This window comes from Poecilia latipinna, unplaced genomic scaffold (genome assembly GCF_001443285.1).
Source record: "Poecilia latipinna isolate Pla-1442-1.1 unplaced genomic scaffold, P_latipinna-1.0 Scaffold1336, whole genome shotgun sequence".
NCBI classification, from domain to species: Eukaryota; Metazoa; Chordata; class Actinopteri; order Cyprinodontiformes; family Poeciliidae; genus Poecilia; species Poecilia latipinna.
Genome location: NW_015113952.1, coordinates 6,771 through 119,232, shown reverse-complemented (window position 1 = coordinate 119,232; position 112,462 = coordinate 6,771). Strand labels below are relative to the sequence as shown.

Below are 112,462 nucleotides of genomic sequence, written 5' to 3'. Positions count from 1 at the left end.
TGGTGTGGGAGGTGGGTGGTGATTCTTTGCTTGTTTTGTGATACGTCTCTACTTGTTTTTCTTTCTAAAGCTTCACTTTGGCATGCCTGCTTGTTTGTTTGTTGCTATTTTTATAAGAATGCCTGATATAGAAGTTACAGATTAATTCTCAGTTATATGGACTGATTTTTATTCTGAATCTGCATCTGTGGGAGAAATAAACTTGAAACAACTGGTGTGGGATTGAGAATGAGCATAGAAACTGAGAATCCAGATTCGTATCCAGCTGGGTCTGTGTGTGTGTTTGTCTGAAAATTGCATAAAAGTGAGATTATTATCCCCGTATTTTAATCCTTCAAAAGGATTGAAGTTTGTATACAAATCTCAAATAGATATCAAATCAGATTTGTGATTTTGTCTCAGTTTGATTTCACTCCTTTTGTTTTTACGCCGTATCAAACACACCGCATCACATTTATACCATTTCTAGCATAAACCTCGCATGGCTAATATGTCTTGTTGTGTGCACTGTTTCATGTGGAGATGTAGTTTCTTTGTAATGCCTGAATTCATTTGTGTGTTACCTCCAACCTATCCATGCTCTGCTGTGCTGTCTGACGCCAGGTGACCATAGCCTGTGATGCAGTACTTAACGCACCTTCAGCTTACAAGAAACAGGAGCCTGAGTCTTGGGACGAGGAGATCCAGGTGTCAAGACATGCCAGAAGCCTCAGACAGCTGGATAACGGCGTCCGGATCCCACCCAGGTACACCTAACATAGTGCAATCATGTGCAAATCAGTAAATGCTGTATATTCTCAATTAGAAATTGATGTTATTAACACATTTTACAACTTTTGTGGAAAAAAAAAATATATTAACTGGCAAAGCTTTATTTTGAAAATGTTCTGTTTTAATCGGTGCACAAAGATCATTTGCATAAAGATGATTATAGTAAAGGTTTTGGAAGTTTTGGAGTCAAACTTCTTATCTTTATTAATTATAGGATGACTGCTCTTCTTGCTCGGTCATAAAATACATCAAACTTCAGTATGTTGCACTGCTGAAGAATTGTTATAAAACGAGTCAGAGCTAAACATGTGCACTCAGTTTAAAAGTGGAAGATAAAAACGTAACATTGTATTTTATTTATTATTGGATATTCTGGTCAATCTTTGTTTCTGAAAGAGTTGAGCAAATTTTTGTTAGCTCGGTGTTTGCTGCTTATAAATAATCAATAAAGCTTATAGCCTAATGTTTCTGTGATAGTCTTTGTTTCTTAAAATAAAAAGCACATAACATTAACGAAAATCATTAAAAATTATATTTTTAAATATGTGTCCTTTATACATGGTATTGTATCTTAGTTTAGTGTTGTGAAAAGTATGAGAAAACAGTTGGTACTCTTGTATTTAGGTAAAAAGAAAGATTTAATTTGACAAAATATAAACATATTTCAAGACAGAGTAGTTTCATGTTCTGATTATAGTGTAGCTGCAGCTTTTAAGATGTATGACTTCATAGGAATCACTAGAAGAACAGCTGTCAAGTTTTTATGAAAGCTGACGAGATTGTTAGATGATTTTTGTTTCTGTGTTTTTGCTGTCAGTGGCTGGAAGTGTCAGAAATGCGAGATGAGAGAGAACCTGTGGCTGAACCTGACTGACGGATCGGTTCTTTGTGGGAAGTGGTTTTTTGATGGGAGCGGGGGGAACGGCCACGCTCTGGAGCACTACAGAGAGACCAGCTACCCATTGGCTGTTAAACTGGACACCATCACTCCAGACGGAGCAGGTCTGGGAAACAACACAACACAACCAGTGTCTACGGTGTATGATATGTGGTCTTACAGTGTGTCTTATACCCCAAAACTATCACTACTTTGTAAAATATACACTGTACAACATTTATAAGCTGCCAGAATCAAATTACTGGGTAGATTTTTTTTATTTTATTTTTTTTACCAGCTAGATTTATCATAATACAGTCATCTTATAAAGCTGCAAATCTTGTTGTTTGAGAATGTTTTGCATAACAGGGATGCAAACTTTTAAAAAGGTTTTTACAAGAATGCCCTTCAAAATGAATTAAATCCAGAATCTCTTGATTTGAAGGCCCCATGTTTTATTTATTTATTGCTTCCTTTTAGTTCAGTTCTACATTAGAAATATGTCTAATTGGTCTAAAACAACTGCAGTTTGGGCTGAAAACATCCTCTTTTCATAGCAGCACTTTGCTTGGATCCAATTTTATCCATTCCTCCACTGGACCTTAAACCTATATTTATAAGAGGCACATTGTCAGAACTGTTGTTGCGAAGTAGGTTTTCTTTTCCTTAAAAAGCTTATTTTATTTAAGTTTCAGCCATGAAACAAGAATACAATAAAAATTGTAATAAGACTACCCCTGCGACCTACACGCATGCATAAATAAACATTGCAAATCAAAGCCAAATAATGCGGCAGCTCATCGACAAAACATAATTTATGTATTTGAAACATCCAAGTGTTCTGCTCTGTCGTAGGTTTGTAATATTTTTTAAAAGAAGCTGTATTGTCATAAGTAGTCTTTTAGGCACACAGTTTGAAACTAAGGACTGGTAGCTGCACATTCAAATCCTGTTACAAATGTAAATTGTTTACAGTGTATTTTTAATTGTACAATAACCACTGTGGTATCTAATCTGAAGTGTCCCAGTAGGTTTAGTATTGGGCAATTATCGTATCTTTACCATGACAATAATAGTGATCTTTGCAATCCAGAGAACTGTGTGGTTGGGATTTTGATTATTTTTTTCTACACTGCTATGTGAACATCTATCTATTAGTATATTTAAAAATATGTCTACTGGCATTTATTGTGCTGTTTATTGATACATTAGGACATCACAATAAAATGTGCTAAGGTAGGCTTTTTGATAATGAGTATATTTTACTAGAAGCAGATTTTGTGTCTGTACGGCTATGGCTACATATTATTAATTTTAATTATTTTTTTATTGGTGATTTTGCCACAATGATTTACTCGCCTCTTTTTATTACAGATGTTTATTCGTTTGAGGAGGAAGAGGCTGTTTTGGACCCCCACATGTCAGAGCACTTGTCACACTTTGGGATAGACATGCTCCAGATGCAGAGGAGAGTAAGTGGACACATTTCACTTTTACATGAACCCGATCTAATTTGAAACAGCTGCAGTGTTTAAAGAAAATGTGTCAAAAATATATTTTATTTTTGAGCTATATCAGACGTTTTGATATAGCTACACAACACAACAAAGACAGTTCTTCACACAAGATCGTCCTTGTCATCTCCATCTCCTCCTATTTCAGACAGAAAATGGACACCACACAGACAATAACCCCCGACCGCGAGTCAGTGAGTGGGAAGTGATCCAAGAGTCGGGCATGAAGCTGAAGGCGGTGTTTGGTTCTGGTTACACTGGCATCAAAAACCTGGGAAACAGCTGCTACCTCAGCACAGTGCTACAGGTCCTGTTCAGCATCCCAGATTTCCAGAGGATGTGAGTGCTGTACGCTGCGACGCATTCATATTGTAGTGTTTTTTTTTTTTTTTTAACTACGGCTATCCCTGATGACATAACTCTTGACATACTCACACCGTTGATCATGCTAAACAAATCTTGAACCTTGACAGTCTTATCAACTAATAACATTTTTTATTGTAATTATGCTCATTTAGCAGATGGAAATCTTAAATTATTTTCATTAAACCAAGAAGTTTGTTTCTGATTGGGAACAAGGGTGGTATCTCTGTATATTTTGTGTTAAGTAGTTCTCTATACCAGTGTGTGGAATATTTGGTAGCTTAAACACACACGACTCCAACTACAAGCTCTCTGGTATCTGGTACGGGTGTGGTCCCTTACTATAACAAATTAAAAATTAAAAATGTGTTGTTGCCTTTTAGTACTTTCCTTCTTTGGCATTCCATGGTGTTACCCTGTTACCCTTTATAACTGGCAGTTATCAATGGACAGATCTTTTATTTTTATTTATTTATTTATTTTTAACTTACAGCAGTCAAACGCTTTGATCAGATTTTGCATGCAGTTGATGATTAACTCCAGGTCTTTATAGTTGAAAGGCCTCTGTAACATCACCCTAATCTTTAGCTTCCGCTGCAGATTCTATATCTGATCATGGTTTGACACTCGACACTTCGCTTGGCCGCTCCAAAACAAATTTGGCTGTCTATGATCATAGATGATAATTAAATAACTCGTTGACCAGCAGCGGGTCTTTTAAGCTCCTTGCATGTTTCTCTGGAGGCGACGTCTGTGTGTCACCTCACATATCAACCCTCATATGTTTTCTCTCTTAGGTATGTAGGTAACCTTCAGAGGATATTCGACTATTCACCTCTTGACCCCACCCAGGATTTCGCCACACAGATGTAAGTGACTCCTGAGATTTATGCAACGCAGTGACAGAAGAGAAGGTGTTTTCCAGCTCCCTCTGTCACTGTTATTGATATTTAAAAACAGAAGTTCATTAACAAATAACCTAAATTACACAAGCATAAATTGCATAATTTGTATGTTGTAGTACCTATTTATTTTATCTCTATTTTAATAAAATCATCACAATTTTGTAATTGAAGGCCATGTGTTGCAAGAGGCCAGATGCTGATGGGCATCAATAGCCTGACGGCAGCTATCAGACAGGCAGCCAAATAAACATGTTTATACCATAAGGCAAATAGTATTTGGCAATTTGAAAAAGTTGTTTACTTACTTTAATGTAATGGTTAAACCCAACCCATCTCTAGACGACAAGGATCCTCTAGTGTTTTTTTTAAAATACATTAATCTATTTATTGCTATGATTAGCTTTTATGACGAGAATCATTTGTCTGGTGGTACCCACTAAAGAAAAGGCACAGTTTACACAGATAATTATAGTGGAAAAATACTGTAAGTTTGCCTCATCCCCATTTTTTAACTTTGGTGTTGCCTGCAAAGGGGTATTTTGATTTAAGGTAATTATAGATATAGTTTTGGTTTTAATGTTGACGCTGATAAATCAAAATTTGGTTTATAATTTGCCCTATTTCATATTTCCACTGCCCCAACAGGAATCAGAGCAGCAATCAGTGGAACAAGGTGCAATATAAAACAAATGCATGTAATATGCTTGAGATATCAACATGTTTATAATTATTTATCTTCATAAATAAAAGGTTTGAACAATTATTTTCCCTCTGGTTTTGAATGTTGTGTGGCTGGAAAGATTTTTGTTCTTCATTTCTTACCTCCAGATAAGTTGTTATGGTGTGTAACCATGACAATGAGATGTTTTTTTTTTTTTTTTTCCCTTTGCAACTCGGAGCAACTGATCAGCATCTCAAAAGCTCAAAAAACACCTGAACTGCAACGCCGAAATCCCAGAGGAGTTGAAAAGGAGGCTTTCACTACACTTTCAGTTTGATTAGATGTGTTTTAAAAATCTCACAGATACAAAACTATTATGAAAACTAAAACTCATTTGTGCTGATGTTGACTGTAGTTTCCTGCAGAAACCGCATTTTTGTTTCACGTGAGAACTGCTGTATCTTCAGAGTGTGATGGGCAGGAAATGAAGCCAAATGAATGTGAAATGAGACTGACTCTGTTTTTCTGCCCGTTTTTGTCCATCAGGGCTAAACTGGGACACGGGCTCCTCTCAGGCCAGTACTCCAAACCACCCATGAAATCTGAGCTCATTGAACAGGTGATGAAAGAAGAACACAAGGTATTAAACGGGGTATGTCCTGCTCCATGACTGAGTGACCATGGCCGATGTTGAAAATGAGATGTGACGGAATCAGCGGTCATGGCTTTATAAAGCATTACAAAGTAATTTCCTTCTAATGAATGTAGCAGTTTCTTGATCTGAGAAGGATAAAGGAGCTGAAGTAATACATAGACTTTCTATGACCTCATGGCTTGTTTTTAGCCTGATTGCTCCCGGTTACTGACATGGCAAAGCTGTGATCCTGAACTTAAATGTGATGGAGGAGTCAAGTTTGGACACGTCTTGACAGCTGAGAGGAAACGGCAGTGGACCTGTGCTGACACGCTGTGCTCAGTTTGCACAGAGGGATTCTTGACCAGTGCAATCACGTATATATATCATTAACCTGGCTTTCTAAATTTATTGATGATGATGGGAAATTTTGACATGCTGAGATATGGTCTTGTTTGCTGTGAGAATGAATGTCAGGGTCAGGGTTCAATGCCCCAAGAACTGGTTTGTGACTTTGAAAGCCCAGATTTCAGTGTGTTTCATGTGATAAACCAGTGTAAAATTAAGTGAAGGACAAAGGAAGTATATTTCCTTACTTGTTTTTACAAATAAAAATCTGAAAAGTGTGGAATCTGTCTGACACCCCAGCCGATGCCTTCAGGAGGCACCTAATTAGTAAACAGAATCTAGCTGTGAGTAATTTAACTTTAAATCTGCAGCAACATTATAAGTGCAAATTAAATGTATTTGTTTAATTCTGTTCAGAAAATATATACTGTATAAATGTAACCCACTTGAGTAGCAGAAGAACTCTCTCACCACATTAGAAGACAAGTGAACCATCTGTCCAGTAACATTATCAGGCTGATAATTCAAACTTTTACCCTTTTTAATGTGGTGAAAGAAATATTTAAGGATTATTATGCAGGCTGATAAACAAATATAAGTTTGAGCTAAATGTTCACTTTTAAGGCTGCGATTGAATACTTGCATCCGGTCACATTTTCTTAGTGGTGAATGCATCCAAAACTATAATTTTAGTTGCCACAAAAACGTTTCTGGCACCTTGTCCAGACTTTATGCTTCATTTCAGAACAGTTTAACCAAATTATTATTATTATTTTTAGCTCGTTTTAGTGTCATACTTTCGCCTTTGAGTAAGGTGACTTCTCATGAACAGTCGGTGTGCGTGACTCTTTCAATATTTTGTTTTTTGTCATGCAGCACCAACAGAGGGGAATCTCTCCCCGAATGCTCAAGGCACTGGTCAGCAGGGGGCACCCAGAGTTTTCCTCCAACAGACAACAAGATGCCCATGAGTTCTTCCTGCACCTTATCAACTTGGTGGAAGTAAGTGAATCAGTGCCTTCTGCATATATAGGATATACAGTGTGTTTGCAGTCATATACCAGCTAACTTCCTGTCCGTCGCTGAAGAGGACAAACTGAACAAAGCATTACCAGAAACTGCCACTGGAGTGACGCCACAAAGAGGTTTTGATGCAAAATTATGTTTGAGCTGTTGCAAGCAGATCACTATGAACAGTTCATAATATATAGTCAGCCACATACACTATTTTCTTTTTCCATTTCATTCTTTTCACAAATTGAACAAAAAACATGCTTCCTTTTGAAAAGGTTGTTCAACGAAACTTTGTTGCGATGTTTCAAACCTTGCCTGGTTCTAACAAAAGAGTTCAGAACCTCCATGGTCGGCTCATACATGCAGTATAAAAATCTTTAAATGAGTTTTTCTCATACAGGGTTTATTTATGTTCAGTGATATAAGTTACATGTAGTGGTGAGACAATGCTTTCTTAAATATCCTGGTTATCAGACATAATCAAGCCCCCAAGAAGAACCTGACACTTCTATCCTGTTTGAATTAATTAAATTCAACTTCTTTCTCCCTAAACATCCTCATGTTGTCTGAGTATATGCAGAACTTCTTAAACAATTCCTAAACTCTCCTTTTAATCCAGTTGCTGATATTTTTTGAAGCCGTCTGTAAACGACTCCCTGGTTTATGCAGGCAGATAACCAAACTAAAGCCACAACCATCAGTCACCCTACAAGCTGGGCCTGGGTGAAATTATAGCTTGTGTATTTCTGTAGCTTCTTAGAATAGAAGGCTTGCATTGGCAATAGTCCACAGCCATGCAGACTGGTTTCCCTTTCATACAACCCTCAAATAAAACCCCCGGTGACCCCAGCCTGTGTTGGCCCTGGAGACCTGAGCAGCTCCAGGGAAAATAATTAATGTGGTGGTGTTTCTAAAAAGATGCAAGTCTGTCAATTTAAAGATAAATTTGAGATTAAGTGACATTGCTCTGTGATCTAAGTACAGTAGACTACAGTATTTACATGCACATCTAAAACACCTGCATGTTTTAGATGTTCCCCTGGTCCAGCACAGTAGAAATATCAGTTACCTCTTCAGCATGTGATTTGTCTGAGGAGGCCTGGTAATAAACTATTCAGCTGATTCAGGTGTGTTGAACAAGGAGTTGTTCCCTCTCAACTGTGGCCAGACTTGTAGTGCATAATAATTATAGTAATTTCTATGTCTGAGATGGAGCATTACATGAAAATTGAATTAAACCAAAAGGAGCAGAAGGGTGATGTTACGTGTTGTAATAGCAAAGTTTCTTGCTAAAATTTAACTTCACACTGTGAACAGGAGGATGGATTCCATTTTTTTTTTATAATCTTGAGACAAACATTGTTTTTTTGGTGGATGAGCAGAAATATGTTCTCCCTACCTGTGTGGGAGTTCACACACATTTTCTGGATGGTGTTAAAGTGCTCACCTTTTGTTTCAGAGAACTGTGGTTTACAATTGAAAGCCCAATAATGACTTATGTTTTATTCCTTTTAAGATTTTTAAATTTTCTGTCTTTATATAATTTGTGCTCTCTAATCTGCTGGTTTTGTAATCTTCTATCACGACTGGAAAAAGTTCAGCTTATTAGCTTTCACATATTAGTAAAACTTTGTCTCACTGGGTTTATATTTTCTTTCTCGATTTGTTTTGTTCAGAGAAACAGTGCTGGTTCAGAGAATCCAAGCGACTCGTTTCGTTTCTTGGTGGAGGAGAGAGTTCAGTGCTGTCAGAGTCGGCGGGTTCGTTACGCTCAGCGGGTCGACTACTGCATCCAGCTACCGGCTCCCATAGAAGCAGCGACGAATAGAGGTACAGACGGTGGCTGTTATTGCATCAATGAGCCCTTCCATCAAATTTCATTTGGGTTTTCAAAAATAAGCAAAAGGGAATGATTGGTCTTGGTTTGAACTGCCTATGCAATTCATTACTCACAGTATACTCGAAAATTGATGTCATAAACCAAAGATGTATTCTAGGATATAAATTTGAAGAATCTCACAGCAGAAGGGTCTATACAAAGTCTTACAGACATGCACCTTCACACGCACATGCAGGATTGAGAGATCTTTGGTTCTGAATTGAGGGGGAAATTTATGTGCCGTTTTATGTTACTAACTTCATATTTCCACTGTGATAACGGATTTTGTTTTACAATATTTGAAGCTCTGTGTATATGTTGTGTTTGCTAACAATTCCTCTCACTTGGATCTCTGATTTTTTTTTTTTTTCCAGAGGAGTTGCTTGCATATGAGGCCAAGCGGAAAGAAGCTGAGGAGAACACGCGGGCTCCTCCTGAACCGGTGCGAGCACGGATCCCTTTCACAGCCTGCCTTCAGGCCTTTACGGAGCCTGAAAACGTCCCCGATTTCTGGAGTTCAGCGTTGCAGGCCAAGTCAGCTGGAGTCAAGTAATCAGACATGCACCTGATGAAATCACTTCATTATTGTCTCTTTCGTTTACTGCTTGTTTTTAAGCCAAATCTTTTTAAACATTCATTCCCAGAACTTCCCGCTTCGCCTCGTTCCCAGAGTATCTTGTTGTGCAGATCAAGAAATTCACCTTCGGTGTTGACTGGGTGCCAAAGAAGCTTGGTAATTAAATTATAGCCTTGTAGCGATTAATGGGAGCTGAAACTGAGATTCCTTAAGTGCTGTAATACTAAAAATAACCAGCAGAGGGCAGCACCAAACTGCATTTCGCAAAGCGTTGATGCGTCTGTCAAACTAATGCAAATTCATAAATAATTCACCTGCAGTTTGAAGATAAACAATTTTTTTCATCATCCATATTTAGCAACACTGTTGAAAGCATAAATTTTTATTATAGACACAGACATGTTTGTTATATACGACTTGCCAAGCGTAGTTGCTAATGAATCTCCTCAGCTGACAGCAGTGTGCATGTTCGGTGTTACAGACCTGGCCATCGATGTTCCAGACTTCTTGGACCTGAGCCGGCTCCGAGCCACAGGGCTGCAGGCGGGCGAAGAGGAGCTGCCGGATCTCATGCCTCCCATTGTTTTACCGGAAGACACCAGAGGTATGACAATATGGCTAAGAGGTTTTACTCTGTTTCGAGCTAAAGAAACAATAAATGCAAACTCTAGTATTTGGTTCTGGCTCAGTTAAAACCTTCTCACCAAGAAACAAGTAAGATTAAGTAAATAATCAAGGATACAAATATAATTCTGGATAATTCACATGCTTTTTTTTTTTTTTGGTAAAATACTTAAGTTGTAGTGGATAAAATGTTGAAAAACAGAAAAATGATTTCAGTCAGATTAGATTTGGGGTAATATTTATTTTAGACTTAGCTATTTTTACTATCTTCAGAGAAAAAGAATGCCAACATAGCCCCGCTGTGTTACAGAGAGTATTACTGAAAAAATATGCATTTTAGAAAAATATATCCTTATTTATTCATCCAGACCACAGTTTGACATTTTGGAAACTTCTGTAAAGCAAGCAGAGTATGGTTTTGCAAAGTATGAGTTAAAAACATTTGCAAGGTGTTTTCTTCAATGTTTTATTGTTACTAATGTTATAATAAGAACATTGTAACATCAATGATAGGATGATAGAAATCATTATTTCTATCATTCTCTTATATTTACATTTAACAGAATGTAAATGTAAATATTTGAACATGCAATTGGCGATTTAACAGTCTGCTTAAAAGTTTTAAACTGAGCGATAAAAAAAAAAATACATAACTCTTTGTGTTCAAGTTTATGCATGTCCTACGATGTACCGGTTTTTAGCGGAGCAGAGTTGTGGAATAGTAGTCCATTTTTCTCAGCTTCACTTCACAGACAGGGGTCTCCCATTATTTACAAGCGGTGGCCCACTGCAGCGTCGGCGGTGATGCGTTAACTCGTTGAAGAAAATGCTAAATGGCACTCTTTACAACTTGGGGCATTTTTGGCCCTGCATTTTCAATTTCACAGTCCTGTTCGTGTTGTTAAAGGGCAGCGTTCTCCCTGAGCGCCTGCGCTTCTGTTTCGCCAAACCTGTTTTTGTGGCTTTGTTGAGTCGCAAGTTGCGACTTTTTTTTTTTTTTTTTTTTTCCCCAACAAAGTCACAACTTCCAGTTGTTTTGAGAAGAAACTTCAATGAGAGTTGTTCAAAGCAGATACCATAGACTCTTCATGTGGAGTATTTCTCGAACCCAGTCATCTGTGAAATTGTCTTCAGTTTGATATTCTGCTCAAAGCTACCCCAGTTCTCTCTTAAGTACTCATTCAATGAGAATCTCAGGGGAGGGAAATGCTCAGTCAATTAAGGTTGTTGTGCTGCAGTCGTGTTTATTTCATGTGAGACTTTTGTAATGTACATCACTGGGCTATTGGAGAACAGACACTGAAATATGCTGCTATGTTTTGGAGGAAATGCTGGTTCCACTTTTCTAGAAACGTTGCTTAGCCAGACTTTTACTTTGTGAGTCTTAATTTCATCTGTTTTTCTGTCTTTGTTCAGTCCACATCCTGTTGAAAAGTTAATCTACTTGAAATTGTTGGTGTGTTCCTCATATTTTAGAAGAAATACGGCAGATAGATGGAGAGCTGACGACAACACTTGCAGTAGCTCATAGAAAGAACAAAACCAGGATATTTAAAATAATTATTTAGGCTACTCCATCACAAAAAAAAGACAAATTTGAGTGGGCCTAAATCTTTCAGTACTGAACAGCTTGTACTGAACACACTGAATTGGACTCAGAATCTATTAAATATATCTACTTTGGTCATTATGTATGGGCACAAAACTGTGGCAAAAATGTTCTTCTTAATCATGGTTTCTAATGTTGTAAAATGTCTAAGAAAAGAAAAGGTATCCTTCTTTTAGGATCTAGTTTTGGGCATTTTTTGGAACACCTAATTGCAGATTCACTGCCATGAATACTTAAACCTATTTATTAGTTGCTTTCTCCAAAGAAAGTTGGATAATTTTTTCCCCTTCACAAATTAAAGTGGTTTGAACCAGGCTTTATGTTTTTAAACAGATTATGATTGTCTAAACTAGTTTGATCTGAAATATATTTATGACAAAAACAGAAGAAATTAATACCTTATTCACAGCTCTGTGCAAACAGAATGTGTATAAAAGCCATCACATGTATAAGTGCACATTTTGGCTTATGCATTGCACTGATTGTGACCAATCAAAGTGTTCAAAAAGAAAATATGTACATTTGCATAAACAACAATTTCTACCAAGCTGGATTTAAAAACACAAAATACTTTTAGCCTTAATTTTTACCAATATTTATATGCCCTTTACTTGCTTCACATTGAGCAGATTTACAATTCAATGGATGCATATTCAGAAACGAGTCTCGCAATTTGACAACAGGACCACAAACACGGTGACCACACTTATAAAACATTTTTCTCATTTGATTAAGTTTTTTTCAACGTTACTTTCTCTGCGTTTTCTGCTCAGATGTGTTTATGCAAGGTTACAATAACATTCTTCTTGTATTTAATCTGATTAAAACCGTGAAATGAAAAGAGGTCGGAGCAAATAACTTGCTGTTTCTGAATGTGCTCCTATATTTGCTTATTTCATATTAATATCTTGAATTTTTATTTGCTGCCAATGAATGATTGGTCACCCTTTTGTCTCCAAATGCATCGATGCTTCGCACTGATTACACCCACAAATGTGTTTTCTTGTAGCCTGACTGAACCACAATATTGCTCATCAGTCTATTAATCAGTTGTGTGCTAAAATATTTCAGACCATTTGGGGGGACAAAAAGAGAAATTAGTTGTTTTGCTTCAATATTTTTTGTTTTAATACATCAAACTAATGGAAGCACACACTTAAGATATTGATTTCTGAGTTCACCTTTTCTTTTTTTTTGCATTTAAATATGAAAATAAGCCACATAAAATAAGTTATTTTATTTCAGTAATTTAGTTTCAAAAAATGAAACTCCATATGTGATTAAATAGATTTATTATTTTTAAGTGTTTATTGTGATAGTGTAATCATTATTTTCATCTAACAAAAACCTAAAATTCTGTTTCTTTAAATGTTACGCTTTTGACCAAGAACATTGGTTAAAAATAGAAAATCCATGTAGAAATTTTGCATTATGGTCACGTGAAGGGCCACGTAGTTATTGGAAAGTCTGCCAGCTTAAGTTATCAACACCTGTCAAAAGTCACAAAAGGTAATTGCTAAAGAAACTTGGCTGTTCAGAGTGATGCATGTTAGGATATTAATGGAAAGCTGAGTGAATGAAAAAATGGAAAGAGCTACAAAAGCATAAATGTTAACCACGGCCTTGAGAGGATTTTGAAGCAAAGTCCTTTGAAAAGTTTGGGAGAAGATTAAAGTAATGTGGACTACAGCTGAAGTTCTGCCTGAGCTAAGAGGAAAAAGGCACTTGAAAGTACATTTTTTTATTTCACTGCAAAAGGTCTGAGAGCCTGGAGGAAGAGCGGAGAGGCACATAAGACGAGCTGTTTCAGATCCAGAGTGAGGTTTCTACATCCATTCATGATTCAGGGAGCCATCTGATGTGCTGGCGCTGGTCCACTGGGTTTTTTTTCAAAGTCAGCAGAACAATCAACCAAGGCACTCTAGAGCACTTCTGCATCTCCATAAGGCTTTTTAGAAGAGAACATGAGTTCATTTTCCAGGAGGACCAGCCAGTACATGCTAAAGGTACCAATGCCTGTTCTGATGACCATCAGCAGAGTTAGCTGCCTTGAGCTAAACCTCAGGGAATCTATGCAGGAGATGAGTTGAAGAACCTGTTATTCCTTAGGTGCCTAAAAACTATTGAGTGCATGTACTTTATTGTACAAATGACTGTCAATGTAAATACTTTCTCTGGAGTGAATGAGCACAAATCACACGAAATAATGCAGGGACTGCTTTGTGCAGCCGAAGCATTGCATCAGAATTTGAGCATATTTGCTTCTCATCACAAAATGCTTTGGTTTTCTTGGTTTTTGGAAATAATATTTTGATTAAAAATCACCTCAGCTTAAAATTGGGCGGCTGCTCAAGTTCGTTTAATGAGTTTTGTGTGTTTGCAGTAACTCTCACTAACATGCTCCTTTTAGCTTCCGTACAGGTAGCCTTGTTCACTGCAAAAACACAACATCTTACCAAATAAATTTGGTGTAGTTTCTAGTAAAAATATGTTGGCAAACTTGAAATAAGACAAAACTTTTCAAAACTGATAGATCTTACTTTTCAGTAAGATCTATCAGCTTGTTTTAATTACATAATTCCTTCATACTGATGAAAACGTACTTGTTCCATTGGCAGATTATTTAACTTATGACATGAGACATTTTCCTCATGTTATAAGTTAACTTATCTGCCACTGGAACTAGTATGTTTTCATCAATAGTATCGAATTATTTACTTAATACAAGCGTAAATGTAACAAGTATGTAATGAAAAGTTACTTTTAAGTTAATTTGTCTTATTATAGGTGTAATAAGATATTTGCATTAGAAACTAGACCAAAGTTACCTGCTAAGATTTTGGGTTTTTGCCGTGTTTAAAGCAGTGAGGAGAGGTGTGTGTGATAAGCGCACACAACTTTATGGATGTGAGACGTTTAGGGAACGTCTGTAAATCCTTTAAAGCTTTACTCTTCCTGCAGCATCGTCTGAGCTGAAACAAAAAGCACAACTTGTGATTATTGATCTCACTGTGCGATGCTACCTCTAAGCAATCACTCTCCTCCTTTTCTCCAGATAACTCCATGAGCTCAACTGACTGTGAGTATTTATTTCTCTTTTGAGTCACACTCTTTGAACAAATGTGTTAGATGCATGTAAGTTATTGCTTTGGAAAGTGTATTTTCCTTTAGACAGCTGTGATGAATGCCTCCACCACCTGAGCAGGTGCTGCAGGTGCGCTGTACTTTCAGGCAAACTTAACTTTTTATTTTTATTTTTTTATTTTAATGTAGCTCTGCTTATTTTAGCCAGGCTCATTTCTCTCTCTGATAAATCTTACCTGGGCAGAGATGCCTCGCCGGACCCGATTCTCCTCTGGTCCTTTTGTCTAATGAGTCCCACAGAGAGAGGGTTACTGTTGCTGCTGAATCGGTGAGTGTATGCCAAGGCGTTGTTGATGTTGGCTTATTTCGACCGCAGCTCCGGAGATAGATGAAGGCGCCGTTATGCAGCTGGCAGAGATGGGTTTTCCGCTGGAGGCCTGCAGGAAGGCGGTGTACTACACAGGAAACATGGGCCCAGAGATGGCCTTCAACTGGATCATAGCCCACATGGAGGAGCCTGGTAAGGCAGCAATGCCTCACAGAGCATGGCAGCATGGTGCTGAGGGGGAGTTGTTTGACAGAAACTGAGCAAGCTCCTTTAGGCTGACGGCAGTTTTTAAAACGTCTTTTGACATATTTCAAAAGTTAGTGGGCCTAGATATCATTGCTCATATATGAGACATTTAAGAGGGAACCTTTCTAAAGGTAGCAAGTTAATTAAAAAAACACATAAACACAAAAACAAGAAATTTTGTTTTATTTTTGACTTTATAAAGATGAATTTGTTTTTCTGCTAATTCTGTTAAAGCTGTTTTAACTATTTTTTTTTTTGACAAATCAGTGACTATCAAACATTAACCAGCAAATGTAGCGATTTACTATTTAATCTTATAACTTTGACAATATTTCAGTAGCCCCAAAGCCATATCATTTTTTAAATATCTTGTAAAAATGTCATCAGAAACATGTAGACAAATATAGACATGTAGACTGTTCACCAGTCTTCAGAAGATAGGATTTTTAAGGAGTTTAAAAATAATAAAAACCTACTATTGGAGTATGTACAGAAATAAAATGCAGCAAATTTTCAACGGGCAGTAGATAGATTTTCATAAGCTCTCTTATGTCTTAAAATTAAGGCTCCACCTTATCCATCTTTTTGTAGATTTTACTTTTCTGTTAATGAAATGTACAATTAGTGATGGAGCAGAGTTGACTAATAACATAACATTTGATTTTATCCTCAAATTGTGGGATCTGTGAACATCCAATTTTGAAAGTTACCCAAGAAATAAAGTGTTTATGCAGTCTGTTGCCAGCAAATGTGTGGAAAAACTAATCGCACACCATCAAAATTAGATAAGGAATAATAACATCAAAAGCCTGCAAAAGATTTCTCTGTAAGTTTTGAGTTAGTATTGAAGGGAAAATGAAGCCTGAGGAACTTAAGACCCAAACAACTGCATCTAAAACTCTGTTTAAAGTTATTGTGCAGTAATTTGAAACAGGGTCTACAGGCTTTCAGAGGGTGCAGAGGGGAGCAGAAAAAAGGCAGGATTTTATTTATTAGGGACCTTTTGAGCACAGAGGTAATTTGAACTGATAGACATGTCACATCTAATGTTTTTCTTCTCTGTATATATAGAAACCCGACACTGTTTCAGACAGTCTCCACTTCTGGGCTGCAAGTGTTTGTCTGTGCTTATCTGTATATTACTGATCCTCAACAAAAACTTGGTGGGAATCGACCCAGAGTATCTGAGCTGCTCCGCAGTGAAGCTGTTCCCCCAAGGCGTCGACGCGTGTCACTTTTTATTTCCCTTGCTGGATGTAAAGAGCCTTTGTACAGTGGATGGAAATTAGAGCAGCCTCCTGCCAGTTAGTCTTTAAATGGGACTAATGCATCTGCAAAATGGCTGCATTCAGACGCCGTAATATCAGCAGGATCAGCTGTTCAAGTGTGCTTCATAAAGTTTTATTCTTGCTCAGCTCTCTTCTTTTTGATTAGCCATTTTCTCACCATTATTACTTTAGATTCTTCTAGATGTTTTGCCAGAAGAAAGTTGCACATCTTTCTACAAGTTTTTAGAACCTGAAAACTTTGTTAGCTAACACGATACTTAACCACAATAACTTTTATTTCCATACACAAGATTGTCTTTTTGGATCTAGGGGATTTCTTTTCTCCAGATTGTGATGTTGAGGAGTTTTTTTTTTTTTTTTTTTGCAAATATTGTGGATCAGTTTGAAAACATCATGATACATGTTGCCTTATACCTGAAGAAAAAATGCTGCCAAAATGGATGTTTCAACAAGACAATGCAAGAGCATCAGCAGGCGAGCAGTATCCAAGTTCTTGACCAACATTTTGGAGAGGATGACCAAATCCTCAGAGACAACTAAATGGTGGTTCAGTGAGTCACAGAAAAGCTACATCTTCTAGCATTTTTCAGTTTACAGAGTAAATGTCCTAGTTTGTCAAGAAAAATAGCAGACACTTACAGTACGTTTCCTTACCAAAGACCAAACGTCTTCTGGAAAAGAAAATGCACTGCTCCAAATGCATTTGGTCTTATTAATTTATTATAGGAACGCTGAGAGCTGCTGACATTTAACACACCAATTTTTGAATACAATTTAATTTGTTCATGGAAACTTTTTAGACGGAGTCAAAAAGTGGAGAGATGGAGTCTTTCTCTGTGTGGTGAACTTAACCAATTTACCATTGCACAATCTTATAAATTAATAAAAAAAATTCTTTGTAAATATTTGTCGTTTACATATAAAATAAGTTTCTTCTGGTACTATAAGCACATGTCATATTCATTTATTTTGGGTAAGAATGCAATGTTTACTTGTATGTTGAACACGTCATCAGACGTGAAGCAGGGAGAACAGTGAAGTGGGCACTTTGTGTTCCTGTTTAAGAGTAATTTAAAAAAACAGGTTGAGATATTTCAGTAACTTATTGTCTATCTGGAGAGGTAAGTTTGTTAACAAAAAGAGCTAATGCATTCTTTCTCTACAGTTGACTGTTTTGCTTTTAGACAGTCTATTCTCTTATTATAAGAGCTGCATGCAGCCAAGGTCAGTCTGTTTTATTTGATTAGTTCCTGAATTAGTTTTTGGAAAATATTGAAGTATGTTTACAGTGAGTCATTAAAGTGTGGTTTCCTGACTCAGCTCTACTGATAACATCTTGAAGACGGCCATTTTCATGTGAATAAAAACAATTTATTACTGGTATGGACGCAGGACTGCAAGGCCGAGATGGAAAATGGTCCTGGAAGAGGATGTTCTGCATTTTCATTTATGGCAATGACTATAATAGAGGCTCTGTCTAATACCAGGGGTTGAAGGATGTTGTGGTGTGATTTAATTTGGCTTAAAAGACCTGGAAACCATGATTTTTTTTTTTTTTTCGGGGTTAAATCTGAAATGGTGTTACCACGTTATTCCAGGTGGGCCAAATATCTGCCTTGTTCTTCACAAATAATTTGATGTAAAAAAATAACCACTAGAGCATTTTGCAGATTGGTTTCCAAGCAACACACAAGCACAACAACCAAAGGGTCACAGTGGCAGGAAAAAAAAATGATGGGTGCTGCTAAGAGCCGCATTAACATTAGGAAAATGTGCAGCATGAAATCTCCATCCATCCAGCTTCTGCACCTGCTTGTTTTGCAGGACTGGTGCCCATCTCTGCCAGTCATTGAGCAACAGGCGGCGTACAACCTGGACAGGCTGCCAGTTAATCACAGAGCAACACAGAGGGCAAACAATCATGCACACACTCAGACTTAAAGTCAATTTAGAGAGACCAATTAACCTACCGATCATGTTTTTGGACTGTGTGCATGCATGGAGTCTCTCTGACTTCCTGGCTTCCAGTTGTTAGCAACTGTACCACTGTACAGCCCAGATGCTGTCTCATTGAAAATTTCAACGACATGCCTTATGTTTTTGTTTCTCATGTCATCATGATGCATGAGAGCGCAGTTACCTCAGTTTTATGTAAACATTTTGTATGTGCTGTCTGGTTAATTTGTCCTCAGATTCACAAAGCAGGTTATTCTCCCACTGTTGCCTCCTGATACGTTTTATCCACCTTCCTTTTTCGTCTTTGTCTTTATTTTATTCCTCCTTCTAATAAATCACAGGTCTGTAAAACTGGCTGGCTTTTATCAAGGACTTGAAGTGTTATTTCTATGTTCCCAGTTGTAATAAATACTCTGTTTTTCTTCTTTTTTTTTAAAAAATAATCTTCCTCTGTGTTTGCAGACTTTGCTGAACCTCTCACTTTGCCCTCAATGATGGATCCTCTTCCCTCTACCAGTGACAGCCCCATGGGGGCAACGCCACTGGACAACCAGCCTCCCGAGGAGAGCATCGCCATCCTCACCTCGATGGGCTTTCCTCGCAATCACAGCATCCGCGCTCTCAAAGCCACGGTCAGTCATCGGCTCACTGTGTTTCTTTTCCTTCATTTGCTCCTACTGGACTTAAATAATACGCTCTTTGTTTGTGCATATTGGACTAATGCTTGGAAACAAACCTCATAGAGACCGATGACATATTCTTAGCCACAGTTTGCTCGATGTGAACACAGGGCATTAGAAAAGTTTTTGTATCCATTTTTTCCTCATGTTGCAAATGCAAACTGGAATGTATTTTATTGGGATATTGTGTGATAGACCAAAAAATATTTTTCAGAATAAAAATCTATAAAAAGTATGTATTCTACCTTCAGTTGACAATACTTTGTAGAACCACTTTCCTCTGCAATTACAGCTGTAAGTCTTTTGTGCTGTGACCATCAGCTCTGCACATCTCTGCAGTGTGATGTGAAAAGTGAGTTATTTTAGCTGGAAACGCGCAGAGCTGAGCTGTCTCAGCGTGGGCAGACACGGCCGTCACGTCTGACCTGCTTAAAGAGGAGAAATCTTAGGTGGATGGCCCTTCGTCTGCCTCGCATGCAGACTGTTGATAGTTTGAAAGGAAGTGGAAATAGTCAGACTTGAGCAAGAGTGAGGATGGAAAAGGGAATGCCTACACCGTGTGCTCTCAGGGAAACGAAGAGCTAAAAGCACATCTGTAACAACTGTTTGGCATGTCAAGGAAACACTTTCCAGAAACCTAAAGGAAACCGGAGCTTAGGTTAAAGAGGGAAAAAGCAGGAGGAGGGCATGAAGTGAAGTGGCATTTGAAAAGAGGGCAAAGACGGAGCGAGACGATGAAAAGCGAACTCTGTAAGTCATAAAAGGCTCTGGCTGCCCTACTTGTTCACTTTCCAAGGTGTGGATTTATTTGGTCCTACATGTCAGAGTGATTAAAGATGTCTGCTCTACATGGTGTTTACAAATAGTCTCTGCATCACACAAATGCCCCCCCTCCCCTCACCTCTGGTTGAGGAACGCACGAAAACGTCGGACAACTGGTAAAGCAGTTCATAAATTCACAAATGGCGTGGAGTAAATTCAATGTTTTTACTTCTGTTATGGGTCAAAGAGAATGCCACCTCCATTTCCAAGTTCCTCCAGCCTCCAAATGGCCTCCGATTCTCACATTTCATGTTTCATATTTCAAACTGCCCCTCTCAGCAAAAATGGCCCCGCAGACGGCTGGTAGGAAGCAAAAATAGAGGCCGGGCTTTCTTGTTTATCATTAGTAAAGCCACAGAGCTCTCTGGCAGACATGCTGCTGCTGCTGCTGCTGTTGTTGAAGTGGAGAGAAAACAAAGAATGCATATTCCTCTCGAGGGAGGAAGGGACGGGGGGAGGTGTGAAACAGCGAGGGGTCTCAGTGCTGGTTTGTTGTCGGACCATATTGAGCATGAGGCACGTTTATCTGACCCCATAGACCTCTCTGAGGGATAAAAACAGATGCCATTAGCCAAGCCGTCGCCACATGCGTTCCCCAGACTCTCATTCCCCACCTGTCACACCTTTGGATTCAAAACAAACAGGGGGAAGTTTATCACAGATGGAAGCCTCCCACTTCTCTAGTGAAAGATTGCTCATTTATCGTGTTCATCATGGGGCATTCAACAAATTGGCAAAACTAGAAGAGTCAACATTTCTAATCCTGGTTTCTGTAGCATGCTCTAAGATTGCAGCTCTTTGTAAGAGTAGTACGTGGTTCAGGAGGGAGGAGTTGGTCCTCTGACCAGAGGGTTGGTGGTTCAAACCCCTCCACGAATACTTATGCGAGCTACAGCTAATGTTTGCATTAGCAGTAGCTCAGTTTCCGAGCAGAAAGTGTTTTAAAGATCTGCATCAAATGACCAGTTTCGTTTGCAGCGACTGTGAAACTGGCTAACAAAAAGACGGCTTGATATCAATTTTTCTTTTTTCTTAGCTTGGCTTCCTTTTATGATTTTTCTAGAATAATAATCTTGAGCGAGCGCTCGACTGGATCTTCACCCACCCAGAGGAGGAGGAGAGCGACGGGCTCTCTGACATGGCGGACACGGAGCCCAACGATAACTCCTTTTCCAACATGAACTCGCACAGTGACTCCACGCTGTCCCCAGACAGAGAAACGTCAAGCCCGAGAGTCAAAGATGGACCGGGACGTAAGCGCTTCGCACTTACTGTGTCTGTTTTTGATCTTTCTGATGAGAAAAGGTCATCAGATTTTGGACTTTTTAAGCATCTTTTAAGAAATCTTCAACACTTATAAGATTTTTTTTTTTTTTTTTAAATCCTGCTAAAGCTTTCTGGCATAATAGGAGTAATGTGATCATTTTCCTGATGTGCTTTACATACACAAGGAAATCTGACATTAGTGACTCTTGAAATGACCTTTTTTTAAATTAAAATGTTGCAACATTTCTGTGTTAGTTTGTTTCTTATCATGTTTGTGGCTTTTCTTCACTTAAGGATATGAGCTGTTTGCCATCATCAGCCACATGGGAGCCTCCACGATGTCTGGACATTATGTTTGTCACATCAAAAAAGAGGGAAGGTCAGTAGCAACCTGTCTCACAAAAAATGAGACAAAGTCTGTTCACGTTTTCTATTTATTCTATTTAATCCTGTAGCATTCGTGGCTCTGAACAGTGTGTATAATGAATAATCTTCACTCCTCTTCATTCAGGTGGGTGATCTACAACGACCACAAGGTGTGTTTGTCAGAAAGGCCTCCGAAGGACTTGGGCTACATCTACTTTTACCGTCGCCTCTCGAGCAGTTAAAATCACTGCCTCCCTGCTCCCTGCAGTCTTTAAATAGCTTCAGTCTTTCACCCAGAAAGACTGGCAGACACCTGCAACAACAGCCACAGCAGAAACGATGGAAGAAACCTCACAGACCAGCTTCTTGCCTTATCCTCATCTCACACCGGAGTAATTAGGAATAATGATCCAAAAAGGAAAGCGATGTGCTTATTTTCTGTGCATTTGTTGTGCTTTGAATGTATATTTCATTGTTTATGTTGGGAGAGACAAACAGGGAAAACAAAAAGTAAGTACACAGGGATGCGTGCAATTTGTACTTCTGGAGTGGTCTGGAAACAAAACGATGCAACATATCAAATCAGGTTGCTCCTCCTCACTGCCTTCAGCTGCTTGTGCTGTACTTTCACACTGCTACATTTTATAAATGTGTGCTTAGATGGCAGTGCTACACTTCCGCTCCACAAATGCTCAGATTCTGCAACAAAACATAAGTGATGTCTGTGCTGTTAGTGGCTTTTCATTTTGCTACAAAATACAATGAATGTGTCCCATTCATTCACTGTGGATGCTGAGGGAACACCCCAAACACCTTTTAAGCTTCCAGATTCAGGAAAGCACAAGGAAGGTTAAAATGTTATCTAGACGACTGTAAATGCACAGAATTATTTGCTGGATTACAGCTAAAAACTGCCCCAGAAACAAGATGTTTCCGTTTCCTTCTGCGCTGGCTGACTTCCAAACCCCCCAAAAGCACTTTTAAATAATGAAAAAAAAAAGTTCTGCACTTGATGCAAAAGAAGTGGAATAACATGTCTATTCACCCACGAGTGAAGTTAAGTTATTCCTTAAACCGTGACAGTATTTAATATCATGAATGCCCAATTGGAGCATGTATAAGCCTGTTTAAATAAGTGTTAGTTTCAGCGCTGCAACTAAATCTCGTATAAAAGTTCTCAGTCCTGAACTTTTTAGACAGTTTTTGCCCAAATTGCAAAATATTTGCTTCCTCTGCAAACGTGAACCCAGCTGCACCTGCAGCAGTTTGGCTTCTTTATCACCCCGACAGATTCAGACGGTGACCCAAAAAGGTGAAACGAATGTTTTCATCGAGTTGTTGCCAATTTGCAGGACTCTCGTTGTTATTTATTGAACTGTTGTCCAGACTCCAGAGCAGCACGTCTGGAGAAATATGCACTGCAACTAAATCCGGGATGAAGGCTGCACACTGATCTGTGTCTCCTCCGCGGCGAACACGCTGCACATGCTTTTTGCGTTGCCGAATGTAAATCTTTATGGTGCTCTTTGTGGACAGAAGCTCCTCTTCAAAACCCATAAACCAGCAAAAATCATTCAACCCATCTGAATCTAAATAGGATGTCTTCAGAATTCAGGATGTGCTGACTGGTAGACATGGGATTTATATATCAAGGTTTCAAAAGGTTAGTTTCCAGCTAATATCATCTTGCTATACTTTTAGAGAGTATAAAGAGCAGAACAGCTCAAAAGGTATATGTTGTGCATTAAGCACTCAAAAACTAAATTCAAGGGGCATTTTTTTAAAATTTAATTTGCTGTGAATCAAAATGACAGTAAATAATTTAACAATAAATCTGTGTAATTTATTTTGGCAGCAGCAGTCGGAATAATTTTGTTTTGTTATTTTAAACACATTGACGCACTGAAACCATGGCGTTTTACCACAACCTTCTCAAACCAGAATCCCATACCGGCCCACGCTGGTTTGTTGTCCTTTAGTTTTGACTGGAATAGAAACTGGTTTTGTTTTATGCATCCAAGCAAAAGACAATGCAAATATTTCAAAGCATTGGCCATTTGTTTTATGCATTGGCATGCTTAGCAGAAACTCAGTGGCTCCTGAAGCTGGAGGTCTTGAGAATTCAAAGTTTACACTCAAATTGATCCTGGATAGAAAAAGATAATTCAGTATTAATGGTTTGGAAGGTTTAATTTTATTCTTTATTTGGTGTTCTAGTGATGAATGTATTTCCTGACTGGTCACATGTCTTTGTTTGCTTTGCAGAACTTCACTTTGACATCTGTGGGTTATGACTATTTTTTTTTTTTGTCCTCAAAAACTCAAGTCCATCTTTACATTTAATTGTTGACATAATGGTTCCCATGAAAAAATGGATGCCAACTAACCAATGTTAGTGTAAAAAAGAAAACAAAGTAGTTTGAATAAGAAGAGCAACGAAAACGCTATTTTCAGCTGGAAGATGACAGAACAGAAACAAAAACGCTTCTTTCATTCATAATCACCTAAGGCTGTTTCTATTCTGTATTTACAGACTATTTCAACAAATACTCAATTTATGGGATAAACTTAATTTTCACTGTGCTCCTCTTTAGCAACACTGTGCCTAAACCTCCCTGGATAAATCTTAACTCGTGTCAAATCTCCACCTCTCAATGAAACTGCTGCTGCGTTTCTCATCTATGCAGCAGGAAATATTACTCAAAGTCTCTATGCAAGTCCTGCATTTCTGCTGCTCTTCATCAGCGGATGACTGATGAGGTTGTTGTCTCGCTCAGCTGTGGTCAGTTATAAATGTGTCCACCTGTGCTCTGAAGTTTGTCCTTTCTGTTTCCTGGATAGATTTTATTATTTTATTTTTATTCTTGTCTCGTTTCAGCTTTTCCTCTGCTCACTCCTTTCTTGTCTTCTTATTCAATTTGTTACAAGAAAAAGTTTCATATTCAGCATGTGCACTAAAGGTCAACATGTAGTTATTTGGATTGTACAATAGTACTTTTGCAGCTTTTATCCTATTTGTTTTTCCACTTCCATAAATGCCAAACATGTTAATTGTTTTTTCTCCCTGCTGCCTTTTTGCAGAAAGATCTGTGCCACTACCTTAGTTTTTATTCGTGGGATTATTTTACTTTTGTAATGTAGCTGTTCATCCAAATGTGGCTTTAGTGTACGTGAATACCGTACAGCATATCCAGTGGCACTGTTTACTTTATGATGTTTGGGTAATTTAATAAACTCCACATTTGTTGAAACAACTTCTTTTCATTTTAAACCAGGGTAGTTTTACTTGTAAACTCATTTCAAACAAGGAAATTCAAATTAAAAATAAGAATAAAAAAAACAAACATATTAAGAACATGAATCATCACATAAGCTATGCAAAGATAACAACATAACCACATAAAAAAATAAAACTACATTTTAGCCAAATAACTCCAGCCATTTGACTGACGGTGAACCAGTGCAGCAATTTAAGGATTGGATAATGTCATCCAATTTTCTAGTGTCGCTCAGGACTCTGGCTGCAGCATTTTGAATAAACTGCTGCTGCCTAAGAGATTAGGAAACACTGTATTTGAAACATGAAGGAGTCTTCTTGAATGTTTAGGACTGTTGTTATGAAGTATCATTCAGAAAATAATGACACTTTTTTAATGCAAAATTGCACAAAAAGTTGCATTAAAGGTCCATTAAAATGATAAATTCTGGATTATTTGGTAAATAATGACACTTTTAATGCAAAGTTGCAATACAAGTTGCATTACAAGTTCATTAAAATGGTCAAATTTGCATTATGATTGTTTACCAAATGAGACTTCATGATGACAGTCGTAAACATTGATGAGAACTCCTTCATCTTCATGACTGTTGTCATGTTTATGACAGTGTCATGTCAGTCTTTTACACACTCCTTCAAATAAAGTGTTACCAGAGATCATTTAGTGACCTGTACTGTCTATGCACAGTTACATTAAGAAACTGAAAAGCTTGAACCAGGTTTTTTAGTCTTGTTTCTTAAAGAAATCATATTTTCTGGTGATGTTCTTGAAATGGTACTAGGCAGTTTTTTTTATTTTATTGAAACTCAGATGTTAGTCCATCAAAACTTTGTGGTTGCTTTCTAACCTCACATGATTTCTGTCTGTTCTGCATTTAGCTGTAGGACATTCAGACCGATAGCCAGATATGAAATAATGTTAGATAAAAATAGCCCGAGAACAGATTCTTGAGGCATCCCAAAGAAGACAGACAAGCAGAAAATATATAACAATAGTTTATTTTAAAAGGTTACTTCCATACTTTGTTGTTAAAGGTGCTAATGCTTTCCTTGTGGTTATACAAGTTCAGTAACAAGCATTATAGTAAGTGGTTTAATAAATGGATGCATGTATAGAAAGTATATAATTTCTAGTCTCAATCATCAAAATATAGTTTTTATTCAAATGTGATGCTTCAATTAAATTTGCTAAAGCAAACTATCACTGTACATGTTGCAACAAAGTAACAGCAATGGGTTAATGACGTTCATGAGCCCCGGCCTACAGGCAGCTTTAAGTCGTTTTTAAATGCTTCAAAGTTACATCGCAACAAAACCAGCAAATACATTATTACATCTGTAAAGTACAGACTCTTTACATCTATGGAGACAGAAAATGCCTTTGAGCCTTAATAAAATATAGAATAAAGAATAAAGATGAGAAAATGCATTATTTAATAAAGGTAAAAAAATAACTTAATCTTGTACTATAATGCATTCTTTCTTAAAGTAGGTGCTTTTTAAAATGTCTTTCTGGACATTTCATTTTATTCTAGTTACATGTGTGAACTTTTGTTCCTTCTGTGAAAAGAATAAACAGATGTGTTATTAAATATCTTAAGTAGAATAAGCAACAAAGATTATAGTTGTAAATGTGAGAATGTAAAATTATTTCAAATTGATTTGCAGTTTTACTTTACATTTAGTACAACCATTTTAAATCCCTAATCCCTGGCACACTATTGCATATCTGCCTTGTTTTTCCAACTGGTGGCTTCCTGCTCATCTGGTATCTCCAGCTAAACAGAGAAATGCCAGAAAGCTTTTGTACAAGTCAAAAAAAAAAAAAAAATCTTTCACATGAGAATTGCAACTAAGAGATGCCATATACGACACACATAGGCACTAGTGCTACAAATTTGACATAAATGCTACTTAAATGTTTCAGCAAGATAATGTTAGTGATGCTATGCTACAACATGCAGAATGGTTCAAGTGGCTCCAACAGCTAAATGGTATGACCTATTTTCTGATAAAAATCAGCTAATAATTATTTGGCCACTTAGAGGCAGTGACAGATTGGTGCAGAGGATTGAACTTCTATTCCCAGAGGGCTTGAAGGGAAGCCCATTTCTGTCTCTTTGATAAAAAAACAAAACAACTTTTATTTCATCATTATTTCTTTCTCTGCCAAACTGGTTACCATTCAGTTTTTTTTTTTTTTTTTTTATTTTGGGATTTTTCCAAAACTGGAAGGATTATTAGATTTATAAAATCACTTCTGAAGTATAACTTCATGATGTTGCAACATCAATTTCTTTATCTTAAGCCAAACTTGTTTCACTCTTCTCTTTATAATGTCACAGAGCCAATTCAAGGCATTTGAGTATAATGAGATACAAGTTTACTTGTTTTTTCATCAGAGAGGCAGGAATTGGCTTCCACAATCAAGAGATAAGTAGGAAAAATAAAAATAAATAGCAGTAGTAATTTAGTAATCGTCCTGATGTGCTTCCACTACACTAAAAGAGGTCCCCGAGAAAGCAACATGCAAACTTTATAGGAAAGCAAAAAGTGTTTTTAGATACGGCAACAAACATGTCAAGACAAGAAAGCAGCGGAGGCAAAAAGCAAAGTTTTATAGGTTTTATCCGCCGATGTAGTTTCAAAATTTCAGTGGATTAACTATGATCACCTACTGCTGCAGGAAAATGATCTAAGCCTAGATTTTTATGAAAATGTTTTCTGTATCCTCATTATTATGCGTCAGCTCTGCACTTCTTCTTTTATGCCACAAAACATACCGTGTGTTGAATAAATACTGAATATATAGATAATTGTTTAATGCTAAGGTTGCAGTATATTGTAGAAATATTGCAAGGGAGCCTCTTCATATGCCTAAATGTTACATATATTAGTGATAGCAAAAGCAAGCACCTACATGCATTAAAATGAAGGTATAATTCTGTGCCATAATTAAAATGCTATCTCCTCATAATGTTTCTCAGAAGCATGCGCTAAGCTACTTCGGTTCACCTGAGGAGGTACCTAATTCTACAAAAAATCTTGACTTTAAGGGCAGAGCTTAAAGCTTTCTCCTTTTTTTTGTTTTAAAGTTACAGAATAAAAAAGTGAAGGCCCAAGATGTGATCTGAAAAATGAACATAATTCCCAAACTTGTTTTGTTTTTCTGCAGTTCTGCTGAGAAAGAGGACAAATGGAAACAAGTTGTGTGTGTAAAATGATTACAAAGAGCATATTTTTCTTTTCTAAAAGTAAGTAAAGCTATTACAAAGAAGATAATGAAGACGGACAGAGGCTTATCTAGCAGCCAAACACAACGTCTGCAGACAGAAACAGTCGTACACACACAACGTCTGACGATTATAGTTGTGTTCTTGGGACATTTCTGCTTGGCTATTATAATTATTTCCAGAAGATGTAACTGAAAATAACAAATGACATCTGTAAATATATATTTTTGATTTGAGTGGAAACATTTCTGGAGCTAGCATCCGTTGACCATCACTAGTATTTAACTTAATCTTATAACAAAGTAACTTACAAGTCAATATATTAATTGACTGAGCTAAAAAAAGAAAAGAAAAGAAAAGTAAATAATTAATTTTACAGCATGTTTCAATTTGCACGATGCATTTGGTTGCAATCCCATGCTTGTATCATTAAGAATCAAATTAGCTCTAAACTGGGAAAAAAAAAAAAAAAAAACGCTCAAAATGCCAGAATGTTGTCTTTGTTTTATAGCTAGGCTGAACCAAACTGGGGCAACGAAGCGCTGGGAAAAATGTATCTCATGTTGATTTCACTGTGTTGATGAGGAAAAGCTACAATTAAAGCAAAATGTTAACATTGCAGGTTGTTGAAGGGAAGAATAGTTGCTGAGAATAATTTGGATTTGGGAAGAAAAAGAGATTACACATTAATAAAATGAAAACAAAATGAATAATAGTTGGTGCTTCAGAAACTGTTGAAAAGCTCCCTCTTTACTCCTAAATTAGTAGGTATTTCAAATATATATATATATATAAACACAATGAGTTTCTAAGTATAAGTAAACTGAACTTGCCAAAAGAGTACTAACCTCTGTGAACATAAAGTTAGGAATAAATTTGCCCCCTAATTTTCTGTAAGGCCTTTCCAGAAGCTACTTTTGCAAAGTATAAAACATTCAACCTGAATTTCATATGCCCCTTTGAAATGAAGCAATTTTGTTTCATTTTCAATTGCAATGCAAATGTCATTGTGAGCAAATGATAGCCAACTCAAGTTATTTCCTCTTAAAAGTGTTTTTGGCCACTGAACATCTTGCCGAAGGTGGCTGCTTTTTAACTAAAACTTACTTTACTTACCGTCCAAAAGTAAAACAAATATCTTTGGGAGTTGTTGCAGTACAGCCACAAACTTCATCGAATTGTACGCAGATTATATAAGACAGACAACAAACAAAATGTTCTGCATGACGGTAAAGTCAAATAGAAATAATAAATGTTTTTTGTTATTTTCACAAATAAAATAACACAACATGAGCCCATTTTTGCTAATACCCTATGCCACATTTTTACTTATTATAGTTCAAATGTGTGTAACTTCTCTATATAAATTCATCTGTTCTGTGAAGGCCTCGAGGTTTGTTACAGAACATTAGTGAACAAACGGCATCCTGGAGACGAAGCAACGCATCAAATAAGTTCAAAGTAGGGTCAGGTTTTTAAGTAACATCCCACGATTTGAACATCTCATGGGGAATTATTTGACCCAGCTGCAAAACAATTCAGACCCCTGAAAACACATTGGCTAAAAAGAGAGAGCATTGATCAGAAAAGCAGCCATGGTGACCAACGTGTCTTCAGAGGAGATTCACCGCTCAGATTGGAGACTATTCATACGTTGCACTGGTCTTTGTGAGCATGTAGCAACAAGCCAGTTGCACTGAAAGAAAGACTTAAGATCAGGACATGTTGATTTTTCTTCAGAGTAAATGGAGCCTAAATACAAGACAGTCATAAAAAAATAACAAAACTGCAAAACCTACCACCAGAGATACCATGGAATGATTTGCTAAGGGCATTTATGAATGGCAATGTCAAAGTCTATGCCTGCATCAACTGAGGCATGACTTAAAAAACTGCTGCTGACAACCCGACTAATTAGCAACTTTTCAAAGCTGGTAAAGAAAAGCCCAAAAGACTTGCATCTGCAATCTTTGCGAAAAGGAATTTTACACTAAAATTACTTCTGGGGCCTGAGGACAAATGCATATTGCACTTTATTTAACTTGAATTTGTAAAAAAAATAAATAAATAAATAACCAAAAATTATCTATCAGTTTTCTTTCTCTTCAAAACGACACACAATTTTGTTTGTATATAAGCAAATGTTTGTGGCTGGAATAATGTGACAAGTGTGAATACTTATGCAAAGAGAAAAGTGAGCTGACAGAAGAAAAAGAAAATGTCTACAGCTGTGAATTTGGCGTGTGCAGCTGCAGATGCATTATTATGTCGCAGATTCATACAGTGTCAATGCCGCATTTCAGCTGGTTTCTGTTTGTTCTCCCCCAGCCGCCTGATAAAAACACTCCTCCTGACACAGAGTGTGTCATCCCAGCTGCACTGTTAGGAAGATGAATGGTTCTGGTTCTGCTCTCTGGGTCCCGCTGATAGCATTCATTCAAAACACAGAATCAACACTTCCCTTTGCTCCACAGAGGCAGATGGGGACAAACATGAAACATGACCTTTTGCATAGGCGCCGACAATAAGAAGAAGAAGGAAAAAAAAAAAAGAAAAAAGAAAAGCTTTCTGCAGCACACCCGGACTGTGGACATGACCGATAAACACCAAAGTGAGCTGTACTGCACAGCAGATCATCTATCATTCACTCCGCCACCACCGCCGCCGCACGGCAAGCTGCATGGCGTTAAACTCACAGCGACTCTCAAACTGTGACTAGAAGGAAGCTGACAAATGAAAATCATAAGAAATATTTAGAGGTGCTGCAAAGGGTTTATCTTAAGCAGGAGCATCAGTGCATTTTATAATGTATAATGATCTTCTGAATAGCATTTATTTATTTATAAAAAATCTGTTTTTCCTTTTATAGGAAATGTGTGCAACTCTAAGCGAGCCTCTATAAATATTGAAATCATGCATGATGGCTGAGGGTAACTGATTTAATTAAATGAATGAGCTTTGCTGCCAGAGAAGGAGCAGCAAAGATACAAATGACTACATTAAGGAAATTCATCAAGCTGCTGTCTTGGGTCCTGGCTTGCAAATACACATCTTTTAATCTAATGTTAGTATGCTGTATTGAAATGAATACAGTCAGCATAAATAAAAATTAGGCGCTTTTCTTTGTAGGGGCCTCTGAGACGAGACATTTTTAGAAATATAATCACTTTTCCCTCTGAGAGGGAAAAACAAAAAAAAACGATTCAAAAAAACGATTCAAATCAATATTACCCGCTCACTGTGTGCATCCCTCCAGCCAGTCAGCATTAAAGCAACAAATATTACACACGAGCTGCATAAATATATAAACAACTGAACTGAGATTAGCGGATCAGAAGTCGTACAGGTTCTAAGAACAGCACTTATGTTAAGAAATTTAAACCGGTCTGAAAATGGCTTTGATATATTTTGTTCCTTGTTGCCATAAAAATAGTGTAAATAAATAATGTTGGACGCATGCATCTCAGTAAGGCTTTACAACCTGGGTTGCACATTCCATAGAGGAAGTCATCTAAAAGTGCAAAGGGAAAACTTCTATAAGTATGCTAATCTCTCCATTTCTGAAAATGTTTGTTGTGTTTTTTTTTTTTTTTTTTTTTTTGATGCAGAGTAATAAGTCTCCATTGACAGAGGGGGAGGTGAAGCCAGGAAGACAATATAGAGCTCCGGGGTTACAAGGTGCAGCCTTTATTGTTCGGCTCACTGAATCCAACCGTCAGAGAGGGGGGGGAGGCAGTCCTGAGTCAACAGATCTTCCTCTCAAAACCTCATCTTTTCTGCTGCAAATGGCTTGTGAGGGTTCCTCTGTGGGAGTCTTAAATCTGGCTGTCACTCCTGGCTCACCTCTGTTCCACTGCATGAGTCAGTTTTTAATTGATGCGTCCTCTAAGGCATTGCTCATACAATCTTCGCCCGTCCTTGTGCTCTTTAGGGAAATCACAAATTGCAGTGCAAATTCCATCGCTAAGCAGTCCATCCGAACCCCTGGAAGAAGCGGCCCTCCGAACTGCTCTCAAGAAATTTAGGGCAAGAAGGACGTGACAGGGTTTGACCTTTTCAGTTCATTTTGATATGCAGAAACTAAACACACACGCCGGTGTGTTAACTCAAACCGTGTGCACTTTGGGCTTTTGGCTTCTGGCCAGAGATCAGAGAACAAATGACAGAGCGCACTCCGTCGATTACTCAAAAGTCCAAGTTAAAGGCCCTCATCAGGAGATCCAGATCGCCAATGTTTGCGGCCTGAAAGAGTTCGGGTTGGTCCATCATAGATAAAGCTATCCTCAGAGCTGCCCAGATGTTGCCAGACATCACCTGATGGGACTGCTGACCGCTCTGGCTTTTCCTCTGGAGACTTAAAGCCATCAAGAAGTTACTGGCTGCCTCTCTGGGGAAACAAAAGAGACAAGTTACTTCGCGCAGAGTAAACTGTGAGAGTTTATGTCTGGTTTGTTACATTTTCTGAATAAATAAATGTCCAAAATGAAATCTCCTCAGTGTTTCTATTGTTTAAATAGGATGTGATCTCTCGCTTGTCACACTAGCATGATCTAAATCAGGTCTCTGAGATTAGTTTATGTCACATGAATAACAATATATGGTGCCTTGCATAAAATATTAATTTGCCTTAAAACTTTCCTCGTTTTGTACAAATATAAGTGCAAAAGTTTGTGTTCAACCCTCTTTCTTCTCACAACCCGACATATAACAGAATCAGCTGCTACCTTTAAAATTCACCATATTTCATCTCTGCATAAATAGTTCTGAGAAGATCTCAGAAGTTTGTTAAGGATTTTTTTTTTCACAAACAGTTTCACAAAGATCAAGAACTACAGCAGCAGTTCTAGGAAAAACTTATGCAGATGTTTTAAGCAGCGTTAACAAGCTTTGGACATTTGACAGAGCGCTGTCCAATCTATCATCCATCCCACATGGAACAAAGATAAAATAACACACTAGTCAAGAGGGACATTAATCGGGTTCATGATAACTTCACGTGAGCTGTAGAAAGCTGAAGTGGGATAATCTATTGTCATATTGCCCACAAATTTGCCCTTCATTGTTCATTGTTGAAACAAAGCAATAAAAAGTCTTGTTTTTGTTTTGCAACAAGAAGCTGCTCCGTTCACTTGAGATCAAAAGTTTATTTTCCGGTCCAAGATAATCTTGAGCGCACCATTCCCACAATGCAACATAGCGGAGGTGGTGTCATGCTATGGGACTGCTATTCTTCAGCAGGAGCATAGAAGCTGGACAACATCGGCAGAGCCTCAACTTTCAGAAGGAGCTGCAGCAGAATAAGTTTGACCCAGCTGTATTTTTGCCTTGGCTTGGTCCAGAAAAAGGTCAGAACTTAGTCTTCTCTCTAAGTTGAGAAAAGAGTAAGCTAATCTCATTAAGTAGATCATAATGAGCAAGATCTATTTTTCAAAGTAGGATGAGCAAAATCACTCTCTAGACATGGAAACCTTGGAGGGACATACAGCAATAAACCTTACAGCTGTAGATGGGGTAAAAGATTATTTAGTTACATAAAACAACAATAAAATATATTGAAGTCTGACAGAAATCAAAGGAAATCAATGGTTTTGCGAGGCTGTGCATACAAACTTTGACTTACCAGCTGTTTTGTTTCAGACAGGATTATGTGGACAGCATGATGTTCGCTTTTCTCCACATTTATAAGTTTCTGTTGCTCTCTGCTGGTATTTTATTTGTCATTTTAATTCTCTTTTTATCTATGTCTTAATATTAACGGGAAAAAAAGAAAGTTCAGACCTTAATATATACAAAATGTCAGAGTTTTAGCACTGCAGCTTAACTCCATTTCTAAAACTGGCCATTTGTTGCTGTACTGGGATTCATCAGGTTTGAACAACACATATTAAAATACATATAACTCAGCTCAGTGATGGACAAAGGACCTAAACTCTGATTGTTATCGATGGTTTAAGAAGGCTCCCAACCTTTGTAGAGTGTTATTTGCAGCTTCGCACCATGAAGATAAATTGCTCTCAAAATGCTAAAGGTCACTGCTTCTCCTCACCAAGCCAAGTGTTTGGCTTTTCCTTTTCTATAATCCTGGAAACAGTTTGTTCAGCTCCGGCCTGATTGCTTGGCGACTAACGGTGCTGCTCGTTTCTAACAAAAATAAATAAGAAAAGTAATCATACTAAAGACAATTAACTATTTAGTTGCTAAATCTAAGCTGTGGTTAATCAAATGTGTTTTACAGCTTCTCAAAAGATGATATTTTTTCTATGGCTGAGATTTGGTTCCACATTACAAGAGCATTAAATTTTCATCCATGAGAATGGATCCTCGTTTTTAGTCAGTTGTGCTCATCTCTACGTCAAAACTATAAAGCACTCACTTGCTTTCAGGAATTAAAACATGGCTGACTGAACCTTTCTGCTGTTATTGAAAGAAATTTAACGTTTTGGAGAGATGTCACTGGAATATCTATTAAATACTCAGAGATGATCAATATAGTATCATTATGGTATGATTTATGACAGCAAGGTTTATAGTCGTTATCTTATCAAACATTGTCAAAACTTGTTGTTATAATTATGGTTTAATGCTGGTATTTGCAGGCTAATTTATCTGTAGCTGATTGACAATTTGTGATCCTGCGTCTTGGAAGAAACATTTATCCATATTTTTACATTTTGTTATTGTAAATCTTGTTAATTTGTCTAGAAAAAGTGTTTAAGAATGTAGACATTTAGCCAATTAGACACTGAGGAAAAAGAAAGATTATCTCCAAGGAGCAGAAGTGAGAAAAGTGTAATCTTATGTTATTCTTACATCTCTTCTGGGTTCTGCTGCATGATGTATGTGCTCCACTGCATAAAACCAGGACATGTTGATTTGTCCTCTGTCACACAACCTGAGGTGACTCACCTGTGAGCCCCCAGGTTGATGCAGCTGATGCCCAGGTTGTAGCGGGACCTGATGAACCCTGGATGCAGCTCGAGGGCTCGCGTGTAAGCCTCCACCGCCTCTTCGCTCCGGTCTCCGTTCGCTAATGTGGCTCCAAGGCGATTCCACAGCAAATAGTCCTGCAATGGAGGACGAGCACTGAGGTGATGAAGAAAACTCAAATAGATTGCTTTTTTTTTAAATTTATTATGAACTATGCTTTTGGATGAATTACTGTTTAATCAGCAAATTATGATCAGTTTTTCACAAGCACCCAACAAGAACCTATTTTGAACAACTGTGCACAGATTTTGGATACAAAAGTAGTCCGACAAGGTTAGTTGAGTGTTCAGAGTAAGCAGAGTTACATCACGCTGGACGTCCTTGTCGCCGTTTCCCACCTGCAGGCTCACAGGCTCATTCAGAGGTCAGTGGTCTGGTACAGAACTGGGGTCCTTCATCTCTGGCTAAGCCAAGCAGCAGGCTATAATTATCCGCCTTTTGTTTTCAGTGCTGTTTTCTTTTTCTTTTCAGCGGGAGAGCAGAAATTAGCAAGTCAAATATGGGAGACTGGATTTAACAATAATAGTCATGCAGGCCTGAGAAAGGGAAGGGAGGAGATGGACTGATCTGTCTGATGCAGACGGAGGAAAAAAGTTTGTAAATGCAGTCGATTTTGAATACATTTTTTTTCCACATATACTTACTTTGTGCCAAAAAGAATATGCATTTATGTTTGCATTTTTTGTAGGGCAATTATACACTACGTCTTGATCTTGAATAAAAATCTATATCTATCTTCAATCAGCTGCAAGGTTTTTCAGGGTAAGAATGTTTTTGATGTTTGCACACATTTACTCTCCCTGTTAAGGTTGTTTGCATTTATTTTACTCATGTCAGCTTATGAATCTCTTACATCTCTGAATCTGCTCTCAGACTCTGAACTGACTGTAAAGTATTCATGTAGATGCATATAAATTCGTTTTTCTTGTGCTTTATTCTGGGAATCTCTAGTCTAAAACCATTTTCAAACAGGCATTTATTTGTGAGAATCTCGCTGCATTGGTCCATGCAGACTTCATTTCTGCGGGAGCTGAGATGAAAGTCTGATTGATGGATCCATATTTGATCAGCTCTTCTGATGATCCTGCAGACTGCATTATTAATTGAATAAATAGGTCTCTAACGATGCAGCACAGCCCAATGGAAAACACAGAATATATCAAAATTATTCAAACTGTTTGATAACTAGAATCAATGATTGAACTGAAATGATTTTTTTTTGTAAAGTGTCTTGACTCTGCCAGTCTGCTCCAGGGCAGCTGAGGCTACAATCCAGTAGCTCAACAACATTAGCAGGTGAATAGACTTTATAAAACGCGATATAAATGAAGGCCATTTACCATTGAAATATCCTGTCTGTTGACACAAATCTGAGAACATGAGCATGATGGAAAGGGAGCCAAGTTTTTAGGCGCAAGATAAAATAAAACTGTTTAAATTGTGAAACCCCCCCCCCCAAAAACATAAAAAACATTGTTGAGTAGTAAGACATTGGTTTTGGTAATGCACACTTAAAATTTCTGCTTTAAATGATGAGTGTGAATCTTTATGTCAGAAAAAGTCAGATTTTAGCTCATTGCTTGTGCTGACTAGACGGTTTGCCTTAACAGGATCATAAAATGGGCATTTGCATTTGTCCTCCTGATTACATATTTTGTAAAATTCTCTTTTGCTGCAATTGCAGCTACAAATGTGTCTCTATTGCTGATTTACCTTCAGAGACTGACATTTTAACTACGCTTCTTCGCCACATAGATCAAACTCTGTCAGATTGGATGTGAGTATCCGCAAACATCAGTTTTCAGATATTGTGCTCAGATTCTTGATTTTATTTTGACCTAGACTTTGATTAAGACAATTTAACATATTTATTTATTTTGGACAGACAAGAAAAATGAAACAAATTATTGTGGCCAACTGGCATGCAATTTTAAATTATCTTTTCGAAAAGTAGCAGATAGAAGATACAAGATCTTATGATTTCCTGTCCCTCTCATTTTCATCAACGTATAAACATTTAAATCTCCAAACACCAGATAAACTTAAATTATTTCCACATTTCACGACACTTAAATCTCACATTCTCATCTTTAAATGTACAATTATTTATAATTTTTTTTATATCATCAATACCACTTTTGGTCTTTAAAAATGCTATTGATGAATATACTTTAATCAAAACAAACAGAAGCTCTGACTGTAAGCTTGGTGTTTTTATTCTTCTATGTAAATATCCTTCACTTCCAGTTTTACGTCTTTTGCAGCACCAAACAGGGTTTCTTCCCAAAAAAATGAACACCTCTGAGCAGTTTCCGTGCTGCTGAAGAAAAATTCCCCCACTGCCATGTTTTACTGTTTGCTTCAGGTAATGTGCAGTATTCTTTTTCTGCCTCAAAAAAGGTGAAAAGCCAACATTTTGCTTGACCAAAAAACCTTTTTCCACATGTTTGTTTTTCCTCAATGGCTTGTTCACAATCCAAATGGGTCTACTAGTGGCTTTCCTTTGACAATAATTTTTTTTTCTTGTCAGTCTTTTGTAAATACCACATTTGTGGAGTGCATACTGAAAGAACAATAGTTGTCTTGTCAACAGATTATCCCACCTGAGCTTAAGACCTCTGCAGCTCCTCCAGATTTACCATGAACGGATTTTCTCACGAATGCTCTCCTTTCCCACTTTGTCAGTGATTTGTGATTTTTTTTTTTTCAGAAGTAAACCCTTTTTTTGTGGACAGAGCATGACGAAATGTATAGACAATTTATTGTACTACAGTTTTTAGATTTAACACAAAAAAAGCACATTTCAATTAAAATAAATCTATAAAATGAAATGTTTACTGTTAAAGAAAACCATCAGCAGATTATAGTCACAATCTCATGCCAAAATGACTCAGAGACACCACTGCCTCTTAGCCTGATTACTTTCAGCTGCAGAACTGTGTAAGAGACAGTTTAGTAAATGTGCACTAATTTACTCATCCTTGGTGCATCAACAAAACCTCTTTGTACGTAGAAGACCAGACAGGGCTATCAGTTTATATCAAGTTCTACAGACATATTTTTTTCTTTAAAACCGCACATTGTGTGAAATCACACTGCCTATATAGATTTAATCCAGCTCGATGTTAGATAACCTTTTTTTACAGCTTTTGCAGTGTTTGTATCTCACTCAATACACTCCTTAGGTTGCTCCATCTGGAGTCTCTGAAGCTGCAGGCAATTTCATCTCCTTTTTGCCAGGTAGATTTTACTGTGCATAGAGGAACAAACGTCAGAACTATTTTGGACAAACTGGTGAAGAAAGATATCAGAACCACCCAGCGAGTACAACGACTCCTTTCCTCAGACACCGCAGTGTGTGCCCCGGCTTATTCAAATGTAGCTCCACATCCAGCCAACGACGTAACTTTGAGCTGCACATATTCTCAAATTTACGAGTTCTGGTATAAAAAGTCAAATCAAGCAACAAGTAGAAACGTGTTTGTAAAGTCAGGAACTGCTTGCCAAAGTGTTATTTTAATTACTGCAAGCTGTATTTTGGTCTCCTTTCTTAGACATTTACTTGGTTTTTGAGTTAAAAATGGAAATTTAAGAGAAGTAAAGAAATGTTAACAGTAAAGAAATGTTGAAATATGAACTAGAGTTGAACTTTGTGTCCCTTTATCTCCTACCTACTAACAACAGAAGCTTTATCCCATAAGTATTGGTCAATATTGTTGTTTTATGTTATAAAAGCAGCTCTAGAAAAAAATGAAGAAACCACTTAAAATGATCAGTTTCTCTGATTTTACTTTTTGTTCCTTTTGTTTGAGTAAAAGGAACATTATTCTTTTATTTTATAAACTACGGACAACATGTCTCCAAATTCCAAGCAAAAATGTAGTATTTATTTGCAGAAAATGAGAAATGCTCTAAATAAAGAAAAGATGCAGTGCTTTCAGACCTCAAATAATGCAAAGAAGACAAGTTCATATTCATTTAGAAACAACAATACTAATGTTTTAACTCAGGATGAGTTCAGAAAGCAATAACTGGTGGAATAATCATGAGGTTTTCAGTGGGGTTCAGTGCAGTGAACTTAATTTTTCCAAGAGCTGTAAATATATCTTTAAATATAATAATAAATAAAAAAAAAACATTTAACTGGTGCAGTGAAAATATGCCTTTCAGGCCACAACAAGCAAAGGACATTTTGAGAGTTTGGTTCTGTTTAGTCTGCATATTTTCTATCAGATTGAGCGAGAGAAAGCCTTGGAGGGGTTTCCTACCTCAGGCCGGACTGACAGGGCCGTATTGAAAGCCTCTACAGCTTTGTTGAACTCTCCGCTGAGGTTGTAGAGGACCCCAAGGCCCGTCTGTAAATCCGGGTCAACGCTGTCCGAGTTGTTCTGAGCTGCTTCCAGGAAGAGCTCCTTGACCTCTGGCAGCAGTGAGCTGAGAACACACACGAGCAGAAACACACACACACGTGCGCACACACACACACACAGGGATCAGGATTAGTGTGACTTAGAGCTGCTGCTGCTGAGTGAGCGCTGTGAAGTCTGTAAAGCTCTGCTGTACAATGTGGGAACTTTCATTCATAAACCGATTCATTTAATAGGAACAACTAAAAGCACAAACATGTCATTATTATTAATATTTTTACAGTTGGACTCTGAGGCATTGAAGCAAGATGATATTCTGACTGAGGCATGATGTGTAAGTACAGGTGAGGCCACTGTGTGATGTAAACCAACCCATTCTTTCACACCTGTTTATAGAAGCTGTCTGCACACCTAGCTGCGGGATTTTATACACGTCTGGTCATGGAGGCGAACTAAAACGTTTAATTTATCAGCCTGGATATCTTGGCACATTTGAAAACGAATGCTTTTTAAAAAGCTGAATTGAGTCTTGCCTTGATCATTGTTGCAGTTTTTGATGTTTTTCACAAGTTCTGCTGTCTTTTTATGTCTATGCCACCAGACTGGTAAAAAATAAACAGTAATTAAGAAAAGGGACGGGCTTATTCCCAGGTCTTAGAAGCAGTAATTTTCTGTGAAATATGGTTAAATTTAAAACCGTTCATTTCTATGATAACCAAACAGAAAACCCTGACATGAACCTAAACAAATAAAAGTTCTGCAATGTGAAAACGTCTGATTAAAAAGGTTGATCCTCACATTGATATGCAGCACTGTTTTTGCCTATTAAAACAAATAATTAGGCATTTACGGCTGTCTAAACCTAGAAAATTAATGTGCAGATAATTATATTATTGATCACAGCAGATTGTTAGTCATTCTCTTTTTTCTGTTTCCTCAGTGATGTGAGGACTCTCAACTTTACATATTTATATCTGCTTCTGTAATTGCTTCAATATGTCTAAATTTTTAAATTGAATAAAGTGAATCAATATTTATAATTTCATAAATATGTTAATTTATTCATGCATTAATTGTTTATTAATCTTGAAGCTAATTAGAAGATAAACCAATAAGACATTAGGCCAACTATTTTTCTTTTACACAATTAACAACACGTGGGGGAAATAAGATCCTCATTTGAATAAGTAAATTAGAAATAGAATGAAGAAAAAAAGAATAAAAAAAAAAATGAAACTCTCCTCAGAACTATTTAGCCATTGAGGAAAGACCATCGTATCAAAGAGTGTTGCTGTCTGTCACTTTTAGGACTATCCATGTTGGATCAGGTCAGGTTCTCTACCTTTCGTGTCGCCCCGCGTTGAGAGCGTAAGACATTCTGCGCTGAGAGTTGGGGGAGCCTATCAGATGGGTCTTGGCCTTCAGCAGGTTCTTGTACTTGGGATTGTGTTTCAACCAGCGGAGCAGGGCCTCACAGGCGTCATGGCGCATGCCAGTGTTGGTCAGGCTCACGGCCAGAGCCATGAGGGCCGGTAGGTTGTTAGGGTGGAGCTCCAGACACCTGGACAGAGACAAGGAGAGCGGGTGTAAAGTGGGACTTCAAAGAGAAATTTAGATGTGACAAGCATTAATTGGGACCGGTTGAAGCAGAAGCACATCAGGTCTGGATGAGCTGCGACTCTTTTTGCCCTGCATTCTCCACAGAGGAGCAGGTTTTTCCATGCTGCCCGCACCTGCTTGATTTGAATTAACTTTGCATTTATGCAAACTCTCATTTGGTGATGTTGCAGGAGATTGGAAGTGTCTCTGCTGTGGTTACTGCAGTTATATCTTCAAAATATACCACTGAAGAGCTATTGTTGGTTTTGTAAGAGGAAAGGAAAGTGGACCATAGAGCTGGAAGAAGGACTTGGATTAGTTAAGAGACTAGGTGAGAGGCCAAAACAAGATTTGGCTTTCATCAACATTCAAGCCTGATTTGCTGCAGTTTGTCTGCCAACTTCCTTAAAACCATCATAATCCCAGACCTACTAAATTATTCCAGCCTCCTGCTGGGAACTGTTCTTGGCTAAGCTTGCACACATGCAATGTTTGAATACAAAAAAACACTTAAAGAAATGTGTTTTTTATTTTTTTTGAAGAAAAGATAAAGCTAGGTCTGTCTGTTTCTTCACACTTTTTATGGTTTGTTAAGGACAGAAATGCTTGTCATGTCTGGGAATTAATCATTCATGTTTTAACTTATTTAGCTACGCACAGCAAGTGCTTGTGTTGTGCAGAACTTTAATGATTAAAAACTAAAAACTATTCAGACAGTAAGTTTTTGTAATCAGATGCAAAATAGCAACGCGATGGCTGCCAGTTGATAAAGATCAGTGTAGCAACAGCAGGATTAATGCCAGAAAAAAAAAAAAAGAAAATCTAATCTCACTTCAGACCAAACTACTCCTCACAGATGGAGTGATTACATAACAATCAAAGTCAATACGAAGCCAGCAAGCAACCTGAAATTTGAAAGGTGCTCATATGCAAGGAAGACTATTTTAGAGGCAGAAAAATAACTATTGATCTGCTTTCTAATCAGTTCAGTTTGAACCTAAATGATCTGCTCATCTGACAAAAGAATAAATTGATGAAATACTTGGAAAATATGGATTATTTCTCCTCAGCAGCATCTTTACTTCACTTGTCAGTCTTCAAACTCTGGGAAAGGTGCAATTTCTGACTTCGGCAGAGTTGTGAATGAAATTGGGCCACCTCCCATTGAGGAATCCAGTCAGGGCCCCGACTTTTGCAATCAAAGTCCAAGCAGGGTTCCTCTAGTTTAAGAATAGGAAAAAATTACATAAATTGTTCTTCCAATATGGTTTAAGGCAATTCAGTAGAAACTAGTGGAGGCCTTATGCTTTTTAGCGCTGTGGCTGCACGTCCACTTCTTACTAAGATATTCACAGGCCTTTTACTTTTTGTCGTTTTACGTTTTGTCATGTTACAACCTCATCTTTCATTGTATTTATTATAGGTGGCTCTATTCAGTGTTGTCTCAGGTAGGCTGAGTACAACTGCACATCATAGTTTTCTGAGTATTATTTGGAAAACAAATTTCACCCTTCTATCTGTGTGCTTATTTGTGTTGGTTTATCACATAACATATCAAGAAAATACATTAAATGTATAGTTGAAATGTGACAGAATGTAAAAAAAAAAAAAAACACCATCCAATTTATGGTACTTTGCAAAGGTCTTGGTGCCCATTTATCTCTAACTCCAGCTGTATGTGCATATTGTCAGAAAGCCTGTATAAACCTCTAAGCAAATATGAAATCAGGTTCTTCTGTTATTTTTAGATTTCAGATCAGAACTGAACTCAGATGTTTCTCATTACCTTTGGAGGGAGACAATTGCCGCCTGCTCATTTTCATTTTCTGCCTGTGTTGTCCCTAAGACTTGCCAGGCCTGTAGGGAAACAGAGAATACAGATATCAGTAAATAGCAGGAAGGAAAAACCACAGCGTGTCTTCTCAGGGGGGGTCAAACACAGAAGGAATAAAAAACAGAGATCTGTCACGCAGCGACTGATGCTGCCGCTGCAGATCAACTAGCTTACATGAGCTGCAGAGCTTATCGACGACCACAGCTGAGCATTTCGTTCCTCTTATTTGAAGAAATGTACCTTTAGTTCATTTGTCTGATTATTTCAGCTTCCCAATTTCATTCCCCACCCCCCATCTCATTTGGATAATTAATTGTTTAAAATCTTGATTAGGTAAATGCCTATAAGTCAATTAAATCTTTTTGTGAACGTTTTTAACCATGTAGGTAATAAAAGCAATTACACAAGCACCAAATCTTCAGTGGATAAAAGATAAGAATCTTTTTCCTTTGAATGATGGATCCTAATTTTCCCAGTTCAGAAATAATTTTGCCTTGTTGCCTGTTTTTTTCCCCCAAATGTGATGAACAAAAGCGGACATCAGATTTACTTTAACAAACTACAAGATGTGGAAAATGGTGCAATAGCAAAACCAGAGCAAATACATTTCATCAAACTGCTCAAATTAACCAAAGAATGCCTTAAATTTGAACTAAGAAAAATGAAAAGTAATTGATTACTTTAAAACTTATAGAGAAACAAACCCGAAGTGCACAAAATGCCATGAATGCAAAAATCTGATGACAGTTTGTGTTTCAGGAAATTGTAAAGATAAATAAGATGATTTGCATTCAGTGTCTATATCTACCTTGGAAAAATAAAGCACTTTGGTATTACAGCTTTACATACAAATTGCTGTGTTGGCAATTCTTTTTACCGAGGCCTAATGTTTGCAAAGTCAAGGAAGAGAGCCAGCCAAATTAATCAGCAGTAGACCGACAGATGAGATCAGCTTTGGCTTCTAACTCCTTGAGAAATACAAGTATAATAACTTCTTAGGCAAATTTCAGGGATTGTATATGATCCCATATAGCTAACAGGGAAACATGACTTGTACCAGTTCCTGAAGAGCTGAGGAAGTAACTCATTTTACAGGAAAACTTTATTCTGCTCTTTAATTTAGCAAAAAGAAAAAGATTTAACGTTCAATGATAAGTTTGAGTGTTTTTTTTTATTATTTTTTATATATGTCTGACTAAAATTGTTCATTTTCATATGACCTCAGTGATTTTGTCAGGGTGTAAACTAAACCCTTCAACAGCAGCACTAATTTTATTTCCATTTAAATGTCCTGTCTTCCAGAAACAGGTTCATGTTCTCATATTTTTAAAGGAGAAATGGTTAATAACTACAATGCCTTGCAAACATATTCACACCCTTTGAATGTTTTCACACTTTGTCACATGAGTGGGATTTTATGTGACAGACAGAGTCAAAACACAAACACACAGAGGCTGCAGATGATTGCTAAGTAGAAAGAAAATGATTAAACATGTTCAACAAACGGCAATCTAAAAACTATAACGTAATGGTACGTTCATTAACTTATTTTGAAGGTAATCTCTGACGATGCCGTTTTGCTTGACTCTTTGAAACGAGGGGCAAAATTATTTCTGAATGATCCACGGTGGGGCAATAAGCCACTAAGCACCCTGTGAGGAATTTGGGAATCGTATTAGTTCCATACACCACAGGATAATCCTCTCCTTGGAGTAACGGGCACATTTCTGTATGTTCCAGGGGACTCTGAAAGCACTCTGTGTGACGGCTATGCTCTTTGAGCTTGCAAAGAGGTCACTCTTTTAGTAAAAAGAGGAAGATTTAAAAATATACTAGAATGAGCTACTATTCAGCTCGTTGAGCAAATGGAAGCCCTGATGAGGAGCAAGTTGTGAGCTCCAGTAAACACTCCTGCTGCAGGCAATCAGCGTCAGGCCTGTGGATGCTGTCTGGTAAATCAGCTTCACACAGCCTGTGGTCAGGCAGGCGCTCTTCCTATGCAGCTTCTCACCACATGAGGTGGAGAAGGTGGGGTTGGACTGTGATTAAGGTATGCAGCTTATCCAGGTGCTGGCTGCAGTATTTCTCGGAGTCAGTGCAATAAATGTTCCCTCCTTCTCCTCCGATAAAAATGCATGCGTAAATATGAACGTCCCCATGGTTAACTTTGGTAGTCAAATAGGGCAAAGAGCAAACAAACCACAAACCAAGGTGTGTGTGTGTGTGTGTGTGCTGTCTTGTGTGCTAAATGAATTCACCTCTGAATCATGAGGGTCCTGCAAGACCGCTGCTTCGAGCAAAAGCACAGCGTTTGGCAAGTCTCCCTCGCGAGATTTCTTCAGTCCCTCCTCAAATGCATTAGGCAAGTCCTTATAAGGATTATCTGTGTGGAAGTAGTAACCCTGTCAGCAGAGGAGAAAACAACAAAAACAGGGGCAGAGGCAATGTCAGTTTTTCCCCTTCACATGAAAATGCACACCAATGCAGCGATCCTGTGCTGTTGATTTTTAAGTTAGGCTCCAACAGGAGGCATTGATTTTTTCCCCCCCTTTCTGCTTCACATCAAACCTGTGAGGAGCTCCTTTGGGTTCGACTGTTCTCTTTAAATGTTAAACCTTGCATTTTTTTCTTTGTCAACTTGGATGAACCTACTCTTTTACATGCATTTGTCCTTGATGACTTTGAAATTGCTTTTTTCTGTAAGATCTGACTTTGTGCTGGGAATCAGAAGGCCCATAATGCTAATCTCATGGGGTTTGCTTTTATGAGAAGGTCAGTTCATGGTTGAATGGTTCAGGAATACTCTGGTGTACAGTAGGTGCTTTTACATCCATTTCCAATGTAATAAAATTAATTATATATTTGGCAAGCAAAAAATAAACTAATATTAATATATGAAGAGCTTATTTCCAAAACATTGATAAAGTTTCTGATATTTTTAGAGCCTTTGGCAGCATAAAATTGAGGATTGTTATTTTATATTTAAGCCTTTGGCAAGTCTAAAGGCTGCTGTAATATTCATGCCTTGACTTTTGAGTTTCAATATTGACTTGGACAAGTTTTAGAACTCGGGCAAAAAATAGTCAAAATCTTATAAATAAATGATAAGATTTCTTTATAAGATTGTATAGAAAGCAAAACAAAACAATGAATAAACAGGTTTGTGTTTCTATACCAACTGAAATGCTTGAATCATTTATTAATTACACCATTTGACAAAGGTTTACTGTAGTTTGACTGTAATTATTTCGAATCACCTGTGCTACAGAGCATCAGACAACAATTTAGGAGCCCATAAATAAACCGTAACACCTGATTTGTTAAACTGAATGGCGACTCGTCTGCTTGGATGTAGATGCTTTGGCCTCCATTGGCAATGCTGCAAATATGTTACTGTGCTGCTACAGAAAGTTATGAAAAAAACCTTTTATTGTTTCATTTTTAAACTACATATAAAATTAAAAACGTAAATAATGGTCAATAAATGACTCATTTCGGTATTGCATTGTGGCTCTTTAGGCTCTTAATATGCATTAAATTAAAATCCTAATGTGAGAACTTTGTGCAGCTCTTTGTAAATAATGCATCGCTTACTGCAGGTGTGCTGTGACTACATGAATCGTTTTAAGACACCAAATCAGAACAGATTTCATCTCAAGGCAGTTTACAAACATACAAATTACACATTTATTTACATGCATCTCAGTTTAACCCCGAGTAAAACACAACGTGGTTTAATTTGACTCATAATGTCAATGGATTAAAAATTGTCTGTCTTAAGGAAGGAGAGCTGATCTTATTGAGTTATTGCCAACAATGTCTCCTTCTGATCAAACATGTGGCTGCAGTGGAAATGGATGATCGTTTTAAATGTCTTCTGCACATTTTCTTCACCATCTGGAGAGACTCCTGCACACGGATGCTGTAAAACATTCTGACCTTTTCATGTGGAGATACAGATGAGGGTATTTGTGCCTGCTCGTTTTCTGTCAGCCAGTTTCGTCGGGCCAGTTCTTCCCACTCTGCCTGCATCTTGTCCCAGAACTCTGTATCTGACTGCAGACATCATACAGAGGAAGCAGTGGAGGATTACGGTTGGTTAGATGGGGAGAGAGTGCAAGGTGACAGCGGGGAATGACTGATTAGTGTGCTGTAAAACGAATGCTCCTGTTAGGTTTTCCATCACCTGGAAATGTCACATTTGTCAAGATTAGCGAGTCTTTGTAATTTATGGACTTCGCCCTCCGTCTGAGTTATACTTATATGTCAAAGTGGAGCTTAAAAAAGTTTGTTAACCGAAAACAAAGATATGGATGAAAAAATAAAGTCCTTTAGTAATTGAGCAGCAGGCAAATAAAAAAAGGTTATTTAATAAAATAAAACACAATATATTGAAAGTCTATGTGTTAAAATGATGGCCTTAAAATATATAATGTAATGTTATTAAGCTCTATAATCATATTCTTATTATAGAATGAAATATAGTCTAAAAATATCTTAATTGCAAATGTGAAAGCATCCCAACCCAGGACTGTACGGTCTCTACCAGCTTGACATTTGAACTGTTATTTGCTGGCATTTAATTAGCTGCTAACAGAGCTGAGGTTCTCTCTTGATGGGCAACCTGTCAGTTTAAGATGCCAAATCACTTTCTGCATTCACGTTTCATCTTTATGTTTGGCAGAGAAGCAAATCCTGGACCTTTGAGAAAGATGAGCCTTTTCTTCATGAGCCCTTGTCTTATAAAGCCTCTGAAACTTCAATATGAGACATAAATGAAATGTTTTCAGGTTGAATCCATTATTTCCATGTATTATAGTCTGAAATCTTTCCATTTGTACCCCGTATGAGGTTTAGACTGATTCAGTAAACAACGTTAAGAGCGAAGGCTGTGTTTAATTTTATTTAATTAATAGCAGACTTCATTGTAATTTAAATACTCTTTAAATGCATAATAGTACTTTGAATTGAAAATATTTAACCTACTTAATGTGAATTTGTCTACGTCTATCACCAGTAAGCCGAAAGACCTTAGTGTAATATTTTACAAACTCAAAGCAGATATTGTTAGAGAAATGTTTCTCTGAAGGAAGATCGACTCCGATTCAAACCGGCATCAGATGAGCATGAATCAAGTTTTTTGTGTTTATACATTTGAACACTTCTTAATGAGTGGTCCCCTCTCTTTTTGTGCATATTGCTGCCACTACAGATGCTTTTGCTGGCAATGAATAGCCACAGCTTTTTCTTTTCCATCTGGCTGGCTCCATGATTTTCGGATGTCTTCCTGTCAGAAAGGAGAGCGAACCGGGAAGAATGAAGCCAAGCAGAGCAGAACAGCCTCGTCATGTGACTGGCTGACAAAAGCCTGGACTCCATCAGTACATGACGGATCAAAATACAGTCACTGTGTGTGCACTGATGCTGCAGATGCTGCGTGAAATACAGATTTATATATTTACACAGTAAGAAGTCAGGAGTTGAGGTGAGATGACATTAAATCCTCCACATGATTGATAGTGATGGTGTTTACCTTACTTTGATTTTAACATCTTTTGCAATTTGAGAAACTTAAATAAATAAAGTTAAAGTTCATTCCATATCTTTATTCACTAAATATTTCATTCTGAGTATTGTTGCAGGGTGTATAATGCGAGTTATCCTTTAAAGCAGATTTGTTTTAGTGCTTTGGTGGAACCATCACACATTGCATCTCATTTGTTTCTGATTGCTCTTAATCTCCGTCCTGATGCCTGTTTTAATGATTTTCATGCAGCAGCTATTATCATTTCCTTAATGCTTTTCATTATTCCTTACAGTGCCGTGGGCCCGTGTTTGCACTGTGACTTAGTTCATCGTCTCATTACTTGTATCTTGTCAATCTACCCTTCCTCTAATCACATCGTATGATGAGATGCATGTTTAAAATGGAGTGAGTGTGCGGGCATGTTTTTATTACAAATATGTTTCCTTATATTGCTGTGATGTTGTTTTTAACACTGGTGCTGACAGTTTAATTAAGGGAAACAGAGCATAAACACAGTGAGAAAATTTTAATCCGGTGTCTTACTGGAAAGAGCCCATAGCTCTGACTTTTAATCTGAGCTGCTCCGAAGGAGCTTCCAGCCAATAAACATGTCACAACTGGTTAGAAATTAATTGGTAATACCTACATCATGATTAGTGTGGCTTAATCTGCATAGGACAGACAGAGGGGACACATGCAGCCAAAGCAGATTCTCACTCTCAACTACAATCCATGTCAGGTGCATAGAAACTATTTAATTTTCTAAATTTAAAATTAAAATATAATCAGACCAAATAAAACATTTTATAATCCAGAAATGTGAGTTTAATGAAAAGTATCATTCTTATTAGCTTAAAGGTTATCTTCAAAATGTACTTTTAAAATAAGAATTGAGTCTCATCAGAAAGAATAATGTAAATCATTGAATGTGACTACACATCCTCAAACTAATTTAAATGCACAGGGTGTTAAAAGATTTGCATGACCATATACAGTGGTCACATTATTAGAATACCATTGTGGAGGATTTTCCAGTAATCTTATCCTTTTACTTTCATTAAAATATCAATGCATAAACCCAGCACTGCAAAGCGACCCCTGTTTTTGCCTCATTAAGCATTGCTCCCCATTCGTATACTGTACTCCCAAAAGGAATTGGATGAAAAGCTTTGTTAGAGCACAAATGAGCCTTTTCACCATCCACATTAATTTGGTCCAAGAGATAAAACCTAACATTCTGCAAAGCCAGCTGTCATATATAAACTTTATGTTCACCGGCTGCCAGACAAGAACAAAAAAAACAAAAAAAAAAAACATGGTGTATAAAGAAACTTCACAAAGAAAGAACCTCAGCAACGTAAAGTAAAAATAGAAAACTGCTGTTCATTCGAAGTGCGATTTCTTTATTCTGCCAGCGAAGAAGGCTTGGAGACATGAGAGATTTTTAATAGTAATCTTGTTTTGATAAACACACAATTATTGTTAACATTTTATGACCTAAGTTTCAAATGTCCGTCTGGACATTTTTGTTTATCTTACTCATAATCAGTTCTTTAAATGTCCTGTGAGTAAATATATATTTGCCTATTTATCCATAACAACTGGAACTTTCAATATATAGCAAGTTATTTTCACAATTTACTGTCTATTAAAAGAGCGCTTCTCAGATTAATTTCACTTCATGCCACGGCGGGGGTGAAATAATCGTTTTCCAGCCGAGATTGGCTGGAAAACTCGACGTCTCCCCTTTCAGAAACCTTTGGAATATTTTATGGTACTGCAAATTTGGTTGGACCGTCAGCATTCAGTTCGGTCTGGAAGGATTAAAGAATTAACAAACATTTGCATACATTGTAACTCCTGATATATGAATCAATCCGGATAAATACATCAGCTCGGGATTTGTTCTGATTCATGAAAGTCCTACTAGAAAACGTGTTTATTTGGCATTCAACTGTATTCAACTGTGTTATGCTAGGTAACCTAAAAGTTTTAACATTAAACATCAACTTTAATTATTTCAAACTGAGTCAGAGTCTCTGGAGCCAAGCAAGTTGTTTCTCGAGGTTACTTATTCATATTTTGCCCAGGGAGCATACTTAAGAAAAAAAATGGGAAAGTCTCATTATTTACTGGTGACACAGCAGCCTCATGATGGGGAAAAAAGTCCTTTTCATCTGCAGCGCAGGCCTGGCCTGGCCTTTTAATGTTAATGAGCTACCCGCTGCTATGCTGCACAGGGCAAGTCCTTGGTCAGCAGGACAAAAATAGGAAGCTGGAGTCCTGATAATGTCACTCAGAGGAGAATAAAACATCTCCTTGGACAAAATACTACAAAGCCATTAAAGAAGGGAATAATAAAACTTTGGAAATGTCTTTCAGGAGCTGACTGTGTGCTTCTGTTGTGGACCATCATAAAACCGTTGTAAAATGTTGTAAAATCAATCAAAACGTCAATAAATGTCTGATCTTTTATTCTCAAAGACTTGGAAATCATCCCCAAAGATAAAAGGTCAAATACCACTGAAAACATGCAAAAAATTGGTAAGTATAAGAAGAACAAACAATTTTTCTACACGACTGATTACTGCTTAATTTAATTGTTTAAAACCTGGTTTTAATGGCCGTATGCTTAGTAGGAACCGTTTTCATTAGTTCCAAATTACAAATTATGTATTTTGAAATTACAGTTTCTATTCTATTCTATTCTATTCTATTCTATTCTATTCTATTCTATTCTATTCTATTCTATTCTATTCTATTTTTGAATATTATTTAATAGGTTTTTCATGGTTGCCTCCATGCAAATAAAACAGTTTGCAACAATAATACAACAATATGATGGACGACAAAGAAGAAAATGAAGGTCAGACGAGATGACAGGCAAATAAGAAAACAGTGAAGACTCTGAAACTCTGCAGAAAAAAGAAGAGATACAGTCTTTAGAGAACTGTATTTCTTCTGCAGTCCCAAACCGTTTGACAATGTTCTAAATAACAAAACTAAATCTCTCCTGTTGTCATTTTATACAAAAAAAGGACTTACGGTCACCTTTCTCTCATTTTATCACTGGTTTGGGAGTATTTTTAATTGTCCCTCAGTGTTCTTCAAAGTCATGCTTTGGCTGTTTCAGTGATTCCATGAAAGTATTTTTCACTGTCACCACCTCATTTAAAATGCACAGCCATTTGCCTTCTTTAAATATCTCCTCATCACCTTCCTGGAACAGGAATTCAAAGCTGAGCTCCATCTCTTGGATCACCACCCTTTCTCCTCCCTTCTCCATTGATTTTTATGTATAAAGACATAAAACCTTACAGTTTCTTATCAGGGGCGACTCTGTAAGACGGAGCTAATACTTCTGAGAATAATTCTTTGTCTGCTGCCTCTCTGGGCCCTAATTTCCTTATGTTTGTCTGGCTCTTCTAAGACCAATGGATTAAAGTGAAAAGCTCGGTGCTGATTTAATATTCTCTGAGTTATCTCTTCTAGGATTCCTAGATGAATGTGAAAGGGCAGGAGTATGCATTGCCTTTTAAATTGGAGTTATGTGATGTGGGCTTTGGACACTTCCAAAGAAAGCAGAAACATTAAGACTCCTCGCAGCACAACTTATCCACAGAGGAAGCTGAGGATGAAGGATACAGTTACAAGTCGATGTTGTTCAGGAGCATTTTGTGATGTCATCACTCACCTACCATGTGTGTTGATTTTGTGGATAGTTTTTGTCTTTTGTCTTGAGACATCATTGCTATGTTTGAAAAGGGATTTCGTTCTTGGTTCTTTTGGACTATTTCCTCCTCTCTCTACCCCCTTCCTGTCTGATTACTGCTACATAAAGGCAACTAGAGCCAAAAATAAAAGAGTAAAAAGAACTGGGTAAAAATTAAAAGTAGTACTGTTTCATGTAATTTATAAAAAAAAAAAAAAAAAAGTAAAATTATGTGCAGATTCCTGATCTCAGAATAATAAAATCAAAAAGGAGTCAAATAAATCACATCACTACACTAACAAATCCAATCAGTGATTTTCACAACCCAGGCACAAACACATAAAAAACCCACATTCCTATACAGCTGAAAATATTTGCTGTTAATTTTTCTCAACACGACTATTGGATCCTCATAGTAAAAGAGTTTCTGTCAGATTCATCAGAACTCTTCAAGTTTACTATCTATTCAGCTCCCTGTGGTTTCTGAGATGTCTGACTGAAAATGACAAACATATTTACTTTCTTAGCGTTAGCTGCTGAAATCATGGATATATTTCTGGGTCAGTAATCTCATGAAGTTTAGGGGGAGGATTTAGCATTACTGTCAGCTTTCGCCACAGGGGAAAGAACAATCTAAGAGGTAGAAACAGGATCATTTGTCTGAGGTGTAAAAGGCTGGAAGAGTTGAAAAGGCAACAGCGGGAAGATTTCCACAGGATCAACAGACGATATGCAGTTTAGTTAATATGGCTCAAAAATCCTCTTACAGAATCTCTACAGAGATTCTCTTTGATTTTCTAATAAGGTAAATAATAAATATGTTTCAGATTGATAAGATGTCTGTGATTCATCAGTTATGTGTGTGAGCTAACTGAAACTGTACCTAAAAGAGAGTGACAATTTTCAGGGGCTGGTTTGATCAACACCTGACTGTGTTCTGGTCCAAGAAGCTCTGTTTCATTAATTACACCTGGTGGCAAGAATGACTCTTTATAATAGATAAAAATGTAATAAATAAGTTAGATTTTATTATCATAACAGACTTATGACATTTTACAACTTTTATCGCCAAATAAATAAAGGCTTCTGTGGTTGTTTTTATAAAGCTATTTTTAAATAAATTATTACACTTTTTTATATGGTCTAAATAAGCTATCACATGGGGTCATAACTGTGTGTACGTTTCCAAAGTCGGCCGTCTTGTTGAAATTTTAAATTTTTAAAATACAATTCCATATTTGACCACTAGTTGGCATCAGAACAATGCAGGAGTCGAAACTTTGGAGCTGAATTTTGTTACATTACAGGATAAAAAGTTAAATATATCAGCTCAACATTTAATGGTGTTGAAAAACCATCCATATAGTCAAACAATGCACATTAAAAAAATTAATTTGTTTTCGTTTCTTTTTGGGGGGGGTTTAAATTGGTGGTGTAATTGTAAAGAAAAGGCTTTAAAAATAACAAAAACAAAAGACTAGATAGGACTATAAAATATAAGATTTGAGCTTCAAAAGTAAAACAGAAAATATGTTTTTTAAGCATTTCTTCTGCAGGGACTCATTTGGGAGCATTGGGTGTAAAGTGTGAGCTTTATTCGTAGTTTAACCCACAGAGTTAGTATTGTTTTTGTTCCTTAAATAAACAAGCCATAAATATTGTTGTTGTTAAAAACAACAACAAAAAAACAGTTTATTCTATTTTCATCATTATTCCATCTCCTAACTTTAAATAATATATCCCTCACAAGGACATTACACAAGTTACACAAATTTTATCTGCTGGAAATTGAAAAACCATCTTGGCGATTCGTGTTAAATCTCATTAAAAGTTGGCGGGGAAGATGCCTTGCTTTTGACAGGTGACAGATGTGAGCAATAGCACCGAGCTGCACACGGCTTACCTCAACAGCAGCCTTGGCTCGCTCAAACTCCTCCTCCAGGGACTGATGTCTTGACAGGAGGGCGCTCCCCCAGCGCTGCTCCTTCGTTAGACGAGCCTGTCTCACACACACACACACACACACACACACACGCATACACACATTTCATGATATAAACATTTATGCCAAGAAAAGGTCTATTACACGTACACCTTTACATTCACGTAGCACATCACAGCACACACGCGCAGCCAGAGGAAAAGGCGGGTGGGAGAGTGTGCAGGGTCAGCCGTTGCAGCTTTCTCAGGGCCCAGTAAATATTCCTGCCTCAACAAAGCCTCTGACATGCTCAGGAAGGATGGCAGAATCACTAATGTCAGCAACCACCGCCAGCGTACATCCCCACCACCCGGTCCACATCTGAAAAAAACTGGCTTCTCTTAATTTCATCCTCTACCCAAGCCTGGCCCAATTTCTGTGCACCTGCACATGCAATAATAATAATAAAAAATGACACAAGCTGATATATTTTCTGTGACAAACTTAGATGCAATGCTTTGTCCTGCTTTGAAAAAAAAAAAAAAAAAAATCATCCAGTTAAGTCCATACATGTAGTTTGGCATTGTCAGACTGCAGTGTAATTTCCATTATTTTTATTACAAATCTGCTCTAGTAAATGGTTTTCAGATAACCCCTCATGTTCTGGTATGATATGACACAAGATTTACTGTAAATAGCAAAGGATACATGTATCCCAGGGCAAGTAAATCTATTACAAAGACCAACACTGCTCTATCTTCTGCTTTTATTGCTTGGGAGGTAGGCGAGTTATTACCTGTAGCAATTCCCATCTCTACTGATGGGAATTGAAGTTTAATTTAGGTTGATGCCACTAAATGGATCAGGAAAATAAATAATAATAATAAAAAAAAAAAGCCAATGCATATTTGAAATAAGCAAAAATATCGCCAGATTTAGAGTTTCTGGTGCCCTTTGGGATGGCAAAACGTCATTTTAATACACTGCAGTTGGTGTTTTAAAAAGGAAAAATCCACCCAAAAGGGACACAAAATAGTGAATTTAATTTTCCACATCTTTACAGCTTAATAATCTGTGGACAATATTCAATTAGAAACCAAACAACAGTTTTCATTCGCCTGAGAACAGGACTATTTAGTTACGCTTTAAGATAAAGTTGAGAAATAGAAAATGACTACACTGGAAAGATTTCAGGCTTCTTTTCTTTTATATATACATGTATGATCACACGTCATGTGATCATTGTGTATTTTTTGCCTTTCTTTAGTAAAATACGTAATGTCACACAAATTGCAAAGTGGCAAAATGGAGTAAAAAGACTCTGGCTGTCCTCTTAACTATTGTTGCTAAGTCATGCTTATTTTCGGTCATGGTGCAAACAAAATTCAAGTGCAAATCAAAAGTCATTATAAAGAGGCCATCATTGAGTCATGGGTTTTACTATGGATGCAGTAAAGCAAATCTATGTAGATTATGATTTACCTTTATGGTGAATGCTGACTGTCTTGCTTTTATTTTCAGTAAAAGAAAGTGAACCCTGTGTCTATTCCAGGGTATTAGTGTGGAAATGATTTAAGTTGTATCATTGTACCAGGCTATGCAGTGGTTTAATCCTCATGCATTTAAAATCAAATAAGATTTTGCATTCTTATTATTGATCTAAAAAAAAGTGTATAAAGACTCCATGCCATGTGCCTATAAACACATGAAGCTCTATAATTTAAAGAGGATGCAAGAGTGTTTTATAAATTTTTTATCATGACTTAGGGTGGATTTTTCCTTAAGCTCAAATAATTGAGCCACACAATTGTTGTTAGTTGAGAAATAAATCATGCAAGACATGTTTCCTCTTTTTGCATGCATGCTTTTCCATGTATTTTTATGTATGTGAAGAGGGTGTGTTGGTTTAAGGGCCACTAAGTAGAGAGGAAAACTAATCTCTACAGTATCGGAGTCCCAGATATAGCTTGTAATTCCAAAGTGAAACACATTTCTGTGTTTGTTTATCAATAATCTCCTTCCATGTGGAGCTTCTATCTTTACTCCAAAATCTATTATTCATGAGAGAGGCTGAAAAGGTGATATATGCTTGCTTAGTAGGACCAACACTAATGGGCTCAGAGTAAAGCAGCTAAATAATTCATAGGCTATTAATCTAATAATGGCATCTGGAAACAAGACTCCTTACGTTAACCTACAGAGTGGCGTCAACGAAAAAGAGAAGCACGTTGCGTGACATTTGGACATAAAGGCACCACAAAAGGAAACAGCAACGGTGCATGTCGATTACTTCAAATAACTAAGACTTTGGTCCTTATTGAGATGGTGTCATGCTGTTGAAGTGGTGCAAATGTCTTTTGTTGTTGAAAGGATACATAGGGAGGCTTACATGTCTTCCACTAATATACTGCCTGTTGAGCTGAAATGGAAGAATTGGAGGTGTTAGGACAAAATGATGGGTAAACAGTGACAGAACAGAGTGACTTATCAGACACAAGCTTGGATATACATCACCAATGTGCAGTTGTTAAATAAGTTAAACTCATTTAAAATGTCTAAATGATGATTGCATATGTTAAACTGTTCATAATGATGCACAGTTTAACACACAGAGCTCACGGTAGTGACATTATCTCTCAGCTCTTCTGCTGTAATACTGAGTACTTACTTGTGATGCCAAGGCTGATTCTGGCTCTGCTTTGGTGTTTGCTTCCAACAAGTTCTTATTTGAGTCAGATTGGATTTTACAGTCTATAGACCTACGGGAGAAAAACACCAACATAAGGTGCAATATAGCACGTTACAAGTTATTTTATCTGGGTATTTTTACTTGACACATATGTGATCATTGGAAGTCATTTTGGTCCTTCCAATGCAATTAACCCTTCCAGACCGAACTGAGCAGCGACGATCCAGCCAAATCTGCAGTACCGCAATTCTGCCACATGTTGCGCTATCTGAAAAGTTCCAACGGTTTCTGAAAGGGGAGACGTTGTGCTTTCCTGCAAATATCAGGTTATTACGGTAATTTCAGCCCCTCTGTAGCAGGGAGTGAAATGAATCTGAAGGGCACTGTTTTAATATTTTAGCTGGTTAAATTTTCATGCAAAGTTACCACATTTTCTATTATGTAAAAAATTCACCATGGTATCATAAATCTGTTACTGCTGAAATATATTATTATTGCAAGAAAAAAAATCTATTAGATTACATGTTTTTTTTCCCATTGTTTTATTGTAGTAGGGATAAATTACATATATTGCATTAAGAAAGCATATCAACAGAGTTTTTATTTATAAAATTCCCCTGTAATTTTGAACCAAAATGTGAACATATTTACATCCATCCTTACAGTCCTAACAATGTTCACCTGTCACAAAATCTAGAAATAAATGAAAGTGAATATATATAGAAATATTTGCAATAGTGGAAGCCAAAATTTTTGTGAACATGAGCAAAAATATTTGTTATCTGTTAGGATAGTCAGTTTGTTTTGTTATTATTATGTGGAGAGCAGATTGGTTTTATGGTTCTCATGTTTTTAAGAAAATTCACATCAAAATAATTTTTTTTTTGCTTGTAAAAGACATACTGCCTTAAGAAATTAGTCTTAGCGTGATTAGTATTTTGCCTGCATTGTGCAGATGGTGTTGTGTTGCTTAATGAGCAGAAACTCAGTGTTTATTTTATTATGAGCAGACTGTTTTAGTACAAAAGCCACATCTGTTGCTACTGTAAGCATGCAGACATTACTGATTACTCACATTTCAGCTGACAAGGGAACAGCTTTTTCATATGGGGTCGTATCATAACAAATCATATAACAAGGTCATATCATGCATGACGTGAAGTACAGATTACTGAAGAACGTATTAGGATAATTTTTGTAATATCTTTAATTTGTAGTCAGAACAAAAGCAACCCACCACAAGAACTCATTGGATGAGTTTTTTGAAGAGCGCCGTCTCTCCAGCTTCCATTTTCTGTTGCCATTCTTCTCAGCGTTGGGATTAAGTTCTTCCCATTTATCCAACGATCCAATGGTTACTAGGAAACATAATTGAAATACAGAAACATGATGACAGCCACACAATAGTTTTGACTCAACCTGAAATGAAAAACTGAATCTAAACACAATCATGTTTTGATCATAGTAAAAAGCATGAAACTTTCCAATAAAACATGACCTACAAAATAACCAATTAAGTCTGATGGGTCTTAATTGCCACTGATATTTCACAAATAAAAGAAGAGCTGACATTTTTCTCAAAAGGCTTCAGGACCTAAATCAGTGTCACTCTCTTTGACTTCCAGCACGTTATTACTTATCCCTTTCACCTTTTCAGATGCCAAATGCAAAAGTAATTGGCCCTATCCTGGAAATGCCTTTCAAAATGATAGCTGTCATTACCCTAAATTGGTTCGCCCCCTATGTGGCCTATCCTGAGGATGTTTGAGGTGGCAGAATAATGGAAATTATCGCTGCGGAGGGAAAGTGGCAGAAGTGCAGAGAAAGGCTTGTGACGTTTTTGTGCCTTTAGAGCACAGAGGTGACGTGAGCATAAAGCACTGCAGAGTATTTTCTTTAATGTTTTTCCTTCATTGAACATATTGGCTTAATAAAATTAAAATCATACACAGATTTCAATTTATTTTGTGAGTCAGACAATAGTTGTTTCTAGTATCTTCTTTAAATTTTGATAAACAGCAAACGCTTCACTGTCTCTACCTGACTCAAGCGATGCCCTCTCAGGGTTTCGCATGCTTGGTCCTGTCTGTTCAACTTCCACCTGGATCAGCTCCGTATCATCTGTCTTTTTCTTGTGTGAGCTGTTCTTTTGGCCGTCACCTCGGGACACCAGAGCACTTTTCTTGTCCTTGCTGTTCCTCCTTTCTCCCGGTTCACTGAGATCTAAAAGGTCCAGTGTTGAAGAAAGAACTGTAAGAGCAAAAAAAAAAAAAAAAAGAGAAGTTAGGTTGCTAACATGGCAAGTGCAAACTGTCAGTGAAGAATTTTTAAAACAAAAAGCGATCAGCTTGGTTTTTCAGTAAATAAACTATAAGTTGGGGCATAAACCATTCACTTGGTCGTATAAGAAACAAAGATGAGAGGAAAAGGAAACAGGCCTTCATTGAGGATATTTGATTCTTATTCATTGGTTTTATTGTGATTATGTTAAATTTATAGCAAATTCAACTTTTGTTTTTAAGCTGCAGTGGTCAACTTTTTAAAAAGTTTTTTTTTTTTTTTTTCTGTAGCTATGTCCTGACAGTATAAAATGAGACTGATAATCTATGAAAAACTCAAACTCCTTTGCCTTCTTCCTGTGGTTCTACTGCCATCTGCAGAAATGCACAACACCCTGTCAGAAACAACCAGTCAGAGCTAGGAGGAAGATCTTAGGGCTGACAATCACGCTCATGTACACACCACTCACATGTCTGTCTGCTTGTTTTCTTGGTTATTCATTTTAAAAATGTAATTTACTATCCCTGTAGTGAGGACAGCATTCCTGCTCACTGACAACTCTAATTGAAAGTAATCAGAAGGCTGCTCCTTCCAGATGAATGCTACTGCTAATTTAAATTTTGCTAAATTCTCCATGAAATACATTTGTGTTATTTGTTTCTCTAAAGTAAACAATTTCATATAATTTTACCTGTTTTTTGAAGTTGGATAAAAAATAAAAATGGATTTTATAGAAAGCATGAAAAACAACAACAACAACAACAACAACAACAACAACAACAACAACAACAACAACAACAAAACAACTAAGAATATGTCAACTAAATCTGGATTTTTGTACTCGGTAAAAACTGAAGTATTTGACTTTTATTTCCAAAGATTCTGACTGTACATTTTGTAGAGCGTGAAGGCATAGCTGCAGGCACATGTCTGAATAATTGACATGTTTCTGTTTTATGACAACCAACCAGAGAGCATTTGCTGACTGAAATCTGTGTGTAATTAGAGAGTGTGCTTGCCTTTCATGCCTTGTGCCTTTTAGATGGCGAGGATAATTACAAATCAAAGGAGACAGACTCAGGAGGGTAGTTGTCTGAACTGTTTTCAGTGTTTTAAAACGGGTGCAAGCTGCTCATGAAAACACTGTAATGTCAAAAAGGTTTCTCCATTTCTTGGTGAGACTGGATAGATGCCGTGTTTGCCCACCAATTTGCTGTTTGGTGGTTTAAATGTCCACAAATTACCTGACTCAGAGTGTATGCGCTTGCTTTAACATTTCAGTGTCTATAGATTAAATTAACTACTTCAATCCTATCTATAAAGCATGCCTTTGTCAACTTTGATATGCCACTAATGCCTGTGACAACGACAAAATTGGAACAATGCCATCAATATTAGGAGACCTGCATCCATTTAAAGAGACATTGCAGGAAGTGTGCCAAGCTTAATAATCAGCCATATGCCCTGCATACGTCTCTGCAAACATATCAAATTACAATTGACATCATGGCAGGTTGTGTAATATCACAATTGCAAAGGACTGCTGCTGTTCTTACTTCAAGACATTTAGTTTTGCCTGCATAAAAGTCAGATTTGCTATTGCTTCAATCCTTCATGTAGCTACTATGACGAAAAGATATATTTCTCCACCACAGAGGTTTTGGCAGAAGGCTCTTTATTATTTTGAGATTAAACTTCCTGAGTAGCGTTAGCCATGACTTGTTTTAAAGTCTGTCACGCTCATCACTAGGCAAACAACATGCAAATATGTCACATGGTGTTCAGTGGTTATAGTAAATCTAGTTGGGTAGTGACCCTCTATTACTGGGTAGAAAATATTTCTAGGAAACACCTTTAATTTAATTTTTGTTATCACACACAATCCACCGAACCAATCTGTTTATATGTAGGTGAATAAGGGCTTTTATCTAAAGTATCATCACAGTAGGTAAATGAAATCTATTTACCAAATGGAGAACAATAGCTAGCATTATGCATTATGCGTATAAGGGTTTTCAGAAACAGTGCTGCTCTGGATCTACTGTGGTGTTACAATAAAACTATGCCCTTTATAATACACACTCCTTCTCTATTCACCTTATGTGGGTCAGTAGACCAATTCTGTTAAACTGATGGTTTTGGTACAATGACAGTATTTTTTTCCATCTCATTTCTTTTAACAGGGCATAAATGGCTAGCTAAACTGCAGCTACACAAAGTACTGAGAGAACAGAGACTGATGTCTAATGAGGATAGAAGTGCTTCTGTTTGTGATTCTCTTCATTAATCTTGGCCAACTACAATTTAGCTTTGGAGAAGTCCATGAAAAAAATCTTTATCATGAAAATCAAAAATCGGCATTGTTTTGTATCGTCTAAGACAAGCTCAAAGTTAAAGGTTTGCTGAAAAGAATGGATTATCTGAATTATTTTGTTTGAATTTGATTCTTGTTTAGTTGATGTCAGTGACAGCAGGAGCGCCATGAGGCTGTGAGACAGAAGGCTGAGGGGTTCCCAAAACGTTCTGCTATGTTTTTCTCAGCTGAATCAACATTAGTCAGTGGCCAGTTTAGAAATGACACATGTCGGCTGTGCAAACTGGCTCTGCAAATTATGACTTTGCAGATGGTAGGACTTTTTGATCAGTTACCCTCTAAACCAGGATGTCAGTGGTCTGAATGTTTTTTTGCCCTTTTATAGATTTCCATAGTTTTATCTGTTGCTTAAATGCTGTAAACATTAGAGTAGTGAAGTTTACTAAAAGAAAAAACAAAACAAAACACTGCAAAGAATACAAACATGTCACTTTTTAAATAATCTTTGTAATAATTTGTGTAGAAGTCGTCTCTAGCTGGGACAAACACTAGACACCTCTGGTCAGCGTTTATTACCTCCTTAATATTTCTTACAAGTTAACACAGAAAATCAGAGTAACATGGGAACTCACAGAAACTAACTTGTTTAAAAACATGAGCCAGAAAAACAGTTGGCGCTGGCATTGCATTGCCATTGATAATCCTGTTTGAATGGTGCACATATGCCCCGACTTAAAAAGGCACAATCCATTACTGGCTGCAACACAAACTAATTTGGTGACTGAAAAGCCTTGTTCTGTTGTTGGATTCAAACCTCATGTGAGAATACGTATTGAATAAGTCGCCACAACGAACATGTGGGTGTTCAAATAACAGACATCTGATACATCCAAACAGAAGACAAGCAAATCTCAGATGGCTGATAAAAACATATCAGTTGAAAGCAGCTGCGAGCTTATCGTTGAAGTCCCTCATGTGTTTTGTGTTATCAGTAATTGAACAGAGTGAAAGGAAAAGAACTGCACCGGCTGTGTTGGAAGTCACCGGGCGGGAAATCCCATCACATTTGGTCTCGCAGAGGAAATCGTCGATGGAAGGGCTTAATAGCGGCCGACTCTCTTGTTGCTCGCTCACCAGCTGTAAGGACAAATGGATGAGACCGTTCAGGCTTTCACTTGGCATATTTTTGCGAAACTCTCATTATGTCCTTTGCAGCTTGCTAACATGAAATGAAGATCTGCTCTTTGGGCATGATTCACATAAGAAATTGTCATCTTCGTTTGTTGGGGCAGGTTTGTGGGGAAAATACAGCTTCTTTTTCAATTTTTTACTTTACTTTTTTGTGCAAAGCAAAATCACTGAAATGTTTGTATCAGATGTATCAGAAGTTTATTGTTCTAAATAAACTATTTTAATCCATCCATGAATACTTACACTTAAGGAATATTTTCACATCAGGACATTTTAGACAGACCAATTAACGTGACAATATATATTTTTGGACTGTGGGAGGAAGGTGGAGTACCTGGAGAAAATCAGACATGCACAGGGAGAACATGCAAACTCCATGCAGAAAGAACCCACAATCTGCTGCAAGGCAACAGCTACCAACTGCGCCACTGGGCAGCCCTGTCACTTTTGACTCAAGGTAAAATCCCTCTTGAGCTTGTGCCGTCCTCTTAATCATGCAGTAACCCAGCCTTTCGAAACACGTTGGTAAAAACCAACATATAAAGTGTATCATAGTGTTCAAAGTATGTCAAAAGTAAGTTAGAAACTTACAGTCCAGAAATTATGGTACTTATGTCAACCAAAAATGAACAACCAAAAATGAGAGACAACCTGACTACTAAACTTTACTTACAGCACCCAGGTAAGATGCCCTGATAAGAATCACAGAATGAAAAGACACTTAATGAATGCATCCCTTTACTTAACTTATGTGAGCTCATCTTCCAAACCATGAACCTGCTAACGACTCTCTTTCGCTGTGGGTTTGTCAGTGCAGCAGCAGGATGTTTTGCCTTCTCTATTCAGAAGGCTCAACATATTCCAGGTGCAAGTGTAACCAATTTGCCCACCAATGCAACAAGATTTGGAGGTGAAAATTAGACGGATAAGCCACCACATGCAGTTACGAGCTCGGCCAGATTGACAAAAAAAAAAAAAAATGACAGAATTGAGGGAGCATGCTACTTTCTGTATCTGTTCTTTTGGCTGCTCTCACAAGTTGAATTTTATTAAAGGTGCATGAGGTTTAATTATGAAGGATGAAGGGGTCTGCAACCTGCCATATGGTTCATAAAAACTGCTCAGTGTGGGAATTACAGGTCCACTGTACACTATGTTCATCGAGTAGCTCTGAAAATGAACATCTGGAGTATATGTTCCTGTGTGAGCAATACAGAATAAAGAATCAATTTTAATATCCACAACTTATGGCTTGGGGGTTTCAAATGATTTTCTCTTCTTCTTTTTTAATCGCAGTGAAGGCAGCAGACCCTTTCCATGTTTTTATGAGCTAAAACAAAAAAGGAAATACATTTTGGACAACATTACATGTACTTGCTGATCAAGAACAGTAATGATTTGAAAAAAAAAATAAAATATCTATTTTATAGAAAAAACTTTTTTATACTTTAAACATGTACTATAAAAGGGACTTTTTTGCTTTTTACCAATGTCTCAATTTAAATTTGCTTTTAAATTTCAAAAGTTTGTGTGAAATCTTTTATTTCTCATTTGTGTTTACTCTCCTTACTGTTTTTACTTCAGCTTTTAATACTCTATTCCCTTTAGACAAAATCACATCAATCATTAATGACACCATCAAAAATCATCATGTGTCTCATTTGTTATCTCCTTTTTAATAGTGATGATATTTATACTAAAAATTATTATGAAAATCAAATTTTACTAACATGTCAATTATAAATGATGTTCACAGAAACATGAATAATTAAAAGTCTACCAGGTCATCTTCTAACTCCAACCTTTATGTATTTTCAGTCTTATATGAAAATAAAAGCATGTTTTAACTTGAACAACTTGAACAACTTTTACAACACGGGATTTGGACAGATCTACCTCCTCTTGGCAGAGCGCCTCAATTTCATATTCTTATTTATTTGAACATCTGTTCTAAAATGGGATTTTGGGAGATCTCACATCATCTTGACATCATGCATATTTAAACAAAACGTTTTTCTTTTGTCACTTCAATATACAATTGATATTCTGCCAAAATACAAGCTGAATGATTGGATTCGCTCTAAAGAAAATGGAAATGCAAGTAACACAAATTTTAGATTTGCAACTCACAGCAACCCTTTGAAAAAAAAAAAAAACAGCAGAAGAATATAAACCCAGACAAGGGTCATCCCTTTGTTGTGTGAGAGTCTGTGAAAATGCTGAGCCAGCACAAGTAATTAGGGCGACTGAGGGTTTCTGCTGGTGTCAGAAGAAAGACGTAGCTCACAGGAAGCCTTGCATTGAGAAGGAAAGTTATTTTGCCCTATAGGCTGCTGTATTTTCGCTGAGTCTTTTATAAATTATAAGTAAAATGTAACAGTGTCAGATTATTTATTTAGTTGTTCATATAATGTTTTCTCTGCTAAGTTTGATTTGATTTTATAAGATCAATTTTATGAACATATAGAGAGCCTTGGCAGTGAAAACTGCTAAAGTCTGGATGTGAAAAAAGGATAACAGATACAGAGGTCGGTATGTGCAGCACACTCCTAAAAAAAGACCTCTAAGATGGATGAGAAAATAATCTCAACCTTGTATTATATTACATCTGATTGGACTTTATCTTCAGTATTTATGTTTTAAACTAAGCAATGTATAAATGTGAAACTACATGAGATTGGTTTTTCTGAAAGGACTTTGACAGAACAGTTCATAAATTAAGACCTTTTCTGTTGTTTATCTATTTATACAATTTCAACACCCTGATTGTTTTATTTTTTCGAAAGAAAAATACCTATTTTGGGAACATAAATACAGTATACTTTTATTGTTTGGGGGCACAGCTTTCATAATTAAAGTATTGTACTGTATGTTCCACACTGCTTTTCTGTGTCCAAAAAACAAAAAAAAAAACCCTTCTGTTGTTCTTGTTTCCAGCACATTATTTAAAGCTGTTTACAAGCTGCCTCTTGGCTGACTCATCTATTACATGTCAGCAGCGAACACTTGGAAAACTCAGAGGAGACCTGATGACTGGAGGCAGACAAGCTCTTAATAACGTAAATGATATTCATGAGCCCACATGCTGAGACCAGCTGACTAGATGACAACCAGAAAAAAAAATCATCTGTCTGTGAATAACAATTTGTCTGTGGCTGACATCTGTAAATTACTGTTTGTATTAGATCTATTTTAAATAGTACAATCAATTCTGCAATATTTTATGGGGTTTCTTTTGAGTTGTGGGTTCTGATACGGGTTACATGGCTAACCGCTCGGGGGCGACATCTTGTGGGGGGCGGCATGAGCACTCCCCCCCAGTCGCCAAAGTCACCTTTGAATATTTTTTCTTAACATATTTTCTTGAGAAAATATGCAGAAAATATGCAAAGTTTTTACTTGTAGAGCAACATTATGAAAAGTGATGGTGAAAAGTAAGTACCAGCAACCAATCTGTTGTTTAATTGATTTATAGGGGAAAAATAGAGATAAAAAGAAGACTATTTCCTAAATTATTTGAAATGCAAAAGTATTTTACTTGGAGTTAAATGGGTAAATATATTAAATATTGTCAACAGCTGCAGGGAGAAATCATTGCTGAGGCTATAAGCAGCTTAATAAAGCTGTTTGCATACTTATGGACTCTGATAGCATAATTTTACTGCAGTTGTTTGCTTTCATAAACTCCCAGTATTTTTGATATGTGCTTTAATAAGGCTCGTGTTTTACTACCAGTTTAGAAAAGCCTGCCAGCTGCTTCCAGGTGAGGGACGATGTAACTCTGACATTTAAAAGCTGGTGGACATGTTTGCATATTTAACTTAATACAAGTTGCACGTCCCTCTATCCAAAGATTTTCCCTGTTTCTGTGCGTTTACCACAGTACAGAGACTAACCTTGATAAAGTGTTCAGTGACATCTGCATAAATATGGACTGTATAGAACCATAGTGCTGGTTCATTCAACACTGTTGACCATGGTAAATTATTAAAGTAACTGCAGAACTGGGTTGAGCTCTCTCGTACGGTGCTTGACTGGTTCGAGTTTTACTTAAAGAACATTTACTCCTTTGTGTTAAAAGGTAACTTTTCATTGGAGCTGATAAAAATCACACTTGGGATGCCTCAAGGATCCATTTTGGGGCCAGTCTTATTTAATTATCTACATGCCACTAGCTCAGATTATAACAAATAATAAAAGTTAACATAACTTGTCTTTTGACAATAAACCCACATGAACCCATGCATAGAGGAAATAATGCTTGAATGTGCTACAACTTTATTCAGTTAAATAAAAACAACACTTTTGAACACTTTGGTTCAAAAGTAATAATTTTGAACCAAAAGAGGAACCATACAGAGTTGGCCGACAACCTTTCAAAATAAAAGCAAATCATAAATCTTCCTACTAGCTGAAAAATATTTGTAATCAAAACAAATGTGCAGAAAACTTTTGACAAAAACTGTGACGTTTTGCTTGGATGAAACCTTTACGCAAAGATGGCACAATTTGTCATACTTGAGAATATGCTGGTCAGTGGCATTCGTCAAATACTTTTCATATTTTCCATATCAGATGCAATTTACAAAACATTTCATATTGAGCACTGTAACCATGCTGTTTCCTCAAAACATGTACAATTTTCATTAAAACTGAAATAATGACATCTCATTTTCTTTCTCCAGTCATCCAGAAAACGGGCATAAAAGATAGGCTGCGTTGTTCCTGGGAGATGATTCAAGCACGACGCAGGTACCAAGCAAAGACTAATTATAGGTCGAGTTTAAACCCAGGAGAGGAGCTTATTGAGCCGTTTGCCCATTACTCTGAGCAGCAGGAACGTGTCCTGTTGACATTTTCCATATTCTCTTCCTATGCTACTATTTTTCCTCCTTTTCTATTCAACACACTCTGGCGTTTTGGTTACAAGTGCTTGAAGAGGTAATCTTAAAAATAAATTATGTAATGGAAAACCTTGGCTAATTGTGCCACTTGGGGCTTTACTCCAAGAGATTTCTCAGATATTGCTGTCAAGGGAGCAACTACACTTGTCAGAACCTGAGGTGAGGACATGCGGGAGGTGGAGAAGATGGAAAATACTATGTTAACTGGAAGGTGTATAACAGAAATATAAGAAAAAAATATATATATGTGGACTTTCAAAGCCTGTGCTTTGTGGTAAAATTCACAGAGGGAGAATAAAATTTACCTAACATCAATTCTTACTCTCTAGCATGAGTACCTTAGTTTTCTGTAAAAACATTTATTTTATGTTTTTAGATCACTAAAAAATGTCTGTATCAGAACTTTACTCATTATCACAGTTTAGCTGCTTCAGTGGATGGTAATTTAGTCGCAAAGGCCTGAATACTGGAGGTTTGTTTTGTATTTTGTGACTCATTCTAATGGGCCAGAGCTGCCCTTACATCAAACTATAAAACTCCATGTTGAAAATGACTGGATTTCAGAATGATTTGGTAAGTTTTAACAAACTCTGCTGGCTCTGTGTTTCCTAAACCCACACTATTTCTGCTAAAGCTACAAATGAGTAGGTGGGAGTAAGTGAACATTTTAAGATAATTTCAAAACTACTTATGAGATTTTTCTTTTAGGAAAAAGTAAAGACAGCTTCCCTCTTAGATTTTTTAAGCATATTCCTACATTGAACAGACCTGACTACATTTTATTAATACAATTTATCAATACATTTACAATAAATGTGATGTGAGTTGGTGTGCTTACAATGAAACATTTTACTGTCACATGAAGCCAACTGTATATCTACATAATCATTTTCTCTTTCAAATTTGTGTGTATGAATTTAGACTGTTAAGAAATGTAAAATCTAGAAATATTGAGATGTCATGTCATCAAAATACAATTCTTAAGAAGGACCTTTTTTATATTCCCTTACTCAGCTCATGCATAAAATATTTACCAGCTGCTCTTTGCAAACAGTGCTGACTTGCAGCAGCTGCTCTCTTCTGCACATGTGTTTGTATAAAGTTTGTATTAGAAACATAAGAATCTGTTTAAAAAACATTGTAGAATTTAGTAAGCATACTGCTATCCATCATAAATCCTTGATGATTTCCATATACTCTTGTTGGCTGCTTTTGATCTCGGGGACTTTCTATGAATAAGCAGATGTAAAGATTCTAAGATGTATGCAGATGCTTGATTATTAAAAGCCCAATAAATGAGAACCAGATCTTTAAGTGTACTGTGGAGTGGATGGGGGGCAACTGGAGATGAATGATGGCGGTGTGATGTGAGAAAACTTCTGTGATTTGGTCAAAAGTCTGCAAGGGTTTGCACAACCTGCTAATAGTCCAGTGATGTTTTGCTTAGGCAGGTGAATAATGAGCGCAGTTGTTAGATGCCACTTTATAGTAATTAAGAAGTATATTGCATTAGATGTAGGTGGAAAATACTGTGTAATGAATACTGTGTAAGCTGTTGCATAATGTTGTAATTGGAAGGTTTTTGCATAATAGTTTGAATCATTGCCAAGTTGGCTTATATTAACTACTTCAATGAACCGTTTAGCTTATGATTCATAACTTCTATTATTTGACTATTAAGCCCACTAGTTGACATTAATATGAACTGGGTCAGTCAGCTTCTACGTAACTTTAAAAGTTAATCAAATCAGACATATGAATGATAATTCGCAGCAAAACTATTCAAGCTATGTCTGCCATTCTACTAACTTCTTTGTAATACATCAGAAAAGTCCTGGTAAATAATTTCATGTGTAGTTGTTTAGTTGGTTGAGTTAGACTAATAATTACAAGTTTGTTGGGAATAAGCCTCCCTTTACCCTGACATAAATCCATGCCACAGCATATAAAAATCAGACAAAGCATTGATTGTTCTCGTCAGGGTCATGGAGAGATCTTCAAAGGATACAGTAACAAACTGAAGCGTTTCTCATTACGTGTGGCAGAAGCTGAGAGCTTCCTGACTGTTTTGAGCATTCACAAGATTTCTGTGGTGGTTCACTAGTGAAAAACGCGTCTTGATTTAAAGCAGGACTGGCCCCACTGTCCTTAAGAAAAGGCTTCAACAATCACAAAACCTCAGCATGTCAAATCATGAATGGCTGCACATGGATAAAATATGCACGATTCCAAACTGCGTATGTAGGTTGATTGCTGAGAGCTAAACTGAATGTGTGCGTCTTTCAGCAGCCCAAGAAGTAGCTGTTACAATGTTGAGGATGAGACCTGGCTTTCCCTGGTGAGAACTGAAGAGCAGGACGAGAACAAAGTACCAACCGCAGGATGAGGAGTCTGTAATGTAATTATATTTAAGAGACAACCCATAAAAGCAGCTTCCAATTCTTGAGCTTTGAAGCAATCAGCTCATAGAGATCTGTAAAAAAACATACAACTGCTTTTTAATGTTTTGTGCAGGATCTCTTCTGACTGGAGTCATTAAAATTTGCTTGTAGTTCGAAATTATTGAAGAAAATAGCACAGCGCTCGCTGCAGTGCACAGACCTCAGATAACGCTTCTCACTGGCATCTTCTAAGGCTGGTGGTAAATTGTTTTTAAGAAAGACAGTTTTCTGTTTCTGAAACTGATGGTAGAACATTCCCTTTTCTTCTTCTCCTATTTTTGTATCTTGAAATAGCCATACCATTTTGTTTGAGAAAGTTTCACATCAACAAAAAGTATTTGTGGGATCAGGGTCCTTTTGGTAGTTTTTGTTGTCATAATGATTTAAAAAAAAAAGGAAAAATACTTTTGATATTAATGGCCTCACTGAACTACAATAAATTAATGTTATTTTATGAGCACAACTATAGATGCTGAAAGAAATGTTTCTCTGTTGCTCTTTAAAAAGTATGTTAAAAATCTAAATTATATGCAGATTATTACCCTCCTTTTGCTGTATTCTGTATTTATTGTAAATAATCTTTTCTAGGTTGTCAGATTTAGCTGTGGTTAGCAGCTCCTAGTTAAAAACCTAACAAAAATAGGCTTAACTTTTTGTCCTTTTAGCATTTACAATATGACAAACAGTGACTAACTATCAAGAGCTGAATATGAGTTTTAAGTTATGAAACCACTTTTTTGTATTTTCTTACTTAAACAATGACTGGTAAAATTGTTTCAGATGCTTTTAAACTTATAAATAAATATACATATAAGATTTGCCACAAATATCTAGACATAGATATTCATACCTACACAGCAGCACTCCCACACTGCACAGAAACAAACAAACAAGCAAGCACAGCACACAAGAATCTATTTTGGCATCTGGAAACTCCATCCTGCTAGACATTTATAAAAGCAAATATCCTGCAATATTTAGAACAGAGAGAACTCAGCCTGAAGCACAATGATATACTATTATGCATAGCATTTAGAAAATGCTTTCACATACTTTGATTAGCTGCTTATGAGGTGTAAAACTCATAAAGCTTTAACTGACCTCATTAGGAACGGGACAAGAAGCTTGGCCAGCACCTCCCATGAATCCTTTATGCTGCACTCAGTATACCACACAATACATTTTAAGAAGGACATCATGATTTCTTAATGCCTAATTGGAAAAGATAAAATATCATAAGGATTACTGCAACAAATTGACCCCACTTTTGCTGTCCATTAGATCATTTATCCACTGAGTAAATGCAGAAATGTAAAGTGTTTTATACCCCATAGAGCAGCTGGAAAATATAATTATAGTCACTCTTTTGTTAGGTACAACAGTCATAAGCCTCAAGTAATGAGTTAGCAGACAGTGGAGGTCAGCTGTAGGACACGCTAAGCTTTGCCAATGTTTCAGTGTCACCAACACATGAAGACGTCCCACTTAAAGGCGGGGGGTTCTGGAATGGATCTGCCCACCTTGGTAGTCACTGTGAGGAGGGGCTTCCCTTCTGATGACGCCTTACTTGGTATCTCCTTCAGGACCATGGCAACAGTCTTATCTGCAGCCCTAGAGTCTTTCCCCTACAACAGTGAAATCAACAATGACTTTTGTCAGGACAGTTAGACAACTTTTTGCCCCCATCGAGGGAACATAAAAAAAAAAACACCGTATGATATGTGTGAGGCTGTCTAACGACAAAAACATCAATATTTCCACATCACTATGGCAATGAGAAGCATCACTGCACAATGTAGACATTTGACTGCATATACAGATGAGTATGGTTGTCCAATACTTTTTCCAATTTAAGATGGGAAAGTATTATACAGAGTCCAAACTACAGCTGGTAACATGGATAAATTACAACTCTAATAGATGTATGACAGGATAATCATGGTGCTTGTCATAAATCTACAAGAACAGAACAGTATTGAGAACAGAAAATTACCTGATATCCCCATATGTTTTTCCCTTTGTTAATTCATTTTATGTAGAATAGAGCCAAAATCTATTCTAAATCTATTTTTTTAGTTGTTGAATACCATATTTGGCCTTTGGGTGTTTGATTGTGACAGTACATCATACAATTCTTACTTGCATAAATAGAGGACAAAATAAGTAATGTACTAGTGGATTCAATACATCTGTACGATGACACTAAACTGTTTAAATCAGACTTTGCTACTGAGTATTTAATTTGACGATACTAATGTTTGGACAAAACGTAATTGGACTTTTCTGCTAAAAATTTGGTGACACTTCATGGTCCACAGCTAATAGCCTGAACCGTCTCTCTTAAGGCTTTTGAATGTTGTAAGTGGAAGTTTTAAATGATGATAATACACTCATCTGCAGCCACACAAGTCACATAATAGAACACAGTTTTTGTTAGTTTTTTCATCAATTCTTACCCCAATTCTGTCCTTAAATTGCTATTTTCATCCCCACCACAACCCATGTAAAGCATTACATATACACATATACATTTATTTCTATATGTAGTTACATGATAGTTAGATGGATAATCACGAAAAGGCAAATATATTATTTCAATTGTTTGGTTCCACTGCTTCATCTGAAATGTCTGAGACTAGTGGAGTCACTAGCAGATAACTACAAGAAAAACGGAAAAATAAAAAAATGTTGTTCAGGACTCTTTAACTTAATGTTTTTACTCTGCAAAGCTCTCAGTTCAGACCATGAAATACTCTGCAAGCAAATCTTATTAGGGGTTTTCACATTTCAGCTTGTAAGAAAAATAAATTAGGTTCTTCGTCTACTGATTTCCTCAGCTGATCAAGTGACAAAATGCATGAGCCGAGCCCAGAGGGAGACTTTCCTCAAAAGCCTAATACTCTTGATAAAGCACCTGCTCCCTCTCTCTGGCTTGAACTCACTCGTATAAATCAACAGCACGGCTCGTTGAGATGTAGCCAGAAGCGAAGCGGCAATTGAGCCACCAGAGATTCAGGCAACACAAACATTTGTTCCTGGAGGTTTTAGTCTGAAATGCAAATTATGCAGTTTTTGATTCGTCAGATTTTCGTTTCGTGTCAAATGTTCAGGGCTTGCATAAACTGGGAAAACGTCCAACAAATACTTTGTTTACTCATATTCTTCCATGTTGCAGTGCTTGGAGGAACAGATTTGCTTTAAATTTTTTTCTCATTCCAAAGCAAATTGAGCAACAACCTTAAAATGTAGCATCTCTTAGGTTCTCTATTAAATCTAATTTAGATTCTGCTTATCTCACATAGTTTTACCAAGAACAGTAAGTATTTTTAATAATAATTCAAAACATGCTATTCTTTTTACATTGCTAATCTTGAGTGCATTCAAACTTAATTTAGTTCCTTTACATGGAATGACATACACGTCTGAAACAGGATATTTGTAGACTCTGTGTAAAATGACAACATTTTTTGTTAAATGCATTTCACACACACACACACACACACACACACACACACACACACACACACACACACACACACACACACACATATATCAATTTGTAAATTTGTAAAAGCTCAGATCCATGACTTTAAGATTTCTTATAGATTAATTCCCAACATTTGAGGTATTTGTGGGGACATCTAATAATATACTTTAAGGTGAAAATACAGATGCACTGCTTCTCTCTTCTGTTGGATCAAAGAAAATCAAAAGGAATCAGGAAAGAAATAAGGAAATTAAATGTAGACCTCCACAACTAAGATTCATCCTTGGATACGACATTTAAAACCCTGAAGGTTCCATGCTTTTGTATTCAAACAAATACTTAGTATAACCACTTTGTTCAGATAACAAAAAAAAAAAAAAACCTGTCTACAGTGAAATGAGTCATAAAAAATCACAGAGAGAGGGAGATGCCATTACGACAAAAGCAGCAGAACAAAGACGTAGTATAACTTGCAAATGCACAGGGGGACGACTACAGGGGAGACATGTTCTGCAGTCTGATTAAATAAAATTGTTTGGCCATAATGACAATCGTTACTTTTAGAGGAAATAAGGGGAAGTTTGCAAGCCTGAGGACAATATCTCAACTTTAAAGTACCAGGGTTGTATTCTTCACAGCCCAAAGCCGTGGGGTTGTTTTGCTGTAGGAGGGAGTGATCCCATTTACAAAATTAATCATACCACGGCAATATTGATGCCACATCAGCCAAGAAGTTAAAGTTGGGCACAAATGGACCTTCCAAGGCACAAAATAAGTTACTTGGTGGAAGAATAATCAAGATAGAGGTGTTTTACAAAGTATTAAACAAGTTCCTCTGAAACTGTCAACACTATACCATCTTCTTCCTAAGACATAAAAGAAGGTTTAATTTATTTTAATGAAAACCCATTTGTTTCAACAACAACAACAGCATAACCTAATCCACCAGAGCAGAACCTGAAATGACTTGCAGCTTTTGCTAATCCAGACCATTGGGTGAGGGACATATCCACCTGAATATGCAGCTCTAGCCAAGGGATTTGATTTCCTCATGTTTCCACAAGAACTGAAGACTGTATGACTTTCACTGAATTGGAGCAACATCTCAAACAAGAGGCAGAGAAACTTAATATCAAAGTTTCAGCAACTCTCTCTAACACCAAGCCTCCTCCCTCTGACCTCATGCACCTCAAAACGAAGGCACAGTCATTCCCCACAAGGACCACTACATCACTGTTTTGCCTGCAGACATGTGGAGGTGTTCAGTGATCCTTAGGTCGTTTGTCACTGAATAGAGACATGCTACCTAAAAACCAAAAAAAAAAAAAAAAGACAATGAATGATTGGTAGTTAACACCCTACATCACTTAAATGACTTCCTTTTGAACACAGCAATGTGGACCTGCTGGTCAAGGAAAATAGATGATTCAAGAGAGAAGAGGAAGAATCTCTGTACAACAAACATAAAACAAGCAGCGTGGTGACCTTAGGTTCTGACTTTCTAAAAACTAGAGACCAACTTTGACTTATTTCACCTGGTGGTTAGACAACTATAGGAACATGTGATCAAAACACCTCATGCTGGCATCGTTGGGAAGCATTTCACAAACATTGAACCAAATGAAGTATTGAGTCGGTGACTCATGTGACCTTCGCAGAGTAATAATTCTGACTGCAACTTTTAATCCTGATAACCCATGATCAGAACTAAAGACACTTTTTGGATGAGAGGTGAATCCTCTTCAAGAAACAAGAGGAGAAGTCCAACTAACTTTATTTTAAGTGCTTACATAAATGCAGCATACCTCGGTTCTTTGTCTCTCGACTTCACAGGGAAGCTACAAACAGCTTGGTCCCTCCAGGCAAACAGAAAATTGATCAGCATGAGGGATGAACTTATACTCTGTGGACTAGAGTGGCAGATACTGCCACGGGTGAGCTGAAATACTGTGGAAAATAACAATAAACAGGATATAGGGGCGACTACTAGCGCATCCCATCTCATTCAAAGAGAGAGTTTTCTACACTGCAACAGAAAAGTCACAAGTTCGTCTCTGTCTGATCTTCTTGATATTAAATTAAAAATTACAGAACATTTTTAAACCTCAATTTGCAAAGAAAGTAAGAAACATGTTAAATTTTGTGAATTCAGGTTCTAGTCACACACTCACAGCTGATGCACAAAGAATTTAATAGAAAACTGAACTTGCTGTGCTGTTAATTTTCTAGTTAAGATCAGTTGTTCCTGATGAATATATTTGTTTCATTTTATTGCTACTGTTTCCACTGTAGTGACTCAAAGAGAGTTTGGTTCTTATAATGAATCAGCAGTAAACAAAACAGGAATCTACAGCCTGACATACTTGAAAAAGAGCAGAAATAAGTTTGTGGGAGGAGCGGCTTACATCACGATGCACATTGATCGCCCTGGACTACAATGCGCGAAGCCTTTGCAGCGACATCAGGCAAAAATCTGCGGATTTCTTTGTTGATGGCAGTTATTACAAAGCATGCTCCAAATTAAACTGCAGCTGAGGGACATTTATATCCCTGTGCAAATAACTGGCCTCACTCTAAGGCTTGTCTGTAGAGGATACATTTATTAGACACTCATGTTTTCTGGGTGGTTTATAAGAACTGAAACGTAATCTCCAACTTCCCACGATAAATCTCAGCTACGGACATGATGAAGCTTTGAAACTTAAAACGCTTTAAAGACTAAAAAATGTTATTTGAGTTTTCAATTAAATACCTTTCGGTGCTTGGGGCGAAATGAACTATTCAATTGCAATTACTGTAATGTGCTTAAATGAAAAGCCTGAAGCATGGAGGTTTTATTCCATGGTTATCTAATTACATCCAGGAAAAGAGTACAGATCAGGCTTTTGGACTATTTAAACAGATCAAATGGTTCAGCAAAACTGTTTCTCTATCATGCAGCAGAACATAAGAGACAATATTCAGCACAACTTGGCTACAATGGAAGAAGTGATGTGTGGCATCAATCTTCTTAGAATGCATTTGGCTGGATCAAATAGTCAATTTCTCTCACAGCCGGAGCTTTGGTCATTTCAAAATGTTTCAGCTTTTTTGTGTTTGCGCAGCCTTTCATGGGCAGATTGCTCGGACAGCAGCATTTGGCTGGTAATCTGTGTGGAAGTGTTTGCCTGTCAGGAATGCGAGCCGAAACATGTGACAGACAGGGCTGTGAGGATATAAGCTTTAGTAATTCTTTGAACCCTTCAGTCAACAAAGCCAGCTTCAAGCGATTTGCTGAAAGGCACCAGCCGGCAAAATGTCCGCACTTCCTGTGTTTAACTACAGACCAGCAATTTAAATCTCAGTCATAAATCAGGAAAGTTAAATAGTTTTTTGTTGTTTATTTTATTTATTCAAACTAGCAATGGTGTATATTTAATTATAGACCACAATTCAGTGAATGAAAGAAAACACTAAATCTGTATTTTAATGTGTTGTTTATTTGTTGAAATTGACAATTAAAATATAAAGTATTCTTTCTAATAACACACAAAAAATAAAAACAGTTAATCATTGTTCCCCCTAAAAATAATAATTCATATGATTATTTTATGGTTTTCTGTTGCATATTTATTAGATTTTGTCTGTCAGTCTAATCCATTAAAGTTAGTGGGAGAATTAATTACACTCATCAGGATGATTGCTCTAAATTAGAGTTGTTGTTAACCAAACAGATATGACAGTCTATTGATGACAGACAATAAAAGTTTAAATTACTCAATAGTTTTGCAGCTGCAGCTTTAGTGCTATTACAACAATACAGAAATAAGATTACAATGTTGAACTTTTTGAACAAAATGAAGTATTTTGATTTATAATTTAATGCTATGATGATGCATTTAAATTAGTGCTGTACAATGTAATTATATATGTTTATTTACAGCACGATGATTGCAGGGTAAATTATTTGATATGTTTAACGATTTTGCAGCCAAAACTATTGTTTTCCATAAAGAGGCATTATTTGGACAAGTATTTAAACCCTGGTGGCAGTTTAACAGCTACATTAGGATCAATAAGGGCATTTTCTAATGATCTCCATGCATCACTTCACTACATTTTCAATATAATTATGACACTAGAGTCATAAGTAACTTCCTAAAGACATTACATTCATTTTCTAATGAAGCAGGGACCATCAACAGATAATCTTTTATCACAGAAAGCTTCCACTGTAAGTCTGTAAAGTATTTTATGCTAAAGTTAATACTACAAAAATAGCAAAAACAAGCCAGCATCAGAAAATGTATGAGGAATATAAAGTTCATCTAAGGTTCATCTAACAAAAAATGGAGAAAGCAAAATGAGGAATTGTGAGTGCTGGTTACATAACTTTGATTTCATCAACAAATCAAATATTTAAAGATACGATTTAGTTTCTGGATACACTGGATCATTTTTAACAATGCATACCTTGAGTTTCTGTAGTCCAGAGTGATGTCAGTCTGTCCAGAGGATATATTTTTTACAACCATAATTTTGCATCTTGGACTTGGATTTTAAATTAAATTAATATCAACTCCCAGAAGGGACGATTGAAATAATAACAGGTTTTGTAAACCATTTTCTGTCATTTGTAATTTATTTTTTAAGAAAAATGAAAAAATAAAAAAGAGACCACTAATTTAAATTGGATTTGGGATGAGTGAGATTTGATTTTCGCCCAGACCTAATTAATTACTTTTGTTACCCAATTCTAATTGTTTGAGTTAAAATTGCTGACTTTGTTTTCTCTTGACTGTGATGTTTTTTCTCTCTACCAGTGGTGCAACTTAAAGCCAAAGCTTGGACTACACATGAAGTGTGCCTATTTGTGTCAAAATATGTATGGAAAAAGTACACAGGACTGGGACAACCAACAAAAATACTACTCTCTAATTAGAACTGTAACAAGTCACAAGTTACATCTAATCTATTTCATTAAAAGAAGTACAAAATTATGAACACACAAGATGATGTTCTTTGTCTGGTAAATAAAGAAACTCCTGGACGTTCCTCTGTATAAAACGGTGGATTCAGTGTTATTTACGGCACTGCAGGTAAGTGCAGGTAATGTCTGTTTATAAATCAAGAGGTAATTAACGATAGTTTCATCATCACACGAGCTATTTACCATTTTTATCTTTGATTGGATTTACAGCACAGAAAATGATCATTCAACCTAGTCCCCGCAAACCTAATTTCAGTGAAGAGCAGCTGGTAGTATTTCATTTTGAAGAGAATGTGCCTGGGCCAAGCTTTCGCAAAAATGAAGCGATGCTCTGGGAGAGGGAGAGAACAGTAATGCCTCATAATGATTATAGATGGCGAAAAACTCTCCCAGAGGTTTCCTGGGACAGCTCAGCAAACATGACTTACATAGAAATTGAGTGCAAACGCATTAGTGCGTGCTTGAGAATAGTGACACGACTGCCCATAAATCCAAATTGAGATCAACAGGAATCTTCTAGCTCTGCCACTGGATACGTCAACCAAGGTGGAAATGCTATGTGCTAGGACTAGAGGTATTTCTGGGTTATTCACAGATGTTTTTTAGCTAACAATTGGTCTTTAAGTGCTTAGTGTCATGCATAGAGTCTGTTGCGTTGGGTATTTTTGTTTTCCGTTTTCTCCCTTGAGCAGCGTCTGTGCTGTAACATTTATTGAAAAAATAATACGATTCCAGTTATTTTCTGATCTCAAACTCCTTTTAATTAAATGTTAAAAGGATCATAAATGGATGAAAAGAATCACTTTCTGACTACCAGAGCCTAATCTATTAGGGCAGGGGTGGCCAAGTCCAGTCCTCGAGAGCCACCATCCTGCAAGTTTCAGATGCATCCCTGCTTCAACACACCTGAATCAAATGAATGGCTCGTTATCAGACCTCTGTAGAGCTGATCCCGGTCTGTTGGAGTAAGGATACTTCTAAAACTTGCAGGATGGTGGCTCTCGAGGACTGGACTTGGCCACCCCTGTATTAGGGGGACGGTCTCGTTACCTCATTGCGTATAATAACCTTCATAAATCACTCTTCTGTATGAATTCCATTATAATGATGATTCTTTTATAAATGGCATCACGTGTATCGTTCGGCTTTGTAATCTGTTACACTTGCAGCTCCGTGTTCAACATCCAAGGTTCAGATGGGAGAGCAAATAAGATGAATGAATTCACAATGTAACCAGACGTGTCCTTCCATCTAATAGACATGTAAAAGCCCATTAGTCTGCATCACAGATGTACACACACCAACACACACTTAGGGTGTGTAAGGAAGACCCTGGCTTCTGTTTTAGGCACTCAGATTAAATTACAGGCTGCCAGAAGTTGTCAGAAAAGATGAAAAAAAGGGTTAAACAGGCTTTTTGGTGATGAGTGACAACAAAATGTTAAGACTTCAACCATTAAGCATATTTTGGGTGCCAACAGTGTCAGTCCTTGCTCGAATGGGGTCTGTTTCCAGGTTCAGTTATTGTTCTGAAGACATGTGAAGTTTTTCCCTCACATGAATAATTGTTGCTTTTGAAAAAACATGTACAGAAAGCTCATAATAAAAAAGAAAAAAAACATGTAACAATGTTCATATTTTCATTCTGAGAATAAACCTTTTCACTTTGGGGTTTACAGACCAGTTCAACCCAATCCATCCAAGTAGCCGTATGAAACAACAACAATATCTATAACAGACCCATCTGCTGAACTACACCAGTGTTTACTTGTCACTTGATGTTTTCAACATACAACCTACACTTAGGCTTTAATAAAATTATGTGAATACAGATTTTAGATAACAAAAACAAGACACTGCAAGTTAGAACCAGTCAACATTCTCATCCTTGTGCCTTTTCTGTCTTAAAAACATCCACAGTTTATCCAAATTTTCAGGATGGGTGGAGCTAAAAGCAGCAAGGATGGCGGGAGGTCAGCTTGTGCTTCCTTCCACGAGCGGAAAACCTCAGCAACTACTCGCCACTATCCCAACAGTGACTAAAATTGGTGTGCAGTATTGCACAAAGTTGGAACCTGTCATCATATTCTAAGCAGCAACTCTGCACAACTCAACTAACTCCACATCGAATGGGCAAACAAATAACCAGGACTGCCCTCAAACTAATGGCACCCTGGCAGACAGTCATATCTTCCTTCTTAACATTTGCTATTGTTAAAGGTTTTATGTTCCTTGTAGTTAATTAATAATTGAATCAAAATCTTACAAAGCAATTTACTTTCCTGTTGGAAAGCAAATGTCTTTTACTTTAGGGTTTCAAGTTATTTTTTCTGAGGGGAAATCACTACTTTCTCTGCCAGGAGAATAACAAAACATGAAGCTATATTTTGAAGTTTTCATCTATTTAGAAGTCAAACCAAAGTTTTAACTTGTGGGGCAATAATAAGGTTGCAAACCAGATAAAAACATCATGTCTACTTAATTTAGACCATTTGCTTTTATTGTGAATAGCATCCATGAATATAATGATTTAGTTTTGTAAAGTATACAAATCAAATCTCATGAATCTAAAAATAAAGTCAGACATAATTGCAAGGTTTTTTTTTTGCACCACTTGCTTTCATTTGAAGACTTTTTACAGTACCATAGAAAAAGTAGTTCCTCTTATTTATAGCGTGGTGTCACCAGGTCGAAGATTCAATTTTTCTAATGTGGTCACGTTTTTCCTTGTTTGAGCTGAGGTCAGGAGGTCAGAAACACATGTTGGCCCAGTTTCACCAGCCAAACTAGGTGCCAAAATGATTAAAAAAACAAGAGGGTGCTAACAGACCTTAACACGATACTCATGTCAAACCTTTCAACCTGAAGCAGCGTGATGTGCAGATGGCCCAGGCTCCAGTTGAAACGTGAACATGAAACAAAGGCTACTGCTCATGAAAAATTAACTCTGGATTACAGAGCATGTAATCAGTTTCAGTTTGGCTGCATAAATCCCAAAGATGAAGGAGCAACTGTGACCTGATATATGAATATGTATACACACTGGACATTGAGCATGTTTTGTTGCAAATAGCTGTGAACTGGTGAGAGAACACAGCTTATTAAGCTTCAGCGTGAAAATGAACCTGCTGTTTTTTTTTTGTTTTTGTTTTTTTTCTTTTGCTAGATGAGTCATTTATTATCTTGAATCAAATTTGGTAATAAAAAAACAGCTTTTTATTGACGTCTTTGGTATGTTTGACAAAACACTCTTAAGTATGTAATATTTAATTGCAACTGCTTTTATGAATTATGCTACTAATAGAGCTAAAATACATGCACAGATTTGAATTTCTGTCTTGAGGTAAGAATATTAAAAAAGATAATAGATTTAAATCTAATTAAAATGCCAATTGCTTCCTCTAGAACTGGTGTTAATAGTTGCAGCTACTTGTTATTTCTCTGACCTTCATGTTTCATTTTCCCAATTTGTATGCCGCTAATTACGGCTCTTAAATAAGATCTATCTTGTTCAGACTTACAAGCTCGTACTTAATGAACTATTATAAACTCACAGAGGTCTACAAGCTGCTCTGTCGAGTGTTTACCTTCCCCTTAACATGCTCTTCTCTTCTCTCTTCCCCTGAATCTGTATGTTTTCTCTGGAGACTCCTCCACAATCAGGTAACAAGGCACAAAATAATAAGCTTTGTTTGGGCCTCCAGGTTTCTGAGTAGAAGATTGATTTTTTTTCTTTTAGCTAGTTAGATTACTCCGCATGTCTCCTGACTGAGGGGTGAAATTGAATTGTGCACTTTTAAAGTGAAGTCTGCGTGAGCAGAGATCATTCTTGTTTTGGGAAAACATACTGATGGTTCTTTATGGTCGTGTCAGCCACAAGGACAGGGGAGCAGGCTTTAATTTGAGCGGTCATGACCAGCTATGCAGCTGACAAGCCAAACAGCCTTGCAGAGTTTGCTGTCAGCTATCAATTATTGAAGCTGTGTGGGCTTTAACATCCAAACTATTACCAATTTCATGCCTTTATTTTCATTTCCCTAATAAACTGAGATTTTCACCAGCTGTAAATTGAAGATTAGAGATTAGAGTGTCTTTGTAAGCCTTCATTTTAATTAGCATGGTCATTTATTTCTCGGCCTTGTAACGAGTGTTGCACCGTCCATTATATATACCTGCTTATCTATACAGGACTGGGGGAAGCCTGGCACCTATCTCCTGCGGATATTGGGTTAGTGGTTATTGGACAATTCTCCAGTGTGTGCATGAATCAAAGGGCAATTCATACACACACATGTTCATAATACAGAGCAATTTAGGGAAGCCAATTAACCTAATAGTCAAGTTTGGACTGTGGGAAAAAGCCAGAGTACCCAGAGGGAGCCCATGCGAACATATAAACTCCATATAGAAAGACCACAGGCAGGCCAGTATTCAAACCCAACACCTTCTTGCTGCAAGGCAACAGTGTAGTGACAGTTTAGAAATTGTTAGGGCAAACTGATTCCTTATTGACTGATTCCTCTTTCATTCAAACCAGAGTTTCCACATTAGTCAAATTCTCAATGCCTTCAGAAATAATGATCTAAACCTCAAAATCAGCTGACAAGCAAACAGCATCTATGTTTTCTGAAAGGATTTTACTTGCCTTTAAATGAGGCGTCATTTACAGTATTTTAGTCCTTCTGTTCAGCTTAGAGTCAGGATAAATTACATCACATCACCAAAGACCAGCACTTTTTGTGACAAACAGCTATAGCCTGAAATTCAGTCTCCCAAAAACTGCGGGTAATACTTAAGCAGGAAATGAAAAACCTACTTTTGCATAACAAAGGAATATCTTTTTTCTTTTAGTGTTGCATGTTTGAGATCAACACAAATAATTTCTGTAGTCTACAAAAGAATAGGTAAAAACATAGTTGTTATTCTACGTGTGATTATGGTGTGCTTCACATTTCTACTTCTGTGCTTGCCATGCTTGTAGCAGTGATTGTGCAGTAAGAACTTATATCAATATAGTGCAGTTAATTTGCACAACTATACTTGATGGGCATCCTAATAAGCATGCCCATCAAGTACAATAGATTCAATAGCTTGAATCTGCCTATAATTACTACAATAGATTCAATAGCTTGAATCTGCCTATAATTACTACAATAGATTCAATAGCTTGAATCTACCTATAATTAGTACTATGTGCTTGTGAAGTTTATAGGATGCACAAAAGTGGAAAAACAAAAAAATAAAATAAATAAAACATCACCACCACAACCCCAAATTGGAAATACAAAACTTTAAAATGAAAAAAAAATAAATAAATAAATTACTCTGTATCAAATGTTGCTGTCTTTTTATGCCCAGCAGCAATCAGAATACAAATCTTACATTAAGTGGGGCTTTTACTGGGTTATTACATTGACTCTAATGCACATTCTTGAGACAGTAAATGACCTGGCAGGAAGCCTTAATATAGCAGTAAATGAATCATCCTAAAGCTGTTCAACAAATAACCATGAGTCAGCTCTCTCCTTCTTCTGGACACAGCACTTAACAACCATCTGTGAGCCACTAAAGAAAGTGATGAACTTATGATATAGCATAAGCTCAACCATTTTTTTTCTGCCTTTGCACTTTTGTGCACTCTGTCAGCAAAGACTAATCATAGACTTAGATCGCTTTCAACAACAAAGTAGATGATAAAGCAGCTGTTTTTCATATGATGCATACATTATGAGGTAATAGCTAATTGTTACATCAGCATTTGTGTTTTTTTAAGATCTTCAGATTTTCTAAAATACGGAATCCTTGGATCACTAGGAAAAGAAAACAATTAAAGCTAGTGGTAAACTACCATTTTAAAAACAGCAGCTTTGCTCTCACAAACACTCACAAATGGTAACTGAGATGCTTCATAGCTCAAACCATTCGAAATAGATCAAAATAAACACAAATGCTTAATGTATTTATATCTGCCTTTGGAGCAGATCAGACCTGGTGGCACTTTGACAGTGGCCAATATATGAAGAGTGACTCAAGGGCAGTGGAAATTTAATGATGATGGGGCGGTAAATCTCAGCCTCGGGTTGAACTCTCCTCTGTAACTCTCCATTGATAACGCCTCGAATCCTGACAGTACAAAAGCCTTTTTCAGGCCCTGGTGGCCAATTTCCTCCTTCTCCATTCACCTGCCCATTAAGAAAAACCGTGGAGGAAGCGGACAATAAGATCCCCTTGCAGCGTGTGCACAACTCATTACTTACACGGTAGCTGTGCTGCTACTTGCAACTTGGCTCGCAACTGCTAATGATGAGGGATGACAGTAAAAGAAGGAGAATCCCCTCTGTGCATTGAGCAGGAGGGTACAATAACCTGATTACTAACGACTGGCTGGAAAATAGCATTAGGCTCTTTTTGCAGAAGCGACACTCACTTTGAGCCGGCGACTGTCCTAGATCCGGGCAGCTGCACTACCTCACTCCCTGTAGATCAGTTTATCACTGTCCTTTTAAGTTGCAGTACCAATAGCCGTTATGTTTGCTCCTTAGTGCTCTTTATTGCAGAAGTTTGACTTTATGCCCTCCTTTTTTTTTGGATTGCTATGCCACTTTATAGAGATATGCAACATTTTTATTTAGTGTAGCCTTAAAGAAGATTGTTTACGTCCAGATTTCTTAGTTTAGAAAGGACAGAGAGTTGGTGTACACATTGAGGGATTTAACTAGATGAGCTCTCTAGGATGAAAACAAGACGTATTATAAAACCTTCTGGCTCACACATAGTTACACACCAACACTTTACACCATTATATTACCATTTATAATTAATCTCCAATTCATGTTGCAGGAACATTCAGACAGTCCACCTCTGGTGGAGCAGGAAGCTGGTGCCTGTCCATTGATGTCTGTGTTCATATTCCAATATACATGTTTGATTACACATGCAGTACACAGTCTGTCTAATATATTTAAGTGTATGACATTCTTAGTCTTTTTGAACACACAGCACCTCTTAGCCTAACTCCTTCCTTACAGGCTCCAAAGTTAAAGCATGTTTTTACTTTGAGATAACACTTTCAGATAACACAAATTGCAAATTATTAGCTTGGCAATGCTGGGGCACTCTCACTGACTCATGTTCTTCATCTGCTTTGTCCTGTTCATGGCCGTGCAGGGGATGAAGGCTCTCCCAGCAGTCCTTCAGTGAAATATCGGGTACATGCTGGACAGGCTGTTAATCTGGTGCAGGGTCAACACGGAAATGCACAAGACAAAAAAAGCCAGGCAGACACACATACAGCTATAAATAATTTTGAATCAGCAATCAATGTGACAAGCCTGTTTTCACACTGTAGGAGGAAACCGGAGCACCCAAAGCTCACAAAGGCGCAGCAGGACAGAGATGTGTCTGCTTACCTTAAACAAGTGTGATTTTCTGTAAAATAAGGTTTGAAAACAATGCAGGTTCTGGTGAGGATTAACCTAGTACAGCCCACATTTATGGCTAATATTACACACATGATTGTGACACTTACTTGGAATTTTAATTGAGGCTCAACCTCAGACATTTAGTCCAGTGTGTTACTGTTAAAAGTTGAAGCTGTGACAGTTAAAGGTTAAGACTGAATGAACTGTTTGAGGCCTTCAGAGAGAAGATTGTAGCAGCTTTAGATTGAGATTAGGAGATCTCAAAAGAATTTGAATCAGATACTAGGTTGAGTGGAGAGCATGTAGGAAGTTCACGTTGAACGCAGACCGCAAAATCCTAAAAGAAGTTTCTAAAAACCTACAATGTGATCAGATGAAAAACTATTATACAGTTAATAATCACATCTATTGTTTTTATGGTGGCACTAGACTGGCATCCAATGTTTTGTTCCATCATATTGTTTTCAAGCTGTGAATGACAATAAATATAAAATAACATAAGACGGGACGAAAAGCAGGTTCCTGCTACTTGTTGAACTAGTAGGTTGTCTTTACCTTTGACTTCACATCAGTCAAATCTTGTTGACAATGACCGGTTTCCTGCTGCTTGTGTTTGTGTAATCTAACTCAATTACAGTATGTTATTTTAAGTGTTCCATAAAATGGACAGAAAATATGACAAATGGATCAATAGAAATCAGATTTCCAGAGGTTACACATTACATACCAGTTGTAGGTCCAGTGTAGGTCCCCTGATATCATATTACACTTACTTAGCCCCCCACTGTGACGTCCAGTGGAGTCACACTGCTGACACACAACCCCACCTCTCGCTTAACGCTTCTTCACTTTGAAACTGGAGCAGTTTCAAATCCATCTGTGCAAACAAGACATGTTGCCAAAAATTGCTTATTGTTCAAGGATTTTCACTCACGCTGTGAAAGGAAATTAATGTCGGCTTTCACTCAGCGTCATGAAAGGATTAGAGTTTATGATAATTATGTTGTAATACAATCATTTACATGTTCTGTGCATTGTGTCTTAACTCTGATTCAAATACTGTGAGATAATTATTTTATTTTTTGTACTGACTAAAATCCAACGCAGAATGTGTGTAATTAATCAGAATTAGTTATGACAAATGGAGTATTAAATGATTTTCTTTCAGCTCGTGACTTTATTTTCCATTAGAGATGATTTTACCACAGTAAAAATGTAAATGTGTCAACCTGAGATTATGCAGCTTAGGAGAAATATAACCTTTGTTTAAGTTTTTCGATATAAATATATGTGGGGGGTGATGCTACCATTCATATATTTAGTCTGCCATTTTCCTCCCTTCATTCTATTTGCAATAGACACAGATTAGTGTGTTTAATCTATACACACTTTATATGTGTACTTGAAAAATAATATTCCATTGAATTCTTTCAGGATTATTCAGATTTTTTTAGAGACACTGTCAGACTAGATTTCTGTTTTTCTGCCATGCAAACTGACATTTTCTGTTTCTGTTGAATTAATACAATTTATTTCATGCACCAGGCAAAATAACATAACAGAGATGATGAGAATGAGATGAATATCAGTTTCCTTTCATGATTTCCACAGTCATTTGGGGGAAAATGACGGTCCATAAGCCAAAAAACACACAAGACTTGAAGGTCTAAAATGCATCTAAAAAAGGGACAGCAGCTCAGATATAATTAAGGTTTATGTGAAGCAACATCACAAAGGCCTGATAGACAGTCAACTTCCACTTGTCAAATTGTATCACAAGCATCCTCTGGACAAGTTCAGCAGGTTCAGTAAAGGGAGTGACCTCAAATTCTTTCTAAAGTGGAACATTTCAGGTTTCTGACAGCATAAAGCTGCTCGTCTCACGTAATTCAGGGACAAAAGAAAATTGTACTTCCTTACAAAGACGAAATGCCTTTAAGGCGTACAGTACAAAGCCATTTCGTTTCAAGAAAGGGCTCAGTGAACCATCTAATGGCTCCACTGTGGTCATCACAGAGTAATGGTATAAATCTATCAAAAATGTGTCAAATATAAAGAGCAGGATGCCTTAAATGGAAACTGTCAACTGTTAGAGCTGCTTCTCTTGCATTGCGGAGGCACACATTTTATTTTTCAACATGTTTATGTAGGTTTGTGAGAGTGAGGTGGTTTCCAGACTGATGATAGAGCACCCAAGTGTGTGTGATAAAGAGAGAGGAAAGAGAAAAGAGAGAAGTCAGCAGACAGTTTATCTTTCCACCACCACCAAAAGACATTGGTCTGATGATAAATGTCCTCTCACAGCTTCAGTGATCTCAGTGGAGAAATAATACAAATGCTACACAAAAGCACCATCTAACACACATTAATACCTTGACATGTTTTTTTTTTTTTTTCAGGAAATTTAATCCAAAGGCAGAGGTGACATCACATCATGATCTCACTTTCCCTCTTTTAAGATTAAATCTTTCAAGCTCTTGGGTTTAAATCGGCACTAATCCTTCCTAAAATCCTGGATGGAAAATCAAACTATGATCAAGGAACACAGTGGCCTAACGCCATTTATTACAAATAAAACCGGCAACGAAAACAGATCCTTCCTGAGTCATAGATAGATAGATAGATAGATAGATAGATAGATAGATAGATAGATAGATAGATAGATAGATAGATAGATAGACAGTAAAATTAACCTCCCTGATAATACTTCCAGTTTCTTTATTTTTTTTTTACATCTTTAACTGAGATTCAAGACATCAATAAATCAAAATTTGTATCATGTTAGCTCATAAATGATATAAATGCCCACCTCTAACCCAAACCCCTTCCAGCCAGCTAGCACAGCTCCAAGTTCACTGATCATTAAACAAAATGTCTGTGTGATCCTGAAAATCAGCATCACTTGTAATTAGGAAAATCTTTCTATCTCACATTTTTGCATAATGTCCCACTTTAACAGATAGCATTGATTAAGCATTTCCACAGCGTTTATTGTTAACATTTCTTGATGAAATCTCAGTGCCTCATTTTGCAGTCATGTTCAAATAGGTCATAATTATAAAGTTTTACAACTCTTTCTTCTTACACAGCGGGAGAGCAGATTATGTCATTAAAGCCCATTCTGTGACTACAAACTATTAAAAGGAGAAAGTAATGATATCAGGGTGTGATTTGTGGTTTCTGGATGGAAACAGATACACAAAGGAAGCAGACCAGGGATTCCTCGGCGATGGCTTTCCTGCTTTGAAGCAGAGCCTGGCTTTAAGCCCAACTAGCAACTAGGGAATCTAAGATTTCACAATTGCTTTCTGGAGAGACGCTGCTTCCAATTTCCATTTTGAAACACTGTACCACATGATTGCCTATGCAGAGCTTATTGATAATTTGATACTTGATGATAATAACAGCTTGAAAATATCTTTTGACCAACCAATCACTGCTGAAGAGCCACATTCATCGGGGCAGAGACGTATATTATCAGTATGATAATTGTCTCGTGTTGGACCACTCAAGAAGACCAAAGTGTTTTTTTTTTTTTTTTTCTCTGATGGAGAGGCAGATGCTGGTGTTCCCACTTCCCCTTATGTAAATTTCACATTTCTAGTGCAAATTAACACAGCGAGGAGTTCATCATGGAAGGCAAATGTCTCTGCTGGTCATTTGGAGCCGGCGCTGGTGACGTGTTTGTGTCTGAGGTGTGGCGGGGCGAATGAAGTGCTCCTCACGTAACACTAGATGTGTACAGCAGGGCTGATTACACAAGAGGCTGAGAGCCACGTGTAATCATGTCAAACAGCTATTTTCTATTTTTTAAACTGCCTTTTCTGTTTGTCAGGGCCAGGATATTCAATCTCTGATCTGTTTGACTGATTTTTAAATGAATGAAAAGAGAAAGAAACTGAAATAGTGCTTTGCGTCACTAATATTAACATGTTTCCTTAAATCATCTTGGTCTGTTGTGGGAGTTAAGTCCTTTGGCTAGTAAAAGAGGCAATCAGCAGTAATCATAGCATAAGGAAAAATGACTATTGTCCTCTACCAGCGTAGAGCGTAGAGGAACAGAGGATAACAACTTATCCTCTGTTTCACTGCAGGGAGATTTACACCAACATAATAATCTAAAAAAGATAATATAATTCCTTGATAATACTTTAATAGATTTGTTAGTGGGAATTCGGAAATTATTTTGTCAGACCTTTTCTGGAAGTATGCCAGTATATATAAGTAGAATTCAGAATATAATAGTTATGTTAGTTCCTAAGACAAGTTGGAAATTATGTTTCGGAATCAGTGTCAAACACCGATAACAAGTCTGTCTCAAAGCATTTTCTATAATTATTTATTTTAAGTCAAGAATGCAACAAATCCTCAAATAAATACCTTAGAAAAAGAACCTAAACATGTAAAGTAAAAGGCAATGTGCATCTCTTATCTCGGCTAAATGAAGGCTGCCAATGATTCGCAAATTTGGATAATTAATATAAAATGTTTAGAACTATCAAAACTAGGTCTTGTTTAAAAATAGGTCTCTTGTACAGTCCCCTCTATTAAAGCCATTAGTTTTTATTACATTAGTGTAATCTCACCATTTTCAGAATTTTCTTTTTGAAAAATCTGTTTTCTGAGTATTCAGTGGGTAAGAAAATTCCCATCTTAAGAATAATTGCCTTTAGCAAAATTACCAGTGCCAAATTGATAACACCTTTAACAATCCCCCTTAATTTACTTTTTTTTTCTTATTTAGGCTCTTATCAGATTGTCCTGGAACAGAATCACTTTAGTGTAAGTTTTCGCATGAGGAAAAAACAGGTGATTCAAAACATGTTAGCAAAAAGAGATAATCCTTCCTCCAGCTTCGATGGTTTCCGTAGCTATAGAATACAGTAATAGTTCTTATTTCCATGTCTGAATTTGAATTCTTTGAAAATAAAATCCTAAAATGAACAAACGGAGTCACAGTGAGCAGATTGCTAAGATTTGGAGAAGAATGTCACATAAACGATGATCGTCTAAGAAGAGAGTAGCGAGATGTTCTGGGATTTATCCACTGCTGTGACGCTTTATGACACCCTGTGACTGCAGAACCATCAACTCTTCTTTAACTTACTAACAGTACTTGATTAATTACCCCATCTGGATCATTGTCTATGTAAATATTAATGGTGGCATTTTCATTTATAACAAAATGGTTTTATGATTCTTATTTTATACAAAACAGGATGGACTGTAATTAAAAAGAACAGGGAGCTTTTCTAGCAGCAAATAAAACTCAATATTCTCAGTGAGCAGCAGCTCAAGTCTCCACTGCCACAGGTACAGGAGACAACTTGTCTTCCACCTCACCTATCACCAATTTAACCTTGTTGCTTTCACTTCTACATCACAGTTGAGCAACCAATTGCTGCCAACAAGCATCAGGCCAGTGCACTCGATCTCCGCCTCTCTGTGTCACAAAGTGCAAAAACACATAGAAAGCCTGTTTCCTATAGGGCAGAAATTCGATATGCCAAGCCCTAAAACAATTTTAAGTTTTCACTTTAAGTTTTGTAAATAAAAAAAAGATAACAGCTAGAACATTTGGTGTGTGCCCTTTAATTGAAATTATGCATATTTGTACTGTTTCTGTTGTATTTTTTGAGGCAAATGTTTACTTTTTTCATAATTTTGCATTAAAAATATTACAGAACATTTCTGTCTTTTGCCAAAGTAATGATATAAGATAAAATCTAAGTTTTTGTTTAATAAAAGTTTTTGGTTTATTAAAACTTTCTTGCAATGATTCATATAAAAAAATATCTATAAATGTTCACTTCCAGCAAAAAATCTTTAAAGCTACTAAAACAAAACATGAGAACAATAAAAACAGCAGCCAGTATATCACATCTGGTATTTTGTCAGTACTTTATCATCTTTTTATTGTGATTTATTTTTCTCTCTATCATTAAGTCTTTCACTGACCTTTCATTTGGCAGCCTGTCTGCAAACAATAGCTGAGGGATACGCTTTAATTGACATGAAAGTATTCCTGAGTTCGGATGAGGAAAAACCTGAAAGCAGAAAGGTTACAGAAGGCTACTAACAACTTTCTGTGATTTTAAATGAAGCCATACAGAGGAAAAATGTATCAATCCTCTGCAGTAGGGATAAACAATAAGTTTGATAGCCATGCTAAGGACAAAATAGTCTTAAAATATTTTCTGTGGAAGTTGTTAAAGATGTTACTGTGTGCATTTTGGACACCTTTCAGTGACTTTTTAAAATTAATTTCTCTCTTCTTCCATCGGAAACAAAACCAGCACAGCAACGCTTGAGAAAGCTCTGACTGCTGGTCTGCGTTAAGTACCACAGACATACAACACTTATCTCAAGAGCTTACTTATCCATCAGCTGAAAACAGGATAAACATTTTCTCTAAACTCTCAAATGAATTTTGTAGACTAAGTCCTACTCAGTTGCTTGTTCTGCATTTCTATGGTTTTGATGTGCAAGTTTGACCCAGTAATATTCACATGCAAACAGAAAAAATGGAGAGAAGTTTTCAACAGACCAAAATAGAGGTGGGTAAATAGAAGTGGAGTGTGCTTCATTATCTCCACTGGTGGTTTATTTCCATCCAGTCATCAATTCAGACAAGTTGGTGCTGCTGTGTGTGTGAGACGCCTGTCACTTTTTCATAAGGAGCTGCTCTAAAAGTGTGTGTTCATCATAATTTTAAAAGTTAGAGGCCAAATATCATTATATTTTAGAGTGGGAAAATGTAAAACACTTGAGAGTCTGAAACAAAGATAAATCATTACTGTAGTTTCCATAGGCTTTTATAGCAAACAAAGGAATTTTAAAACGCCTTTCTGAAACAAAAAGAGCTTTTTTAAGCCTGAAAGGAATCATGTGGATGATGCCTAACAGCATCTGCAGCTCCACTCAAAATATCTCAATATATTGTTTCTTTAACAAAAAACTATTTTCTTATACGAAATATGCCAGATGGATGTTTAGCCAATTATTATCAATATAAGGAAGACATAATATCACCAGGTTGATGTGAATCTCTCACTGAACTTAGTAAATCAGATCATCACAGAGCAAGCTTTCGCTTTTATGCTCTTTTTGAAAAATAAAAATAAAAATGTAACCCTAGGACTCAGGGCGACTTTGCCTAAAGCGATGTTTCTTCACTTTATCTTTCTCTTTTCTCTACCTCCCACTTCTCTAAACTTTAATCCTAAATTTCTGAGTCCTGCAAGCTAATTTCTGATCTAAACGAAAGCCTCAAACCGTTGTTGGAAGACGTTCTGTTCAAAGAGTTGCATTATTTTGTTTTTGTTTTCTCTTGTGCCTAAAGCCATGAAATGATTGCTTCTGTCATGAGAGTCCTGCTCAGAGCAGGCGGCCTTGGATTAAAGTTGTTGAATGTCTGAAGGATGTATTGTGTTGTTTCAGGTTATCAGCCTTCAGTAACTGGAACAGAGAAAGAGTAACTTCTACTTTTTACTACCATTCAGATTCAACACCATGACGGTGTAATGAATTTAATAGCATTTGTAGTTCACAATTAACTACAAACATTTTTGACAAATGATACAGCAAATAAAAAGAAATACATAATATATCAAGTCAAAACATTTTAATTTTTAAACAGGTACAGTCTTTTAAAGTTTTTCTCTTCACTAAGAAGCAAAGCAGTGCATTTAGACAGGCCAGCTACAGCTCTGCCTGGTCTTATGACAAGATAATATCAGACGTGCCCACACACACAGTATTCTAGTAAAAACAAATTATACAAATCTACCATTTGAAGACATGATTCTGTTTGATTCAATCTATTTTAGTCTTATTTTTCCTTCTTCTCACATCTGTCTGCTCCGTACTTTAAATTCTTCAATTTTCCTCATTAGAACAGGATCTAGGAATATTTATAAAATATTTTTTCAACCTGTTTTAAAGGTCTCAATCTATTACTTTGTGAAGTAATTCAATTAAATATCAAAATCATACAGAAAATGTATGTTTTTACTACTTGTTTGCTTCCTGTGCTACAGTACATCAAGAACTAATTCAAACTGCTGCTGTGTCCAAGTTAATAAACCCGAACATCTCAGTTTCTTTGGCTAACCTGCAGAAAAACTCAGCAGCAGACCACCTGTAGGTGGAAGAGACGCTGTTAATAATGTCAATCTTAAGCAAGCTACCCAACAATGAAGTCATTACCTTGCACCATCCTCCAAACATCACCTGACGGAGCGATTCTAGTTACAACTTCCACTACCAAAGACACACAACGGGTCTCTGACAGAAACTGCTAAGTTTGTTAGCGTTATAAGAACAGAGGACAGAGAGATGAGAGGTCCAGCTGCAGCTGAAATTGGATTGGAGAGCGAAGTGAGGCGTGTTCTTCAGGTGACAGTGGCTTTATGACGTTTCTTTATAGCAAAGTGATGGAGCACTAAGATAGGGCAGAGGAACAGATTGCGACCGTGTATTTTCTTCTCTTTGCTGTAGTACACCAGGTATTTAATTCTTTACTCGCGCAGCGGACTAATCAGAAGTTGTGTCAGCGGACAAAATCTATTCTCTGCCTGAGACAGTCTTGTTTGTCCCCCCACCGTCTGATGTAGATACCAATTTCAAAACAGATTCCTGACAGTCACTGTTTGGTTATGTAGTATTGCAGGATGCTCCTGATTTCTTTAACCCCAGATGTTGAGCCCCTAAGCTCTCCAAAGTGCCTTATAGTTGCGTGATTATTAGTGCTTGTCCACTTGTTCCTCTCTGCAGCCTAAAACTGAACCAACCTTTGTGAGAAATGCTGTCAAAAAGCGACAACGCACTTGATATAAATTAAGTTGCAAAAAAAATAAATAAATAAAATAAAATTGTGGAGAAAGATAATATTTTTTTCCTTTTCATCCAGTGACTTATGCACATATAATTATTTGCTTTGCTGGCAAGAAGAAAGCCATTGGGCCTTTTGACCTCCGCTCTGGCACACTGAAGCTCCAGACATGTGAATGCATACCTACAGCTACATGCAGGTTAGGAAAACTCTGACTCATACGCTGTACTTAAACCTCAATAAGCATGAGGTGTAGCACATATTCAGAGTCAGATTGAGGCCTGAGGAACTGCTCCTTCTCCTCTGTATGGCTTAAAAGCTTTCCTGCCATCAAACCTTTAAGCTGGTGTACCTTTGAACAAAGATACATCTCTCGTTTAAGCTCTCCTCTGAAAGCCCAGCTTTTAACCTCTGCTTGGGAATTCATTAGCTGCAACTGTAGGAAATGTATTTATAGAAAAGCCTCACTATTCTTCCTCTGAGCTGCTTGATTTAGACTTGAACAAGTGAAGGAAAAGTGTTACAATTTCATCTTTATGACCTCCTTTGCTTTCCAGCTTCACCTAACAGACGACTTATGAGCATGGTGATGTAAATCTTTTCATTATTAAACCCTCCTTTAATTAAGTGTGTAAAAATAACATCAAAGGTTCTTGTTTCCACTACAGCCTCACACAAATAAGTGACCATGTAGCAGTTTTTATAAATTAGTCTGAAGTAAATAAGCCGCCATTCATTTATGTTTTAATATATTTTCTCAGAAGCAGGGTGGTGTTTGGTTTATGCTCTAGTAAAGACCTCAAACTGTGACTACTGCTGATCTTTAGAGGGCTGTTAATGAGTGCATGTTAATTTCTGAAATATTATGCAAACCATAGTTTTTGTCCTATGCAATTATCTGACATAATCACTGGCTTGGGGTGGAGGAGCTACTGTTTATGCTGAAAGTGATACTCACCACTTTATGTTCTCATAAGAAAGTTGTTGGGAGTTTGCAAATGAAGAAGTTAAATATCCCACAGGAGCTACGATGCACATTTAAAAAGAAGCTAAAAATAATGTATGATACGGTTAAAAGTTGCATTTTATCTATTCATTTAACCGTTCAACTAACACCCATACTGGCCTGCAGCTTGATAAGTAAAGCTGTCCCTTATTTCAGATTTGATTTTACTTTAGCCTGTAAGACATTTAAAGCAAAATGTTTTTGAATCACAGGCAGGTTAACAGTAGGGGTCAAAGTCAAGAAAATTTATCATTTTCTTCATTCAGAAACAAACAAAAAGCAGGGCAGGCCTGAAGTATAACCAGTCTAGGGCGCTGTAGCAGCAGGGGGCCAAAGCTACAGTATCCTGATGTAGTTTATGTTTGGTTTTTATAGGGAATTTTATCAAAAAAGGAGACAAATTTTACCTCTACTCCACTGTTTTCAAAATTTTTAATTTGTAAATTAAAATGAACAAGTTCCACATTTAAATGTACTAATAATTTAAAAATAAGACTTTGTATGCATGTAAGCATACAAAGTCAAATTGTATTGTTTTTATATTTGTGACTGGCCACAACAAAACAAGGAAAGTGTGTATTCTAAGTTTTCTAATTATGTCAAACCTGAAAATAACAATAAAAAAAAGGTATGACCATTTAAATATTGTTTCTTTGCAAGCAATCTTAGTGTAAAAACAGAACAAAAAAAAAACAAAAAAATCAGAAGAACATTCCCCATCTCTGATGAGCAACCTGGAGCTGGTAATTAAGTAATTTAAATTACTTTTCAACAACCCCAAACCTCAGCTTTGACTGTCAACAGGTAAGTATGAGAAGGTTTATGGACAAAAGGGAGTTTTTTTCTGGCTTATCTAGTTAGAAATGTAAATTAGTTAAAATGACTGAGCAGTTATCATTGCTGTTGCTCATTGTACATTTGTTTGACAAGGGAACAAATAATTCAATGTTTTGGCAATGTGAAAATACAAATTAATTTCATGCCCTGTCCTAAAATTCGTTATGAGCAAATTACACAGGAACAAAAACAGAGATTCAGCTCAGTTGATAAATAACAGAAATAGAAAAGTTGTGAGTATCTTTTATTTTTTCCTGACACTGACTAGTTGCTTTTGCACACACATCGAAAAGCTAAATGATATAATAACAAAAGTGTATTTTGACAGTTTTGGAATATTTTAAAAAATATACCAAATTAAAAAAATAAAGCGATTTCTGTTACACCATGAATATTGACAAAGAAGACATCCAAGAGGTTAAATCTACATTAAAAGTTGACGGTAGATAATTACTGAGATTACAATAAATCATCCCTCAGCCCCTCAGAGGAGAACTGTTTTGCTTACATCTGGCACCAGTGAAGGGCATATTTGTTTATGACCACCTCTGATCCATGAGAGCTTATGTCTCCCTTGAGAAGCGACTCCATGCTTTCTACTCTCACACCCTCAGCCGCCCCGTTTCTGGAGCAAATTCATTCCCGGTTGGAGAATGGCTGTTATGAATGGGCTGGGCAGGAGAGATGGATGAACAGCTCCTTCTTCGGCACGGCCCTCTGCTCCCGGTGACAAAGATGCTGGAGCTTGTCCTACTTTTGTAAGAGGAAGAAAATGTGACTCTCATACAGTAGCTCAGGGGAACGCTCCGCATGGGGGCTCGTAGGGCAGCGGTGGTAACGGGTGTGGAGCAGAAACGTACCCAGAGGAAAATTTCCAGCATAGATGGTGACGTGCTAAGCAGTGAATTGTTGTCCTGCACATTAATTAGATAATTTTTAAAACACAGGCTTTGTCTTTATAAAATCTGCAACGCTTTGCAGACAGTTTTTGTGTCTCAGTTAATTCCTCGACATTCAGTTGAGCAATCATAGTGTTTTCTGAACACTAGTGCTTTATAATCAGTTTCCAAGTTGTATTAGAATCGATAATGTAGCACTGAAGAAGAGCGCTTCATCTGAACTCAAGTACATGGCAGCAGGATGCACAGAGAGATATGCTGGCAACAAAAAGCTACAATCATGCTGTCGCTGCTAACTGGTGTATGAGTAGATCAACTGCATAAATATCTATCGCACTATTTTGAAACTCCAAACCTATATTTACAGTATAGTTGGTATGTAACCATGTCACATAGGAAAGGTGAAAATCAATTCCCTTTTTGCTGTTCTGATAAGGTTCAAGAAGAGCAATTCCAATTTTGATTCGCACAGCCGAGGCTGTTTGATTGCTCAAACCCAACATGCTCAAACCACAAACGTTTAGCAAATAAATACTTTGGAAAACCTCTCGCCTCACTTTTCTGAAGAAGCAAACCATCTAACCCTGCAGGATCCCCTGATCTGTTTGTGAGGACATCAGAGATGGAGCATCCTGCTCAGGAGGAGGTCTGATCCTATCCTTTAAATCCCATCACTACTTTGGATGATAGTGTGAAAGCGAGATCTAAATGAGAGATTAGTTTTACACGGCAAAGAGTCTATCACACTACATTTTATGCAACATATTGCCCACATACACAGACACCATGTCGGATTTGCTTATTATTAATTAAAAAGGGATTGTAGAATAGTGTTAGTATCTTACCCATCTAAACAACCTCAGGTTGGAGAAACAGCATAATTGTGACTGGAGCTACAGTCTCAAATAATTTGTAGCTGTGTGGTGAATTAATGACAACAATCTTTCATAAACTTTTCATAGCCGTCAAGTTTGCACTAACTTTTGATCCATGTTGAAGAAGTTTGTGGCTATTATATGTATGCATATAATACCTCTGTTTTCCGTGTGTTTAATTCTGCCCTTGTCTGTCTGCTCACACAAACTGCATTTTAATGTTTCCAAACTCTCATTTATGCTGCTATAATTTACAAGCAAAGCAAGTTACCAATAACTCTATATTTTTCATGTCATACACCTTAAAATTACTACAAGAATGGTGTTTCTTTTTGGTAAAACCCTGATTTGGTTTAAATAATCAGGTGGTAAAACGTTCTCATGTAATTGAAAGACAGAAGTGACTTCATTAAGCTGTGGCTGATTGTTTCTGCTGTATAAACGCTCCCTCCATGCCTTCAAACAACTCCTGTACACACAAACAACAATGTAGGAGCACCTCAGATCATTAAGACTCAGATTTTATTGCTACAATTAAAGCAAAGAAGAAGGTGATATAGTAAAGCTTAATTTGAAAGGAAAGGCATATGTAATCAATAACAAGTCCCCCATAAAGAAAAATGTATGCGTGCACACCGAGTGAGTCAGTGTGTGGCAATGGACACAGATATTAAAATACTGCAAACACAAAAGTTGGTCCTGAAAGTTCCTCTACTTACATATTTTGTTTACCAGATAATCGAGCGCAGTTTATGGCACACCAGGGACGACTGTGCTCTGTTTAAGCTCATCGTGTAAATAGCAGTACTGTGAAGTTTGGAGTTGTTTATTTTAAGGTATTACTGCACAAAGCTGAGAGAACATTCAAAGAACCTCAGAGATGAATTGTGGCTCATTTGCTCCCAGCTGCGTGTAGGTTTTTAATCTGACTCCCATAGGATTGGCTTCACTCTGCATGGCTTTATTTCAATTAACCTTTCAACTCCTCCTCACTACAGTGACTCTGTTACCATTGCCGCTCTATCAAGCTCAATTTAAGATATGCTGTAAAGGTCATGGTTTTCTGCAGTTACAGTTCAGTTTTCACTCCTCAGCTAAAGCCAGTGTTTTGTGCACAGGCTGTGTTTTTAAAATCAATGCAACACTAGCCCTTTAAATCTTTACGTTTTCGCAGATTACAGACTTTAATTCGATGGATTAGATATTTAATGTTTATCTTTTGGTGGAAAACTGGGCAAACAAAGAGTTCTATTAAGACTGTGCTGGTGTGTTTCTGTATTTGAAATTGCTCAGTATTTATTCATCTAAATGTAACTGCTCCACCACAACTAAGTAACAAAATTATGAAATATGAACTGTAGGTTTTAAAAACGAAACTTATCACCAACAAGCAAATGTGTTCTGTCAGTTGAGCTTTCTTTCCAAACATGAATCTAAGTTACATAACTCATCATAAAGACTCCAGAATTAGTCGGGGCTTTTAAGCTGCCTCTAAATCAAAGAGACTTCCAGAACTACCACATCATAACACCACGTCTGTGACAAACTTCCTGTACGCATAAATACAAGGTTGGTAGCAAGCTATGACTCGATCCACAATAATTTATGGCACCACGCAGCAATATGGTCAGAAACATATTTTCATAAACCGTTGTGAGATCCTGCTCACTCGGTGCTTTTTATTTATACTTTTTACATTTAGAACTGCAACATTTTTCCACATCTGATTAGTCACATTAAATGCTTTCTAATATAACAGAACAGAACAGAACTAAAAATGCAGAAAACCATTAATGGACCAGATTGCCTCAAATCTCTCTAGCACAGAAACACACAGCTATACAAAAAAATACAGTAAAAAAAAAAAATAATTCTGTTCAACTATAAATGACTAGAGGGAAATCTATAAACAATGTTTGACCTGGCAGATCAAACTGCAAAAATAAATCAGCAGCGTAATAAAATAGTAATGCAAATGACTGGGACCTTAAGAGACTTGATCTACTTCTTATCGGCATTTGTATCCATCCAAGATCTTCCCTGCAGCAGTTTGAATATGATAATCAAATTATGTAATGATGTTGTGCTTAACAGTCCAAATATCCGAAGGCACCAGAGTATCACTCCTATTAAGGCAGGGTGTCTATTACATAAACACTACCAGTGCAACCTTAATTGGATCTACAGTAAACATGAATGCCAAGACAGAAAAGCTGCTGTGGCAGTTCCACACATTATAGGAAGAATAAATGAAGTCTTATGGTTTTTTCTTTTTTTTTTTTCTTTTTTTTTGATGAATAGCATCAAAACAAACCACGCAACCAAACTAACAATGATATGTCTGTTTTGTTTGACAGAAGAACAGCTGTGCTGAGTCAGCTCGCCTCACAGAATATCCAGTTCCATCCTCACACAAAGAGAAACGAGGCAGAATGACATCCACACCTTTGGGCTGCTTATCTTTAAGTGTACGAATCTTTTCCAACACCGGATACAGTAAGTAATTTTCTCCCTTAGAGAAGGCGGACAACGACTACATGCATGACAACAAAACAGTAACAAAAGGGGCATGTGGATGCATTTGGAGGAAATAAAATGGCTTAAAAAAATAGGGGCGAAGAGCCCAGCATTGTGTTTCTGCCAGGCAACACCGATCATGCCAAACTATGACGTTATTACACGTGGAATTGATCCACACAAGCAAACCTTGATGGAGGTTTGGCCTCATTCATGAGACTGAGCTCACGCCAAGATAAATTGATCCATCCAATACTTGATAGTTGCATGCAGATCATTCAGAACTGCATAAGAGGCAAATGTGGTAAAACTGAGGGAGTAAGCAGTACAAAACGAATCAGATTGAAACCGGACGCCCTTATCTTAAAGCATCAAGAGCTGCCATGACCAAACAGCCAAATCTTGTTAACTGGTAACTATGCAACAAAGATGCACTTCCAAAGCATAGGAACTTCAGGGAAGGAAATCTGATAGCTCAGGCTATGAAAAACTGAGTCATGCACCGGTAGTCTATGTAGGAACATCATTTAAAATTCCAAGCAATAGAGAGGTATATTTCTCAATTATTTATGCCACAAGCTTTCATTCAGAGGTCACATCAACAAGGGAAACAAGTTCAGATTAATACTTTTTTGTGTTCAACAATCATTTAATGTTTTATTTTTTCCATGCATAATGCACATGCAAAGTAGATATTACAACTAACCTTTTTGTAATTGGAGGACAACCCTTCATTTTTAAATGCATGCACTCTGATCTGCAGAAAATAGTATGTATATTATTTATGATTATTAATCTAACAAAAAATTACTTCATCAATGCCAGGAGACTCAGCTATCTTAAAATGTACAATCTCACTCCTTCCAGATCATATTCAGCAGAGATTTGATGGGGAAACTCAAAGCTTCACCTAGCTTTGATATTTTATGCATGCCCACAGTTCTGCATTTGACTCACAGTCAAAAGTGACACCAGGACGAATGTTTTCATTCTAATTACAAATAGAGAATTCACTTTTTTATTATTAGCATTTGTTTTTGCTGAATTTGTTTCACACAAAGGCTGAACTGGATTCTGACATGTTAATATTGTAACGGAGCCGTTATGACTTGCATCCATGTTATGGGAAACACAGAGTGTGTGAAACTCAAAGCATGAATGAAGCATGGAAAACATATAATTTAGATGAAGAAATATGCCGTATCTGGTCACATTTAAAAGCATTTCTAATTAATCCCCTTTACATCAGTGTGATGAACTATAACGCTTAGGTGTGTCTCAGTAGCAAACATGTATTACATAATCAGCTGTCTAGGAGCCGGAGTCTGTACATGAACTATCAGGCTTCTGGAGTTGAAGGAGGCTTTCAGGAATAAACACTGGAGTGTTGTATTGTATTATAATTATGATCAGCATATAAACAGCTGATCATTTAAAAGCTTTACTGACTTCAACTTAAGAAGCTGAGGCATGACAATGCAGTTTATTAATAGCTGCTTTTGTCACCATTCTTGCAAATCGGTTTTAGATCTTGGGGACTCTGGACACATAACACATTTTGCTGTTTACAATTTTGACGTGACACCAGATGACGTCAAAATCTGTGTTCTTACGGATCTTGCTAAATTGATATCTCTGTAAAGTAATCCGAAACATGCCACGGTGTTATTTACCTTTTTCGTGCTACTGCACGTGTTTTAGACATGCACTGTGAACTATCAATCCGTAATACACGACCAACTTGATTTGATGGGGGATTAATAGTTAAAATCTTAGCTCTATCTGAACAAGAACAAAAAGCACAAGTCTAACTTTCCTCCATGACATAAACAAAACGCCTTAGATGTGAACTGAGCTGCAGGAAGAAGTGAGCCCGTTTGCTCCGTCATGCTGGACAACATGCAGAGTCTGGCTCCTTACCTGTAAATGCCCCTGGTACATATTGAGCACAAAGTCGGTCGCCGATCCTTCCCTTAGCGGATCTCTGCGCTTCTTCCTTCACTTGAAGCGGGCAGGGGAAAGCTTGTCGGACCGGGGCAGTTCACATTAGAAGCGGCAGAATAGTTTTTGGGGCAGGGTTTCCTAGAAGGAGCAGACAGAGTGGAGCTTTCCTCCTCTCAGGTGCTGAAACTGACACTTTTTTTTTTTTCCGCCCCGCGCTTATCCAGGATTTGACAGAGAAGCGCCCCACAGGAGCGCGACGCCGGACCGAACTTTAAAGAAAAGGTGCAGAATCCTCACTGCGTCCTAGTAGTTTTGTGCCTCTCTTTAATAAACAAGATATAGGCTTTAAGGAAAAAAAAAAGAAAAAAGGAAAACATTAAAGACAATTCAGGTCTTCATTGTGAGCGCTCTCCAGCGTGTCTCCCCCTCCCCTCCTCTCTCGGCTAAATGTTTTGACGCGTCTCCCGGCTAATGCTCCTCTTCTAGCGTGCTCCTCTTTCCTGTTTGCCAACCCGTCCCTCCGGAGCCTCCTCCAGTGCTGACGCACTCACTCCACAAGGAGGCACGCAAGCACACCTCCATCTGCCTTCAGAGCACAATATTCAAAGAAGAAACTTATACAACTCCCGAAACATGCATGTGTATAATTTAAACGACAAAACGTTATGTGTGGACGAAGCCTATTGAAACATTGTGCATTTTTCCACGCCTTTTAATGCACAAATCAGCCCCGTTTTTGCTAATTAGTGGGAGAAATAATTACATAACCAAAATCACAAAAGATACCTAATTTCCAGGAAGCTCATTACGAGCAAGAAGCAGGACAGAAGTTAGCCTGCAGTATTTATTTATACAACAAAGGCAGATGTGCTGTTTTAACTCAAGTGTTTCAGGTTTTCCAAATGGGTTTATACTCCAAGTAGGGCTTATAGCTTGTGACTATCTCTTCATATGTAAATGAAAACAGTTTAATTTTTTCCAAGCTGATACTCCTTTTGCATTATTTTATTGTCTTTTGAGAGATGCTTGTCTTGTTTGTATTCAAACACTGAAGTGAATCTCCTGTTTTACATCTGATAACAGTGGAGGCCATTGGAGTATATTAAAAAATTATGTAAGCTTTGTGTCATGGTGCAAATATTCAAATCATTAATTAAGAAAAACAATAAAATGTCAAAATTTACTTATGAATTAAGAACAAACGTCAGATTAAGGAGCAGGGAGAGAGCACTAGAGCAAATACAAAGGAGTGTATCTCGTTAAATATTTAATAGTTTGACTATTATAGTTACTTGTGTAATATCCTAACTAAAACTATGCTTACTACTCAAACTTTGTCTGCATTTTTTAGGAAAGGGGATGGAGAGTTTCCAATGTACATAAAATCCTTCAAATCTTTCTGGTAACATGGATTGAACTTATATGAACATATATTATATATTTCAGAGTTCTTCTACTAAGCAAAGTGTCTGAGTTAAAGATGCATAAGGCTACTTCTCACACAGCTTGTGGGTACTAGAAAGCATCTAGAAGTAAATAATTAAAAACGCCACTAACCAGAGATCATGTTATGTGACAAGAGTGAAAAGTACCCAGTGTTTTCTCAGCATCAGTGTTGAGAAGCAAATTACCAAGTCAGACAATGAACTCATGATGATTACGGTTAATTAAGCACTTGATAAGTTTAGAGGAAAACTAATAAAAGAGTTTTGTGATCAGTTTTTTTTTTATTAACTTGTATATAATTTTATGCCACTTTGACTTTTTTCACCATTAATCTCAGTAGTTCTACATGTTGGAACGTCAGTCAAGAGACAACCAAAACAAACCTTAGGAACCCAATTTAAGGTGAAGCGTCACAATATGAACACATGAATGCAGGTGAATTAATCAGGGGGATTTGGAACAGCTGTGAATGAGACACAAAGGAAACCAGGTGCAGAAAAACAATCACTGATCTAAGTGGATTATTATAAAGTTTATTTGATAGGGACAGACACACATTGACATAGACAAACAGCAACAGCTAATTTGTAGCACTTGTCCCTAGTTGGGCTTTTTTTTAAAAAAATAACTCTAACAATTGAAGTAATAATCACTTAAAATAACACAACATAATGTACACAAACAGAAAAATGTAAAACATCAAAAATGGGTGCAGTTCTGTTTTTGACATGACCAGAGTTTTGTTTGATTTTTGAACATGCTACATACTACAGATGGTTACAGACTTTAAATGAACAGGAAGTGAGTTCCAAACTGCAGATCCTCTCACAGACAGAGCACTTGGAGCAAAAGTGGTTCTTCGAAAGGGGACCTTACAATTTCCATCCAAAGCTGCTCTGGTAGATCTGCTATTGCCCTGCAGTCAATAGCATTTATTGGCCTGTAGTTGCTGATTTCATGTCGACTTCCTGATTTAAAAATCGGCTTCACCAAAACTTTTTTCCATGCATCGGGAAATTGCCCTGTTCTGATGGAAATGTTAACTATATGAGTTAAAGGTTCTACTAAAATGTTACTGTATTTTTTTTAAAAAACATAGCATCTAAATTATACATATCCTTTGCGTGAGAATTACTTAGGCTGTTAATGGCTTTTTGAACATCACAGTAATGAATTTCCTTAACTCAAATAAATCATAACACTTTTCGGTCGGTTTTGTACCGTGTGTTTCCATTGGAGCTGGCAGAAACTTTGATGCCAAGTCTTTAACTGAAGAGAGGAAAAAATCATTAAACATTGTTGCTAGCTTAGCAGGATCAGTTATGTTTTTTCCTGCTATTGCAAGTTCATATTTATGTTTAGTGTGTGCATTGGGATTCAGTAAACTGTTTAGTTGTTTCCAGATCGTCTTACCATTCCCTCCAGTTTCTGATAAGACATTTGTGTAATATTTAGCTTTAAACTTGTAAATTTCTTTAACTACTCTGTTCCTCAAACTTTTAAAAAGCAGCCAATCTGTGGTCCTTTTATTTTTAGGAAAGGATTTTAGAGCATAGTCTCCCTTTTTCATTAACAGCCCAATGTCATCCGATACCCAAGGTAGCTGTATTTTTCTTCGTCCCTTCGTATGGGTTTTAAGAAACTTATTCATAGTATTACAAACATTAAGAATACATGTATTGCAGCAATCATTATCTGATTCTGGCTGGAAACGTCATCCCAATTAACCTTAGCTAATTTGGCCTCAAATTTGGGTACACATCCTGTCTTGAAATTTGTATTACAGTCTGTTTCTGTGTATTATAGCGACTGACAAAACAATTTTGAGATAATTTTCTTGCAATAAGAGTAATATTGTGATCAGATAAGCCGCACACCAAGTTATAGGATTTTATGATTCGACCAGGTTTATTTGAAAAAAAATTAATCCATTAAAGTTTGACTGTTTTTAGTGATACGAGAGGGACTATTGATTAACTGGTGAAAATCAAATTTTGCTGTCAGTTCTCCAAGTGTTTTTTTCATTTTATTGTCCATCCAGTTTATATTAAAATCCCCAATATTACTTCACTGTTGTTTCTAAATCCTGTTAACAATTCCTTGAAGTTAAGATAAAAAGTTCTGCTGCAACTTGATGGTGGATTGTACACCACCACAATATTAAAATTCATATGAGGCGAAAGACAAACATTTAAACATACAGATTCTATTGATATATGCTCAAATATGACTATTTCATTGACGTTAAATACGTCTTTTATGTAAATTAATACTCCCCCTCCTCGCCCCACAACTCTATTCTTTCTGAAACATGTATATCCAGGTACATCAATCATATTAGCTGGAATGTTATCAGTTAGCCAAGTTTCACTTAGACATAGAAAATCCAAATTAGATAAACTACACACACAAACTGGGGCAACTGTGGCTCCATAGAGTAGCTGTCTTGTAAGGTTGTAGGTTTGACTTCAGCTTCTTCCAGCCACATGTCTGTGTTCCCCTGGGCAAGGCACTTAACCCCAAACTGCCTACCGATCTGCACATTGCTGTATTGGTGAAACTACAGTAACAATAATTAATAACTCCAAAACGTAAAAAAAGCAATTTTAAAAAACCAAACACCTGAGGATCCTGACATCATCCATCTTGTTGCTCAAGAGATTAAGCTCTAGGTTTAGTCAAAGTTTTAAAAAACCTTTTGTGAAGGAATCTGCCAAGTTATATGATTTCTATCTGCTCCAAGAGAGAGGCTGAAGTTCTCTCCTTCCACATCTGTTCTGATCAAGTTGACCTCATGTCTGATTGGAAACATCAGTCACTCCTCTGGGTGTCAGGCTCTCATTAAGCAAGCTGTCAAAAGAGGGCAGCCACTTATCTCGCAGTTGAAGGAGTCTGAGCAGTAGCCCTCAGAACTGGCCTTACTTTGAGGCAGGAAAGGAAAAGAAACTCAAACTTTTAAACCAAATCGTGCTGTGCTTGGTGAAAAGACGACCACCAGTGAGTTTTATCACACTGTGGAAGAACTCTGGTCCGTTCTTCTTTGCTGAATTGGTTCTAGTATAAAAACTTTATTGTGTGCTTTGGTTTCATTGTCAGTAAAGTCAGTGAACTGATGGATGAACACGCTCCTCAGGGAATGTGAATATAGAGCAACATTTATGGTTCCATAAGGTCATTGAAGCTACTGATGAAACTGGGATGGTTCACCACTACCATTACTTGCATTTTCCCTGCAGTTTCGTCTACTTATCTGTTCTTTGATTTCTTTAAATCCAAACATAATATGTTGCTCCTTGCAACCTGCTTCCTCCTAACCCTAACTTTGGTACTCGTCATCAACAACCTGTACATTGCAGGCTGCGGCAGTGTTACGAAGGTTTTGCCTCAATGTTTCTTGTCAGTACAGTCCTGAGCAAGTATCTGTCATTTTCCCAGAAGGGATCTGAGGTTTGTTTTCACGCGACAATAGGTCAAAGTAAAAATCAAAACCAATTTGGTTCCTCAATTGAAAGAGAAATTGGAATCCTAAATCCTTTGGTATTTTTCAAACTGGCAGCTGCATTTTGTTTACGCAGAAGCAACAAAGAGCAGCAACGTCACCAACCAGGTTTGTTTACCTGAGATGTTTCTGACCTTCAGTCAGTGTCACGCTGCAATCTGAAAGTGTGTGTTTTCCCCAACAGGGTTATTAGAGAAGGTGGACAGATGGATTGACAGACTAAAGACAAACATAACCAGACAACAATGGTCATAAAAGTACAAAATATCAATATGAAGTCCACAAAAATGCTAAATACGTAGGATTTATTTTCTAAAACATACACTTTGCATCTCTAAATAGTGAAATGATAAATTAAGTAATTGTCATTTAAAATTTTTTGTTACATTATTACAAAACTATGTTCTAACATGAGCCGTGTTGCTCCATGCATCAAAATTTAAGTAATTTTGCTCAAAATAGATCCACACAATCCATCAACATATCGCCCTGTATGACTTCCAATGAAACTTGTAACAAAAATGTATACTTTTACTTTTGTTTTTTTTCTGTACCATTCATTAGTTTTCCCTCTATCTATCTGTTCATTGTGCAGAAAACCCAATATTCTCCAATCCATTTGCCTGCCCCTGTGGATACTTCACAGAAAATGTGATTTATTTTTATTTGGCGCCACGGTTCAACTCTGCTGTTGGGAGGACAAGTCGTTAGCAGTGAACCCAAGAGATGCAGAGGGGAATGAGAAAAACTAATAGAGCATGCAAATTATGTCAAATGATCTGAAGTTGTTGACACTTTGTACCAGCTTACTCTCCAACAAACATGTTTTTCCTTTCAGTCTCTGCCGTCCCTTGCCTTAAGGAATCCATCAGCTGGTTTTGTTAAATGTACCATATAATAAGATAATAAGATTACTTTTATTACAAAATATGGCAACAAACCCCACCTAATGTACTGTAATCCTTGTTTATATGATTTCACTTGGCCTGCTTTTCTTGGTCAGTAATACCTCCATGTTTAAGAGATAAAAACATTTATTAATCATAATTAAATTTACTTTAATATTAAATTATGTCGCAAACTTGAATGTTATTTAAGGAATGTCAAAACTCTATGTAATCTAGAGGTAAAACAACAAAACAAAGTTATTCATGGTCCCTTTATGAGGAATCACCACTGAAGTTAATCTAAACGTGATTTCTCTAAACAAGCCAGTTGATGCCTAAATATTGTTGGATTGATCATTTTTGCTGTGCTGTTTTGGTCTGGATGAAAAATTGCAGACTGGCCAACAGTTTGACTTTCACTGCTATCTTGGGGAAGAGCTTAATTGCTGCTCAGCATATGGAGTGTCTAATAAAAAGAAGAAACACAAAGTCGTTCTCATGTATACTAAGGGCAACGTTAATTAATCACACAGGTTTAGATAAGGTGTTTTCCTTCATCTCAACACCCATCAGTAATCTGATCTACGGACTCCAAGAACCCTTCCTTTTTAATTAAAGGACGGCCAGGAACAGGCAGAGTTTAAGCATTCTGTTTCTTTATCCATGCCAGAAGTGAACTGACTGCAGCTGGTGTCTAATTAAATAAATACCTAACAGTATTTGTGTTTGAAAATGTCTTTCTCATGTAGCAAATTGGAATTATTTTACATACAAACTTTTTGTAACAAGTAAATGTCTACAGATTAACAAAGCCACTGATGCTCATTAGCATTCATTTATATTTATGTTGCAGGATTTTCGTGATGAGCGCCACAAAATGGATCAAGGGGTTTGCGTTGCTTTGATATTACAACTCACTGATTGTCACTGTGTTTCGAATGCAAATACAGATTTCTGCTTTTGCATGGGGCTGCGAGTGCCTTCAAACAACGTTGACCCCTCCTTTTTATCTGTGCACTGCACTGTTTGTGGCGAGGTCAATTAGTGCAGCGGTAGGTATTACATGTATTGCACTATAAATACTCATCAGCTAATAAAAGTGGGTAATTGTCGTCACAGTTAAAGAACAGAAACACTGTGCTTTTTGAAAACATAAAGGTAAGACTTAAGACAAAATGCACTGGTATGTGATCGCCTTAATTTGGATGGTGCAACGTATCAGATGACGTTTCTGTGCAGAATCCAGAACAGACAGGCCTTGTGACCTTGTCCATCTCCCAGTTGTTGCATACAGAGCTGAAGCCCTGGTGGCTACAAAGAGGATTAGCTTTTTTTAACAAAGGTAAAGCAGAATGTAAGAACAACGCTGCACTGAAACAGAGCTCCAATATTTTTGCTCCAACATGCTATTAGGAGTGGAAACCAGTGGAGGTCAGGGTTTGATGTGTCAAATCAGCTCTTGGAGCCAATGTGTCTCTTGCAGCTATGATCATTAGGTATGAAGAGTTGATGGATAACGAATTGTACAACTGCACTGAACATCTCACTGAGAAATGCTATTTATGTCCACCAGTTATGACCTTTAATCACCCTCATTCTGTCTTTGGGAGTGATTCAGCTGCTAAAACATTCATGGTTCTTGCAGGATGAGTCCAGCTTAAGAAAGGAAGAGAAGGTAATACATGAGATGTAACGGATTTTTATGATTACTTCCTGCTGTCGTTGGTGTACTTTGGAGTTACAGAAGAGGAACCTTTCCTTCTTACAATAAAGCTATATTTAATTTAGAAGACTCCGAAGGAGACAATTTTCTATCCAGTTTTGATTCACTGGCAACCTTACAAGGTTTTAAGGCTTCCAGTAATATTCAAGCATTCAAGGAGGAAAAGTTTGACAAAAAGTCTGAGAAGTTTGGATGTTACTGTTTGGAGAAATTTTCAGAATCTGTGCAAAATATTCTGAAGGAATCATAGGATTCTAGTTTGCTGCAAATAGGAGTTTATGTTTCCCTCCAATGTAGTGATGAGAATAAGTCATGGAAGAAGATAGTCCCGTTTTATTACCATTTTAATGACTAACAGCTAATTTTCATTACACAAAACAATTATGTCACTCCGGTGGTGGGAGGCAGAGTTATGCTTGCTCAGCTGGTATATGTTGTTTATGCAGCTATTTAGGGCCTAAGTAGCTCCATAAAAATATCTTTCTTCAAAGAATAATGAAATTTCTGAGACTGCAGTTGTTTTAAAATAGCAAAAGTTCTTTTTGGCCTTCTGAGGAAAATTTTATCTGCTCATAAAAGATAAAATCAAAGTAGTTACTGACTGCAATTAAGGCTCTGAATGGTTGAGAGGTTTCAGCAAAACCCGTTCACCAGGAAAATAAATGAAAATGAATCTCCCTGTATTTATTGTTTGTGGTTTCTGAAAAAGGTAATACAAATGTTTACTGAATTAGAATGTCCAAAAGTAATAAAAATATTTATTTTCAAGAGGTCATAACATTGTAATGAAAGATTTCTGGGTGGTATAGATGTTTCTCTTCTTTCAACTGGATCCAACAGCACTTAAATTATTTTCTTAGTTGGCACTGAAGTGATTATGCAGAGACTTCTGAATAATTAAAAACAGATGATATGGACTTTTTAAGATAATCTTAATAATTTATCATCCTTCTGACCTTTAGGTCTGGTTCAGCTACTGAAAGTACTGATGTACAAGCATTTGTGCAAAAACCTTTGACATTACTGTTGAAATTAAACATCTATTTATTGGGAACATTTCAAGTTGACTGTCCTATGAAAGTTGCAGTGCTGCATGCTTTGGACATGCTCTGTGCTGGAAGAATCTTTTTTTAAAAAGACAGCCCAGCAATTCCTTTTTTCCTCATGATTAAAGATTAAACTCTCTCCTTTTTGAAAAATAAATAAATAAAAAATACTTAATTAACCGTCTGATGCGTAAGTGGGTCCTTTTTGACCCGGTGAGGTCATCTATTTGCAATATCTTTGTAATGAAAAGTTTTTATCACTTCATATTCCAGGTATTCCTCAAGAAACATGTTACTGATAACATGCAATTCAAATTTTTTATTTACCTTTTATACATTTTAAGAAATGTTACTACCCCATTCTTCTGTGAGTGGGTCCAAATTGACCCACATTCATTTCCTATGGAATTTAATGGGAATCTTTGTTTCTTACCAACTGTGACTGTCAGGAAAACATTTTTTTGTGAACCAAACACACTGAGACCTAACTGTCACCCCTGAATAATGTTATTTTACATAGCAAGAACTCTTACATATAAGTATTATCTTTATTTTTTATCTCACATATGTGTTTGTGTGTCAATCATGAGTATTGGGACAGCGTTATTGTCACAAATCAACATATTAGCCTTCTTCAAAGTTAGCTAACACTAGTTATCTAACCAACTAGCTAACATTACCACCTATTCTTTATTGTGCATGTGTATTATTTGTGTGTGTGTCTCTGTGTGTGTCTGACACCCTGGATGAAAAAACCAAGAGAGAGAGTGTGTTGAATGACATGCAAAACCTGTTGATCAATGTGTTCAAGGTTCTTTCTTTTATCATCTCAATAAATAAAATAAAAATTCATAGCTATAGAAATAAATGCATAAATAAATAAGCCAGAAAAGTATAGAGTCTCTTCTCTGGGTCGGGGAGGATGTCCTGCCCCAAGTGGAGGAGTTCAAGTATCTCAGGCTCTTGTTCACCAATGAGGGAAAA

The 112,462-nt window shown here is 37.0% G+C and overlaps 2 protein-coding genes across 6 annotated transcripts in view; one reads left to right on the top strand and one right to left on the bottom strand.

Annotated features, from left to right (window-relative positions):
- usp13 (ubiquitin specific peptidase 13) overlaps window positions 1–22,381 on the top strand; it is a 33,172-nt gene extending 10,791 nt beyond the window's left edge. Inside the window, exons 5-21 of one of the 3 annotated variants that reach the window (XM_015055808.1) lie at window positions 604–746; window positions 1,589–1,773; window positions 3,023–3,120; window positions 3,311–3,501; window positions 4,323–4,394; window positions 5,638–5,710; window positions 6,950–7,075; window positions 8,764–8,917; window positions 9,341–9,515; window positions 9,611–9,699; window positions 10,025–10,147; window positions 14,832–14,855; window positions 15,237–15,380; window positions 19,142–19,311; window positions 21,245–21,434; window positions 21,742–21,826; window positions 21,959–22,381. In XM_015055808.1, the coding sequence (XP_014911294.1) occupies window positions 604–746; window positions 1,589–1,773; window positions 3,023–3,120; window positions 3,311–3,501; window positions 4,323–4,394; window positions 5,638–5,710; window positions 6,950–7,075; window positions 8,764–8,917; window positions 9,341–9,515; window positions 9,611–9,699; window positions 10,025–10,147; window positions 14,832–14,855; window positions 15,237–15,380; window positions 19,142–19,311; window positions 21,245–21,434; window positions 21,742–21,826; window positions 21,959–22,055 (2,139 nt within the window). In that variant the 3' untranslated portion in view covers window positions 22,056–22,381. Of the gene's footprint in view, window positions 1–603; window positions 747–1,588; window positions 1,774–3,022; window positions 3,121–3,310; window positions 3,502–4,322; window positions 4,395–5,637; window positions 5,744–6,949; window positions 7,076–8,763; window positions 8,918–9,340; window positions 9,516–9,610; window positions 9,700–10,024; window positions 10,148–14,831; window positions 14,856–15,236; window positions 15,381–19,141; window positions 19,312–21,244; window positions 21,435–21,741; window positions 21,827–21,958 lie in introns of all 3 variants that reach the window. The other 2 variants (XM_015055807.1, XM_015055806.1) reach the window with 2 other exon arrangements.
- A 3,693-nt stretch (window positions 22,382–26,074) lies between these two features.
- On the bottom strand, window positions 26,075–103,374 carry pex5la (peroxisomal biogenesis factor 5-like a). 3 transcript variants are annotated; one of them, XM_015055812.1, is made up of 15 exons: window positions 102,854–103,374; window positions 71,610–71,714; window positions 62,579–62,690; window positions 59,000–59,209; window positions 58,197–58,317; window positions 56,939–57,029; window positions 56,660–56,689; window positions 54,253–54,348; window positions 47,050–47,166; window positions 45,369–45,512; window positions 43,063–43,133; window positions 41,020–41,238; window positions 39,579–39,744; window positions 35,230–35,387; window positions 26,075–32,710 (listed from the first exon to the last, which is right to left on the bottom strand). In XM_015055812.1, the coding sequence occupies exons 1-15, from the start codon at window positions 102,872–102,874 to the stop codon at window positions 32,509–32,511; spliced, it is 1,863 nt and encodes a 620-aa protein (XP_014911298.1). In that variant the 5' UTR covers window positions 102,875–103,374; the 3' UTR covers window positions 26,075–32,508. The 3 variants fall into 3 exon arrangements, with proteins under 3 accessions (XP_014911298.1, XP_014911299.1, XP_014911300.1); XM_015055813.1 differs by lacking the exon at window positions 56,660–56,689; XM_015055814.1 differs by lacking the exon at window positions 71,610–71,714.
- Between the last annotated feature and the right edge of the window lie 9,088 nt (window positions 103,375–112,462).

Excerpts from the sequence above, each read along its gene's own strand:
- pex5la (XM_015055812.1), bottom strand. The coding sequence starts at position 102,874 with ATGTACCAGGGGCATTTACAG. Across the intron at positions 71,715-102,853 it reads TGTACCAGGGGCATTTACAG|GGGAAAGACTCTAGGGCTGC; the intron begins GTAAGGAGCCAG and ends TCACTGTTGTAG. Across the intron at positions 59,210-62,578 it reads GGTGACTTCCAACACAGCCG|TTCTTTCTTCAACACTGGAC; the intron begins GTGCAGTTCTTT and ends TTGCTCTTACAG.